The 120801-nt window shown below is 46.2% G+C and overlaps 36 non-coding genes across 36 annotated transcripts; 31 read left to right on the forward strand and 5 right to left on the reverse strand.

The window, feature by feature from the left end:
* Positions 1–10322: 10322 nt before the first annotated feature.
* Positions 10323–10395, forward strand: trnav-cac (transfer RNA valine (anticodon CAC)). Its single transcript has one exon. It is a non-coding gene; the product is annotated as a tRNA-Val (tRNA).
* A 1559-nt stretch (positions 10396–11954) lies between these two features.
* trnat-agu (transfer RNA threonine (anticodon AGU)) lies at positions 11955–12028 on the forward strand. The gene has a single exon. It is a non-coding gene; the product is annotated as a tRNA-Thr (tRNA).
* A 1376-nt stretch (positions 12029–13404) lies between these two features.
* On the forward strand, positions 13405–13543 carry LOC138233381 (U4 spliceosomal RNA). Its single transcript, XR_011187493.1, has one exon. It is a non-coding gene; the product is annotated as a U4 spliceosomal RNA (small nuclear RNA).
* A 6775-nt stretch (positions 13544–20318) lies between these two features.
* LOC138233401 (U5 spliceosomal RNA) lies at positions 20319–20435 on the forward strand. Its single transcript, XR_011187513.1, has one exon. It is a non-coding gene; the product is annotated as a U5 spliceosomal RNA (small nuclear RNA).
* A 391-nt stretch (positions 20436–20826) lies between these two features.
* On the forward strand, positions 20827–20943 carry LOC138233382 (U5 spliceosomal RNA). Its single transcript, XR_011187494.1, has one exon. It is a non-coding gene; the product is annotated as a U5 spliceosomal RNA (small nuclear RNA).
* A 391-nt stretch (positions 20944–21334) lies between these two features.
* LOC138233384 (U5 spliceosomal RNA) lies at positions 21335–21451 on the forward strand. Its single transcript, XR_011187496.1, has one exon. It is a non-coding gene; the product is annotated as a U5 spliceosomal RNA (small nuclear RNA).
* A 391-nt stretch (positions 21452–21842) lies between these two features.
* Positions 21843–21959, forward strand: LOC138233385 (U5 spliceosomal RNA). The gene has a single exon (XR_011187497.1). It is a non-coding gene; the product is annotated as a U5 spliceosomal RNA (small nuclear RNA).
* A 387-nt stretch (positions 21960–22346) lies between these two features.
* Positions 22347–22463, forward strand: LOC138233390 (U5 spliceosomal RNA). The gene has a single exon (XR_011187502.1). It is a non-coding gene; the product is annotated as a U5 spliceosomal RNA (small nuclear RNA).
* A 391-nt stretch (positions 22464–22854) lies between these two features.
* LOC138233386 (U5 spliceosomal RNA) lies at positions 22855–22971 on the forward strand. Its single transcript, XR_011187498.1, has one exon. It is a non-coding gene; the product is annotated as a U5 spliceosomal RNA (small nuclear RNA).
* Positions 22972–23362: 391 nt separating this feature from the next.
* Positions 23363–23479, forward strand: LOC138233399 (U5 spliceosomal RNA). Its single transcript, XR_011187511.1, has one exon. It is a non-coding gene; the product is annotated as a U5 spliceosomal RNA (small nuclear RNA).
* Positions 23480–23870: 391 nt separating this feature from the next.
* On the forward strand, positions 23871–23987 carry LOC138233409 (U5 spliceosomal RNA). Its single transcript, XR_011187521.1, has one exon. It is a non-coding gene; the product is annotated as a U5 spliceosomal RNA (small nuclear RNA).
* Positions 23988–24378: 391 nt separating this feature from the next.
* LOC138233387 (U5 spliceosomal RNA) lies at positions 24379–24495 on the forward strand. The gene has a single exon (XR_011187499.1). It is a non-coding gene; the product is annotated as a U5 spliceosomal RNA (small nuclear RNA).
* A 391-nt stretch (positions 24496–24886) lies between these two features.
* Positions 24887–25003, forward strand: LOC138233400 (U5 spliceosomal RNA). The gene has a single exon (XR_011187512.1). It is a non-coding gene; the product is annotated as a U5 spliceosomal RNA (small nuclear RNA).
* A 391-nt stretch (positions 25004–25394) lies between these two features.
* LOC138233404 (U5 spliceosomal RNA) lies at positions 25395–25511 on the forward strand. Its single transcript, XR_011187516.1, has one exon. It is a non-coding gene; the product is annotated as a U5 spliceosomal RNA (small nuclear RNA).
* A 1141-nt stretch (positions 25512–26652) lies between these two features.
* Positions 26653–26769, forward strand: LOC138233392 (U5 spliceosomal RNA). Its single transcript, XR_011187504.1, has one exon. It is a non-coding gene; the product is annotated as a U5 spliceosomal RNA (small nuclear RNA).
* A 4826-nt stretch (positions 26770–31595) lies between these two features.
* trnas-gcu (transfer RNA serine (anticodon GCU)) lies at positions 31596–31677 on the forward strand. Its single transcript has one exon. It is a non-coding gene; the product is annotated as a tRNA-Ser (tRNA).
* A 2842-nt stretch (positions 31678–34519) lies between these two features.
* On the forward strand, positions 34520–34601 carry trnas-aga (transfer RNA serine (anticodon AGA)). Its single transcript has one exon. It is a non-coding gene; the product is annotated as a tRNA-Ser (tRNA).
* A 4324-nt stretch (positions 34602–38925) lies between these two features.
* trnar-ucg (transfer RNA arginine (anticodon UCG)) lies at positions 38926–38998 on the forward strand. The gene has a single exon. It is a non-coding gene; the product is annotated as a tRNA-Arg (tRNA).
* Positions 38999–42323: 3325 nt separating this feature from the next.
* LOC138233441 (U1 spliceosomal RNA) lies at positions 42324–42487 on the forward strand. The gene has a single exon (XR_011187552.1). It is a non-coding gene; the product is annotated as a U1 spliceosomal RNA (small nuclear RNA).
* Positions 42488–44393: 1906 nt separating this feature from the next.
* Positions 44394–44535, reverse strand: LOC138233380 (U4 spliceosomal RNA). The gene has a single exon (XR_011187492.1). It is a non-coding gene; the product is annotated as a U4 spliceosomal RNA (small nuclear RNA).
* A 12917-nt stretch (positions 44536–57452) lies between these two features.
* On the forward strand, positions 57453–57525 carry trnah-aug (transfer RNA histidin (anticodon AUG)). Its single transcript has one exon. It is a non-coding gene; the product is annotated as a tRNA-His (tRNA).
* A 12737-nt stretch (positions 57526–70262) lies between these two features.
* On the reverse strand, positions 70263–70334 carry trnah-gug (transfer RNA histidin (anticodon GUG)). Its single transcript has one exon. It is a non-coding gene; the product is annotated as a tRNA-His (tRNA).
* A 201-nt stretch (positions 70335–70535) lies between these two features.
* trnae-uuc (transfer RNA glutamic acid (anticodon UUC)) lies at positions 70536–70607 on the forward strand. The gene has a single exon. It is a non-coding gene; the product is annotated as a tRNA-Glu (tRNA).
* Positions 70608–71058: 451 nt separating this feature from the next.
* On the forward strand, positions 71059–71131 carry trnav-cac (transfer RNA valine (anticodon CAC)). Its single transcript has one exon. It is a non-coding gene; the product is annotated as a tRNA-Val (tRNA).
* An 11863-nt stretch (positions 71132–82994) lies between these two features.
* On the reverse strand, positions 82995–83076 carry trnas-gcu (transfer RNA serine (anticodon GCU)). Its single transcript has one exon. It is a non-coding gene; the product is annotated as a tRNA-Ser (tRNA).
* Positions 83077–87152: 4076 nt separating this feature from the next.
* LOC138233388 (U5 spliceosomal RNA) lies at positions 87153–87269 on the forward strand. The gene has a single exon (XR_011187500.1). It is a non-coding gene; the product is annotated as a U5 spliceosomal RNA (small nuclear RNA).
* Positions 87270–87499: 230 nt separating this feature from the next.
* On the forward strand, positions 87500–87644 carry LOC138233377 (U4 spliceosomal RNA). The gene has a single exon (XR_011187489.1). It is a non-coding gene; the product is annotated as a U4 spliceosomal RNA (small nuclear RNA).
* A 1307-nt stretch (positions 87645–88951) lies between these two features.
* LOC138233371 (U4 spliceosomal RNA) lies at positions 88952–89093 on the forward strand. The gene has a single exon (XR_011187483.1). It is a non-coding gene; the product is annotated as a U4 spliceosomal RNA (small nuclear RNA).
* Positions 89094–92885: 3792 nt separating this feature from the next.
* trnad-guc (transfer RNA aspartic acid (anticodon GUC)) lies at positions 92886–92957 on the forward strand. Its single transcript has one exon. It is a non-coding gene; the product is annotated as a tRNA-Asp (tRNA).
* A 1141-nt stretch (positions 92958–94098) lies between these two features.
* On the reverse strand, positions 94099–94170 carry trnae-uuc (transfer RNA glutamic acid (anticodon UUC)). The gene has a single exon. It is a non-coding gene; the product is annotated as a tRNA-Glu (tRNA).
* Positions 94171–94371: 201 nt separating this feature from the next.
* On the forward strand, positions 94372–94443 carry trnah-gug (transfer RNA histidin (anticodon GUG)). The gene has a single exon. It is a non-coding gene; the product is annotated as a tRNA-His (tRNA).
* A 14836-nt stretch (positions 94444–109279) lies between these two features.
* On the forward strand, positions 109280–109352 carry trnav-cac (transfer RNA valine (anticodon CAC)). The gene has a single exon. It is a non-coding gene; the product is annotated as a tRNA-Val (tRNA).
* Positions 109353–109986: 634 nt separating this feature from the next.
* On the reverse strand, positions 109987–110058 carry trnad-guc (transfer RNA aspartic acid (anticodon GUC)). The gene has a single exon. It is a non-coding gene; the product is annotated as a tRNA-Asp (tRNA).
* Positions 110059–111254: 1196 nt separating this feature from the next.
* On the forward strand, positions 111255–111327 carry trnav-aac (transfer RNA valine (anticodon AAC)). The gene has a single exon. It is a non-coding gene; the product is annotated as a tRNA-Val (tRNA).
* Positions 111328–112174: 847 nt separating this feature from the next.
* trnae-uuc (transfer RNA glutamic acid (anticodon UUC)) lies at positions 112175–112246 on the forward strand. Its single transcript has one exon. It is a non-coding gene; the product is annotated as a tRNA-Glu (tRNA).
* A 451-nt stretch (positions 112247–112697) lies between these two features.
* On the forward strand, positions 112698–112770 carry trnav-cac (transfer RNA valine (anticodon CAC)). The gene has a single exon. It is a non-coding gene; the product is annotated as a tRNA-Val (tRNA).
* The last annotated feature ends 8031 nt before the right edge of the window (positions 112771–120801 follow it).

A 120801-nucleotide genomic window follows, 5' to 3' on the forward strand; every position in this document is an offset into this window, starting at 1 on the left:
GTGTATTGGCAACCCTGCCGTTGAGGCAGGAACAATCAGGTCAATCTCACTCAATACCTGGTAGTTGTGAGAAATAATGTTACCTGACTGCAGGTTCCCTGGGTCACAGCAGAGGGAATCTCTGTGAATCTCTCTCAAATTCCTCAAATTATCATATTCCCGCCCCTTATGCAAAACCAAATCCTCCTCCCATCCCAGTTTATCCTCGTTATTATAAACAAAATCCACCTAAATTTTCAACATAAAGCATTACACAAAATCAATACCTCAACACGCCATACTCAACAACGATAATTCACCAACAGCCAGAACATGTAACTCCACATTCTCAAATAGACCTCATTTCTATAGCCCCACCCCTTATGCAAAACCAACATCCCTCCCCTGTTCTCTCTATCCGCTGGCGTTTGTAATCGTTTTTATTTTCAAATAAATTTTAGCAAAGTCATGTATTTTAAAAATATTAAGATTTCTATATTTATGTCTTTATTTTGTGGTTTCATTAGTAACAAAGGCTAAACTTTCTTGGAAAAATGTATTTTATGTAAACCATGTTTGCTATTAATTCATTTATGGCTAGAATATGTTCATAGTCTTCCAATGAAAGGAGGGTTCCTTTCGCCATAGTCAGGTTGACATTAGAAGCTGGCCACGCCCGGACTGTTACACCAAAGCATTAGCATGTTAAAGCGATTTCATTGAGGAGTCTAGCTTTCTTAACTAGTAAGTACTGTACTTCCTTGGTTTTTGAGGGGGGGAGGTGTCTTTTGCTGGAAATCTCGCCCCCTTCTACTTTGAAAATACTTGTGAAACCGGTTTAATTCGCCACAGCCAGAACTCCCGCAGAGAGGGGGGTTGTATGCAGCGTATCGGTATACAGTAGATGGGAAAGCCAGAGCCGACCGCTACGCCGCCCACGTGTTATGCTCTTCGTTTATGTCTAAACCGGAACACATCATTATATCTCATTTTGTAGTTCTTAAAAAAAAATCGTTTGCCCAGTCAAACAGTATTGTTGTTATTGTTTTTAACCTGTAAAGTGCTTTGAGGAGCCACCTTTAAAGGCGCCATATACAATAAAGTTCATTATTATTACTATTGTTAATTTGCTGGACAGAGAGGTGAACATTATTACACAGAAGACAAAGATAGCGATTTACGTTGCATTGTGCATTGTGCTGCTGTAATACAGTTTTAAATAATTAAAAGTCTAAACAGTATCAGCTTTATTTATGGGTTTTAAATAACGGCGATTTAAACGCGATTTAAATCAATATAAATGTTTATATTGTAACGCATAGGTGACTATTCATTGTTATTAAAATGACTTAAATTCGATCATGTTGTGATTAGAAATATACATTTGTTTGGTGCGAGTGAAGTTTTATTTAATCTCTGAGCCATATTGATTCTTATGGAAGCCAATTTCCGCCAGGGAGTAAAAAAAAAAAACACACTATGGTATTCTCTCCGATGCAGTGCAGTTAAAAACATATCTCTGATGCTGTTCCTAAATGAATATCGTTTATGACCATCAGACGCTTTATGCTCCTTTTCTTTTTAACAGTAGATTGAACAGGGAGAGGCATTTCATGATGTACTTTTAACTGATGAAACAACAGTGTCTCTGGAACAGTTTTCAACCACGTTGTTTTATAAAAAGGGGAGATATGTGAACAAGCAAAACCCAAAACAAACATGTACACCATACGTACGCGTTACTGAAGCTAAAAGCTTAGCCTTTTCACTAATGTAACCACTAAATAAAGACATATAGAAATCCCTACATTACAGACTGTATATGGCTAGTATTGGTAGTTTAAAGAAAAAATACAGACCAGTATTCCACTTTCTCCCTAAACATTCTGACCATGTTACTCTTTACTGTTACTGACCATATTAAGTTTAAGTGCCTGTGGGCACTTTTCCTGTCCGTGGGAGGTGGACCGTCTTTCATTAGAAGGTTAGTCTGTTCTACTCTGAGAATGTAGCGGGGGTGGAAAGTGCCCGCGGTCATTTAATTAGTATTAAAATTCGCACTGATTCCCTTGCGAAGATACGGACATAGGAATATTTGTGTGTGGTCAAAAAAATGGCATAAAAACAACAAAGTGAAGGCTGTGAAAACATTCACAATGTACTTTATACACAAAGCAAGTGTTCTCATAACTTTAGGAGGTTTCGTGAAAATGCTACAGGCGTGCCAAAATCGTTTTTTTTAAATTCAAGGTGACTTTACCGCTGTTTTCATTTTCAGATTGTGAATCAAAAAAGGCATTTAATTAAACGCACGATTGCGATTTTAATCAATTACTGTATTGATTGAAAGATACATTCTGTACAGATACAGTACAGTCACATTCTCCTGTCGTCCAGTGGTGTAAAACGAATTAGCAGGTGCTTGAGATAACATCCCACTGAGTGGAATGTTCTCATTTGTTCTCAAGTGTAAAAAGAGGTGATAATTCTTAATAATTCCGTGTCGCATTAACTAACCTCTTCAGTTTATTCCGCCAGACAGTACATTATTATAATTATATCATTATTAAGTTGTTTAGATACGCAATTCCATATTATATTCCCTGTTAATCAAATTCTAAAAGTATGCATTTGTTAGATAACAAGCGAATTCACAGAAAAGGTTAAATACTATCACTTTTCACAAAGTATATAATCCTAATATGGTCAGAAGGAGCACGTAAAAATGTTTCCCAAATAACAACATGTAAGACTTTGATGCTTAAAATGTTTAGGGAGAAATGGAATACTGGTGTGTATTTTTTCTTTAAACTACCAAGACCAGCAATATACAGTACAGTTTACATACATTAATATGTTTATATTCCTAAATTAAAATCGTTTATGAGCATGTGAAAGGCATGGTGAATCGGAGATTCTCAAGAATTACATTGTATGATTAGAAATGAATGCGTGATCGGATCAACTAAATGCTGTGGTGTTACTTTTTGTCAATGAAAAAATAAACTATTTTCGTTTACAAAGACGGTTACAAAGAATGTGGACCAGGGTAATACTTTGAGCTTACAGCTTGTCCAAGGTCATTCATTATTAATACTCTTAGTAATATCTTCAGTAAAGACTTTGATGCATAAAATATTCCTGCATAATTAAAATATTTATGATAAAGGTGGTAGGTTGTGTACTTTTGTCCAACAGAACAATCTTGCTTTTATAAAATATACCGCCTTTTTAATGTTTAATGATTAACATGCTGTAATACACTGTTTAAATTTAAAGTCTAAAGAGTATACACCTTAAATTCTTAATTGAATAAAGATTGTCCCTCAGCAGTGATCAGGATTCAAAACCGACGTTTTCTGCTGACAGCTCAAATGCTGTACAGGAGAGGTTAACCTTTATTAGCTCCACCTGGCGATTTTACAAGGTGATTCCGGATACTATTAACATAATCTAATTTGCGTCCGGTATGATGCGGTATACTGCGACACGCCCACCGTGTTATACCGCAGCGTACCCCGCTTGTTTTGAATGGCTGCATATGTATATAGACTCTATATATACATTTGGTGCATGCCACAATTTTGGATGGTGGTGGAGGAATAGGGATTTTCTCAACACAGCAGGGACTCCAGTTAAGAATGCTGGGTTTATCTCTGAACTGTTAGAAGCTTTGCAGCTACTGACTGAAGTAGCTGTGGTAATGTGTAAATCACATAATAAAGAAATGTTTCCAGTAACTCGAGGGAACAACTTTGCAGATGCAACTGTCAGGTGAGCAATACTTGTAGAACAGTAGTCTGAGACCTCTGTGAAGCAGAGAAATGGACATGGTTAGAAAAGATTGTGGGGCTGCATGATGATGGGGTGTGGAGCTGACAGCACACCAGACGCCCTGCATGCCCTCACAGCCTAATGCCCTTTATAGCCCGACAAATGCACTCTGTTGGACACCCAGGTGGGAGTCAAATGGTGTGCCGGTTACCCAAAACTGGGTGAGAACCGGGTTTGAAGCCGTAACCACTTATGTGGTATCTGGATGTAATGTTTATCAAAGGAACTCAACTACAGTTCAGGTGCGGGTGCAACAGCTCAAAAGGCCTGCTACTGAGGAACCTTTCAAACCTGGGAAATTGAAAATTGTAAAGGGAAACCTGGGCTCTTATAATCTGTTTTCCTGGTGGGTTGCTGCCACTGCCTCTGTGTCTATCACTTGATAACAGAGATAAGCCCTCGGTGGGCACTGCCCTGCCCCTTGTATTATGATCAAGGAACACACTTCACAGGGAAGGTGTGTCAGGCTGTGGCTGCATTGTTCGGAGTGAGATGGACTGAGATCACCCTCAGTCTGCTGGAACAGTGGAATGAAGGAACAGATCTCTGAAAGATCGACTAGACATCAGACTGAAGGAACGCCATGGGATGCGGGCTGGATCAAACAGAACTGTGTAACAGCCTGTTTGATATCATCACGGGCCAATCAATGAAACTTCCGGGAGGGATGAATTTAGCTGGAGGAATGGATTGTTGAATTTGCTAATTCTCTATTGTAGTATTGTAGGTTGCTAGGACTTAGCAAAGCACATCTATGATGAAGAAAAATATATATCATAATTATAATCCAGATGATTGGGGCATTGGTACATGGCTACAGTCTGTGCTAGGAACATGGAGAGGGTCTCTGGTTCAATACATATTTGTGGGTCTGGTATTATTCGTTATGATCATATCGTTAATATCCTGTTTGAAAAACATGTGGACTAAAGCTGCTGCTTCTGTGCTAATTGTACACCCTGAAGGGATCATGAAGGTCAAAAAATGATTTCATGGGAAAGGTTCTCTTATCTAGTGGCAGAACCTGATGGGTAGAACAATATAGCTTTAAGGGGGGTTACCCTTGGGAGTGATTCCCCTAGATGCAAATGATTATTGTGGTTTGTTTGCTCATAATAAGATGTTTTGCAGGAACGGAACAAAGAGAAATTTTACAACTTCAGCTAGAATTGTTCTGCAAAACGTCACAGCTGAGGCAGGGGAACAATGTGTAGATTTTTCTAAGAGTTATTACCCAGTTGTTGACCAATCTGTTGACCAATGTTGACCAAAAAAGCCTAAGATTATACTGGGCTCCAGCCCACAGGGATTTACCTGTGCTGTAAGAACTAATGAGTGAATAAGGAGACTGGATTCTGGTGAAAGACTTCAGGAAAAAGAAATGGTGTTCACTCAGGTGGAGGGGGCTGTACCAGGTGCTGCTGACCACTGCCACTGCTGTGAAGGTCACAGAAATGGTGCCCTGGATTCATGCTTCCCACTGTAAAAAGGTCACAAACGAACTGAGCAAAGCGCAGGAGTGATGTCTCCACAAGGACAGATGGGGATAACCTGCGTGGGACTGATGTGCACAGCCTTTTTCCTTTTTATGTAGAAGCCTGTCACCACCCCAAAAGAGGAAGAATCTAAACACGAAGCCTCTTTGTATACAAACTGGCTGAATGAAACTGATAATGAGGGGGATATGAGTAATTTGTGGTATAAATTTATAAATCATACTGTAAAGTTAAAGAAATTTAATGCATCTTGTTATATATGTGCTTTAATGCCTCATTCTACAGCCTCACCCATGCGACTTTTTATGAAATGTACTCTTTTATTAATATCACGTTAGAAGGCTTAGACGCTATCAAACAAGAATTAAGGGGAGTTAGATTAATGGTACTTCAGAACAGGTTCGTGCTGGACCTTCAAAATGCAGCATCTGGAGGAGTCTATGCTTTAGTAGGAGACTCCTGTTGTACATATATTCCAGCTAATGACTATGATTACGGAAATCTTACACTCGCTATTCAGCATTTAAAAGAACTAAAAGACAAGGTGAATAAAGAGAGAGGCATAAAAGATACACTGGCTTTTCTCTCCTGGTTAGAATCACTGTTTGGGCCAGGGGGAATGTTTTTCTTTTAAGTTACTAACACCGATTATAGGGGCTGTGATACTTGTCTTCCTGTTTTTATGTTGCTGTATGACATGTATTATTCCAATGCTTCGAAATATGGAAATATGGTACCTAGGGGGATAAACTGTTCATCCTTCCAGTCTGGAGAATTGGCAGCTGTCTGACGTCAGTAAGTGATCCTTAAAAAATTAATAGTTCCATGACAGTGTGCATCACCAGAAAATCAATTTCAATGCATTAAAACTCTTGTTATCCTTCTGATCATTGAAGTGTCATTGCCCCAGCACTGTATACTCTTACTTTTGACGCCTGTCTGAAGTTGGATCCATTTCTAAGAATGGTGACTCACATATCCTCATGCTCAACTTTGGCTCAACCACACAAACTATGAAGTTAATCATCTGCTTTTGCTCCAAGATTTGTGTTACTAGGCTCTCTCCTGGGGATCCTCGTGTTCAAACATTGCCCTTATTGTGGATGATCCATGACAGAATTCAGGGAATTCAGAATTCTGATACCTCAGCTCAGATTCTGACTGGGCAGACTGTCATTGCCTGGTGTGAATGTGTGCATATCTGTTTTTGTGCATGTTCTGTGGCCTGTTGTACAGTACATCACAAATGAAAGGGAAATGGAAAACTAAAATAAGACTCAAGTGTTTTATCTTTCATTAACAGTGTTTCATTAGTATCTATGCTAGATCCTGTCATCCACTGCTTACCACGACAGGCTCTAGCACGGGATAGCAGCTAATACATTTAACAATCTCACTGCACAATGTTGTATATTCAAGGGCTGATCTTCTGTACTTTTTCTTTCACTTTTCATTTCCTGGAAACTCAGTCCTGCCAGGAATAATCTGAGAACATAATCAATCTGAGTGAAATTCTAAGCAGAGGAAGATTGTTTTACAGAGTCAACAAGGTCTAATTCAAGGTCATCAGCACTAACAACATTCTCTCTGGAGACAGGCGATAAGAAAATTGAAAGTGTGTATTGTTACACAACAGCAGAGACTATGAGTTATGCTATCATGAGAGTGGTGATGGATTTTTTTCATTGCTTAGTTTTGCAGGTTCTGTACATTTGAACATTCAAAGTGACTAAAGTAAAGGAGTTTTCCCTTTTTACCACATAATTCCCAAAGATCAACACTAATAGAAAGCCTAATTCCAGCCAAGATTCAATTACTGTCTCTCAGGCATCCCAGCAGTGGATTTCATGACTTCAGACAGCCATCTTTATCAGTGGAGAACTCAATGCTCTGAGGTTTACTGGCAGAGTCTCACACTGGGTAATATGTTGGTAAATAATGTCCTATGGAATTCTACTATTGATAAATTCTACTATGGAACTGCGATGTGTCCTGAAAAAATCTTCTATGATAGTGGTACAGTCCATCACACCCCACCTACAGCCTTTAAAAGAGAAAAAAAAAACTGACAACAACAAAGTAAGTCTGGTGTAATCAACTAGGTCTTGCAAACATACTTAACCTCTTCCAGCTACCAACATTACAAATGCTGTTTACACATTAGATGGTTATTTTTTGGCTTCTGATATTATGGTGGAAAAAGAGCCCTGGAATCTTTGTAGAAGGACAAAAGACGGAAAGAACAGGCAGTGTAACCATGGCGAAGAGAAGGGAAATATTGGAGAGAGCTTTTTTCATACACTTTTTATCATTGTTTTTCCAGCCCAACAATGATCAACAAATATGGGCAGGCGTCCTGTGCCAAATCCAATCTACCTTTCTTCCAAGCATACAGGAATGTCAGTGAATTAAATATTGACATATGAAAATACCCAAAAATATGCAATCACACATATGCAGTTTGAGCAAACATAAGACAATACCCAAGTACCACAAACTACCAGGCATCATAAGCAGTTCAGGTGGGGAGCTGTGTCAGCATGCGTAGGCTGCAAAGGAACAAGTAATAGGTCTATTCCATGCTTAAAAGAGAAGAAAGAAAACACAACATTTCAGCCGTGGAGCCCTCACACCTGAAGAAGGCTCCACGGCCGAAACGTTGTGTTTTCTTTCTTCTCTTTTCATCTAGTGTCATTAGCCAGTTCCTGTCAAAATAAAATAGAAAAGGATAACATTCTAGAGAGAGTTTGAAATACCAAGGTACAATTTAAACCATATTTCTTCCACTACAACCACAATATTTTGGAGAGATCGCTGAGCCTAACTGTTCTGGCATGTCCGTTAGCCTCCGTCCTGCTTCAGCAATGAATGCAACGGGGCACATTCTGAGGGAGATGCGGTCAATCAGGTTGCAGGAAAACCATGCTATGCTTTTTTTTGAGATCTGAAAAGGACAGAGGGGCCATGTATATGTGTGCAGCTGGATATGTTATTGCAGGTGGCGTAGCAAATTCTGCTGAAGCCCCACTGCCTGGTGTGGACGGTAGCTGTGCATGTTGCAGCAGAATTGTGCATGTGAGATCAAGGGGGCATGTCATGTGTTTGAGCACTTCACTCCCTTCCGGAAGCACGTGATTCCCTGAGTCCAAAAAATTTGTAAGTTCTTTGGATGACCTGTGGACCGATCTTTCACGATGAAGAATTCCTTAAGAATAATAGATCTCGGCCCACCATCCCAATGCCTCCATCTGAAAACAGCAACCTCCCACTGCCCTTAGTCTGCAAGGCAGTCCTTTCAAGTGCGATGATGACGCCGGGACCTTCGTTGCCTATTGTACGAGCTGAACTTTTGTGCTCATCAATTCAAGGCTCTTTCCATCAACTCATCTTGTCTTTTGACGCTTCATGTTTTGTACTCCTTTGACTATCGGCATATCGGGTGACTGCAAACACTGAAGTTCTTGCTTACGGAGTGTGGAACAGTGTTTTCAAGTGATCGCTGTTCTGTCATGTTGACGCCGAGTGAATCTTTCTTTGGCAACATGGGCAGGCTGACAGCAGCGCGAGCTAAAGTAATGGCAAATTTCTTGACTTATTTCTGAATGTGAATGTTCTTTAGAAAAGGGATGCGGCGTTGCTTCTCCCCCGTGTAAAGGTCACGCATTCCAGACGTGGTTATGAGCGAACAGTTGCCGCAAGTGTTTGAAAAGAGCAAGAGAGGAAGCAGCCCTGCCCCGTGTGAGGATCAAACTCAGGACCTTCAGACAATGAGACTGACGCGCTACCAACTACGCCAACGAGGCCAGCTGCAGTACACAGCTGGAAAGTTTGCCTCATATGGATTTCAGTCGCCCGTTCCCTAATCTTTAGACGCCCTCTGCTGGATGTTGCATTTGCCTTTTGATCTCACCGATACTTTTTTGGTCTGTTTCTGTTGCGAGTCCGTTTTTCAGATCTCACCTAGCACAAGTCTCTCTGGCTGAAGTGGCCTCTCTGCTTCAGCATCGTGCCCTCACTCAGCCATTAAAAACGTCACTCGGACTTCTGACATGCTGACATGAAATGTCAAGAGAGAGTGGCGGAGACGCTTAAGGCAGAGAGAAGATGAAGAGGGGGCGTGGCTGCAAAATGATTGACAGCTGCATGACGCTCTCCATGCAAGGCGTGACCACAGGCTAAAGGACACCTTTCGGCACATCAAGCTCTAAGCACACACCTGGAGGACGTGGGAAATGATCCCGTTATCTCTCGCATGCAAAGCGAGCGCTGTACCATGCAAGCTAACCCCCCTCGCTGGGGTTATGCCTCGGTGTCACCTAGTGCCGCTTGTTCCCCTCTTACCGGGTGCAGTTCACTGCCCTTCGTCTGCAAGGCAGTCGTGTAATTGCAGCTTTCTTGACTTATTGATGAAGGTCTGACTGGACGAGCGAATGACGCCTCTCCCCCGTCCTCAAGCTCGCTGACAGAATAAAATGGAAAGTGCTGCCGTGGCTCATTGGTTTAGGGGTATGAGTCTCGCTTAGGGTGTGGGAGGTCCTGGGTTCAACTCCTGGATGAGCCCTTGTGTGTTCTTCTTGTCCTCGTCCACAAGACTGGGAACTGCATGGGCGAATGTGAAGAAGATCCTTCTCGAACGTGCAAAACGTGCGAGAAGAGGGGGCGCTTGTTTCCAGCCAAAACTTCTCGCGTGTGAGACGAGCTGACCATCGCTGCAGGAGGTGGGAGGGTCACTCTGGTAGACAGAGCTGACCTTCGGCAATAGGATTTATACTCTCCAAGATGATATTTGCACTTTCTGGAGAGGCGATTTTCTCCACTTCAGTAGCCAGATTTCGTCGATTGCGTGGAGAGGGCTGTAGAATGTGGCAGCGCCTTTCCTGCTCCGTCCATGACAGGCGTGCTGGTCTCTGGAGAGAGAGCACGGTCCATCAGCGCACTCCAATAAAGGCACTGGAAGCAGCTGAATCGCAATGGCGAAGCTCAACGCTGGGCCGCTGGGCATATCTTACCACCGTTTCCGTAGTGTAGTGGTTATCACGTTTGCCTCACACGCGAAAGGTCCCCGGTTCGAAACCGGGCGGAAACAGACTTATTTTGTCGCCACGCACAAAAGGGGATTGGGGATTCGCCTAGCGCTGTGATCGAACAGACCCACTCACCCCTTAGTGTGGCGGGATCTGCACAGTGCATGTCGCAGCGCATCCTGCTTTCACTTCAATGCGCGTCCTGATGTACCCCGGTCTCCCGCGTGACAGGTGGGGACAGGTGACAGGTCCTATACTAACGAGGAAGACATCGCTCTCTCCGACCCCCGGCATTGTGTCCCGACCCACCGTGCTGGAAGCCGACGGGTGCTGTGATTCCTTTAAGGAGCAGAAATGACAACCGAGGAGCCGAGAGATCATTTCAGCATTTCGCGTCTGAACGGAAAACACAAACGACCAACTCGGAATGACTTGCCTTTGACGCTTTTCAAAGCGTTCTTTGTGCACGACGACTGCGCCGCCTAGCAGATACAAATGGGTTGTACAACTTTGAAGTAGCAAATGGAAGAGGGCTAAGCCCCCTCTCTTTTAGCCCAGGTTCAATCTGTCTCCCAGAATCACCAGGGCGCACACACACACACCCGTGCCGTTGAAGTGCTCTGCTTCATTTCTAAGGGCAACTCAACATTCACTCCTACCCCGAGTGCAGAAAAGACAGTGTCTGCAGCAACAGCAGCTCAGGTCTCTGCACAGGAGCTAAGCTGCCCCCATCTCCTCTGCTCTGCGGCTCCTGCGGAGTGGAATCCTGCCTGGAGCTGTGTTTGCAGGCGGCGGCTCCCCGCGCCCTGTCTGTGCGTCGTGAAATTAATTAATAACGTTAATAAATTTATAAAGTTAATTTATAAATTTATAAAGTTAATAAAGTTATAAATTAGAAATTAATAACGATATAATTATATTCATGTACCGCAACACAAGAATAGTACACGCTGTACATTGTCTGTCGATAATGTTTCTGTAGTGCTTTTTCAGCACTCAGCTGGTGGTGCTGTGGGTTAGGTTCCTGACTTCCATATCACACGGTCTATGATTGAATCCCATTGAACTATGACTTTATTTTTTAACAAACATTTCTTTGAAAAAATGAAACGTTTCCCTTGGTCAGAGATTAAATAAAACCTCACTTTTTTTGAGCAGAAGGTTTACTGTGACCTGAGAAGGGCCGGCATCCAATCACGGTGGTACACACACACGCTCTCACCTATATGAGCTACACGGCTACCAAGATGATCTCAGGTGCGCCGAGCTGGTACGGAACATATTGAACTGATCGACGGCGAATTGTCTCTCAGACAGGCTTTTCACCTCTGAGCTCCCTGACTGACAGTGATCAGCTAGGTAGTGAAACAGTCAGCTGCTTCTAAGCCTTAAACAGCTGCATCTCGGCGCTTCCACGGAGAGATGATTTGAAAGCCGAACATCACCCGTTGGGAACACCTTACTATCACTAGTTTAAGAGACTCTTAAGGTCTTGCAGAGGTGCCTGTCTAATAGCATGCACTTTGCAAGCTATAGGTGTTTAGGCTGAGGCAGAATGCCTGTTAACAAAATGTTTTTCTAAAGGTGTGTCCAAGTGGCTGCAAAAGGACAACACTCCTGGGGCGCCGTGGCTTAGTTGGTTAAAGCGCCTGTCTAGTAAACAGGAGATCCTGGGTCCGAATCCCAGCGGTGCCTTCTTTGTTCTGTCTTCTCGAACAGTACTGGTCATTATGGACAACCGCCTACGGCTAGACTTAATTAAATGCAAGTATTCATTTCCTGTCTTTAACGCGACTTGTTTTTCTTAAAATGGATGCAACTTGCAAAACATGAAATACAAACCTTGCTAATCAGCGCTAGCGGCTGGCAAAAAAAAAAGAAGTCAGCAATGTTTTTTTTCTTTAACCTTAACCCTGCTAATGGAGAAGAGTTAATCGACCGAGTCTATGCAGCTTAAACGGTGCGCATGTCGGGTCCTTAGCTGAAAGGGTGGTAAATCACGCTCACCCCAGTCCTTAATCTTTTAAAGAGGATACAAAATTGAACCTAGTCGCCACATCACATACATCCTATTCAACGATAAAAAGGTAACATCTATCCTCGTCCAGAGTAAATCTCACGTTGAGGGCATATTTTTTTCCACTTTACCATGAGTCGGGCTCGGCTGCACAGAGGAGAGAGCAGAGCAATGAGGTCACGGGGACAGGGGAGTCACATGCTGGCGGTTTGAATACGCGGAAGATCACTGAGGGATCCACAGTATGTGGACCCTCCGTGCGCCATCAGTCCGCACTCCGGACTCTGAATCCTGCCATCCGAGTTAAGATCTCGGCGGAACCTGAGGCGCAGTTCCTTCTTAAAACGTAATCTGGTGAGCATTTCTAGAATCGTACTTGTATAGATGCAGCCTTTAATGTGTTGCTAGGTTAAAATTGATGACTTCTTGAACTTCAGTAGGCAACTGCCCTCTTGATTTCGGATTTAATTTCTTTATTACAGGGGCGCTTTTATGAAGACAGAGTCATGTTCAGGTACTTTGCTTGATGGAGGAAGCTCATTTCGGACTCTGTGATCTGCTCACCTGGAAAGGTCTACTGTACTACTACAAGAGAGAAGTAGAGTCTGGAAGAAGGGACAATTTTATGATGCTTTGGAAGGTAATGCTTTTTTTTCTTTGAAATCGAAATGAATCAGAATATCAGTGCAAAAGACAAACTCTTGGTTTGGTTTAAAGAGATATGGTTTTAAAACAGACAAAATGTAGAAAACAGGTGTTTCTCACTTTTGGAAAAGAATGGACCGGGGGTAATATTTTACTAGTTGCAGGGCTGAGATCACTGGGTTACAGTCCTGTAGTGTCACACCAGGGACAGTGGCGCAATGCATAATGCATCTGACTACGGATTAGGAGATTGTAGGTTCGACTCCTACCTGGCTCGGGTCGTTTTAAAACACATCGGGCTATTCCCCAAGTAGCCTGTGCTACTTACTGCATTGTAATCGTACCCAGTAAGAGATTTCCTTCATATAAATGAACTGCACCTGACAGCTTTAGAATAACACCTGGGCTCAGTACGGTGCTGAGAGCTCAGCGTTGCTGTTCTAATTAGCACGCACGATTGTTGCTAGTTGAAAACTTTTCCCAATACCCCGCTTCCGCTGGTTTGCAATACAATCGGCGAAAGCAATTTTTGACAGTCTCGTCAGAGACTGAGCAAGGTGTTTAAAGACAGATTTTGTCATGGTGACATCATGGTAGAAAGAAACGAGCTTGTTACGTCTCAACAGAAACGCTCTTTATCTCTTTCAGCGTTATGCAGAGAACAGCGTCTGTCGAGATCACTTTTGAGTCAGCGCGAAACGCCGTGTGCTGTCAGTTTGATTTCATATTGCTCGTAGCGGCGCCCGGCTTTTGTCTGTCAAACGTTAGGTTGCGCTTCTTCATGCTGCATCGTCGGCATGAGTGGAGCTTTTTAAACGTCTGTACTTACTGCGCCCCATAAGAAATCGTTTGTCCCCGTTCAAAAGAGATTGTGCGATGTCCTGCAGCGTTTGCAAAGCAAACCTTTGACAGTTTGAAAAGAGGAATTTATTGTGCTTCCTGTGCGTGCAGTAGTTACAAAGTTGAAGGTCTTTACACGATCTGCTGCAGTTTTCAGTGGGCGAGCTTTGTCAGATGGCTTGGAAAAACGCACTGTGTTTCGGCTCGGGAAACATCATGGGCAGTGTCCTGCATGTTTTCTGTGTATAGCTGTCTTTTAACACATACAGAATTCATTAGAAATCATTGATTTCTCCAATTAACAAGGGTCCCTTTTGAACCTGCGAGAAGCATTCCTTCAATGTAACAGATTTACTCCGGGGAAAGGCAGCTTGACATTGAGAGTAGCTCAAGCTTTCAGCACCCGTATCGGACTGCGTGTATGCAGACACCGCTCAGAATCCCCTGTAAGATTCTCCTTCAATTCCGTTTTGCAGTGCTTTAGCTCTTTCAAAAGGCTTCGCTTTGCTAGTCATAATCCAAGGCTCATGACAGCATTTGAAACCAATTGCCACTGCGTTGGCCAGGAATCGAACCCAGGTCAACTGCTTGGAAGGCAGCTATGCTCAACACTATACCACCAATGCACGCCCACAGGTGCCCTGCAGGACACCACCAGAGAATGCTCACGATTTCGGAAGCTGTCTCCGGGACGTGCTGATTCCACACATCCTGAATAAATCATGATATTGTTAGTTGCTGTAGCTAGACGTTCAAATGAGTTTCATGGCCAGATGGACTGTTTCCTCCAGCGATTTCGATTTTTAAGAACTTTTATTTCCTTTTCACAATAAAATACAGGGCATCACAAATGCTTTACATTAATATACATACTTAAAACAGTATATATGATCACATCTTATTACATTTTGACACGGTACGAGTTACATAGCAACAATTTCTTTTTTCTGAAGCAAATCACATTCTTTACTTAAACATGATAGTGTTTTTCACAGTTTCTTGAGATATTGACCTATGCCCTCTATTTCCCACAGATTTTCTGCTTCCTCCCTCCCTTCTCTCCACAGATCTCTGAGGTAATAGTTCTCTCGGGTGATGAACAGGGCCAGGCTACCTGCAGCCTTGACTGGGATCTTGATGCCTTTGAACAGCCCCATGTTCCTCACTCTCCACAGGGCGTCTTTCCCACTGTTCACCACGGCCCAGATCCTGTCAAACTTCCTCCTGACGTGTTTGACAGGATCTGGGCCGTGTCAAAGAGATGCCGTATATGACGAAAGCAGCGGTCAGGGTAAATTGGGGCGAGAGAGCCTGCAACCAATCTTCAAACTGTGCCCAGAAGGCCTTAGCAAAAAAGCAAGACCACAGGAGATGGGTCACAGTCTCCTCCTCGCTGCAGCCCACCCTAACGCAGCGAGGGCTGGGTGTGAGGACCATACGGTACAAGGAAGTTCGTACCGGTAAGCACTGGTGGACGACACTCCAGGCTAAATCTCTGTGAATGTTGCACAGAAACTTAGAGGATGTGTGTTTCCACACCTTCCTTGTTTGGGCTGATGTTAAAATGCCCACAGGGGTCTGCCTATTGTTCTGGGGTGCAAAGAAATCTTCCAGTTTTTGGACGCTGACATCTCGGAGGGGAATATGGCCAATTGTGTGAGATCTTAGAAAACTTTTAACTGTCCCATAAATTGCAGGGCATGTGTCAGAGAGTGGGACATCCAGCTTGGGTCTGACACCCCACACTCTGAACACCTCCCTACCTACCCAGAGCCTGGAAAAATAAGTCCAGGTACGCGCTGCAGGTGCTGTTGCAAAGCCTCTCAGCACAGAGGCCAGGAAAATGCACAGCAGCTTCGTAGCAATATCTGGGACAGACTTCCCCCCTGAGGGTAGCGGCCTGTACATTATTTCCCTTCTGAGTCTTTCCTGCTTCCCACCCCATAGAAATTGAAACATCAATCTCCTCAGCACCGCCGCAACACGGTGTGGGATTGGGAAGGTAGAAGCCAGAAAATTCAAGACAGGCAAGAGCTTGGCTTTGATGACCAGCACCTTCCCTGTCATGGTGAGGTCTCGGTTCTTCCATTGCATCAGTTTTTTGTTTAAGATTGGCAATTTGTTCTGCCAATTTACTGTTCCCATCTCTTCTCCAAAATACACCCCCAGGACCTTAATTCTCTTCTCTTGCAGCCTGAGATCATGTCCTTCTTTTGGCTCCCTCCAGTTCTGATAAAAAATCTCGCTCTTTGATTTGTTAATTTTTGCAGAGGAAGCCAAAGAGAACCGATCACAGCACTGCAGAGCTCTACTAATTGAGGCATTGTCAGAGAGGAGCAGGGTGACGTCATCCATGTATAGAGATGTCTTTACCTCTCCTCCCCCACTTCCAGGTACTGGTATCCCATTAATGGCCTGATCCTGGCGCAAGGCACAGGCTAAGGGCTCCATAGCCAAAACGAATAACAAGGGGGATAATGGCCAGCCCTGCCTCACAACAGACTTCAAAGGGGCGTGATCTATTGCCATTAACCATTACTCTGCTGTTGCTACCTGTGTACAGCAGGTTAATCCACTTTCTCATGATGGGGCCAAACTTCATGTGCTCAAGTACCGAAGTTAAGTACTGCCGGTTTAGGCGGTCAAAGGCCTTTTCTAGGTCTACACCTGAAATGCACAGAGGGAGGGAGCGATCCTCTGAGTACAGACAGACATCCCTCAACAAGGCCAGGTTGTCGCTCATCAGGCATCCTGCTATCCCACAAGTCTGTTCTTTCCCTACCAGTGAGGCCACTACATTTTGTAGGCGCAGGAAAAGGGCTTTGGACAGGATCTTAGTGTCCACGCCTAACAGGCTGAGGGGTCTCCAGTTCTTTATGTCATTCTTTGCTCCTTTCTTAAACAAGAGAGAGATAGTGCCTTCTCTTAAGGAGTCAGGCAGCAATTCTGTCTTATAGCTTTCCTCGAATAGGAGCAGCAGCGGATCCTGAAGCAGATCCCAAAAGGTGCAATAAAATTCTTTAGGGAGCCCGTCAGCACCCGGAGTTTTCCCCTTCTGTAAGCTCTCCATAGCCTGTCTCAGCTCTTCTACTGTCAAATCCCTCTCAAGTACTTCCCTATCTTCTTCACTCAAAACGTTTTCTAGCTTTGAGGTAAAAAAATGAATTTCTTCATCCTTTACCTCTGTAGAGCTGTACAGTCTTGAGTAGAAGGCCTCGGTGCAGGAGAGGATAGCACTCGGCTCTGTTCTCTCTCGTCCCTCCTCATCAACTACACTTTCCATGACAGACTTGGAGCCTTCCACTTTCCTGAAAAAGAGGCGAGAACACTTCTCATTTTCTTCCAAGAACTGCACTCGACTACTTTCTTCGGCTATGCTCCGGATGTCCTTTTTTAAAAGGGTGATATCCTCGAGCACATCGAAGCCACTGTGCATCATCGTGTAGAGACGCTGCAGCTGCCTCTGTTTCCTGGCTAGCACTCCTCTCCGTCTGGCAGCAGCCTTCCTTCCCTCAGCCATGAAAAAGGCCTTTGTCCTCACCTTCACCTCCTCCCACCACTCTCCTACTGACCCGTACAGACACTGCAAGGACAGCCACTGTGATAGTTTCTCCTTGTAGCAGGATACTACCCCCTCGTTCTCTAGCAGCTTTGTGTTGAGTTTCCAGATGCCTGGGCCAAAGCCCTGGAGTTCCACTCTACGACCTAAAGCCTGATGATCTGAGAAGAAGACAGGCTGAAGAGTGACCCCAACAACTTTCACTCTCTCTGAGACAAAGCAATAGTCAATTCTGGAGCTGCTATTCCTCCCTGACCATGTATATCCTGCTGTTGTGGGATATATACATCTATATGTGTCTGAGAGTTTAAAGTCTTGAACTAAGTTTTGCAGGGCCAGTGACCTGGAATCCAATTTTATCAGAGAGCTAGACTGCCTGTCTGTGTGCTCTAAGATACAATTAAAATCCCCTCCCACTATCACGTCTGTGCTACATAACAATAGGTGAGAGAGTGCCTTGAGTAGCTCCACCCTTCCTCCCACGTCAGTAGGGCAATACACATTGAATATCCGCAGGTTAATGGTCCCCCATTCCACATCCACACACAGCAACCTGCCATCTATGACCCTCTGAATACTTTTCAATTTGAATGCCCATCCTTTGAAAAGAATGGCCACGCCAGAGGCTCTGTTGTTATTGTCCCCTGACCAAACAGAAAGCCCTTTATCCCACCTTTCTTCAAAGCTTTTATACCTCTCTTGATAGGCTAAAGCACACTCCTGCAACATCAACACATCTCCCTCTCTCTGCTGGAGGTAATCAAAGACAGACTGGCATTTAACTCTGTCATTGATACCTCTGGTGTTAAGAGATATTATGTTTAGAGCCATATTACATAAGAAAGTGGAACCAGTCTTTACAAAACACATTTCTCTTCTGTCTCACCTGGTCCCTTCTTCTTTTTCTTTTTCTTCTTACCAATTTCCTGCCAGCCATCCTCTGAATGAGCCTTCATCAGGGTGGCAGCAGTAAAAGCATTCACGGAGTCCATTTCAAGGAAGGGGGTAGAGGGAGGGGTGGAGGGGTTCCAGCTGTTCCCATCGCCATGCTCTCCTTCCTCCTCGCTCGGGGAGAAAACAGAGTCATTTTTCCTTTTCCTCAAGTCCAGCTCCTGGGAGCACTGAGGGGAAAGGGGTGCAGCCGATGCACCAGTCTCCTCTTCCCCCTCACCAACCATTTGCTGCAGATCCTCTGTGATGGACTGGATGGAGGAGAGGAGGGCATCTGTAGCACTTGCAGAGTCTGAGAAAAGCAGCTCCGCTGAATCCTGGGTATCCTCGCTGGACCCGCTCCACCGGGGGGCCCCACACTGGCCCTCGTTCTGAGGAGCAGGAGTGGGGGAGGGGTCCTCGCTGTTCTCGGGGGTTTTCAAACCCTCGTGCTTGTCTGGTGCAGTCTGTTGTGGGGGCGTAGTGGATTTCTCTTCCACCGGCCCCGGAACCACAGCAGGGCAGATCCTGGCTGGAGGCTGAGACTTTATCAAACAAGGGTTCTTTGTTTGACTTGTTGTTTGCTTTGGCTTTTCGGGCCGGTTTGGCTGAAACAAGCACTGCCTCATCCTTTCTCATTTTGAGTTTATTGGCGTAGGCATGAGGGCAGTTTATAAAAACGTGTCCTTCCAAGCCAAGTAAATTGCACTTTGGCAGCATTGAACAGTCAGAGGCTAAATGTCCCTGTTTGCCACAGGTCTTGCAGCATTTCACAGTGCAGGGCGATGCCAGGTGTCCCACAGCGCCGACACACCTTTGGTTGTCCCACATAAAAAACATAGCCATTGCAGGCGCCCAGCCAGATTGTAGAGGGCAGGTGCCTTAAGCCTCCATTTACATTGTCCGGTAGCAAGCGAACCTCGAATTTCCTTGCTCCTGCTTTTATACCGTCAACATATCTAACCTCAGTTCCATGGTGGACGGTGCAGTACTGGTTAAGCCAGGTGTGAATGTCCTCCGTCTTTTTTGAAGGTACAGGCATTGAGCATTGGTGGTTCAGTGTTAGAATTCTCGCCTGCCACGCGGGAGGCTTGGTTTTGATTCCCAGCCAATGCAGTGGCTTTTGCAACTCGCAACTGAAAACCCACTGAAGCTAAGCGGGTGTGAGCTAGGTCAGTACCCGGATGAGGGTGAGCTACAGGGAAAAACAAAGCTTCCAGCTGGAAGCGGTGTTAATGGTGCCGGCGGGGGGGCGCTCACCCTGAGGTCTGTGCGGGTCCCAATGCCCCAGTATAGTGACGGAGATGCTGTGTTGTAAGAGGGCGCTGTCTTTTGGATGAGATGTAAAACCGAGGTCACAGCGCTCTGTGGTCATTAAAAATGACCACCAAAACCTTTGACAAAAGCTCTTGGTAATTGATGGTCTTCAAAAATGCTTCTCCTTTAGGTACATTTTAAATCAGCTGAAAAATGCTGTGAAATGGGGGGCATTTCAGGCCAGTGTAGGATTTTGGTTACAAGAACCATGAAAGTGCACAAGAAAGCCCGTACACTGAATTACACGGCTTTCTATTCAAAAGAGGACAAAAGAAATTCCCTGAGTTCGATTTTTTGCAGCACTGAGAGGGGCACTGTTGCGAGGCCAGTTAGCTCAGTTGGTTAGAGCGTGGTGCTAATAACGCCAAGGTTGTTGGGTCCGGCCGTCTGATTGGCGTTCTTTTCTTTGGGGGGCGGGAAGTGTCCGGCCGCAGGGGATCTTGGGACCTTGCCTGCATAGCGGCTTCCCAGAGTGCGTCGTTTCCGGCACAGTGTGGCCGGGTGTTTTCCGAGTTATCGCACGGATTGGTCACGCTCGCAAGCCGTGAGCCGCAGGCGATGAGCCCGGAGCTGAACGGGCCCCACTGGCTAGTTTGTAAGGCCAGGTGCATTGCCAACCACGACCGGCAGCGCAGAGGCTTTGAAGGCGGCCTGGGCTCCTGTAGCTGTGCAGCCACGCACTCTGGTTTCTTTTCATGTTGTACAAATCTTTCGCCTTTTACTAAAGATTTCCGTGGAGAGGAGCATGAAGGAGTTCCATGCAATTTTTGTGCTTCCCTGCCTTCGGGTGGGGCGCAGCCTGGCTGGTCAAAGAGAGAAAACAAAAACGCCCGCAATCGGTCTTGTTATGGCGATTGTGGCAGTCTGCTCCGCGAGTCCACGGTCTCCGGCCGTCTGATTGGCGCTCTTTTCTTTGGGGGGCGGGAAGTGTCCGGCCGCAGGGGATCTTGGGACCTCGCTTTGCATAGCGGCTTCCCAGAGTGCGTCGTTTCCGGCACAGTGTGGCCGGGTGTTTTCCGAGTTATCGCACGGATTGGTCACGCTCGCAAGCCGTGAGCCGCAGGCGATGAGCCCGGAGCTGAACGGGCCCCACTGGCTAGTTTGTAAGGCCAGGTGCATTGCCAACCACGACCGGCAGCGCAGAGGCTTTGAAGGCGGCCTGGGCTCCTGCAGCTGTGCAGCCACGCACTCTGGTTTCTCTTCATCTCGTACAAATCTTTCGCCTTTTACTAAAGATTTCCGTGGAGAGGAGCATGAATGAGTTCCATGCAATTTTTGTGCTTCCCTGCCTTCGGGTGGGGCGCAGCCTGGCTGGTCAAAGAGAGAAAACAAAAACGCTCGCAATCGGTCTTGTTATGGCGATTGTGGCAGTCTGCTCCGCGAGTCCACGGTCTCCGGCCGTCTGATTGGCGCTCTTTTCTTTGGGGGGCGGGAAGTGTCCGGCCGCAGGGGATCTTGGGACCTCACTTTGCATAGCGGCTTCCCAGAGTGCGTCATTTCCGGCACAGTGTGGCCGGGTGTTTTCCGAGTTATCGCACGGATTGGTCACGCTCGCAAGCCGTGAGCCGCAGGCGATGAGCCTGGAGCTGAACGGGCCCCACTGGCTAGTTTGTAAGGCCAGGTGCATTGCCAACCACGACCGGCAGCGCAGAGGCTTTGAAGGCGGCCTGGGCTCCTGTAGCTGTGCAGCCACGCACTCTGGTTTCTCTTCATCTCGTACAAATCTTTCGCCTTTTACTAAAGATTTCCGTGGAGAGGAGCATGAATGAGTTCCATGCAATTTTTGTGCTTCCCTGCCTTCGGGTGGGGCGCAGCCTGGCTGGTCAAAAAGAGAAAACAAAAACGCTCGCAATCGGTCTTGTTATGGCGATTGTGGCAGTCTGCTCCGCGAGTCCTCGGTCTCCGGCCGTCTGATTGGCGCTCTTTTCTTTGGGGGTTGGGAAGTGTCCGGCCGCAGGGGATCTTGGGACCTCGCTTTGCATAGCGGCTTCCCAGAGTGCGTCGTTTCCGGCACAGTGTGGCCGGGTGTTTTCCGAGTTATCGCACGGATTGGTCACGCTCGCAAGCCGTGAGCCGCAGGCGATGAGCCCGGAGCTGAACGGGCCCCACTGGCTAGTTTGTAAGGCCAGGTGCATTGCCAACCACGACCGGCAGCGCAGAGGCTTTGAAGGCGGCCTGGGCTCCTGCAGCTGTGCAGCCGCGCACTCTGGTTTCTCTTCATCTCGTACAAATCTTTCGCCTTTTACTAAAGATTTCCGTGGAGAGGAGCATGAACGAGTTCCATGCAATTTTTGTGCTTCCCTGCCTTTGGGTGGGGCGCAGCCTGGCTGGTCAAAGAGAGAAAACAAAAACGCTCGCAATCGGTCTTGTTATGGCGATTGTGGCAGTCTGCTCCGCGAGTCCTCGGTCTCCGGCCGTCTGATTGGCGCTCTTTTCTTTGGGGGTTGGGAAGTGTCCGGCCGCAGGGGATCTTGGGACCTCGCTTTGCATAGCGGCTTCCCAGAGTGCGTCGTTTCCGGCACAGTGTGGCCGGGTGTTTTCCGAGTTATTGGAATGGTCACGCTCGCAAGCCGTGAGCCGCAGGCGATGAGCCCGGAGCTGAACGGGCCCCACTGGCTAGTTTGTAAGGCCAGGTGCATTGCCAACCACGACCGGCAGCGCAGAGGCTTTGAAGGCGGCCTGGGCTCCTGCAGCTGTGCAGCCACACACTCTGGTTTCTCTTCATCTCGTACAAATCTTTCGCCTTTTACTAAAGATTTCCGTGGAGAGGAGCATGAATGCGTTCCATGCAATTTTTGTGCTTCCCTGCCTTCGGGTGGGGCGCAGCCTGGCTGGTCAAAGAGAGAAAACAAAAACGCCCGCAATCGGTCTTGTTATGGCGATTGTGGCAGTCTGCTCCGCGAGTCCACGGTCTCCGGCCGTCTGATTGGCGCTCTTTTCTTTGGGGGGCGGGAAGTGTCCGGCCGCAGGGGATCTTGGGACCTCGCTTTGCATAGCGGCTTCCCAGAGTGCGTCATTTCCGGCACAGTGTGGCCGGGTGTTTTCCGAGTTATCGCACGGATTCGGCACGATCGCAAGCCGTGAGCCGCAGGCGATGAGCCCGGAGCTGAACGGGCCCCACTGGCTCGTTTGTAAGGCCAGGTGTATTGCCAACCACGACCGGCAGGGCAGAGGCTTTGAAGGTGGCCTGGGCTCCTGCAGCTGTGTAGCCACGCACTCTGGTTTCTCTTCATCTCGTACAAATCTTTCGCCTTTTACTAAAGATTTCCGTGGAGAGGAGCATGAACGAGTTCCATGCAATTTTTGTGCTTCCCTGCCTTCGGGTGGGGCGCAGCCTGGCTGGTCAAAGAGAGAAAACAAAAACGCTCGCAATCGGTCTTGTTATGGCGATTGTGGCAGTCTGCTCCGCGAGTCCTCGGTCTCCGGCCGTCTGATTGGCGCTCTTTTCTTTGGGGGTTGGGAAGTGTCCAGCCGCAGGGGATCTTGGGACCTCGCTTTGCATAGCGGCTTCCCAGAGTGCGTCGTTTCCGGCACAGTGTGGCCGGGTGTTTTCCGAGTTATCGCACGGATTGGTCACGCTCGCAAGCCGTGAGCCGCAGGCGATGAGCCCGGAGCTGAACGGGCCCCACTGGCTAGTTTGTAAGGCCAGGTGCATTGCCAACCACGACCGGCAGCGCAGAGGCTTTGAAGGCGGCCTGGGCTCCTGCAGCTGTGCAGCCACGCACTCTGGTTTCTCTTCATCTCGTACAAATCTTTCGCCTTTTACTAAAGATTTCCGTGGAGAGGGGCATGAATGCGTTCCATGCAATTTTTGTGCTTCCCTGCCTTCGGGTGGGGCGCAGCCTGGCTGGTCAAAGAGAGAAAACAAAAACGCCCGCAATCGGTCTTGTTATGACGATTGTGGCAGTCTGCTCCGCGAGTCCACGGTCTCCGGCCGTCTGATTGGCGCTCTTTTCTTTGGGGGGCGGGAAGTGTCCGGCCGCAGGGGATCTTGGGACCTCGCTTTGCATAGCGGCTTCCCAGAGTGCGTCATTTCCGGCACAGTGTGGCCGGGTGTTTTCCGAGTTATCGCACGGATTCGGCACGCTCGCAAGCCGTGAGCCGCAGGCGATGAGCCCGGAGCTGAACGGGCCCCACTGGCTCGTTTGTAAGGCCAGGTGTATTGCCAACCACGACCGGCAGGGCAGAGGCTTTGAAGGTGGCCTGGGCTCCTGCAGCTGTGCAGCCACGCACTCTGGTTTCTCTTCATCTCGTACAACTCTTTCGCCTTTTACTAAAGATTTCCGTGGAGAGGAGCATGAATGCGTTCCATGCAATTTTTGTGCTTCCCTGCCTTCGGGTGGGGCGCAGCCTGGCTGGTCAAAGAGAGAAAACAAAAACGCCCGCAATCGGTCTTGTTATGGCGATTGTGGCAGTCTGCTCCGCGAGTCCACGGTCTCCGGCCGTCTGATTGGCGCTCTTTTCTTTGGGGGGCGGGAAGTGTCCGGCCGCAGGGGATCTTGGGACCTCGCTTTGCATAGCGGCTTCCCAGAGTGCGTCATTTCCGGCACAGTGTGGCCGGGTGTTTTCCGAGTTATCGCACGGATTCGGCACGATCGCAAGCCGTGAGCCGCAGGCGATGAGCCCGGAGCTGAACGGGCCCCACTGGCTCGTTTGTAAGGCCAGGTGTATTGCCAACCACGACCGGCAGGGCAGAGGCTTTGAAGGTGGCCTGGGCTCCTGCAGCTGTGTAGCCACGCACTCTGGTTTCTCTTCATCTCGTACAAATCTTTCGCCTTTTACTAAAGATTTCCGTGGAGAGGAGCATGAACGAGTTCCATGCAATTTTTGTGCTTCCCTGCCTTCGGGTGGGGCGCAGCCTGGCTGGTCAAAGAGAGAAAACAAAAACGCTCGCAATCGGTCTTGTTATGGCGATTGTGGCAGTCTGCTCCGCGAGTCCTCGGTCTCCGGCCGTCTGATTGGCGCTCTTTTCTTTGGGGGTTGGGAAGTGTCCAGCCGCAGGGGATCTTGGGACCTCGCTTTGCATAGCGGCTTCCCAGAGTGCGTCGTTTCCGGCACAGTGTGGCCGGGTGTTTTCCGAGTTATCGCACGGATTGGTCACGCTCGCAAGCCGTGAGCCGCAGGCGATGAGCCCGGAGCTGAACGGGCCCCACTGGCTAGTTTGTAAGGCCAGGTGCATTGCCAACCACGACCGGCAGCGCAGAGGCTTTGAAGGCGGCCTGGGCTCCTGCAGCTGTGCAGCCACGCACTCTGGTTTCTCTTCATCTCGTACAAATCTTTCGCCTTTTACTAAAGATTTCCGTGGAGAGGGGCATGAATGCGTTCCATGCAATTTTTGTGCTTCCCTGCCTTCGGGTGGGGCGCAGCCTGGCTGGTCAAAGAGAGAAAACAAAAACGCCCGCAATCGGTCTTGTTATGGCGATTGTGGCAGTCTGCTCCGCGAGTCCACGGTCTCCGGCCGTCTGATTGGCGCTCTTTTCTTTGGGGGGCGGGAAGTGTCCGGCCGCAGGGGATCTTGGGACCTCGCTTTGCATAGCGGCTTCCCAGAGTGCGTCATTTCCGGCACAGTGTGGCCGGGTGTTTTCCGAGTTATCGCACGGATTCGGCACGCTCGCAAGCCGTGAGCCGCAGGCGATGAGCCCGGAGCTGAACGGGCCCCACTGGCTCGTTTGTAAGGCCAGGTGTATTGCCAACCACGACCGGCAGGGCAGAGGCTTTGAAGGTGGCCTGGGCTCCTGCAGCTGTGCAGCCACGCACTCTGGTTTCTCTTCATCTCGTACAACTCTTTCGCCTTTTACTAAAGATTTCCGTGGAGAGAAGCATGAACGAGTTCCATGCAATTTTTGTGCTTCCCTGCCTTCGGGTGGGGCGCAGCCTGGCTGGTCAAAGAGAGAAAACAAAAACGCTCGCAATCGGTCTTGTTATGGCGATTGTGGCAGTCTGCTCCGCGAGTCCTCGGTCTCCGGCCGTCTGATTGGCGCTCTTTTCTTTGGGGGGCGGGAAGTGTCCGGCCGCAGGGGATCTTGGGACCTCGCTTTGCATAGCGGCTTCCCAGAGTGCGTCGTTTCCGGCACGGTGTGGCCGGGTGTTTTCCGAGTTATCGCACGGATTGGGCACGCTCGCAAGCCGTGAGCCGCAGGCGATGAGCCCGGAGCTGAACGGGCCCCACTGGCTCGTTTGTAAGGCCAGGTGTATTGCCAACCACGACCGGCAGGGCAGAGGCCTTGAAGGCGGCCTGGGCTCCTGCACAGCACCCACCCACTGTGTCCCACAGCACCATAGCGCCGACACACCTTTGGTTGTCCCACATAAAAAACATAGCCATTGCAGGCGCCCAGCTGGATTGTAGAGGGCAGGTGCCTTAAGCCTCCATTTACATTGTCCGGTAGCAAGCGAACCTCGAATTTCCTTGCTCCTGTTTTTATACCGTCAACATCTCTAACCTCAGTTCCATGGTGGACGGTGCAGTACTGCTTAAGCCAGGTGTGAATGTCCTCCGTCTTTGCCATTTCCGAGAACATAACAACATGCACCGTTTTCCTCTCTCTCTGTGTCAGAGGCTGCAAGTTGATCTTCTCAAGGGCAGGAACTTTCCCTCTTTTTGCCTCAAACACATCCACACATTGTTCAAACAGAGAATAGGTAGCAAAAACAACCTCAAATTCTTTCTGACCTGGGAGAGCGAAGATGAAATCCAAGTGCCGAGGTTCAAAGCCAAGTTCCTTCTGTAACACTTTTCTGCTGAACTGCATACGATCCATGAAGAGGTCATCCAAAAGCTCAAAACGTACAGCATTCTTGCGGGATCCAAAGGTTGCCATCTCAAACTGCAAAACAAACACTGCTTCCACAAAACAAGAAAACAATCCAACTACAGGCTGATCAAGGTATCTCCCCTGCCAGGTAAGCTGAGAGCCACTGGCTCGTTTGTAAGGCCAGGTGCATTGACAACCACGACTGGCAGGGCAGAGGACTTGAAGGCGGCCTGGGCTCCTGCAGCTGTCCAGCCACGCACTCTGGTTTCTCTTCATCTCGTACAAATCTTTTGCCTTTTACTAAAGATTTCCATGGAGAGGAGCATGAATGAGTTCCATACAATTTTTGTGCTTCCCTGCCTTCGGGTGGGGCGCAGCTGGGCTGGTCAAAGAGAGAAAACAAAACCGCTCACAATCGCTCTTACAATGCAGTAAGTAGCACAGGCTACTTAGGGAGTAGGCTCTTCTTCTTCTTCTTCTTCTTTTTCACAGCCTTAGTCCCAGACTGTCCTGGGGTCAGCTGCTTTGGTTGCTCTTCTCCATTTGTCTCTGTCGAGCACATCTTCCTCACTCACTTCACATACCTCCATATCTTTTCTCACACAATCTATCCATCTCTTTCTAGGCCTGCCTCTTCCATTGTTACCTTCCACCTCAAATTCCATTACCCTCTTTGTTACTTCCTCAAAGTCCCTCCTCATGATATGTCCATACCACCGTAACCTCGCCTCTCGCATCTTCTCAACCACATCCACCACCCTACATTGTCTACGGATTTCTTCATTTCTGATCTTATCCTTCATTGAAATCTGCAGAATCCATCTCAACATCCTCATTTCAGTTCTTCTCATCAAGTTCTCTTCCCTCTTTCCAACTGCCAAGCATTCAGCTCCATATAGTAGTACAGGTCTAATCACAGTCTTGTACATTTTGCACTTTAACTTTCTGGGAATTTTCCTGTCACAGATTATTCCAGTTATCTCTCTCCACTTGTTCCATCCAGCTTTCACTCTTTGTTTTACTGCCTCCAGTGTTTCTCCTCCCTTTACCAGTTTTGATCCAAGGTATTTAAAGTCATCAACTTGTTTCAGTTTTCCTCCATTTGTCTCCTCAACATTGGTCATAGTATCTCCTCTTCTCTCCATTACCATTATTTCAGATTTTTGTGCATTCATTTTCAGTCCACCCTTTTCCAGACTCCTCTGCCATTTGAACACTTTCTCCCGTAGTTCTACTTCTGAGTCTGCCATCAGTGCCACATCATCAGCAAAGATGAGTTCCCAAGGCACTTCTGTTCTTACCTCCTCTGTCAGTGTGTCAATAATGTTTATGAAAAGGAAAGAACTTAGTGCTGATCCTTGGTGTACTCCAACTGTGATTTCAAACTCTTTTGTCTCTCCCTGTTGTGTTATCATCTTCGTAGTTGCATCTCTATAGGTTGCTTGAACTAACTTCACCATGCTTTCTGGTACTCCTTTCTTCCTCAAGCACCAATACACCACCTCTCTGGGCACACGGTCATATGCCTTCTCCAAGTCCAGAAAGGCCACATACAGCTTTTTCCCTTTCTCTAGTGTCTTCTCCTGTAACTGTCTCATCACAAAAATGGCATCTGTTGTGCTTTTCCCCACTGAGAATCCAAATTGTGAGTTGTGGATCCTGATTATCTTCCTGAGTCTCTTGTCCAGAATTTTTTCCAGGATTTTCAATCCATGTTCCAGAAGTTTTATTCCTCTATAGTTTTAACACTCCATTGGGTCTCCTTTCTCCTTGTAGATGGTAACCATACTGCTTTTTGTCCATTCTTCTGGAATTCTCTCTTCCTTTGCAATATTGTTTAGCAATCTCGTCAGCCACTGAATCCCCTCTTCATCGAGGTTCTTAAAGTGTTCTGCTGCTATTCCTGATGGTCCAGTTGCTTTGCCCACTTTCATCTCTTTGATAGCTTCTGTCACTTCCTTTACTGAAATTTCTTGGATTGGTCCACACACTACGTCTGCCTCCACTAGGTTCTCCCTCTCATTTTCTACATTTAACAGATTTTTGAAGTACTCCAGCCATCTTTGCTTGATCTGTTCTTCTTTAATCAAGACTCTGCCTTCTCCATCCTTGAGTCCCGCCACCCGGATAATATCTTTTTTCTGTCTCGCTCTATGTTTAGCAATCTTGTAGATTTGGTCCTCTCCTTCCTTTGTTTCAAGTTTCTCATTCCATTCTTTCCAGGCTCTTTCCTTTGCTCTTGCTACACTTCTTTTTGCTACCTTCTTTAGTCTCTTATATTCTTGTAATTCTCCAGTGCCATCTTTCAGTGCCTTGTATGCTTTTTTCTTTTCCTTCAGTGTTTCCTGAACTTCCATATCCCACCACCACTCTTCATTTTCCCTCGGTCTGCCTCCTCTTGTCTTTCCACAAACCCTGGTAGCAGCCTCTTCTAGGATGTGGCTCATCTCAGTCCACTCTTCTTCAACTGAAGGCTCCTCTGTTTCCTCTGTGTTGTTTTTCATTTCTTTCACCAGCCTGTTGAAATCTACTTTGTTTTCTCTCAGTTTCCACACTTTTGTTCGTGCTGGGTGTTTCCTCTGCCTTATTCTTCGCTCCTTCAATATTGTGATGTCCATCACCAGTAGCCTGTGTTGTCTGGTAACAGCCTCATAGGGCAGGACTTTAGCATCTTGGACTTTCGCTCTATCAATTCTTCTCACTAATATGTAATCTATTTGGGTATCATGGCCTCCACTCCTGTATGTCACCTTTTGCTCATAATTCTTCGTGAACCCTGTGTTCACTGCAAACAATTCAAGAGCTTGGAGTGTCTCTAGTAGCCTTCCTCCTTCTTCATTTCTCTCTCCTAGCCCTCTCTGACCATGTTCATCTGGATAATCTGGGCATTTCTCTCCTAAATGTGCATTGAAGTCTCCTCCAATTACCACCATTTCATTTCCTGGGATTCTGCTAATCACTTCTTCGAGATCTTCCAAAAAGCTCTCCTTTTCCTCCTGTGGTCTTCCTACCTGTGGTGCATATACAGAGATGATATTCCATAACCCACTCTCAAAAGCCACCTGTACATTGATAATCCTGTCTGAGTGTCTAACCACCCTCACTATCTTGTCTGCTAGGTCTTTGCACACTATCACACCCACTCCATTCATTTTGGTACTCTTTCCAGCATATAGAATCATGTATCCCTCTCCTAGGTGTCTTGAGCTGTTTCCTTTCCACTTGGTTACTTGCACACACAAGATCTCCACTTTTCTCCTTGCCATAGTTTCAACCAATTCTCTCCCTCTCCCTGTCATGGTGCCAACATTCCAACTCCCCACTCTCATTGACTTAACATTCCTTCCAGGCCCCTTCACCTTGTTTCTTTTCTGTAGCCCCCACTCTACAGTTTTCCCCACAGTAGCATAATTTCCATTAGTACCCTGTTGGGACACAGCACTAATGGCGGACGTTGTTAACCCGGGCCCCGGCCGATCCGGTATGTGGTTTGTGTTCTTTGCAACCATGGTTTTGGCAAGATGGTTTTACGTCAGATGCCCTTCCTGACACAACCCTTTTAGTCGCCTCTTACGACAGGCACTTAGGGAGTAGGCTGATGTGTTTAAAAACAACCAGCGCCAGGCAGGAGTCGAACCTCCAAACTCCTAATCCATAGTCAGACACATTATCCATTGCACCACTGGCCCTGGTGTGACACTACAGGACTGTAACCCAGTGAGCTTAGCACTGCAACTAGTAAAATATTACCCCTGGTCCATTCTTTTCCAAAAGTGAGAAACACCTGTTTTCTACATTTTGTCTGTTTTAAAACCATATCTCTTTAAACCAAACCAAAAGTTTGTCTTTTGCACTGATATTCTGATTCATTTCGATTTCAAAGAAAAAAAAACATTACCTTCCAAAGCATCATAAAATTGTCCCTTCCTCCACACTCTACTTCTCTCTTGTAGTAGTACAGCAGACCTTTCCAGGTGAGCAGATCACAGAGTCCGAAATGAGCTTCCTCCATCAAGCAAAGTACCTGAACATGACTCTGTCATCATAAAAGCGCCCCTGTAATAAAGAAATTAAATCCGAAATCAAGAGGGCAGTTGCCTACTGAAGTTCAAGAAGTCATAAATTTTAACCTAGCAACACATTAAAGGCTGCATCTATACAAGTACGATTCTAGAAATGCTCACCAGATTACGTTTTAAGAAAGAACTGCGCCTCAGGTTCCGCCGAGATCTTAACTCGGATGGCAGGATTCAGAGTCTGGAGTGTGGAATGATGGCGCACGGAGGGTCCACATACTGTGGATCTCTCAGTGATCTTCCGCGTGTTCAAACCGCCAGCGTGTGACTCCCCTGTCCCCGTGACCTCATTGCTCTGCTCTCGCCTCTGTGCAGCTGAGCCCGACTCATGGTAAAGTGGAAAAAAATATGCCCTAAACGTGAGATTTACTCTGGAGTGAGGATAGTTGTTACCTTCTTATCGTTGAAACGGATGTATGTGATATGGCGACTAGGTTCTTCTCCATTAGCAGGCTTAAGGTTAAAGAAAAAAACATTGCTGACTTCTTTTTTTTTTGCCAGCCTCGAGCGCTGATTAGCGAGGTTTGTATTTCATGTTTTGCAAGTTGCATCCATTTTAAGAAAAACAAGTCGCGTTAAAGACAGGAAATGAATACTTGCATTTAATTAAGTCTAGCGGTAGGCGGTTGTCTGTAAGGACCAGTTCAGTTCGAGAAGACAGAACGAAGAAGGCACCACTGGGATTCGGACCCAGCATCTCCTGTTTAAGGAGACAAGCACTTTAACCAACTAAGCCACGGCGCCCTGGGAGTGTTGTCCTTTTGCAGCCACTTGGACACACCACTCAGACACATCTGCATTCGGTGTGTGCTCCGCCTGCTCGCTGAGCAAGTTGCCACCTTTACATACAATAGCAACATCGACACCAAGAGAAAGGATGACAAATGGCTTTTATCTGGAACTTTTCATGTCCAAGGAGCTCAATGTGCTTTCTGTGTACAACAGGGCCACTGAACTCCACACTGGCCACTGAACCACAGCAGTGGCTTGCTGGCTTGACATCTCCCAAGGAAAATGTTGAAATCGCATGTGGAACAGGAAAAGGACCCTCGAGTACGAGGGAAAAAAAAGAAAAAGATCATCTTTAGCGCGCCAACCCATGTCTGGACAGCCCAGTTTCGTCGACGAGGTGGCCGAGTGGTTAAGGCGATGGACTGCTAATCCGTTGTGCTCTGCACGCATGGGTTCGAATCCCATTCTCGTCGCTCTCTATGTCTGACACGTGTGCCCGTTCGACGTTGGCCCTCCTTTTGTTTGCTCCAGTACTAGAGCCGTGCATTTTCTAGCGGTGGCTGAACATGGTATAGTAGGCTAACGTCGGTATCGAGCAGTGGCAGTAACAGTATTTACGTGCCGCTGCTGCCAAGTGGCTCTGGTTTGAGACTGCGTTTTCACTTACTTGCAGCACAAACGGAGAAAGCGATTTTTGACAGTCTCTCGAGAGACTGCGCTAGGTGTTTAGGGATAGATCAAAGGGATAGACTTTGTCAGTTCCCCCTGGGATGATGGCCTCTCAAATAGTTTGTGATTCCTCTAGACGTTTATACAGTAGAAGCCTGCTTCGTGGCTTAAATCCAAGCTAAGGAAACGAGTTAGAGGTCTGATGCAGAACTGCGAATTCAATGAAGGGGAACACTACAGTACATTGCACTGTATGTGTGAGGAAAGCTGCCCCCTTCTGTTCCTTGTCGACCGAACAGAGGACTGTAAAGGATACCGCCAAGAAACTTTAGGATGCTGGTTGGAATCCAGCTCCAAAGAGGCCCCTTTGGGTGTTATGTCATCAAAAAGTAAGAACAGAGAATCTCCCTTTGATCAAAAGCACAACAGAACTGTTTTCCGTGGAGCAGGTTTCAGACCCGTAGACCTGTTTTATTTGTAGGGCAGGGTGCATTCCCAAACGCGAATCTCCTGTTTTAGAAATGGTTTGGGGCGGCGTGAAGTGAAAATAAGAAGTGGGCTCCAGATGCACATGGAAGCAATCAAGTGTTTCATCCGAGCTGTTTCAAAGACTGCTCAACAGCTTTCCTTTCACAGAGGCCCAACGATTAATGATGGGGGTGCACCCTTCAATGTGCCTTACGACTCTAGGGAGTGATTGAGACGATTCGTAGCGTGTTTTCATTTCCCTCTATTCCCCGTGTTGCAGTGGTAGGATGACGTAAATTCCTGCTTCAACACGTAACGGCATTATAATCACGTGCAGGAGCTGAGGGCTTTTGTTTTGTTTCGTTTTCCATGGCGTTCGTAAACGCGCAAAACAAAGACAATTCCTCCGTCTAACACGAATGTAAATGCTTTTGAAAGTGCAGTGTGGTGCAGCTTGTAAAATCCTTGTCCACATTTTTGGTTTGTTGATGTTTTTTCTGTCTGCCAAAGTTGCATTTTGACATCAGGACGGGGAGACTTTATCATTTGAACGTGAAGCCAGCCTTAAACCCTCTGAGGCGTGTCTGTCTGCCGGCATGTATCTTGTGAAAGGTTTTTTTTTTTTAACGGAGAGCGACTTAAAAAAAGTTTCTGCAGCCACCTCGCACTCCGTGTTAGATTATAGGAGGAATGCGGCGGCGGCGAGCTCGCTGTAGTTGTGGCCGAGTAGTTAAGGCGATAGACTTGAAATCCATTGGGGACTCCCCGCTCAGGTTCGAATCCTGCCGACTATGGCGTCTGCCGCACGTTGCCTTGTGCCTGTGCGGCAAAGGCGAAGTGCAGTTTCTCCTTTCCTGGTACTATAAAAATGCTACATCGCTTGGTCCTGCTTCCATGGAAAGCAGTTCTTCAGGTAATTCTACTCTCTTACCAAAGCTGTTAGGTTCCTTTCCGTGGTGAGAGGGGTTGTCATGCAACGCTGCCACATAGTGCCGACAGACAAGTGTGTTGCGGGAGAAGAGAAAAGTGTTTGAAGATTTAAGAGTGTCTTAGGTGGAGCCAAAATCAAGTGTCACAAATGCAAGTGGGAGGATTTCCAATGTTTAATATGGTAAAAATAAGCGGAAGTTATCTGCCGGTCCGGCACAGTCTGCCATGCTTTTGTCATATACTGTAAAGTGGTGTCGAACTGGGTGTCGAACTGGAGCCTCACCATTTGCATATGTGAGGCTCCAGTTATATATCGAGTGTCACATTAAATGACAAAAATGAAGAGAGTTAAAGCAGCTGGAGAGGTTTTCTTACAACTTTTGAGCTGACACAGTTTTGGAAAATGTTTCCTTCACGCTGCACTGTACAACATAGGCAGCCAAGAGTCCCCAAAACAAAACAGAATTGACAGATAGGAGAAAATTCCCATTCGTCCTGAAGTTCCCAAAATCCAGCACTGAGCGTAAACAAAGTGTCTAAGTAGCGTGGGAATGCTAACCCTAACCCTAGCTGGAGTTTGAGCAATCCAGCACTGAGCGTAAAAAGATGAGTCAAAGTAACGTCTAATCGGATTAGTTTCCTTAGAGCTGGTTCAGAGTTTGCTCAAGAGTTTACCTTTCACAGATGCGCAAAGAAGAATGTTGGGGGTGCAAGCTTCAAGGCGCCTTACAGCTGTAGGGTGTGATTCGAGACGATTCGTGGCGTGTGCTGGTTCCCATATACCGTATGCACCGGGGTGCAGTACTAGGATGACGTACAATACCGCTTGGGCACGTAACGGCGTTATATGCAGGGTTTTCGTTTGTTCGTTTTGTTTTGCTCTGCTTTGCTTTGTTTTGCTTTCCATCGCGTTGGTAAGAGCGTAAATAAAAAGGCGATTCCTGCGTCTACCACTAATGTAAGAGCTATTTCAAGTGCGACGTGGTGCGGCTTTTCAAATGCTTGTGGGCATTTCTCTGTTGTTGATTCTTTTTTTGTGTAACAAAGTGGTATTTTCATGTCCGGACGGGGAGACTTTATCATTCCGACATGAAGCCACCCTTAAGTCCTCTGAGGCGTGTCTGTCTGCAAGGCTTGTATTTTGGAAATGTTTTTTTGAAACGGAGAACGACTTTGAAATAGGCTTTCGCCGGCGCCTCGCGATCCAGGTAAGATTGTAGCAAGAACGCAGCGGCGGTGGGGCTTGCTGTAGTCGTGGCCGAGTAGTTAAGGCGATGGACTAGAAATCCATTGGGGTCTCCCCGCGCAGGTTCGAATCCTGCCGACTACGTTGTCTGCCTCCAGTCGGTGTGTTTCGGCGCAAGCAAAGAAGCGCGCCTCTTTGCTGTTCCTGGTGGTTTTAAAACGCCCAATCGCTTGTACCCACTGCCTTGGAAATAAGTTCTTCAGCGTCCGCGAATGGCATTTTGCAGCTGGAAGCAGATGTCGACGCGTTTTCCACAGAGCACCAAAAAAGCGTCTTTTTTGAAGGTCCAGGCACTGAGCATTGGTGGTTCAGTGGTAGAATTCTCGCCTGCCATGTGGGAGGCTTGGGTTCGATTCCCGGCCAATGCAGTGGCTTTTGCAGGGAGCGGCTCCATCACTTGCATTCCCTTGCAACTCGCAACTGAAAACCCACTGAAGCTAAGCAGGTGTGAGCCAGGTCAGTACCCGGATGAGGGTGAGCTACAGGGAAAAACAAAGCTTCCAGCTGCAAGCGGTGTTAATGGTGCCGGCGGGGGGGCGCTCACCCTGAGGTCTGTGCCGGTCCCAATGCCCCAGTATAGTGACGGAGATGCTGTGTTGTAAAAGGGCGCTGTCTTTTGGTTGAGATGTAAAACCGAGGTCACAGCGCTCTGTGGTCATTCAAAATGACCACCAAAACCTTTGACAAAAGCTCTTGGTAATTGATGGTCTTCAATAATGCTTCTCCTTTAGGTACATTTTAAATCAGCTGAAAAATGCTGTGAAATGGGGGGGCACTTCAGGCCAGTGTAGGATTTGGGTTACAAGAACCATGAAACTGCACGAGAAAGCCCGTACACTGAATTACACGGCTTTCTATTCAAAGGAGGAAAAAAGAAATTCCCTGAGTTCGATTTTTTGCAGCACAGAGAGGAGCACTGTCGTGAGGCCAGTTAGCTCAGTTGGTTAGAGCGTGATGCTAATAACACCAAGGTCACGGGTTTGAGCCCCGTACGGGCCAGGTCCTTTTCTCCTCTCTTACCAAAGCTGTTAGGTTCCTTTCCGTGGTGAGAGGGGTTGTCATGCAACGCTGCCACATAGTGCCGACAGACAAGAGTGTTGCGGGAGAAGAGAAAAGTGTTTGAAGATTTAAGAGTGTCTTACTGTAGGTGGAGCCAAAATCAAGTGTCACAAATGCAGGTGGTTGGATTTCCAATGTTTAATATGGTAAAAATAAGCGGAAGTTATCTGCCGGTCTGGCACAGTCTGCCATCCTTTTGTCAGATACTGTAAAGTGGTGTCGAACTGGGTGTCGAACTGGAGTCTCACCATTTGCATATGTGTGTGCGTTGTTAGTTGATCTGACAATTGATTTTCTAAAAGCCCCAACGAACAACCTCGTGTTTATTGCTACAATTAATAATTGTCTCAGTAAACCCATCAAACCTCTACATTTAATGGCGTCCCTGGGCGGGCGAGTTTAGAATAAAATGAGAATCAATCGCACAGAATAACTGATGTTATACAGTTATACATCGAGTGTCACATTAAATGACAAAAATGAAGAGAGTTAAAGTAGCTGGAGAGGTTTTCTTACAACTTTTGAGCTGACACAGTTTTGGAAAATGTTTCCTTCACGCTGCACTGTACAACATAGGCAGCCAAGAGTCTCCAAAACAAAACAGAATTGACAGATAGGAGAAAATACCCACTCGTCCTGAAGTTCCCATAATCCAGCACTGAGCGTAAACAAAGTGTCTAAGTAGCGTGGGAATGCTAACCCTAACCCTAGCTGGAGTTTGAGCAATCCAGCACTGAGCGTAAAAAGATGAGTCAAAGTAACGTCTAAATTGGGTTAGTTTCCTTAGAGCTGGTTCAGAGTTTGCTCAAGAGTTTACCTTTCACAGATGGGCAAAGAAGAAAGTTGGGGGTGCACGCTTCAAGGCACCTTACAGCTGTAGGGAGTGATTCGAGACGATTCGTGGCGTGTGCTCGTTCCCATATACCGTACGCCCCGGGGTGCAGTGCTAGGATGACGTACAATACCGCTTGGGCACGTAACGGCGTTATATGCAAGTGCGGGATGTGAGGGTTTTCGTTTTTCCGTTTTGTTTTGCTCTGCTTTGCTTTGTTTCGTGGTCAAGAGGCGTAAGGTAAGTCGTAATCCAGGGAGAACACTGGTGGCAAACAGTCCGAGGTGAGAGGCGAGGTCCAAAGTCAGAAAGGCAGAAGGGGAGTCCAATATCCAGAATAAACGAGGTAATGGAAAAAACGCCAGGTAGAGCTCTCAAGGCATAGACTCAATACCGAGCAGCGGGAAGCAGGTAAAGATGGTAAAAATAGCACTGTGTACCGCACGGTGGAGTGTGTGCAGGTGGGTTAACTCGTGCGGCAGGGTTTGTTAATAATCACCCACTGCTGGTGCTGATTAGATCGCTTAAGAGTTGGTCTTAACTGCCTGGCGGTCATGACAAGCTCCTCTTTAAGCTGTGGTTTAGTTTTGCATTCATGTGTTTCTAGAGCAGTTATTTATGGGGGTGGGTGGGTCTTTCACAGAGGCTCAGGACAAATCCCCCGCATGAAAGTCTACTGTGTGCGTTCAAACAGTCACAGGTCAAGAGCCAGGCAGGAGGACAATGGACAGAAGAGCCAACGAGCTAAAAATAAAAGAACGAATATGAAAAAGCCACCATCTTTTTCTTTTTGACATTTTCCGACATTCATGCAAGCCAAGACAAAGTTGCTCGTAGCTACTTGTGGATTCCAATACTCTATCAAGTGCTTTGATGAGTTTTTGCAATTTGATTGTCGTCCTGTCAGCCTGTTTCTGTTTTTTTTTTCAATCTAGTGATGGAAAGTAAGAGGGAAATGATGGAGCAATCAATAACCGCTCCGGAAAAAAAATGGCAGAAAGAAATGGCCCGTCACTAAGGACATTTGTGAAGCAGAGGAGTGACATCACCACAAAGGCGACTTATTCTGCTGATCGTTTTGGTGAATAATGATTGAGGCGCGTTAAGAGAAAGGTAGCTGCATCAGCATGCTTAGGCTGCAAAGGATAAAGCAAAGGTTTACTCCATGCTGAAAAGAGAAAAAAAGAAGCACAACGTTTTGGCTGTGGAGCCTTCTGCGCCATCTTCTTTAGCGATGGTGATGATGTTTACATTGGAAAAACTGAGACACCCATACCAGAGGGGCTTGAACCACCAACCTTTCAGTTAACAGCCAAATGCACTAACCGATTGCTCCACAGAGACTGACGGCCGCTTGTGCTCCCTACATTTGCAGGTTTATGGTCAAAGAAAACAATCGTTTGCGCTTCTTGTAGCCAGCAATATTTTTTCACTGACAACCAAGAAATTGATTTCATCTTTCACAAAATGTATGGATTTCTTCAGAAACAAGTTATTCCAGAAAGGAAATGCATTCTTGCATTAAACTGAACAAAGCTGTACATGTTTGTCTGAAATGATACATTTGGCACAACAAGACACGGAGAGAGGCACAGCTGGTATTCAGACCCAGGATCGCCTGCTTACTAGGCAGGCACTTTAAGCCACTAGGGAGCACCGCACTTTTACAGACACTTGGACACATCTGCGCTCGGTGTGCACTTAACATAATCTCTGAGCCCGTTGTCTCTTTCCCATTTAATAGCAGAACTGACGCCAAGAGAAATGATGAGAAATGGCATTTATTTGACACTTCTCATGGAGCTCAATGCCCTTGACACCTCCCCAAGGCGACAGAGCTGCATTCTTTGGCGACAACATTTTTTCTTTTGTTTTATTTCTATACTTATTGATAGAAAAAAAAAACGATATGTCATGTACTGTAAGGGAAATGTCTCTTTTCATGGGGAAAGCTAGCACCAGCAAATGTTGTGTTTAGAAGAAGTGATTTAACATGACACGTGACCTAATTTACCGGAGCAAAAGCTCACCCAGCAAGCCCTGCTTTACTTCTACAGGAGAGAAGTACTGTAGAGTCTGCAAGATGTTCAGCTGGGTAGCTACGTCACCATGCCTCGGCTGCAAAGGAACAAGTAATAGGTTTATTGCATGCTGAAAAGAGAAGAAAGGAAACACAACGTTTCGGCCATGAGGTCTTCTCACACCTGAAGAAGCCTCACACCTGTAAAAGGTTCCATGGTTTTCTTTCTTCTCTTTTCAACATGGAATACACCTATTGTCTGCAAGATGTTAGAATTTCACGGTGTTTTGGAAGAAAACCTTTTTTCTTTGAATTCAAAATCAATCGGAATTTCAGCACGACACATCAACACTTTTTCTGTTTTAAGGAGATGATATTTTAAACCTGATAAAAATAGTAGGAAACACAAGTTTCTTGCTGTGAAAATTTAGATGGGGAAGTGTACTACTGGTAGCAGTGTAGAGCTCTCTGTGGTGGAGTGTAAGCGCATGTTCTATGGGCCAGTGGCGTAATGGATAACGCGTCTGACTTCGCATCAGAAGATTGTAGGTTCGAGTCCTTCCTGGCTCGTGAGGCTTTTAAACCTCTCAGGTTCCTCGGTAACAGGTTGCCGTCATGTATATGAACTATAGAAAAGCATTTGCCACAACCCGTAAATTAGCACGCAAGTGCGGGCTAGTTAACACAGAACTGTATGGAGATCATCTCCAGCTCCGAGCTCAATTGCAATGAAAAAACATGCAGAACAGAACTGGAGAGCAGCTGAATTTGTGCTCAGTAGGGTGGGGAGGACTCAGCATTGCTATTGTTCTAATTGGCATGAACTGCAGGGGATCTGAATCAGAACATGTCAGTTAGTTCGATCATTGCGTCAATATGTAGGCCACGTTAATATAGAATTATTACTTTGTCTGTCTCGTCTTTGTATATAGCTGAATGTCCCTGACAATTTCATGTTAGTTTTTAAGAACGACATTGGTTCTAATATATACATATATAGCATATAAGGAACACGTAAAAGTTTAGTCCATGCTGAAAAGATAAGAAAACCGCCACAACGTTTCATCTTGGAATAAATCTTTACTTGTTGTTTTGCAGCCTACCCATTCTGATCTAACTCCTCCCTTGAAATTCCCTAACAGATAAGGGTACGTACCGGCTCATGCGATGCTCAGTTGCAATTTGTCCCAAAACAAACAAGAACAGCAGCTGAGGTTTTGAGTTTGAACATGCACTGTATTAAAGCAGCTTTTATTTCCATTGATAAATGCTAGATATTCCTACAGAGATTCTCCAGGTGAGTAAGCGATTCCTGTTTCTGTTTGTATTTCTGTTTCATATATATATACAGTATATATATATATGTTACATGTGTCTCTGCAATAGTATAAATGTGTTATACACTATCAGGGGCTGCTTTTTTGTGCACCTCATCTACAACAAGGGTTTTTTTTTCATTTATGTTTGTGGACCTTCACCATTTGAGGAAGTGAGTTAGATAAGAAAGTTACAGGTATGGTGAGCAATGACTGACAAAGGCACGTACTGCGTATTCCTTACAGAAGAGTAAGCAATTTGTTCTAAAAAACACTGGCTAAAGTCCAACATCGTTAGCAATCTTATTACTTAAATAGAATTAACATCAATAAACTGTAAGGTGCTGGTACATGCGAGTAGATTTGATCTTCTATTAAACAAAAATGCAATTACAGCTCTAAAAAGGTCAACCTAGACTTCTGTAACAGATCTGTTCAGGTCATCGCTGTTCCTCTGACCTTGTGAGTCTTTGGAATTTTAAAAGTGTATTTTGCTTGCCTTTCATGTGGTCTGTGTACAAGTCACTGTGGCGTATGCGGTCCTACACAGCCTTGCTATAGACGTGACGAGCCTCCGCTATGTTGCAATGGAGAACAGGTTCAGTATGGAGCTGCCGAGAAAATTCAGCTGGAAAGCTCGTTGCAGAAAAGCATCGTTATCTGCGTCCAGCTGCAAAGCGTCACTCGTGGGTGCTGAACAATCGATTTCCAAGGCAGTGGGTCTAGGCGATTTAGAGTGTTAAAGGTCCCAGCGAAAACAAAACAGCGCTGGTCCTTTTTCATGCACGCACGAGAGCAAATGCAAAGGACACCGTAGTCGGCAGGATTTGAACCTGCGCAGGGAGACCCAAACAGATTTCAAGTTTGTTGCCTTAACCACTCGGCCACGATTACAGTAAATACACCAGCTGTTGGCTTCTTGCTACAATCGAACAGGGAGTGCGAGGCGGCGGCAACTTTTTTCAAGTTCGCTCTCCGTTTAAGAAACCTTTTACGCCATACGTGTAAGCAGACACACACCTCAGAGTACTTAAGGGTGGCTTCAAGTTGGAATGATAAAGTCTCCCCGTTCGGACATGAAAATAGAACTTTCTTAGACAGAAAAAAATCAACAACGGAGACATGTGGACGACGATTTCAGTCACTGCACTTTGAATAGCATTTTTACTCGAGTTACAGGAGATGCACGAATGGCCCTTGACCTACGCTCTTACGAATGCCTTGGAACATTGAAAGAGAACAGCCCTCAAGTCCTGCGGTTTATTATAATGCTGTTGCGTGTCGAGGCAGTATTTGACTCCGTCCTACCGTTGAGACACGGGGCGTACTGTAAATGAACTGCACCTGACAGCTTTAGAAAAACACCTGGGCTCAGTACGGTGCTGAGAGCTCAGCGTTGCTGTTCTAATTAGCACGCACTGCATCGGCTATGACCCGAACTTTTCAATTATCCCGAAGGACGGCGCCTGTTTGTGCAGCAGAGTGTTGCCATCAGGAGGCTGGGGCGTAAGAGAGCCACACAGCCCGCAGGGTGAGCGCTCCCTACTGGTCCCAGTCACACCTCTTGCAGGAGCAGCAGCAACCGGAGCTTTTCCGGGGTGGAATCTCCCATCCGGGTGCCGGCCAGGCTCACACCTGCTGGGCTGCCCCGGGGGTGAGCCCAGTCGAGAGTCGCAGGGCCAGATCTAGTCACCGGGGAGAAACGATACAAGTGAAGGATTGCTCGGCTCTCGGCACTTGAAAAGACCGACAAATGTCTCGATCCCGCCGGAGCTGAATGTACCCGCATGTGTGGTGTCGTCTTCTTCCCCCGCCCCGCTGTGTTTGCTGTATTGTCTCTGAAGGCGGCCCCCCCGAGACGAGACGGGCTGTTCCTGTGCCCCAATTAACACTTTACAGGTGCCATTCCCCGGCATTGTGGCCATTGTCGGTGCTCACACGCGATAAGATAAGGCGGAGGAGAGCGGGGCATGCCCAGCGGCAGACATTCAAGGAGGGGGCAGTGCGAGGTGAGGTGAGGTGCGACACGCCGGAGCCCCGACGCAGCTAATGCGGAGCACTTGTTGGACTGGCATCGAAAGGACGTGTGCGCACGGAGCGAGCCTTCCCTGCGGCGGAGCGCGGGAACTTTCTCCCCCCCTCCCGCTGCAGGAGTTGTGTGCACTGCAGCGGTGCTGAGAGAAAAGCACAGAAGGCAGCAGGCTCTGGAGAGCAGGTAAGAGACGGAGCCTTGTGGGCAGGCGAGCAGGCCCGTTTTTTGGAAATTGCTGAAAAGGTTTGTTCGGTGTGTGGCAGGCGCACGTCGCGAGCTTGCGTGGCGATCTGCCGGTCTGGAGTTATGCAAATGAGGCCGAATTGCATCCCGGGACATGCTGCGAATGCGCAACGGCGACTGCAGATGTGTAGGAAACGGCGCGCTCGTTTTCTCGTTTTGCCCACACTTTTGAGTGTTAGTGTGGCGTGTGAGTGTGTGAAAGAGTGGGCCCAGCAGGAGGCGGTGGCGTGCGGGGCGAGGAGGTGGCCTAGACTGCGCGATTTGTGCTGTGGGTGCGGGCCGCTTGCAGGGGCCTGTTTAACTCATACTTACCTGGCAGGGGAGATACCTTGATCAAGAAGGAGGTTCACCCAGGGCGAGGCTTGGCCATTGCACTCCGGCTGTGCTGACCCCTGCGAATTCCCCAAATGTGGGAATCTCGACTGCATAATTTCTGGTAGTGGGGGACTGCGTTCGCGCTCTCCCCTGATGTGCTTGGTCCAAAATCAGATACGGGAGGGTTAGGACACCACGAGCTGCGTGGCTGCGGAAGGATCCCGGTTCGACAGGAGTGGACGCCGCTGCTGGTTCTCGCTGGCTTTTAGTTAGGGGTCCGGAGAAGCATCTCAAGCTAGTTCCACTACTCTTTCTGGACGTTCATTCCCTTTTCAAAGTCAGTCGTTTTGCTGTAGTCTGCGTTCTTTAGGCTGATTATCGAGGTTAGCCTTTATTTGGTCATGGGGGGCCTCGGTACTGTATGCTGAGTCTAAAGACAGTTTCACCCGTTTTCTGATTGCTCGGTTCTGTACCAGTGCAGACATGTCAAACAGTGAATGGCTGTACCTCTATTGTATCCGTGCTCAATGAATGAAATCGGTAACAAATGAATATATGTCTAGTTATACGAAAAACGAGTGGTTTATCGACTCATCTTCATTTGCAGATTTAGAGGATAGCAGGGGGCACATAGCATACCTCATAGCAGGGGGCACATAGCCGCAATGTATTATCAATGTTAAATTTCAACCATAATATCGACAACATTAATAAACGCATACATTGAGAAAATATTCAACCCAGCATATTTTCCGGTTATATACCACAATGCATTGCTAGTATTCGTTGGTCACGTTTTTCAAACGTAGAAGTATATCCGCAAATATCTCAGCAATCCTCTTTTGACGAGCAAGTATGAACAATAATAATACTATCTGAATACATACAGATCTTTCTTAATATTATTTTGATTAAAATAGTACGTGAATAAGCAAAAAATGGCACATAAAAATAGTGTGAATGGGGAAGATGACAAAATCGTTTTGCCGTTTCTCTTTTCTTATTCTATGTTGTACTTTCAAACTTTGGGTACTCTTTAATTAGGACAGACTTTATTGCTCAACTGCTATGATGCAAGCCAAATTTTATACATTTATTTCAGCTTTGAGCTCAGTAAACCATTCATTTTTTAGATTATACTAAAGAAGATATTAATCATCATTTATTTGGGAAGTAATATTATATAATTTTCTCCTAGCTGCGGTGCTGAAGTCCCACCCTACATCAACAGAAAAAGAAATAAAGGAGCACGCCATGTGTTACTTGAAGAATGCATATGCAAGGCAGGGGGCCAGGAGATCTGGACACTGAAAATAATAGGTTTTTGGTTCTAACTGTTAGGACAATTAGACAGGGTTTGCAAATAGTGGACAAAAATCGTCTTAACTTCCATTGTAATATTTTTTTTTCTTGGAAATATAGAAGTTGTACATTTTAAAATGTATATTTGAATCAAAATGTGGTTTTGAGTTAGTGTGTTAATGTAATTAGTTTGTGTTTGTCGTTACTATACTGTATATTGCCATGTTACCAGAATTTGAAGCTGAAGTTTAAGACTAGTTGTGTTTTTTATGATTATTGCCCATATGTTGATTGTTGATTGATTGTATACAATGTATAATTTGAAATACATATATTTCAGGTGTGAATGTGTATTTTCAGAATAAATTTCTAAACCTAATCATTGGCTTGATTTACTAGTTTCTACACCTGTAAAACCTATCTTTGATGTATAATAGACCTCTACCCATATACGTATAATAGTCCTCTAAAGTTATCTGTAACACCTACCATATATGTATAATAGTCCTCTGAATTTATCCGTATAATAGAACTCCAACCATTTACGTATAATGAACATCTAATCATAGACGTATAATTGACGTATAACAGTAGACGTATATTAGAATTTCATTCTAGATGAATTGCAGACCACATTTAGATGTCTAAGGTATGCGTTTAATAGACGTATATTATACGGCTTTTGCCCACTGGGAAGCTCGTTTCTTTCTACCATTATGTCACTATGACAAAATCTGTCTTTAAACACCTTGCTCAGTCTCTGACGAGACTGTCAAAAATTGATTTCGCCGATTGTATTGCAAACCGGCGGAAGCGGAGTATTGGGAAAAGTTTTCAACTAGCAAAAATCGCGCCTCGGCTAAACCTCACAGGCTATGATACTGCCAATGCGCAAAGCTGACGGTTGCCAGGCAACCGCGGGGATCCTATGGAAATCGTTATCGATCGTCTCATGGCATGTCGTTGCTATAATGCTTCATATTTGTCGTCTTCTTCTTCTTCTAGCTTGAGGTTTTGAAGAATTTCATGACAGACAAGGGCTCCGTCAGGAACAAAGGGCGTTGTGAGAAAACCGTTGCTTATTTTCAGCAGCAGAAATACAACCCTTTAAATACAAGATGACAGAACAATGACGAAGGGCATGCCAGGAGGAACTCATGCACTGCAGAGGAAAGGGGGCGGGCACGTACAGTTCACATTCAAGCCACAAGTACTCTTCTCGGATGTTGCATAAACAAATCCTAACGTCCTGAAAGCATTGCAGCATGTTTGTGTCCCACTTCCCATGGCTGCAGGACTGACACGAACGGACAAACACTATCTGTGGCGTTTAGCGTGACATAGTCTTGCAGGCATCGTGCTGTCTTACTGCAATACTATACCGCTGGAGGAAACAGCACGGGTTCGATGAGCCTTGGAATGTGACTAGGAAAGAGATGCCTTTTGAACGAGGTAAAGCACTGCACAACGGAATTGAGGGATAATCTTACAGGGGATTCTGAGCGGTGTCTAAATAAATAAATTCTTCAGCTTCCGGGGATGGCATTTTGCAGCTGGAAGCAGATGTCGATGCTTTTTGAACAGAGCACCAAAAAAGCGTCTTTTTTGGAGGTACTGGCATTGGGCATTGGTGGTTCAGTGGTAGAATTCTCGCCCGCTATGCGGGAGGCTGGGGTTCGATTCCCGGCCAATGCAGTGGCTATTGCAGCGAGCGGCTCCATCACTTGCATCCCCTTGCAACTTGCAACTGAAAACCCACTGAAGCTAAGCAGGTGTTAGCCAGGTCAGTACCTGGATGAGGGTGAGCTACAGGGAAAAACAAAGCTTCCAGCTGGAAGCGGTGTTAATGGTGCCAGTGGGGGGGTGCTCACCCTGAGGTCTGTGCGGGTCCCAATGTCCCAATATAGTGACGGAGAAGCTGTGTTGTAAAAGGGTGCTGTCTTTTGGATGAGATGTAAAACCGAGGTCACAGCGCACTGTGGTCATTAAAAATGACCACCAAAACCTTTGACAAAAGCTCTTGGTAATTGATGGTCTTCAATAATGCTTCTCCTTTAGGTACATTTTAAATCAGCTGAAAAATGCTGTGAAATGGGGGGGCACTTCAGGCCAGTGTAGGATTTGGGTTACAAGAACCATGAAACTGCACGAGAAAGCCCGTACACTGAATTACACGGCTTTCTATTCAAAGGAGGACAAAAGAAATTCCCTGAGTTCGATTTTTTGCAGCACAGAGAGGGCCACTGTTGTGAGGCTGGTTAGCTCAGTTGGTTAGATCGTGGTGCTAATAACGCCACGGTCGTGGGTTTGAGCCTCGTACGGGCCAGGTCCTTTCCTCCTCTTTTACCAAAGCTGTTAGGTTCCTTTCCGTGGTGAGATGAGTTGTCGTGCAACGCTGCCACATAGTGCCGACAGACAAGAGTTATCTGCCGGTCCGGCACAGTCTGCCATGCTTTTGTCATTTACTGTAAAGTGGTGTTGAACTGGGTATCGAACTGGAGCCTCACCATTTGCATATGTGAGGCTCCAGTTATACATCGAGTGTCACATTAAATGACAAAAATGAAGAGAGTTAAAGCAGCTGGAGAGGTTTTCTTACAACTTTTGAGCCGACACAGTTTTGGAAAATGTTTCCTTCACGCTGCACTGTACAACATAGGCAGCCAAGACTCTCCAAAACAAAACAGAATGGACAGATAGGAGAAAATTCCCACTCATCCTGAAGTTCCCAAAATCCAGCACTGAGCGTAAACAAAGTGTCTAAGTAGCGTGGGAATGCTAACCCTAACCCTAGCTGGAGTTTGAGTAATCCAGCACTGAGCGTAAAAAGATGAGTCAAAGTAACGTCTAATCGGATTAGTTTCCTTAGAGCTGGTTCAGAGTTTGCTCAAGAGTTTACCTTTCACAGATGCGCAAAGAAGAATGTTGGGGGTGCACGTAACGGCGTTATATGCAAGTGCTGGACGTGAGGGTTTTCGTTTGTTCGTTTTGTTTTGCTCTGCTTTGCTTTGTTTTGCTTTCCATCGCGTTGGTAAGAGCGTAAATAAAAAGGCGATTCCTGCGTCTACCACTAATGTAAGAGCTATTTCAAGTGCGGCGTGGTGCGGCTTCTCAAATGCTCAACAGGATGACTTCGCATGCACGCGTGCTTTCTTGCAGTCGTGTGTGCAACCATGTCTGCTTACGTGCAAACGGGCGTGGTTTCATGTATGCAAAAAACTTTCCTGGGCTCTTCTGAAGCACATAACATTTTTTGGAGATATACATTTGTCTTGTTTTCCTCTTAGGCTCTAGAATTGATAACTTTTTTTTCATTTTTGGCATTTTTATCATTTTCCAGAAAGTGGTTGCAAGCCCTATATCATGCGAAGAAACTTCAGAATTCGGGGATCAGTCAATGGATTTTCTTCAAAGTTGGATTTTTGCACTCTGTGGACCAAGAGATGTTGTTCTATAATGTTTTTTTTCAAATTTAAAAATATCATTTTTTCATGGAGCTTTGAAGGGGATGGATTCACCCTCCTTTAGCCAGGACAGAGCTCCAGGAGCCTGGGTAGGATTCTAGCTTTCTCCCCTTGCAGGCACCTGGCACAGAAGACATCATTTTTTTCCTTAAAATCTTTTTTTTTTTGTGTTCCTTGTTGTTCCAAACTTAATTTTAATCACTTTTAATTAGAGATTTTATTAAAAATAGTGCAAAAAATGACAAATTTCACACAAAATAATGTAACATAAAACGGATGTTTTTAACTTTATTGTAGTGTTTTAGAAACTAATATGTCTTCAAAAATGGTTGTTTTTCACTCCTAGGAATGAAAGCTGTTGTTAAATGATGTTTATTTTCAAATTTTGAAAAAATCAAAGGATTCTAGCTTTCTCCCCTTGCAGGCATCGGACACAGAGAACCTCATGGTTTTCCTAAAATCATTTGTTATGTTCCCTGGTGTTCCAAACTTAGTTTTAATCAATTTTAATGTGTTATTATGTTAAAAACAGGGTAATAAGTTTCTAATTGGACTATAAATAATGTCATATTGTCTGCTATAAAACTGATGTTTTCAACTCCATTGTAGAGATTCTAGAATCAACTAATAGAGAATTGAAATAAAAAAAGGGCATAAGAAGACATTACCAACAACGACCACAGGATGGAGATATTGTCTAGACATTACCAACAACGACCACAAGATGGAGATATTGTCCAAAGAGGCAAGAATGGCAATGCCGCGATAAGGTAAAATCATTTTTTGAAAGAGATTGCTGTCAGAATGCACACCCGTATCCCAAACATAATCTCTAGTAAAATATGATCATTTGTGAAACAGGCAAATGAGTGTCTGCGACAATATGATTGCTACATATCTGCATTTGTTGGTTTTTAAGGAGTAAGAGTGCAGGGGGTTTAAACCTGCGATCCAGTGTGTTGAAGTATTTCACAACACTAACCCTAGCACATTTGGAAATAAATCCTCATAATGATTATTGCCCTGGGCATGTACCAAAAAATCAGTGAGCATATATATATATATCACTGTGTTGAAGCTAGAGACACAGAATAAGAGCAAACACATCCTAAATACAGTGTTCCTGCACCTTTGACCTCATCCAGAATGTATCGTTTTTTGAAAGGGATTGCTGTCAGAATGCACAACTGAATCCCAAACAGAATCTCTAGTCAAATATGATCATTTGTGAAACAGGCAAATGAGTCTCTCAGGTGCCCATTGCTCATTTTCAGACACATTTATGCAATACTTTCACCATGCGTTGAGCAATAGGGATTAAAGATACCAGAGGTAAGGTTTAAAAGTGATTCTGAGGTGCAACACATCAGCGATACAGCTAGGCATCTGAAATGCGGGGTTTGAGAGCCCTTCAGGGAACACCGTACCCTAAAGGTACCAGAAGTCCACTAGTATAAGCATTAAGTCACTGTCACCCCTGTTACAATGTGATTGCTACATATCTTCATTTCCTTGGTTTTTAAGGAGTAAGAGTGCAGGGGGTCTAAATCTGCGATCCAGTGTGTTGAAGTATTTCACAACACTACCTGTAGCCCGTCTGGAAATCAATCCTCATTCTGATTGTTGCCCTGGGCATGTACCAATAAATCACTGAGCATATATATATATATAGCACTGTGTTGAAGCTAGAGACCTGTATGTAATAATATGATGCTAAAATGTTATTTTCAGATATATTAATGTAATAAATGATTGCTTATGCTTTATAAACAAATCTAATTAAAATAAAAGCTTAAGTTTTGTATTTATCTTGTATCATAGAACATGATTTTCTTTGTATTTCAAGCCCACAAAGTGTCCAAATGACGCACTACATGATATAAGGAAGATTATCACATGCATATCGGTATTATCTTTCTTATGAAAATGCATTCCTTTCATTACCTTTTACTTTTTAAAATGAACTCAAATTGTGTATAATGTAATAATTTAAGTAGAATAGATTCTAATAATATAATGATCCAGTGTGTTGCACTACTTCACTGCTTCACTGCTCTATGCCGTCTGGAAATAAATCCTCAGACTGCTTACTGCCCTGGGCATGTACCAATAAATTACAGGAGCACATCTATATATCACTGCGTTGAAGCAGGGGACACACAATCACTGCAAACACATCCTAACTACAGTGTTCCAGCACCACTGACCTCATCCAGAACGTATCATTTCTTGAAAGGGATTGCTGTCCGAATGCACATCTGAATCCCAAACAGAATCTCTAGTAAAATACGATCATTTGTGAAACAGGTAAATGACTGTCTCAGGGGCCCATTCCTCATTCTCAAGACACATGTATGCAGTACGTACACCATGCATTGAGCAATAGGGATTAAAGACACCACAGGTAAGGTTAGAAGTCATTCTGACTATATTCTAAAATATTGGACTCATATTCTTATGATGGCTGACATGATGCTGCGTTTAAAACCGGGGTTAATGGACATTATATGACTGTCAATTCTGTTTTGTTTTGGAGACTCTTGGCTGCCTATGTGGTACAGTGCAGCGTGAAGGAAACATTTTCCAAAACTGTGTCAGCTCAAAAGTTGTAAGAGAACCTCTCCAGCTGCTTTAACTCTCTTCATTTTTGTCATTTAATTGTCTGTCGGCACTATGTGGCAGTGTTGCATGACAACCCATCTCACCACGGAAAGGAACCTAACAGCTTTGGTAAGAGAGGAGAAATGGACCTGGCCCGTACAGGGCTCGAACCCACAACCTTGGCGTCACTAGCACCACGCTTTAACCCACTGAGCTAACCGGCCTCACAACAGTGGTCCTCTCTGTGCTGCAAAAAATCGAACTCAGGGAATTTCTTTTGTCCTCCTTTGAATAGAAAGCTGTGTAATTCAGTGTACGGGCTTTCTCATGCAGTTTCATGGTTCTTGTAACCCAAATCCTACACTGGCCTGAAGTGCCCCCCCATTTCACAGCATTCTTCAGCTGATTTAAAATGTACCTAAAGGAGGAGCATTATTGAAGACCATCAATTACCAAGAGCTTTTGTCAAAGGTTTTGGTGGTCATTTTTAATGACCACAGAGCGCTGTGACCTCGGTTTTACATCTCATCCAAAGGACAGCACCCTTTTATAACACAGCTTCTCCGTCACTATGCTGGGGCATTGGGACCTGCACAGACCTCAGGGTGAGCGCCCCCCCGCCGGCACTGTTACGTCCCAGTGTGTGTTCTGTGTGTTTTTCTGTTATGTCCACACTGCTGACCCTTGATTGTTCTCCCTTCCCCATTGGCCAACCATCACACCACTGTTTCAATATGATGTCATCATCAATCAGCCTTCAGCCAATCAGAACATATTTTATTCACTATATAACATGGAGGCTTTCAGAAAGAAAAGGCCTTTTGTTTGACTTTGGTCCTTTTTGGTTTTGGTTTTCGCTTCGCTTCGCTTCGCTTCTTGTTATTGCTTCGGCTTCGTTTGTTGGTTTGTATTGCTTTGTGTTTGTGTATTTTCGTATAGCTTCGGCTTTGTTGTTTTGTTGGTTTTACGTTAGTTTCTTTGTACTTTCGTTTGTTTGTGTGTTCATCCATGATTTGTCTTTACCTTGCCCAGGTGTTACATGTTCAACTTATGTGTTCTTTTGTACCCTGTCCTGTTGATTACTCTTGTTTTTCCTTATTTGTATTCCTGGTTCACTTGTATTTTTGTGTGAACTTTTGTATATAAGGTTAGTTTAGGTTGTTGGGTACACTTACACACTTAGTTAATTTTGTATTAGTACACTAGTTTAGTACGGGTGAGTGCCATTTGTCTTGTATGGTTTTGGGTAGTCAGTGCAGGTTAACTAGGGTGTTGAAGACGCAGAAGACCGTGTGTTTCTGGTTTTTCTTTTGTAGTCAGATTAGCTTTCCCTCACTGTCCTAGCCAGCTCCATTTTGTTTGTTATTTTCTTTTCTTTGGCAAAACTCTAGTTCCTTACCCTTATCACGCTTCCTAGTCCCTCACCAAAACCCATCTGCTTCCAAAAGAATTATCCTAAATGTTACACCCCTTTTCCCCTAGACACTTGGGGTCGTAACATTATTGGGGGCTCGTCCGGGATATCAAATTCCCGTCCTAAGGATTTTTTTTTGTGTTGCAGAATTTTGGTGTTGGTACAGGATTTTGATTTGTGGATTGTGTTTTGGCAAGGTACTGTAGTTATGGCTACTTTTGATTTGCGAAAGTTTGTGGAGGAACCTTCCTTTGAGCAGCTGGATAAGTGTAGGAAGGACGAATTGCTCCAAATTGCTGATTACTTCCAGATTCAGGTTTCGACGCAAGCTCTTAAAAGGGACGTCAAGAGACCTGTGATGGATAGATTGGTAGAGTTAGAGGTCATTGCATTAACGAGCAGGTACGCCGGTTCTCCTGGGGCTGGTGCTAAACCTGCTATGGTGGTGGAAGAACAGGACGAGGTGCAGGGGGTGGCTGAAGACTTAGTGGAGGCTGAGGTCAAGGCCACCTTGCCTCCCTTTGAACCGTTCTCTCCGGTCTCCACCGGGTCAAAAAGCGATACTCGCCTGAAAGTTCATTTGGCCCGCTTGCACATGGAGGAAAAAGCCCAAGTACGCCAGGCAGAATTTGAATTGCGCCTTGCAATTCGTAAGATGGAGATCAAGGCGGAGAAAGAGGTTAAGCTCCGACAGCTTGAGCTAGAAGCACGAAAGAATGCTCCTGCTGTGCAGCCGACCTACTCCGAGGCCTCTAGCATGTCTCCTTTGCAAGATCCACTCTCTACCACCTTTGATGTAAGTAAGCACATTGCTTTAGTACCTCTGTTTAGGGAGACGGAAGTTGATTCGTACTTTGGTGCATTCGAGCGAATTGCCACATCACTTCGTTGGCCTAAGGAGGTTTGGTCACTGCTTTTGCAGTGTAGATTAGTGGGCAAAGCTCAGGAAGTTTGTTCTACACTTTCTTTAGAAGAAAGTTTGAATTACAATACTGTGAAAGCTGCTATCTTACGGGCTTATGAATTAGTTCCTGAGGCATATAGACAACGCTTCAGAAATCATCGTAAAGTGTCAGACCAGACATTTGTTGAATTTGCTAGAGAGAAGGGCACTCTCTTTGATAAATGGGTTGTAGCCAGTAAAGTGAGTGACTTTAACTCATTGCGTGAGTTAATGCTCTTAGAGGAATTTAAGAACTGTTTGCCTGAACGCATTGTTGTGTATTTGAATGAGCAAAAAGTAACTACTTTATCGCAAGCCGCTGTTTTGGCAGATGAGTTCGTGCTCACTCATAAGAATGTTTTCATGTCTGTGCGTGCGGAGAAGACTTTGTCTACTCTAAGTTCCCAGTCTCAGTCTCCCCCAGTAAAAACTAGTTCCTCACGTCTTAAAGAGGAGCGTGAATGTTTTTATTGTCACAAGAGAGGTCATATAATTGCAGATTGTTTGGCCCTAAAACATAAGCAGCAGCAACAGCAACATCCTAAGAGTGCTGGGTTTGTTAAGACTGTCTCCCGTTCTGCTATTCCTTTGTCTAGTGAAAACAGTCTCCCTGACCCTAGTTATGAACCATTTATTATGGAAGGATTCATTTCGCTAACAGGTTGTAAGAAAACCGGCTCAGGGACGCCAAATATGTAATCATAGTGGCTCTCTGAAGGCACCAGTTCTGTAGGGTTTGGGCATTTACTGAGACAATTATTAATTGTAGCAGTAAATCACAAAGTTGATTCTTTTGATGGCTTTAGAATCCAACCATGCGACATAACTCAAACAACGCACACACACAGGTACTAATACACGAGGATACATTTATTAATACATAGAATATGCATGTAAACCTAACAGATCTTATCGAGAGGGTTATCAGAATACAAAAGGTATATATTCAGTCAGTTACTAAGTGTTACACATATCAAGAGGACATACGTTCAGTATATCATTCATTTATACCGTTTCGTAATTGAACTTGGTTACAACTTCTACATTAGATACTCAAAACAAGTACATAACTCTTAGGAAATAAATTGATATCAACTGGTTGGGATAACAATTGAATTCTCGAGCTGTAATGCATTGAAGTTGAATACTCATCCAATTTCTGGGGATTCAGATCTCCTGCGGGCACAAAGAAACAGTTGCAGGCTGTTGCTGTCAAATCCGCGCTCTCTGGCTCGGTGCCAGGCTGTGATGTGCGGCTTGCAACGATGCGCTGCTGATGCTCACTGTTGGCTTTAACTAGCAAAGTTTGTGCACAGGAGAAAAGATGACTGTGGGTCCCAGCAAGTCAGGAAGAGGACCTGTTCGTTCCTGATGAAGAGCTAGTTCTGAATAGTGATTCAGCTGTCCACAGTTCCGACCTGTTCACGAGGCTTGCTGCTGGTGCTAACCTCGAGTGGATCCTCTGGTTAGTCTCTGGCAACCTCCGCTCTAGACTCTTAGAACAAAGGAAAGTTCTGGCACTCGGACACACTGGCCGTTCCGTGGTTGTCCGGGCTGAGTCTCAGGATGGTCAGGAGGCGCGCTGCGAGAATGTCCTGCCCTTGGGATCCTTCTGCTCCTGGGCCGTCCTGCCCTGGAATTCTCCTTTGAATTCCCTTTAGAACAGTCCACAGAATCCTCTCCAGAATCTTACTGAATCTTACTGAAGCCGAATCTTGTTGAATCTCTCAGGCTCTCTGTGTTGCCTGTTTTTACCTGGAGGAACTTCAGCTCATTGATTGGTTGAAAGTTCCATGGGCATCAGAGTCCCATGTGGGTTACTCGGCCCTACCAGTCCCTGATTGGTTGATCAAGGTGAGATATGAGTCACTTACTCCTGACACTTAGGAATGCAGTCCAGATGTCCAACTGGCACTCCCTAGACAGATAGGCACCAATGGATGACCATTGATCATGATAGCCAGGCTTAGCTAAGTGCATCCCCCTTTGGGAGCTGTCCTAATCAAACCTTATATCAGCTTGCATGAATAGTTTCTCTGTGGCTGCACCACAGAGATGAACAGAGAAATAATTTGGGAAAGCTCAGAAACACTTAATTATTTCTTATTAATAAGCCTCGCCGCTACAAGGTAAACCAGAAGACCAGAAAACAATTCAAATATTTAGAGATAGTGGAGCAGCCCAGTCATTTATTGTTGTGGATGCACTGCCTTTGTCTGATAAATCTTTCTGTGGTTCGAGTGTATTAGTTCAAGGCATCGAAATGGGTTTTATGAAAGTGCCTTTACACTGTGTACATCTACAATGTGGTTTAGTTACTGGATTTGTTAGAGTTGGGGTATGTCCTTCGCTACCTGTTAATGGAGTAACTCTTATTCTTGGAAATGACCTGGCTGGGGGTAGAGTATAGCATATTGTTTGATTGGTTTTGTCTTCATTGTCCAAACATTAGATGTTTGTTTTTATGGGTGGGGGTGTTACGTCCCAGTGTGTGTTCTGTGTGTGTTTTTTCTGTTATGTCAAACAATGTCAACCATCACACCACAGTTTCAATATGATGTCATCATCAAACAGCCCTCAGCCAATCAGAACACATCTTATTCACTATATAACATGGAGGCTTTCAGAAAGAAGAGGCCTTTCGTTTGACTTCGGTCCCGTTTGGTTTTGGTTTTCGCTTTGCTTCGCTTTGCTTCTTGTTATTGCTTCGGCTTCGTTTGTTGGTTTGTTTTGCTTTGTGTTTGTGTATTTTGGTATAGCTTCGGCTTTGTTGTTTTGTTGGTTTACATTAGTTTCTTTGTTCTTTCATTTGTTTGTGTGTTCTTCCTTGTTTTGTCATTCCCTTGCCCCAGTGTTACATGTTCAACTTTTGTGTTCTTTTGTACCCTGCTCCTGTTTATTACTCTTGTTTTCCCTTATTTGTATTCCTGGTTCACTTGTGTTTTTGTGTGAACTTTTGTATATAAGGTTAGTTTAGGTTGTTGGGTACACTTACACACTTAGTTGACTTTGTATTAGTACACTAGTTTAGTACGGGTGAGTGCCATTTGTCTTGTATGGTTTTGGGTAGTCAGTGCAGGTTAGCTAGGGTGTTGAAGACGCCGAAGACCGTGTGTTTCGGGTTTTCTTTTGTAGTCAGATTAGCTTTCCCTCACTGTCCTAGCCAGCTCCATTTTGTTTATTTTCTTTTCTTTGGCACCACTCTAGTTCCTTACCCTTATCACGCTTACTAGTCCCTCACCAGAATCCCCCTGCTTCCAAAAGAATTATCCTAAATGATACACCCCTTTACCCCTAGACACTTGGGGTCGTAACAGACCTCTAACTCGTTTCCTTAGCTTGGATTTAAGCCACAAAGCAGGCTTCTACTGTATAAACGTCTAGAGGAATCACAAGCTATTTGAGAGGCCATCATCCCAGGGGGAACTGACAAAGTCTATGCCTAAACACCTAGCGCAGTCTCTCGAGAGACTGTCAAAAATCGCTTTCTCCTTTTGCGTTGCAAGTAAGTGAAAACGCAGTCTCAACCCAGAGCCACTTGGCAGCAGCGGCACGTAAATACTGTTACTGTTACTGCTCGATACCGACGTTAACCTACTATACCATGTTCAGCCACCGCTAGAAAATGTTCGGCTCTAGTACCGGAGCAAACGACAGGAGGGCCAATGTCGAACAGGCACACGTGTCAGACATGGAGAGCGACTAGGATGGGATTTGAACCCATGCGTGCAGAGCACAATGGATTAGCACTCCATCGCCATCGCCTCGTCGGGGAAACTGGACTGTCCGGACATGAGCTAGCGCGCTCCAGATGATCTTTTTCATTTTTTTCCCTCATACTCGAGGGTCATTTTCCTGTTCCACATGCGATTTCAACATTTTCCTTGGGAGATGTCAAGCCAGCACGCCACTGCTGTGGTTCAGTGGCCAGTGTGGAGTTCAGAGGCCCTGTTGTACACAGAAAGCACATTGAGCTCCTTGGACGTGAAAAGTTCCAGATAAAAGCCATTTGTCATCCTTTCTCTTGGTGTCGATGTTGCTATTGTATGTAAAGGTGGCAACTTGCTCAGCGAGCAGGCGGAGCACACACCGAATGCAGATGTGTCTGAGTGGTGTGTCCAAGTGGCTGCAAAAGGACAGCGCTCCCGGGGTGCCGTGGCTTAGTTGCTTAAAGCACCTGTCTCTTAAACAGGAGATCCTGAGTCCGAATCCCAGTGGTGCCTTCTTTGTTCTGTCTTCTTGAACAGAACTGGTCCTTACAGACAACCGCCTACAGCTAGACTTAATTAAATGCAAGTATTCATTTCCTGTCTTTAACGCGACTTGTTTTTCTTAAAATGGATGCAACTTGCAAAACATGAAATACAAACATTGCTAATCAGCGCTAGCGGCTGGCAAAAAAAAAGAAGTCAGCAATGTTTTTTTTCTTTAACCTTAACCCTGCTAATGGAGAAGAGTTAAACGACCGAGTCTATGCAGCTTAAACGGTGCTCATGTCGGGTTCTTAGCTGAAAGGGTTGTAAATCACGCTCACCCCAGTCCTTAATCTTTTAAAAGGATACAAAATTGAACCTAGTCGCCACATCACATACATCCTGTTCAACGATAAAAAGGTGACATCTATCCTCGATCCAGAGTAAATCCCACTTTGAGGGCATATTGTTTTCCACTTTACCATGAGTTGGGCTCAGCTGCACAGAGGCGAGAGCAGAGCAATGAGGTCACGGGGACAGGGGAGTCACACGCTGGCGGTTTAAACACGCGGAAGAAAACTGAGGGATCCACAGTATGTGGACCCTCCGTGCGCCATCAGTCCGCACTCCGGACTCTGAATCCTGCCATCCAAGTTAAGATCTCGGCGGAACCTGAGGCGCAGTTCCTTCTTAAAACGTAATCTGGTGAGCATTTCTAGAATCGTACTTGTATAGATGCAGCCTTTAATGTGTTGCTAGGTTAAAATTGATGACTTCTTGAACTTCAGTAGGAAACTTCCCTCTTGATTTCAGATTTAATTTCTTTATTACAGGGGCGCTTTTATGAAGACAGAGTCATGTTCAGGTACTTTGCTTGATGGAGGAAGCATATTTCGGACTCTGTGATCTGCTCACCTGGAAAGGTCTGCTGTACTACTACAAGAGAGAAGTAGAGTCTGGAAGAATGGACAATTTTATGATGCTTTGGAAGATAATGTTTTTTTTTTCTTTGAAATCGAAATGAATCAGAATATCAGTGCAAAAGACAAACTCTTGGTTTGGTTTAATGAGATATGGTTTTAAAACAGACAAAATGTAGAAAACAGGTGTTTCTCACTTTTGGAAAAGAATGGACCGGGGGTAATATTTTACTAGTTGCAGTGCTGATCTCACTGGGTTACAGTCCTGCAGTGTCACACCAGGGCCAGTGGCGCAATGGATAACGCGTCTGACTATGGATCAAGAGATTGCAGGTTCGACTCCTGCCTGGCTCGGGTCGTTTTTAAACGCATCGCGCTACTCCCTAAGTAGTCTATGCTACTTACTGCATTGTAATCGTACCCAGTAAGAGATTTCCTTCATGTAAATGAACTGCACCTGACAGCTTTAGAAAAACACCTGGGCTCAGTACGGTGCTGAGAGCTCAGCGTTGCTGTTCTAATTAGCACGCACTGCATCGGCTATGAGCCCGAACCTTTCAATTATTCCGATCAGTAAGTCAACACGTAGTCCACATGAACGGTAGAAATATTCTCGTCTGTCTCTTGTTTGTATAGAACTGAATGTCCCTGACAATGTACTGTTAGTTTTAATTGAAGAACGGCATTTGTGTTCAAATATACCAGACAAGTTTATGTAACTGCTCATGCGACACTCAGTTGTAATTAGTCAAGAAATAAAGTCGAACAACAGCTGCGGGTTTGATTCTGAACGTATCAGATTGCAGCGCCTTTTACTTCCATTGACAAATGATAGAGATTCGAAGAGAGATCCTTCAGACCAGCAAGCAAACCCACGGCTATTTCGGTTTTCTATCTAGGCAACGTTGGTGTGTGCAATAGCATACATGAAAGCGTGATGCAATTTCTGTGGTTACATTTGTTGCACGTCATGCACAGTAAGAGTGTTTCTAACACCAAATAAAAAGTCAACAATTAGCGATCACGCCTTCTCCTCAGTTAACCCACTGAAACCCTTGCTGTTAACAGTTCTTTACTGCGTGCTTTAAGAGCACCTACACATCGTGTCGGTTCTTACAGCTTTATTCATTAGGTTTTCAAAGGCATAAGTAGAGCACCAGAGGTGCGAACGCAAAATGTGTGGTTATCTGAAGAATTGCTTTCCATGGCAGCGGGGCCAAGCGATTTAGCGTTTTTATAGTACCAGGAAAGGAGAAGCGGCACTCCGCCTCTGCCGCGCAGGCACAAGGTGACGTGCGGCAGACGCCGGAGTCGGCAGGTTTCGAACCTGCGCGGGGAAGCCCCAACGCATTTCGAGCCCATCGCCTTAACCACTCGAGCACGACAAATGCGGGCTCCCCGCCGCCGCATTCCTCCTATAATCAAACACGGACTGCGAGGTGGCTGCGGAAACCTTTTTAAAGTTGCTCTCCGTTAAAAAAAATACCTTTCACAAGATTCGTGCCGGCAGACAGACACGCCTCAGAGGGTTTAAGGCTGGCTTCACGTTCAAATGATAAAGTCCCCCAGTCCGGATGTCAAAATGCAACTTTGGCAGACAGAAAAAACATCAACGAACCAAAAATGTGGACAAGGATTTTACAAGCTGCACCACACTGCACTTTCAAAAGCATTCGTGTTAGACGCAGGAATTGCCTTTGATTTGCGCGCTTACGAACGCCATGGAAAACGAAACAAAACTAAAGCCCTCAGCTCCTGCACTTGATTATAATCCCGTTACGTGTCGAAGCAGGAATTTAAGTCATCCTACCACTGCAACACGGGGAATAGAGGGAAATGAGCACAAGCTACGAATTGTCTCTAATCAGTCCCTACAGTTGTAAGACGCCTGGAAGCGTGCACCCCCATCATTAATCTTTGCGCATCTGTGCAAGGTAAACTCTGGAGCAGTCTCTGAAACGGCTCAAAGGAAACACGTGATTGATTCCATGTGCATCTGGGGTTCATTTCTTATTTACATTTAATTCAAGGGAAAGGCTTGGGTCAGTTTCAGACGGCCTCCAACAGCGAGATTCAAGCGCCCCACCTTCAGCCCAATCTGCGCCGCCAGAACGCCAACGGCTCCTCTGGTCTCCGGGGTGCGGTTGTGGCCCCGTAACCTAAAGTGTTGGTGGCAGACAAATGGAGACTAACAGGTGATGTCCTAGGACATGACTACATTGTGACACTCGGTGGGGATGGTGACCATTGCTTGGAAAAGAGTGCGAGGCCCCTTTAGAAAAACATTTTGTTAACAGGCATTCTGCCTCAGCCTAAACACCTATAGCTTGCAAAGCGCATGCTATTAGACAGGCACCTCTGCAAGACCTTAAGAGTCTCTTAAACTAGTGATAGTAAGGTGTTCCCAATGGGCGATGTTCGGCTTTCAAATCATCTCTCCGTGGAAGCGCCGAGATGCAGCTGTTTAAGGCTTAGAAGCAGCTGACTGTTTTACTACCTAGCTGATCACTGTCAGTCAGGGAGCTTAGAGGTGAAAAGCCTGTCTGAGAGACAATTCGCCGTCGATCAGTTCAATATGTTCCGTACCAGCTCGGCGCACCTGAGATCATCTTGGTAGCCGTGTAGCTCATATGAGTGAAAGCGTGTGTGTCAGGACTCTTACTTGGCCATCCCAACATACGGAATTTCTTCTGTTTCAGCCACTCTGTTGTTGATGTACTCCTTTGTTTTTGTCATGTTGCAAGACCCAGCGTCTTTTGAGTTTTAGATCACAGGCAGACACCCTGACATTCTGCTGTAGAATTTCCTGATACATCTCGGAATTCATCGGTCCCTCGATGATTGCAAGCCGTACAGCCTCCGCCATGCTTCCCAGGTGGGATGAGGTTTTGGAGTTGGTATGCGGTGTTTTGTTATCTCCAAACATAACACTGTGCATATTTACCAACAAGTTCAACTTTTGTCACGTCTGTCCACAGAACATTGTTCCATGAGTTGTGGAACATCCATGTCGTCTTTAGCAAACTTGAGAGGGGCAGTGGTGGTTTTTTTTTGGGGGAGAGCAGTGGTTTCCTCCGTGGTGACCTCGCATGATCACCACTCCTGTTCAGATTTCTTCTTATGGTGGACTCATGAACACAGACGTAAGACAAAGTAAACCACCTGTTTGCTAGATCCCATCCCCACTCAGCTAGTCAAAGATTCCCTCGAAGGACTGGCAGGACCTATAATTAGTATGATGAATGCATCGCTTGCGTCAGGCGTCGTACATGATCAATTTAAGGTAGTGGTTCTTAGACCGCTCCTTAAGAAGTCAAATTTGGATCCACAAGTTCTTAACAACTACAGGCCTGTCTCAAAGGTCCCATTTCAATCTAAAAGTCTTGAAAGAATAGTTGTTGCCCAACATCAAATGGATTCAAATAATATACTTGAGAAATTTCAGTCTGGTTTCTGAAACTGCATTAACAAGAGTCGTAAATTATATTCTCTTAGCTACTGATGCGGGGAATGCAACAGTGCTAGGTTGCAACAGTGCTAGGAATGCAAACTTTAGGTTGCGCTTCTTCATGCTGCATCATTGGCATGAGTGGAGCTTTTTAAACGTCTGTACTTACTGCGCCCCATAAGAAATCGTTTGTCCCTGTTCAAAAGAGATTGTGCGATGTCCTGCAGCGTTCGCAAAGCAAACCTTTGACAGTTTGAATAGAGGAATTTATTCTGCTTCCTGTGCGTGCAGTAGTTACAAACTTGAACGTCTTTACACGATCTCCTGCAGTTTTCAGGGGGCAGGCTTGGTCAGATGGCTTGGAAAAACGCACTGTGTTTCGGCTCGGGAAACATCATGAGCAGTGTCCTGCATGTTTTCTGTGTATAGCTGTCTTTTAACGCATACAGAATTCATTCGAAATCATTGATTTCTCCAATTAACAAGGGTCCCTTAAATGATGAGTCAAAGTAACATCTAATCGGATTAGTTTCCTTAGAGCTGGTTCAGAGTTTGCTCAAGAGTTTACCTATCACAGATGCGCAAAGAAGAATGTTGGGGGTGCACGCTTCAAGGCACCTTACAGCTGTCGGGAGTGATTCGAGACGATTCGTGGCGTGTGCTCGTTCCCATATACCATACGCACCGGCGTGCAGTGCTAGGATGACATACAATACCGCTTGGGCACGTAACGGCGTTATATGCAAGTGCGGGACGTGAGGGTTTTCGTTTGTTCGTTTTGTTTTGCTCTGCTTTGCTTTGTTTTGCTTTCCATCGCGTTGGTAAGAGCGTAAATAAAAAGGCGATTCCTGCGTCTACCACTAATGTAAGAGCTATTTCAAGTGCGACGTGGTGCGGCTTTTCAAATGCTTGTGGGCATTTCTCTGTTGTTGATTCTTTTTTTGTGTGTAACAAAGTGGCATTTTCATGTCCGGACGGGGAGACTTTATCATTCCGACATGAAGCCACCCTTAAGTCCTCTGAGGCGTGTCTGTCTGCAAGGCTTGTATTTTGGAAATGTTTTATTGAAACGGAGAACGACTTTGAAATAGGCTTCCGCCGGCGCCTTGCGATCCAGGTAAGATTGTAGCAAGAACGCAGCGGCAGCAGGGCTTGCTGTAGTCGTGGCCGAGTGGTTAAGGCGATGGACTAGAAATCCATTGGGGTCTCCCCGCGCATGTTCGAATCCTGCCGACTACGTTGTCCGCCTCCAGTCGGTGTGTTCCGGCGCAAGCAAAGAAGCGCGCCTCTTTGCTGTTCCTGGTGGTTTTAAAACGCCCAATCGCTTGTACCCGCTGCCTTGAAATAAATTCTTCAGCATCCGCGAATGGCATTTTGCAGCTGGAAGCAGATGTCGACGCTTTTTGCACAGAGCACCAAAAAAGCGTCTTTTTTGAAGGCCCAGACACTGAGCATTGGTGTTTCAGTGGTAGAATTCTTGCCTGCCACGCGGGAGGCTTGGGTTTGATTCCCGGCCAATGCAGTGGCTTTTGCAGCGAGCGGCTCCATCACTTGCATCCCCTTGCAACTCGCAACTGAAAACCCACTGAAGCTAAGCAGGTGTGAGCCAGGTCAGTACCCGGATGAGGGTAAGCTACAGGGAAAAACAAAGCTTCCAGCTGGAAGCGGTGTTAATGGTGCCGGCGGGGGGGCGCTCACCCTGAGGTCTGTGCGGGTCCCAATGTCCCAGCATAGTGACGGAGACGCTGTGTTGTAAAAGGGCGCTGTCTTTCGGCTGAGATGTAAAACCGAGGTCATAGTGCTCTGTGGTCATTAAAAATGACCACCAAAACCTTTGACAAAAGCTCTTGGTAATTGATGGTCTTCAATAATGCTTCTCCTTTAGGTACATTTTAAATCAGCTGAAAAATGCTGTGAAATGGGGGGACACTTCAGGCCAGTGTAGGATTTGGGTTACAAGAACCATGAAACTGCACGAGAAAGCCCGTACACTGAATTACACGGCTTTCTATTCAAAGGAGGGCAAAAGAAATTCCCTGAGTTCGATTTTTTGCAGCACAGAGAGGACCACTGTCGTGAGGCCGGTTAGCTCAGTTGGTTAGAGCGTGGTGCTAATAACGCCAAGGTCATGGGTTCGGTCCCCGTACGGGCCATGTTCTTTTCTCCTCTCTTACCAAAGCTGTTAGGTTCCTTTCCGTGGTGAGATGGGTTGTCATGCAACGCTGCCACATAGTGCCGACAGACAAGAGTGTTGCGGGAGAAGAGAAAAGTGTTTGAAGATTTAAGAGTGTCTTAGGTGGAGTCAAAATCAAGTGTCACAAATGCAACTGGGAGGATTTCCAATGTTTAATATGGTAAAAATAAGCAGAAGTTATCTGCCGGTCATGGCACAGTCTGCCATGCTTTTGTCAGATACTGTAAAGTGGTGTCGAACTGGAGCCTCACCATTTGCATATGTGAGGCTCCAGTTATACATCGAGTGTCACATTAAATGACAAAAATGAAGAGAGTTAAAGCAGCTGGAGAGGTTTTCTTACAACTTTTGAGCTGACACAGTTTTGGAAAATGTTTCCTTCACGCTGCACTGTACAACATAGGCACCCAAGAGTCTCCAAAACAAAACAGAATTGACAGATAGGAGAAAATTCCCACTCGTCCTGAAGTTCCCAAAATCCAGCACTGAGCGTAAACAAAGTGTCTAAGTAGCGTGGGAATGCTAACCCTAACCCTAGCTGGAGTTTGAGCAATCCAGCACTGAGCGTAAAAAGATGAGTCAAAGTAACGTCTAATCGGATTAGTTTCCTTAGAGCTGGTTCAGAGTTTGCTCAAGAGTTTACCCAGTGGGCATTGATTCGTCGCATATACGTATATTCACGGCGAAAATACGGCTATACGTATATATACGTCGCCTCGACGTATAATCAACGTCGAATTGCAACCGTAAAATCGACGACATTAATAAACGCATATATAACGTCGAAAACACATCTAACACAGTGCCTGAGGCTTTTTACTGTATGTATCGTGTGTGCCGCAACTAGGAGTATACGGCACTCTGCACAGTGTACGAAGTAAATTATTTTCGCAGTAATTAATTTACACTTGTATAATAAATATAGTAAATATAATAAATTAATTACTGCGAAAATAATTTTCTTCGTAAATCCTGCAATCCAGATGATTGGGGTATTGGTGCATGGCTACAGTCTGTGCTAGGAACATGGAGAGGGTCTCTGGTTCAATACATATTTGTGGGTCTGGTATTATTCGTTATGATCATATCGTTAATATCCTGTTTGAAAAACATGTGGACTAAAGCTGCTGCTTCTGTGCTAATTGTACGCCCTGAAGGGATCATGAAGGTCAAAAAATGATTTCATGGGAAAGATTCTCTTATCTAGTGGCAGAACCTGATGGGTAGAACAATATAGCTTTAAGGGGGGTTACCCTTGGGAGTGATTCCCCTAGATGCAAATGATTATTGTGGTTTGTTTGTTCATAATAAGATGTTTTGCAGGAACGGAACAAAGAGAAATTTTACAACTTCAGCTAGTATTGTTCTACAAAACGTCACAGCTGAGGCAGGGGAACAATGTGTAGATTTTTCTAAGAGTTATTACCCAGTTGTTGACCAATCTGTTGACCAATGTTGACCAAAAAAGCCTAGGATTATGCTGGGCTCCAGCCCACAGGGATTTACCTGTGCTGTAAGAACTAATGAGTGAATAAGGAGACTGGATTCTGGTGAAAGACTTCAGGAAAAAGAAATGGTGTTCACTCAGGTGGAGGGGGCTGTACCAGGTGCTGCTGACCACTGCCACTGCTGTGAAGGTCACAGAAATGGTGCCCTGGATTCATGCTTCCCACTGTAAAAAGGTCACAAACGAACTGAACAAAGCGCAGGAGTGATGTCTCCACAAGGACAGATGGGGATAACCTGCTTGGGACTGATGTGCACAGCCTTTTTCCTTTTTATGTAGAAGCCTGTCACCACCCCAAAAGAGGAAGAATCTAAACACGAAGCCTCTTTGTATACAAACTGGCTGAATGAAACTGATAATGAGGGGGATATGAGTAATTTGTGGTATAAATTTATAAATCATACTGTAAAGTTAAAGAAATTTAATGCATCTTGTTATATATGTGCTTTAATGCCTCATTCTACAGCCTCACCCATGCGACTTTTTATGAAATGTACTCTTTTATTAATATCATGTTAGAAGGCTTAGACGCTATCAAACAAGAATTAAGGGGAGTTAGATTAATGGCACTTCAGAACAGGTTCGTGCTGGACCTTCAAAATGCAGCATCTGGAGGAGTCTATGCTTTAGTAGGAGACTCCTGTTGTACATATATTCCAGCTAATGACTATGATTACGGAAATCTTACGCTCGCTATTCAGCATTTAAAAGAACTAAAAGACAAGGTGAATAAAGAGAGAGGCATAAAAGATACACCGGCTTTTCTCTCCTGGTTAGAATCACTGTTTGGGCCAGGGGGAATGTTTTTCTTTTAAGTTACTAACACCGATTATAGGGGCTGTGATACTTGTCTTCCTGTTTTTATGTTGCTGTATGACATGTATTATTCCAATGCTTCGAAATATGGAAATATGGTACCTAGGGGGATAAACTGTTCATCCTTCCAGTCTGGAGAATTGGCAGCTGTCTGACGTCAGTAAGTGATCCTTAAAAAATTAATAGTTCCATGACAGTGTGCATCACCAGAAAATCAATTTCAATGCATTAAAACTCTTGTTATCCTTCTGATCATTGAAGTGTCATTGCCCCAGCACTGTATACTCTTACTTTTGACGCCTGTCTGAAGTTGGATCCATTTCTAAGAATGGTGACTCACATATCCTCATGCTCAACTTTGGCTCAACCACACAAACTATGAAGTTAATCATCTGCTTTTGCTCCAAGATTTATGTTACTAGGCTCTCTCCTGGGGATCCTCGTGTTCAAACATTGCCCTTATTGTGGATGATCCATGACAGAATTCAGGGAATTCAGAATTCTGATACCTCAGCTCAGATTCTGACTGGGCAGACTGTCATTGCCTGGTGTGAATGTGTGCATATCTGTTTTTGTGCATGTTCTGTGGCCTGTTGTACAGTACATCACAAATGAAAGGGAAATGGAAAACTAAAATAAGACTCAAGTGTTTTATCTTTCATTAACAGTGTTTCATTAGTATCTGTGCTAGATCCTGTCATCCACTGCTTACCACGACAGGCTCTAGCACAGGATAGCAGCTAATACATTTAACAATCTCACTGCACAATGTTGTATATTCAAGGGCTGATCTTCTGTACTTTTTCTTTCACTTTTCATTTCCTAGAAACTCAGTCCTGCCAGGAATAATCTGAGAACAAAATCAATCTGAGTGAAAATCTAAGCAGAGGAAGATTGTTTTACAGAGTCAACAAGGTCTTATTCAAGGTCATCAGCACTAACAACATTCTCTCTGGAGACAGGCGATAAGAAAATTGAAAGTGTGTATTGTTACATAACAGCAGAGACTATGAGTTATGCTATCATGAGAGTGGTGATGGATTTTTTTCATTGCTTAGTTTTGCAGGTTCTGTACATTTGAACATTCAAAGTGACTAAAGTAAAGGAGTTTTCCCTTTTTACCACATAATTCCCAAAGATCAACACTAATAGAAAGCCTAATTCCAGCCAAGATTCAATTACTGTCTCTCAGGCATCCCAGCAGTGGATTTCATGACTTCAGACAGCCATCTTTATCAGTGGAGAACTCAATGCTCTGAGGTTTACTGGCAGAGTCTCACACTGGGTAATATGTTGGTAAATAATGTCCTATGGAATTCTACTATTGATAAATTCTACTATGGAACTGCGATGTGTCCTGAAAAAATCTTCTATGATAGTGGTACAGTCCATCACACCCCACCTACAGCCTTTAAAAGAGAAAAAAATATTCTGATATTATGGTGGAAAAAGAGCCCTGGAATCTTTGTAGAAGGACAAAAGACGGAAAGAACGGGCAGTGTAACCATGGCGAAGAGAAGGGAAATATTGGAGAGAGCTTTTTTCATACACTTTTTATCATTGTTTTTCCAGCCCAACAATGATCAACAAATATGGGCAGGCGTCCTGTGCCAAATCCAATCTACCTTTCTTCCAAGCATACAGGAATGTCAGTGAATTAAATATTGACATATGAAAATACCCAAAAATATGCAATCACACATATGCAGTTTGAGCAAACATAAGACAATACCCAAGTACCACAAACTACCAGGCATCATTAGCAGTTCAGGTGGGGAGCTGTGTCAGCATGCGTAGGCTGCAAAGGAACAAGTAATAGGTCTATTCCATGCTTAAAAGAGAAGAAAGAAAACACAACATTTCAGCCGTGGAGCCCTCACACCTGAAGAAGGCTCCACGGCCGAAACGTTGTGTTTTCTTTCTTCTCTTTTCATCTAGTGTCATTAGCCAGTTCCTGTCAAAATAAAATAGAAATGGATAACATTCTAGAGAGAGTTTGAAATACCAAGGTACAATTTAAACCATATTTCTTCCACTACAACCACAATATTTTGGAGAGATCGCTGAGCCTAACTGTTCTGGCATGCCCGTTAGCCTCCGTCCTGCTTCAGCAATGAATGCAACGGGGCACATTCTGAGGGAGATGCGGTCAATCAGGTTGCAGGAAAACCACGCTATGCTTTTTTTTGAGATCCTGAAAAGGACAGAGGGGCCATGTATATGTGTGCAGCTGGATATGTAATTGCAGGTGGCGTAGCAAATTCTGCTGAAGCCCCACTGCCTGGTGTGGACGGTAGCTGTGCATGTTGCAGCAGAATTGTGCATGTGAGATCAAGGGGGCATGTCATGTGTTTGAGCACTTCACTCCCTTCCGGAAGCACGTGATTCCCTGAGTCCAAAAATATTTGTAAGTTCTTTGGATGACCTGTGGACCGATCTTTCACGATGAAGAATTCCTTAAGAAGAATAGATCTCGGCCCACCATCCCAATGCCTCCATCTCAAAACAGCAACCTCCCACTGCCCTTAGTCTGCAAGGCAGTCCTTTCAAGTGCGATGATGACGCCGGGACCTTCGTTGCCTATTGTACGAGCTGAACTTTTGTGCTCATCAATTCAACGCTCTTTCCATCAACTCATCTTGTCTTTTGACGCTTCGTGTTTTGTGCTCCTTTGACTATCGGCATATCGGGTGACTGCAAACACTGAAGTTCTTGCTTACGGAGTGTGGAATAGTGTTTTCAAGTGATCGCTGTTCTGTCATGTTGACGCCGAGTGAATCTTTCTTTGGCAACATGGGCAGGCTGACAGCAGCGCGAGCGAAAGTAATGGCAAATTTCTTGACTTATTTCTGAATGTGAATGTTCTTTAGAAAAGGGATGCGGCGTTGCTTCTCCCCCGTGTAAAGGTCACGCATTCCAGACGTGGTTATGAGCGAACAGTTGTCGCAAGTGTTTGAAAAGAGCAAGAGAGGAAGCAGCCCTGCCCCGTGTGAGGATCAAACTCAGGACCTTCAGATGATGAGACTGACGTGCTACCAACTACGCCAACGAGGCCAGCTGCAGTACACAGCCGGAAAGTTTGCCTCATGGATTTCAGTCGCCCGTTCCCTAATCTTTAGACGCCCTCTGCTGGATGTTGCATTTGCCTTTTGATCTCACCGATACTTTTTTGGTCTGTTTCTGTTGCAAGTCTGTTTTTCAGATCTCACCTAGCACAAGTCTCTCTGACTGAAGTGGCCTCTCTGCTTCAGCATCGTGCCCTCACTCAGCCTTTAAAAACGTCACTCGGACTTCTGACATGCTGACATGAAATGTCAAGAGAGAGTGGCGGAGACGCTTAAGGCAGAGAGAAGATGAAGAGGGGGCGTGGCTGCGAAATGATTGACAGATGCATGACGCTCTCCGTGACCACAGGCTAAAGGACACCTTTCGGCACATCAAGCTCTAAGCACACACCTGGAGGACGTGGGAAATGATCCCGCTACCTCTCGCATGCAAAGCGAGCGCTGTACCATGCAAGCTAACCCCCCTCGCTGGGGCTCATGCCTCGGTGTCGCCTAGTGCCGCTTGTTCCCCTCTTACCGGGTGCAGTTCACTGCCCTTCGTCTGCAAGGCAGTCGTGTAATTGCGGCTTTCTTGACTTATTGATGAAGGTCTGACTGGACGAGCGAATGACGCCTCTCCCCCGTCCTCAAGCTCGCTGACAGAATAAAATGGAAAGTGCTGCCGTGGCTCATTGGTTTAGGGGTATGATTCTCGCTTAGGGTGTGGGAGGTCCTGGGTTCAAATCGCGGATGAGCCCTTGTGTGTTCTTTCTGTCCTCGTCCACAAGACTGGGAACTGATATCCACATCACCTTGCAGCATCTGCTTATGGCAAACGATGGAATGTGACTAATGACTGAACGAGCCTGGTGAATACTCATCACGTGGCACAATGAGAGCGTGCAGTCAGCTGTCCAAGGCAGCAACCTCATTGCTCGTTCAAAAGAACACGTACTGAAAACTCATCACCACTATGTCGTAAATGAGCACCGCGATCGGTTGTTGTCATGCGTCCTTACCTGGGAAATGCAGAAGCAAAAACTGCCCTCTCTCAGCCACCGAAACGTGTGCGGCTCGCCTTGCACTCTCTGCGCCTCGCATATTTATGGAGCTGTCTGCTCTTCTTTCTGTTGAAGTACGCAAGTTATGGGGCGTACTGCAGACTATGATGTGCTCAATGACAGCTTTCAAGATTTGAAAACTATGAGCTTGATGGCTCAAGTCGAACGAATGTGGTTGTTACGCAATTGATGATCAAACGCACGTATTCTAACGATTCGTGAGAGTATGTTCTAAAGGTCCCTGGCTCGATCCCGGGTTTCGGCATTTTGTTTCATCGCGCTCTTTGTTCCTCTCTCCAGCGCCCTCTGCCTAAAGTGACGCGTCCCTTTCTCAGCCCGAAACGCAAGCGAGACACCAGCAGCAGTCCCTACAGGTTTCCGTAGTGTAGCGGCTATCACGTTCGCCTAACACGCGAAAGGTCCCTGGTTCGAGACTGGGTGCAAACAGCCTCTTCTTGCACGCTCCTGCACTTCACAGAGGTCTTGAACCACCAGTCATTTGTTCCCAATGTATTTCCGGTGCCTTCATGCACTCTTGTATTAAACGCACGTTTTTTCTGTACCTGGAGCCGATCATTTGCAATTGGGCTGTCCCGACAGACCAAGACGAGCTCTGTCGGCTCAAAAGCAGCGCAACACCTGCGAGAACAACAGAAAGATTAGTACCCAGCGGGGGCCTCTTAGTGAGCCCAAGATCTAATCAAGAATCGACTCCAGAAACAGGGCTTGGCGCATTGTTCCATACTCCGACCACTCTTGGTGTAAACAGGTCCCTCCTGGTCTCTGCATGAAATGCACTTTCCTGCGTTTGCTTTGGTGTAACTGGCTTCCCATGCATGGGCGAATGTGAAGAAGATCCTTAGTAAGTCATTGAAGAAACCCGAGAAGAGGTCGGAGTGGCCTCTGTCGTTCATCAACGATCCAGTCAGGCAGTACTCCTCTGTAAAGCGCCGTTTGTTCACATCGATTGGCTTTTTTTTGCCTTCATTCATGCAAGTAGTAAAAGCAGACGCCCCTATTCTGCCGTGACCCGGATTTGAACCAGGGTTTTTGCGGCCACAACGCAAAGTACTGACCACTATACAATCACGGCGAGTTACCGATACACACGTGGCAGGGCGGAAAAGGCTGTGCTCTCTTCGTGTGACATAATTCGGAAAAGTCCTGACGTTGCATTTCAACTGAGTCCCAGTATACATCGACCCTTCGACACTCTGAGTGACAACTCTCTTGCGTGTTTTCTCATATTTATGTAGTTTGCTTGCATGATGCCCGGAACAGCAGGGTTGTGCACTCCCATATGGTCTAGCGGTTAGGATTCCTGGTTTTCACCCAGGCGGCCCGGGTTCGACTCCCGTTATGGAAACGTGTCAATTTTGCCTCCTGCTTTCCAAAAGATCAGCAGTGTGTACGAAGGAGCCACATTAAAACTACTCAACGTGCAAAACGTGCGAGAAGAGGGGGCGCTTGTTTCCAGCCGAAACTTCTCGCGTGTGAGACGAGCTGACCATCGCTGCAGGAGGTGGGAGGGTCACTCTGGTAGACAGGGCTGACCTTCGGCAATAGGATTTATACTCTCCAAGATGATATTTGCACTTTCTGGAGAGGCGATTTTCTCCACTTCAGTAGCCCGATTTCGTCGATTGCGTGGAGAGGGCTGTAGAATGTGGCGCCGTCTTTCCTGCTCCGTCCATGACAGGCGTGCTGGTCTCTGGAGAGAGAGCACGGTCCATCAGCGCACCCCAATAAAGGCACTGGAAGCAGCTGAATCGCATTGGCGAAGCTCAGCGCTGGGCCGCTGGGCACATCTGACCACAGTTTCCGTAGTGTAGTGGTTATCACGTTCGCCTCACACGCGAAAGGTCCCCGGATCGAAACCGGGCGGAAACAGACCAGACTTCTTCTGTCGCCACGCACAAAATGGGATTGGGGATTGGGGATTCGCCTAGTGATCGAACAGACCCACTCACCTCTTAGTGTGGCGGGATCTGCACAGTGCATGTCGCAGCGCATCCTGCTTTCACTTCAATGCGCGTCCTGATGTACCCCGGTCTCCCGCGTGACAGGTGGGGACAGGTGACAGGTCCTATACTAACGAGGAAGACATCACTCTCTCCGACCCCCGGCATCGTGTCCCGACCCACCGTGCTGGAAGCCGACTCGTGCTGTGATTCCTTTACGGAGCAGAAATGACAACCGAGGAGCCGAGAGATCATTTCAGCATTTCGCGTCTGAACGGAAAACACAAACGACCAACTCGGAATGATTTGCCTTTGACGCTTATCAAAGCGTTCTTTGTGCATCGAACAGACCCACTCACCTCTTAGTGTGGCGGGATCTGCACAGTGCATGTCGCAGCGCTCCCTGCTTTCACTTCAATGTGCTTCCTGATGTCGAGTCGTGTGCCGTGCGGAGGCTCTGAAAGCGAGAGCAATGAAAAGGTGCACGACGCTGTGTTAGAAAACAGAGAAGTGAAAGGCAGTCCTTTCTCTAAGGAGGTAAAAGAAAAGCTACTCCCCGTCGGGGAATCGAGCCCCGGTCTCCCGCGTGACAGGCGGGGATACTTGCCACTATACTAACGAGGAAGACATCACACGCTCCGACCCCCGGCATCGTGTCCCGACCCAGCGTGCTGGAATCCGACGCGTGCTGTGATTCCTTTACGGAGCAGAAATGACAACCGAGGAGCCGAGAGATCATTTCAGCATTTCGCGTCTGAACGGAAAACACAAACGACCAACTCGGAATGACTTGCTTTGGACGCTTTTCAAAGCGTTCTTTGTGCACGACAACTGCGCCGCCTAGCAGATACAAATGGGTTGTACAACTTTGAAGTAGCAAATGGAAGAGGGCTAAGCCTCCTCTCTTTTAGCCCAGGTTCGATCTGTCTCCCAGAATCACCAGGGCGCACGCACACACACACACCCATGCCGTTGAAGTACTCTGCTTCATTTCTAAGGGCAACTCAACATTCACTCCTACCCCGAGTGCAGAAAAGACAGCGTCTGCAGCAACAGCAGCTCAGGTCTCTGCACAGGAGCTAAGCTGCCCCCATCTCCTCTGCTCTGCGGCTCCTACTGAGTGGAGTCCTGCCTGGAGCCGTGTTTGCAGGCGGCGGCTCCCCGCACCCTGTCTGTGCGTCGTGTCCAAGAGCTCCTGGGAGGAAGAGAGAGCCCTCCGACTCGGGGGCTTTTCCACGGTCTGTGTGAGGAGGGGCGGGTGTGTCCAGCAGCTTATCGAGCGGAAGCCTGGGGCGGCGGAGAGCTGTGATCGTGCAGACCTTGAGGTGTCACCTCTTTGTCTGCTTTCCCGCCCTCCCTCCGCCCAAGCTCTGCTCCAAAGTAGCCCGGCAACCCCTCACACCTGCACGTGTCACAACCTAAGGTGTGGTCATGAGACACCCATGGGGTGTTGTTCTGTTCTTGCTAATTGTTTCCTGCCCGTCGCAGGCAGGAGTCCATGCGAGGAAGATGCGCTGGACAGAGCTCAGAGGACGCACCTGGGTGGCTTTCCTTCTGAGTGACGTTCCTGCAACACTCTCCCGCTACTCTTGGTGCGCTCATGCCGCAACACAGGAAGGCTGGAGCAGGTGGCTGTGGGCTCTGTGCACCGCCGAAATAGCTCAGCTGGGAGAGCGTTAGACTGAAGATCTAAAGATCCCGGGTTTCGGTGTTTTGTTTCATCGCGCCCTTTGTTCCTCTCTCCAGCGCCCCCTGCCTAAAGTGACGCGTCCCTTTCTCAGCCCGAAACGCAAGCAGCAGCAGTCCCTGCAGGTTTCCGTGGTGTAGCGGCTATCACGTTTGCCTAACACGCGAAAGATCCCCGGATCGAAACTGGGCGGAAACAGACCAGACTTCTTCTGTCGCCACGCACAAAAGGGGATTGGGGATTCGCCTAGTGCTGTGATCGAACAGACCCACTCACCTCTTAGTGTGGCGGGATCTGCACAGTGCATGTCGCAGCGCATCCTGCTTTCACTTCAATGCGCGTCCTGATGTACCCCGGTCTCCCGCGTGACAGGTGGGGACAGGTGACAGGTCCTGTACTAACGAGGAAGACATCGCTCTCCGACCCCCGGCATTGTGTCCCGACCCACCGTGCTGGAAGCCGACTCGTGCTGTGATTACTTTACGGAGCAGAAATGACAACCGAGGAGCCGAGAGATCATTTCAGCATTTCGCGTCTGAACGGAAAACACAAACGACCAACTCGGAATGACTTGCCTTTGACGCTTATATACCTCTTAGTGTGGCGGGATCTGCACAGTGCATGTCGCAGCGCTCTCTGCTTTCACTTCAATGTGCTTCCTGATGTCGAGTCGTGTGCCGTGCGGAGGCTCTGAAAGCGAGAGCAATGAAAAGGTGCACGACACTGTGAAATAAACATTAATAAACGCATATATAACGTCGAAAACACATCTAACACTAGGAGTATACAGCACTCTGCACAGTGTACGAAGTAAATTATTTTCGCAGTAATTAATTATATTTACTATATTTATTATACACGTGTAAATTAATTACTGCGAAAATAATTTACTTCGTACACTGTGCAGAGTGCCGTATACTCCTAGTGTTAGATGTGTTTTCGACGTTATATATGCATTTATTAATGTCGTCGATTTTACGGTTGCAATTCGACGTTGATTATACGTCGAGGCGACGTATATATACGTATAGCCGTATTTTCGGCGTGAATATACGTATATTCGACGAATCAATGCCCACAGCTTGGCATACAAGGGTTTTGTGGAGGGGTCTTGCCACCTGCCTGAAAAAAAAAACAGTAAAATGTTTGAGTGCCTATAGAGTTTCTATTTTTATTTTCTTGAGAAAAGTTGATACCATTTCCTGGAAACCCCGTCCCCCATCAGTGCGCGGTGCCCGGGGAAAAATCTGTAGGGGGGCGTCTGATATTCTGAGCGGGGGTGATATTTCGGTTGAAACGGAGCTGTACGGTGCAGCTACCCAAATGAAATCTCGCAGCTATGCCATTAATTAGTGCTTTATGATAGAAGATATCGACTAGCAATCTGGTATTTGCGATGAAGTTCAGTTTCACATTTTTCGTCACTCTCACTGGAGAGTATTGCCTGGAGCGAAAAGTACCATAAGCGTTCATTTTTGCAGCTACATGGACGTTCTGAATCGTTAAGAAAAAATGTTGTAAAACCAACAGAAAGCACAGACTGCTATAACTAGTCCTAGTTATATAACGATTTTAAGTATAATGATAAACTACTGCAAGGAATCGGTCCACCTGAGCAAACAGGATCGTAATGTTGACACTCAATAACGACACTGATATGTGCAGCTCCTGGACGGATAGCCCTCCTGCCCATCAAACAGACTGAGTGACTGTTCGTGTCATTTAGTGTTGTCTGACCATTGACAAAGTACAACTATTTTTTAGGGCGCAAATTAAGTTAGGTAAATCTTTTTGCCCAAAACTGAAGGGGCAACATTCCCCCCTCCCCCCGTGATGCCAGGCCTGTCCCCATCCTATTCCATAATGTCATTATATATAATACCATACAACAGTGACCGATCCTTACTAACTACATGCGTTAAAATTGCACATCAGCTCATAGCAGGGGGCACATAGCCGCGATGTATTATCAATGTTATATTTCAACCATAATATCGACAACATTAATAAACGCATACGTTGAGAAAATATCGAACCCAGCATATTTTCCGCATATATACCACAATGCATTGCTAGTATTCGTTGGTCACAATTTTGGACACGTTTTTCAAACGTAGAAGTATATCCGCAAATATCTCAGCAATCCTCTTTTGACGAGTAAGTATGAACAATAATAATACTATCTGAATACATACAGATCTTTCTTAATATTATTTTGATTAAAATAGTACGTGAATAAGCAAAAAATGGCACATAAAATAGTGTGAATGGGGAAGATGACACAAAATTGTTTTGCCGTTTCTCTATTCTTATTCTATGTTGTACTTTCAAACTTTGGGTACTCTTTAATTAGGACAGACTTTATTGCTCAACTGCTATGATGCAAGCCAAATTTTATACATTTATTTCAGTTTTGAGCTTAGTAAACCGTTCACTTTTTAGATTATACTAAAGAAGATAATCATCATTTATTTGGGAAGTAATATTATACAATTTTCTCCTAGCTGCGGTGCTGAAGTCCCACCCTACATCAACAGAAAAAGAAATAAAGGAGCATGCAATGTGTTACTTGAAGAATGCATATGAAAGACGGGGGGCCAGGAGATCTGGACACTGAAAATAATAGGTTTTTGGTTCTAACTGTTAGGACAATTAGACAGGGTTTGCAAATAGTGGACAAAAATCGTCTTAACTTCCATTGTAATATTTTTTTTTCTTGGAAATATAGAAGTTGTACATTTTAAAATGTATATTTGAATCAAAATGTGGTTTTGAGTTAGTGTGTTAATGTAATTAGTTTTGTGTTTGTCATTACTATACTGTATATTGCCATGTTACCAGAATTTGTAGCTGAAGTTTAAGACTAGTTGTGTTTTTTATGATTATTGCCCATATGTTGATTGTTGATTGATTGTATACAATGTATAATTTGAAATACATATGTTTCAGGTGTGAATGTGTATTTTCAGAATACATTTCTAAACCTAATCATTGGCTTGGTTTACTTGTTTCTACGCCTATAAAATCTATCTTTGATGTATAATAGACCTCTACCCATATACGTATAATAGACCTTTAATGTTATCCGTATAACAGACCTCTACCCATATACGTATAATAGACCTCTAAAGTTATACGTATAATAGACCTCTAAAGGTATACGTATAATAGACCTCTAACCATATACGTATAATAGTCCTCTAAAGTTATCCGTATAATAGACCTCTAAAGTTATCCGGAACTCCAACCATATATGTATAATAGTCCTCTAAATTTATCCGTATAATAGAACTCCAACCATTTATGTATAATGAACGTCTAAACATAGACGTATAATTGACGTATAACTTTAGACGTATATTAGAATTTCATTCTAGACGAATTGTAGACCACATTTAGACGTCTAAGGTATGCGTTTAATAGACGTATATTATACGTCTTTTGCCCACTGGGACTACTGAATGGCGTAGACCTGAAAATAAAACTCACGCGCAACAGAGATGCTTTCTGCTTAATGAACAACATCGGAGAACACAAACTGAGCGTACTCTCTGCATCTTTGTTTGTGAACGCCGAAGCACTCCTGACGGTCGCACCACTAAATACCTAAATACCCCATAGACCGCGTACAGATGAAAGTCTTCAGCCTGCCTGCAGGGAGCCATGTGTGTAACCAAGAAAACCTCTTTCTCGGACAGTTACCCAAAGTGGTAATTTTGGGGTTTGTGGACAAAGCGGCATTCAGCGGCAGTTTTACACAAAACCCCTTCAAATTTAAACACTACAACATTAACTTTCTGGCTCTCTACACGGACGGTGAACAAATCCCGACTAAACCGCTTCAACCGCTTCAACCAGACTTCCAGAATGGACATTGCGTCGGTGAATATTTTAATCTGGTGGAAACATCCGGGAAGCCTCTGAAAGTCTTTTTTTGTGTGTAACAAAGTTGCATTTTCATGTCCGGACGGGGAGACTTTATCATTCCGACATGAAGCCACCCTTAAGTCCTCTGAGGCGTGTCTGTCTGCAAGGCTTGTATTTTGGAAATGTTTTTTTGAAACGGAGAACGACTTTGAAATAGGCTTCCGCCGGCGCCTCGCGATCCAGGTAAGATTGTAGCAAGAACGCAGCGGCGGCGGGGTTTGCTGTAGTCGTGGCCGAGTGCTTAAGGCGATGGACTAGAAATCTATTGGGGTCTCCCCGCGCAGGTTCGAATCCTGCCGACTACGTTGTCCACCTCCTGTCGTTGTGTTTTGGCGCAAGCAAAGAAGCGCACCTCTTTGCTGTTCCTGGTGGTTTTAAAACGCCAAATCGCTTGTACCCGCTGCCTTGGAAATAAATTCTTCAGCGTCTGCAAATGGCATTTTGCAGCTGGAAGCAGATGTCGACGCGTTTTGCACAGAGCACCAAAAAAGCGTCTTTTTTGAAGGTCCAGGCACTGAGCATTGGTGATTTAGTGGTAGAATTCTCGCCTGCCACGCGGGAGGCTCGGGTTCGATTCCCGGCCAATGCAGTAGCTTTTGCAGCGAGCGGCTCCATCACTTGCATCCCCTTGCAACTTGCAACTGAAAACCCACTGAAGCTAAGCAGGTGTGAGCCAGGTCAGTACCCGGATGAGGGTGAGCTACAGGGAAAAACAAAGCTTCCAGCTGGAAGCGGTGTTAATGGTGCCGGCGGGGGGGCATTCACCCTGAGGTCTGTGCGGGTCCCAATTCCCCAGCATAGTGACAGAGAAATAAACATATTTTGGCAACTTTGGTCACCCCCATTTAACTTCTGGGGCAGGAAAAGCACACTTTTCAAAACTTGTTTTTCAGCTCGAAATAAACGTATTTTTTCAAACCTTGGAATCCCAATGTAGCTGCCTGGCTCATTAGAGCCCACTGAGTCAGCCCTTAACCCCACTGTGCAGAAGCTGTCAAAACGGGTTTTTCAGCAGAAATAAACACGTTTGGGCAACTTTGGTCACCCCCATTTAACTTCTGGGGCAGGAAAAGCACACTTTTCAAAACGTGTTTTTCAGCTCGCTGTGACCTCTGTTTTACATCTCATCCAAAAGACAGCGCCCTTTTACAACACAGCGTCTCTGTCACTATCATAAGTGACTGCCATCATAAGAATATGAGTCCAATATTTTAGAATATAGTCAGAATGACTTCTAACCTTACCTGTGGTGTCTTTAATCCCTATTGCTCAATGCATGGTGTACGTACTGCATAGATGTGTCTTGAGAATGAGGAATGGGCCCCTGAGACCGTCATTTACCTGTTTCACAAATGATCGTATTTTACTAGAGATTCTGTTTGGGATTCAGATGTGCATTCGGACAGCAATCCCTTTCAAGAAATGATACGTACTGGATGAGGTCAAAGGTGCTGGAACACTGTATTTAGGATGTGTTTGCAGTGATTGTGTGTCTCCTGCTTCATCGCAGTGATATATAGATGTGCTCCTGTAATTTATTGGTACATGCCCAGGGCAGTAAGCAGTCTGAGGATTTATTTCCAGACGGCATAGAGCAGTGAAGCAGTGAAGTAGTGCAACACACTGGATCATTATATTATTAGAATCTATTCTACTTAAATTATTACATTATACACAATTTGAGTTCATTTTAAAAAGTAAAAGGTAATGAAAGGAATGCATTTTCATAAGAAAGATAATACCGATATGCATGTGATAATCTTCCTTATATCATGTAGTGCGTCAGTTGGACACTTTGTGGGCTTGAAATACAAAGCAAATCATGTTCTATGGTACAAGTTAAATACAAAACGTAAGCTTTTATTTTAATTAGATTTGTTTATAAAGCATAAGCAATCATTTATTACATTAATATATGTGAAAATGACATTTTAGCATCATAATATTACATAAAGGTCTCTAGCTTCAACACAGTGATATATATATATATATGCTCAGTGATTTATTGGTACATGCCCAGGTCAATAATCAGAATGAGGATTTATTTCCAGACGGGCTACAGGTAGTGTTGTGAAATACTTCAACACACTGGATCGCAGATTTAGACCCCCTGCACTCTTACTCCTTAAAAACCAAAGAAATGAAGATATGTAGCAATCACATTGTAACAGGGGTGACAGTGGCTTAATGCTTATACTAGTGGACTTTTGGTACCTTTAGGGTACGGTGTTCCCTGAAGGGCTCTCAAACCCCGCATTTCAGATGCCTAGCTGTATCACTGATGTGTTGCACCTCAGAATCACTTTTAACCTTACCTCTGGTATCTTTAATCCCTATTGCTCAACGCATGGTGAAAGTATTGCATAATTGTGTCTGAAAATGAGCAATGGGCACCTGAGAGACTCATTTGCCTGTTTCACAAATGATCATATTTGACTAGAGATTCTGTTTGGGATTCAGTTGTGCATTCTGACAGCAATCCCTTTCAAAAAACGATACATTCTGGATGAGGTCAAAGGTGCAGGAACACTGTATGTGTTTGCACTTATTCTGTGTCTCTAGCTTCAACACAGTGATATATATATATATATGCTCAGTGATTTTTTGGTACATGCCCAGGGCAATAATCATTATGAGGATTTATTTCCAGATGTGCTAGGGGTAGTGTTGTGAAATACTTCAACACACTGGATCGCAGGTTTAGACCCCCTGCACTCTTACTCCTTAAAAACCTGAAGCGTCTGGCGTCTCGCCGACGTCGAACACCCCCCTCAGGCTGTACTCGTACTCGGCTAACTGCTGTGGAACCCTGCGTGAGAAGCCGTTGGCCACGGTGACGGCTGGCGACCCACAGACGCCCCACTATCGGCCGGCTCCAGCCCCGGCTGGTCCTCTAGAGCCTCCCCACACGGCTCCTCCTCCCGGGCCTGGTAGGGGGCCAGCCGGTCTTGGTGCAGGACCACCACTCTCCCCCGTGTTCGCAACCGGACACGGTAGCAGACCTCGCCCACCACCCAGAGTACCTCAGCGGGCCCCTCCCACGACGGCGCCAGCTTAGGGCTGAGGCATTTGCGGCGGCGCGGGTTGTACACCCAAACCGAGTCCCCGGGCTGGAAGGCAGGCCCCCTGCAGCGCAGGTCGTAGTGCCGCTTCTGCCGGACCCCCGCCTGTGTCAGGTGGGTCCGTGCAAAGCTGTGCACCTGCTGCATCCGCTGCCGCAGGTCCCATTCGTAGTCCGGTCCAGCCAGCGGTGCCGACCCGTCTCCGGGCGACGGGCCGAAGACCAGGTCCACCGGGGTTCACATTTCCCGGCCCAGCATGAGTGAGGCTGGGGTGCACCCGGTGGATTCCTGGACCACGGTCCTATACGCCCAGAGTGCAAGGGGGAGGTGGCGGTCCCAGTCCCGTTGGTGCCGGGACACCAGGGTGGCCAGCTGGGTGGTGAGCGTACGATTAAACCGCGCCACCAACCCGTTGCTCTGGGGATGCAGAGGTGTGGTCCGCGTCTTAGTGATCCCCAGGCGCTGGCACACTCTGGCAAAGACCTGGGACTCGAAGTTACACCCCTAGTCACTATGTAACTCCTCCGGCACCCCCAGCCTGGCAAACATCCCCTCCAGCAGTGCATCGGCCACCGTGGGGGCACTCTGGTCCGGGAGGGCGTAGGCCTCCGGCCACTTCATAAAATAATCCATGGCCACCAAGACGTAGAGGTTCCCGGCCTCGGTGCGCAGAAACGGGCCCAAAACGTCCACCCCCACCCGCTCCATAGGAGCCCCCACCTGGTGTTGTTGGAGGGGGGCCCGAGAGCGCTCGGGGGGACCCTTCTGCGCCACGCACACTGCATACGTTCGGCAGTACCACTCCACGTCCCGGTGGCAAAGACCCCAATAAAAATGGCCTCGGAGGCGCTACAGGGTTTTTTTACTGCCAAAGTGCCCCACGCCCGGCTGGCCATGCACTGCTCGGAGCACCGCCCCGCGGAGCGACCAAGGCACCATCAGCTGCCACCGTACCTCGCCACTGGAGGGTACCCGCCACCCCCGGCGCAGCACCCCGTCCTTTACCTCCAAGGCCTCCCACAGGGCGCAGGGGGCCTTGACGGACTTTGGGTGTGGGGCGAGCTTCTCTCGCGTAGACCGCACTCCGGCTACCACTCCCAGCATGCCCAGCGGTACTACGAGCGCCTAGGGGCGCTTCCTCCTCACCACCAGGCGAGGGCGTTACAATACATAGAATATGCATGTAAAACGAACAGATCTTATCGAGAGGGTTATCAGAATACAAAAGGTATATATTCAGTCAGTTACAAAGTGTTACACATATCAAGAGGACATACATTCAGTATATCATTCATTTAGACCATTTCATAAATGAACCTGGTAATAACTTCTACATTAGATACTGAAAACAAGTACATAACTCTTAGGAATTGAATTGATATCAACTGGTTGGGATAACAATTGAATTCGCGAGCAGTAATGCAGTGAAGTTGAATACTCATCCAATCTCTGGGGATTCAGATCTCCTGCGGGCACAAAGAAACAGTTGCAGGCTTGTTGCTGTCCAATCCGTGCTCTCTGTCTAGGTGCCAGGCTGTGCTGTGCGGGTTGCGACGGTGCGCTGCTGATGCTCACTGACCGGCTAGTTAGTGTTGGCTTTAACTAGCAAAGTTTGTGCACAGGAGAAAAGATGACTGTGGGTCCCAGCAAGTCAAGAAGAAGACCGGTTCGTTCCTGATGAAGAGCTAGTTCTGAATAGTGATTCAACTGTCCACAGTTCCGACCTGTTCATGAGGCCTGCTGCTGGTGCTAACCTCGGGTGGATCCTCTGGTTACTCTCTGGCAACCTCCGCTTTAGACTCTTAGAACAAAGGAAAGTTCTGACACTCGGACACACTGGCCGTTCCGTGGTTGTCCGGGCTGAGTCTCAGGATGGTCAGGAGGCGCGCTGTGAGAATGTCCTGCCCTTGGGAGCCTTCTGCTCCTGGGCTGTCCTGCCCTGGAATTCTCCTTTGAATTCCCTTTAGAAAACTCCACAGAAATCTCTACTGAATTCCCACTGAATCTCTCAGGCTCTCTGTGTTGCCTGTTTTTACCTGGAGGAACTTCAGCTCGTTGATTGGCTGAAAGTTCCATGGGCATCAGAGTCCCACGTGGGTTACTCGGCCCTACCAGTCCCTGATTGGTTGATCAAGGTGAGATATGAGTCACTTACTCCTGACACTTAGGAATGCAGTCCAGATGTCCATCTGGCACTCCCTAGACAGATAAGCGCCAATGGATGACCATTGATCATGATAGCCAGGCTTAGCTAAGTGCATCCCCCTTTGGGAGCTGTCCCTTATCAAGGGAAACCTTAAATCAGCCTGCATGAATAGTTTCTCTGTGGCTGCACCACAGAGATGAACAGAGAGATGAGGCCTAATTTGGGAAAGCTCAGAAACACTTAATTCTTTCTTATTAATAAGCCTCGCCGCTACACCGCCCAAAGCACTTCTAAAACAGGAGATTCGCGTTTGGGAAAACAGGTCTACGGGTCTGAAACCTGCTCCACGGAAAACAGCTCTGTTGCGCTTTTGATCAAAGGGAGATTCGCTGTTCTTACTTTTTGATGACATAACACCCAAAGGGGCTTCTTTGGAGCTGGATTCCAACCAGCATCCTTAAGTTTCTTGGCGGTATCCTTTACAGTCCTCTTTTCGGTCGACAAGGGACTGAAGGGGGCAGCTTTCCTCACACATACAGTGCAATGTACTGTAGTGTTCCCCTTAATTGAATTCGCAGTTCTGCATCAAACCTCTAACTCGTTTCCTTAGCTTGGATTTAAGCCACGAAGCAGGCTTCTACTGTATAAACGTCTAGAGGAATCACAAACTATTTGAGAGGCCACCATCCCAGGGGGAACTGACAAGTCTATCCCTAAACACCTAGCGCAGTCTCTCGAGAGACTGTCAAAAATCGCTTTCTCCGTTTGCGTTGCAAGTAAGTGAAAACGCGGTCTCAACCCAGAGCCACTTGGCAGCAGCGGCACGTAAATACCGTTACTGTTACTGCTCGATACCGACGTTAGCCTACTATACCATGTTCAGCCACCGCTAGAAAATGCACGGCTCTAGAACCGGAGCAAATGACAGGAGGGCCAACGCCGAACGGGCACACGTGTCAGACATGGAGCGCGACGAGGATGGGATTCGAACCCATGCGTGCAGAGCACAACGGATTAGCAGTCCATCGCCTTAACCACTCGGCCACCTCGTCGAGGGATCTGGGCTGTCCGGACATGGGTTGGCGCGCTCCAGATGATCTTTTTCTTTTTTTTCCCTCGTACTCGAGGGTCATTTTCCTGTTCCACGTGCGATTTCAACATTTTCCTTGGGAGATGCCAAGCCAGCAATTAATTCTCCAGGACCTTAATTCTCTTCTCTTGCAGCATGAGATCATGTCCTTCTTTTGGCTCCCTCCAGTTCTGATAAAAAATCTCATTCTTAGATTTGTTAATTTTTGCAGAGGAAGCCAAAGAGAAATGCTCACAACACTGCAGAGCTCTGCTAATTGAGGTACTGTCAGAGAGGAGCAGGGTGACGTCATCCATGTATAGAGATGTCTTTACCTCTCCTCCCCCACTTCCAGGCACTGGTATCCCATTAATGGCCTGATCCTGGTGCAAGGCACAGGCTAAGGGCTCCGTAGCCAAAACGAATAACAAAGGGGATAATGGGCAGCCCTGCCTCACTACTGAACAGACTTCAAAGGGGTGTGATCTATTGCCATTAACCATTACTCTGCTGTTGCTACCTGTGTACAGCAGGTTAATCCACTTTCTCATGATGGGGCCAAAATTCATGTGCTCAAGTACCGATGTTAAGTACTGCCGGTTTAGGCGGTCAAAGGCCTTTTCTAGGTCTACACCTAAAACGCACAGAGGGAGGGAGCGATCCTCTGAGTACAGACAGACATCCCTCAACAAGGCCAGGTTGTCGCTCATCAGGCGTCCTACTATCCCACAAGTCTGTTCTTTCCCTACCAGTGAGGCCACTACATTTTGTAGGCGCAGGAAAAGGGCTTTGGACAGGATCTTAGTGTCCACGCCTAACAGGCTGAGGGGTCTCCAGTTCTTTATGTCATTCTTTGCTCCTTTCTTAAACAAGAGAGAGATAGTGCCTTCTCTTAAAGAGTCAGGCAGCAATTCTGTCTTATAGCTTTCCTCGAATAGGAGCAGTAGCGGATCCTGAAGCAGATCCCAAAAGGTGCAATAAAATTCTTTAGGGAGCCCGTCAGCACCCGGAGTTTTCCCCTTCTGTAAGCTCTCCATAGCCTGTCTCAGCTCTTCTACTGTCAAATCCCTCTTAAGTACTTCCCTATCTTCTTCACTCAAAACGTTTTCTAGCTTTGAGGTAAAAAAATGAATTTCTTCATCCTTTACCTCTGTAGAGCTGTACAGTCTTGAGTAGAAGGCCTCGGTGCAGGAGAGGATAGCACTCAGCTCTGTTCTCTCTCGTCCCTCCTCATCAACTACACTTTCCATGACAGACTTGGAGCCTACCACTTTCCTGAAAAAGAAGCGAGTACACTTCTTATTTTCTTCCAAGAACTGCACTCTGCTTCTTAACAGCGCTCCTCGACTACTTTCTTGGCTATGCTCCGGATGTCCTTTTTTAAAAGGGTGATATCCTCGAGCACATCGAAGCCACTGTGCAGCATCGTGTAGAGACGCTGCAGCTGCCTCTGTTTCCTGGCTAGCACTCCTCTCCGTCTGGCAGCAGCCTTCCTTCCCTCAGCCATGAAAAAGGCCTTTGTCCTCATCTTCACCTCCTCCCACCACTCTCCTACTGACCCGTACAGACACTGCAAGGACAGCCACTGTGATAGTTTCTCCTTGTAGCGGGATACTACCCCCTCGTTCTCTAGCAGCTTTGTGTTGAGTTTCCAGAGGCCTGGGCCAAAGACAGTCCCGCCCTGGAGTTCCACTCTACACCCTAAAGCCTGATGATCTGAGAAGAAGACAGGCTGAAGAGTGACCCCAACAACTTTCACTCTCTCTGAGACAAAGCAATAGTCAATTCTGGAGCTGCTATTCCTCCCTGACCATGTATATCCTGCTGTTGTGGGATATATACATCTATATGTGTCTGAGAGTTTAAAGTCTTGAACTAAGTTTTGCAGGGCCAGTGAGCTGGAATCCAATTTTATCGGAGAGCTAGACTGCCTGTCTGTGTGCTCTAAGATACAATTAAAATCCCCTCCCACTATCACATCTGTGCTACTTAACAATAGGGGAGAGAGTGCCTTGAGTAGCTCCACCCTTCCTCCCACGTCAGTAGGACAATACACATTGATTAGCCGCAGGTTTACGGTCCCCCATTCCACATCCACACACAGCAACCTGCCATCTATGACCCTCTGAATACTTTTCAATTTGAAAGCCCATCCTTTGAAAAGAATGGCCACGCCAGAGGCTCTGTTGTTATTGTCCCCTGACCAAACAGAAGGCCCTTTATCCCACCTATCTTCAAAGCTTTTATACCTCTCTTGATAGGCTAAAGCACACTCCTGCAACATCAACACATCTCCCTCTCTCTGCTGGAGGTAATCAAAGACACACTGGCATTTAACTCTGTCATTGATACCTCTGGTGTTAAGAGAAATTATGTTTAGAGCCATATTACATAAGAAAGTGGAACCAGTCTTTACAAAACACATTTCTCTTCGGTCTCAACTGTTACCTTCTTCTTTTTCTTTTTCTTCTTACCAATTTCCTGCCAGCCATCCTCTGAATGAGCCTTCATCAGGGTGGCAGCAGTAAAAGCGTTCACGGAGTCCATTTCAAGGAAGGGGGTAGAAGGAGGGGTGGAGGGGTTCCAGCTGTCCCCATCGCCATGCTCTCCTTCCTCCTCGCTCGGGGAGAAAACAGAGTCATTTTTCCTTTTCCTCAAGTCCAGCTCCTGGGAGCACCGAGGGGAAAGGGGTGCAGCCGATGCACCAGTCTCCTCTTCCCCCTCACCCACCAGCTGTTGCAGATCCTCCGTGATGGACTGGATGGAGGAGAGGAGGGCATCTGTAGCACTTGCAGAGTCTGAGAAAAGCAGCTCCGCTGAATCCTGGGTATCCTCGCTGGACCCGCTCCACCGGGGGGCCCCACACTGGCCCTCGTTCTGAGGAGCAGGAGTGGGGGAGGGGTCCTCGCTGTTCTCTGGGGTTTTCAAACCCTCGTGCTTGTCTGGTGCAGTCTGCGGTTGTGGGGGCGTAGTGGATTTCTCTTCCACCGGCCCCGGAGCCACAGCAGGACTGATCCTGGCTGGAGGCTGAGACTCTTTGTCCAACAAGGGTTCTTTGTTTGACTTGTTGTTTGCTTTGGCTTTTTCAGGCCGGTTTGGCTGAAACAAGCACTGCCTCATCCTTTCTCATTTTGAGTTTATAGGCGTAGGCGTGAGGGCAGTTCTTAAAAACGTGTCCTTCCGAGCCACATAAATTGCACTTTGGCAGCATTGAACAGTCAGAGGCTTAATGTCCCTGTTTGCCACAGGTCTTGCAGCATTTCACAGTGCAGGACGATGCCAGGTGTCCCACAGCACCACAGCGCCGACACACCTTTGGTTGTCCCACATAAAAAACATAGCCATTGCAGGCGCCCAGCCGGATTGTAGAGGGCAGGTGCCTTAAGCCTCCATTTACATTGTCCGGTAGCAAGCGAACCTCGAATTTCCTTGTTCCTGTTTTTATACCGTCAACATCTCTAACCTCAGTTCCATGGTGGACGGTGCAGTACTGCTTAAGCCAGGTGTGAATGTCCTCCGTCTTTGCCATTTCCGAGAACATAACAACCTCTCTCTCTGTGTCAGAGGCTGCAAGTTGATCTTCTCAAGGGCAGGAACTTTCCCTCTTTTTGCCTCAAACACATCCACACATTGTTCAAACAGAGAATAGGTAGCAAAAACAACCTCAAATGCTTTCTGACCTGGGAGAGCGAAGATGAAATACAAGTGCCGAGGTTCAAAGCCAAGTTCCTTCTGTAACACTTTTCTGCTGAACTGCATACGATCCATGAAGAGGTCATCCAAAAGCTCAAAACGTACAGCATTCTTGCGGGATCCAAAGGTTGCCATCTCAAACTGCAAAACAAACACTGCTTCCACAAAACAAGAAAACAATCCAACTACTCCAACTACAGGCTGATCAAGGTATCTCCCCTGCCAGGTAAGCCGTGAGCCGCAGGCGATGAGCCCGGAGCTGAACGGGCCCCACTGGCTCGTTTGTAAGGCCAGGTGCATTGCCAACCACGACCGGCAGGGGAGAGGACTTGAAGGCGGCCTGGGCTCCTGCAGCTGTCCAGCCACGCACTCTGGTTTCTCTTCATCTCGTACAAATCTTTTGCCTTTTACTAAAGATTTCCATGGAGAGGAGCATGAATGAGTTCCATACAATTTTTGTGCTTCCCTGCCTTTGGGTGGGGCGCAGCTGGGCTGGTCAAAGAGAGAAAACAAAACCGCTCACAATCGCTCTTATTACGGCGACTGTGGCCTTCTGCTCTGCGAGTCCTCGGTCTCCGCCTGTCTGATTGGCGCTCTTTTCTTTGGGGGGCGGGAAGTGTCCGGCCGCAAATATGAAGCGTTACAGCAACGACATGCCATGAGACGATTGATAACGATTTCCATAGGATCCCCGCGGTTGCCTGGCTACCGTCAGCTTTGCGCAGTGGCAGTATCGTAGCCTGTGAGGTTTAGCCGAGGCGCGATTATTGCTAGTTGAAAACTTTTCCCAATACCCCGCTTCCGCCGGTTTCCAATACAATCGGCGAAAGCAATTTTTGAGCAAGGTGTTTAAAGACAGATTTTGTCATGGTAACATCATGGTAGAAAGAAACAAGCTTGTTACGTCTCAACAGAAACGCTCTTTAGCTCTTTCAGCGTTATGCAGAGAACAGCGTCTGTCGAGATCACTTTTGAGTCAGCGCGAAACGCCGTGTGCTGTCAGTTTGATTTCATATTGCTCGTAGCGGCGCCCGGCTTTTGTCTGTCAAACGTTAGGTTGCGCTTCTTCATGCTGCATCGTCGGCATGAGTGGAGCTCTTTAAACGTCTGTACTTACTGCGCCCCATAAGAAATTGTTTGTCCCCGTTCAAAAGAGATTGTGCGATGTCCTGCTGCGTTCACAAAGCAAACCTTTGACAGTTTGAAAAGAGGAATTTATTCTGCTTCCTGTGCGTGCAGTAGTTACAAAGTTGAACGTCTTTACACGATCTGCTGCAGTTTTCAGTGGGCGGGCTTTGTCAGATGGCTTTGAAAAACGCACTGTGTTTCGGCTCGGGAAACATCATGAGCAGTGTCCTGCATGTTTTCTGTGTATAGCTGTCTTTTAACGCATACAGAATTCATTCGAAATCATTGATTTCTCCAATTAACAAGGGTCCCTTTTTGAACCTGCGAGAAGCATTCTTTCAATGTAAAAGATTTACTCCGAGGAAAGGCAGCATGACATTGAGAGTAGCTCAAGCTTTCAGCACCCGTATCGGACTGCGTGTATGCAGACACCGCTCAGAATCCCCTGTAAGATTCTCCCTCAATTCCGTTGTGCAGTGCTTTACCTCTTTCAAAAGGCTTCACTTTCCTAGTCACATTCCAAGACTCATCGAACCCGGGCTGTTTCCTCCAGCGGTATAGTATTGCAGTGAGACAGCACGATGCCTGCAAGACTATGTCACGCTAAACGCCACAGATTGTGTTTGTCCCTTCGTGTCAGTCGTCCTGCAGCCACGGGAAGTGGGACACAAACATGCTGCAATGCTTTCAGGACGTTTGGATTTGTTTGTGCAACATCCGAGAAGAGTACTTGTGGCTTGAATGTGAACTGTACGTGCCCGCCCCCTTTCCTCTGTAGTGCATGAGTTCCTCCCGGCATGCCCTTCGTCATTGTTCTGTCATCTTGTATTTAAAGGGTTGTATTTCTGCTGCTGAAAATAAGCAACGGTTTTCTCACAACGCCCTTTGTTCCCGACGGAGCCCTTGTCTGTCATGAAATTCTTTAAAACCTCAAGCTAGAAGAAGAAGACGACAAATATGAAGCGTTACAGCAAAACATGCCATGAGACGATTGATAACGATTTCCATAGGATCCCCGCGGTTGCCTGGCAACCGTCAGCTTTGCGCATTGGCAGTATCGTAGCCTGTGAGGTTTAGCCGAGGCGCGATTATTGCTAGTTGAAAACTTTTCCCAATACCCAGCTTCCGCCGGTTTGCAATACAATCGGCGAAAGCAATTTTTGACAGTCTCGTCAGAGCGTGACATAGTCTTGCAGGCATCGTGCTGTCTAACTGCAATACTATACCGCTAGAGGAAACAGCCCGGGTTCAATGAGCCTTGGAATGTTACTAGGAAAGTGAAGCCTTTTGAAAGAGGTAATGTCGACGCTTTTTTAACAGAGCACCAAAAAAGCGTCTTTTTTCAAGGCAGGGGTACTGAGCATTGTTGGTTCAGTGGTAGAATTCTCGCTTCCCACGCGGGAGGCTCTGGTTCGATTCCCAGCCAAAGCAGTGGCTTTTGCAGCGAGCGGCTCCATCACTTGCATCCCCTTGCAACTCGCACCTCCTGTCGTTGTATTCTGGCGCAAGCAAAGAAGCGCACCTCTTTGCTGTTCCTGGTTGTTTTAAAACGCCAAATCGCTTGTACCCGCTGCCTTGGAAATAAATTCTTCAGCGTCTGCAAATGGCATTTTGCAGCTGGAAGCAGATGTCGACGCGTTTTGCACAGAGCACCAAAAAAGCGTCTTTTTTGAAGGTCCAGGCACTGAGCATTGGTGATTTAGTGGTAGAATTCTCACCTGCCACGTGGGAGGCTTGGGTTCGATTCCCGGCCAATGCAGTAGCTTTTGCAGCGAGCGGCTCCATCACTTGCATCCCCTTGCAACTCGCAACTGAAAACCCACTGAAGCAAAGCAGGTGTTAGCCAGGTCAGTACCCGGATGAGGGTGAGCTACAGGGAAAGACAAAGTTTCCAGCTGGAAGCGGTGTTAATGGTGCCGGTGGGGGGGCGCTCACCCTGAGGTCTGTGCGCGTCCCAATGCCCCAGCATAGTGACGGAGACGCTGTGTTGTAAAAGGGCGCTGTCTCTTTGGTGAGATGTAAAACCGAGGTCACAGCGCTCTGTGGTCATTAAAAATTACCACCAAAACTTTTGACAAAAGCTCTTGGTAATTGATGGTCTTCAATAATGCTTCTCCTTTAGGTACAATTTAAATCAGCTGAAAAATGCTGTGAAATGGGGGGTCACTTCACGCTAGTGTAGGATTTGGGTTACAAGAACCATGAAACTGCACGAGAAAGCCCGTACACTGAATTAGCAACATCGACACCAAGAGAAAGGATGACAAATGGCTTTTATCTGGAACTTTTCATGTCCAAGGAGCTCAAAGTGCTTTCTGTGTACAACAGGGCCACTGAACTCCACACTGGCCACTGAACCACAGCAGTGGCTTGCTGGCTTGACATCTCCCAAGGAAAATGTTGAAATCGCATGTGGAACAGGAAAATGACCCTCGAGTATGAGGGAAAAAAAAAGAAAAAGATCAACTGGAGTGCGCCAACCCATGTCAGGACAGCCCAGTTTTGTTGATGAGGTGGCCGAGTGGTTAAGGCGATGGACTGTTAATCCATTGTGCTCTGCACACATGGGGTCAAATCCCATCCTTGTTGCTCTCCATGTCTGACACGTGTGCCCGTTCAGTGTTGGCCCTCCCGTTCTTTGCTCCGGTACTAGAGCCGTACATTTTCTAGCGGTGGCTGAACATGGTATAGTAGGCTAACGTCGGTATCGAGCAGTGACAGTAACAGTATTTACATGCCGCTGCTGCCAAGTGGCTCTGGGTTGAGACCGCATTTTCACTTACTTGCAACGCAAACGGAGAAAGCGATTTTTGACAGTCTCTCGAGAGACTGCGCTAGGTGTTTAGGGATAGACTTTGTCAGGTCCCCCTGGGATGGTGGCCTCTCAAATAGTTTGTGATTCCTCTAGAAGTTTATACAGTAGAAGCCTGCTTCGTGGCTTAAATCCAAGCTAATGTAACGAGTTAGAGGTCTGATGCAGAACTGCGAATTCAATGAACGGGAACAGTACAGTACATTGCACTGTATGTGTGAGGAAAGCTGCCCCCTTCTGTCCCTTGTCGACCGAACAGAGGACTGTAAAGGATACCGCCAAGAAACTTAAGGATGCTGGTTGGAATCCAGCTCCAAAGAAGCCCCTTTGGGTGTTATGTCATCAAAAAGTATGAACAGTGAATCTCCCTTTGATCAAAAGCGCAACAGAGCTGTTTTCTGTGGAGCACGTTTCAGACCCGTAGACCTGTTTTATTTGTAGGGCAGGGCGCATTCCCAAACGCGAATCTCCTGTTTTAGAAATGCTTTGGGCGGCGTGAAGTGAAAATAAGAAGTGGGCTCCAGATGCACATGGAAGCAATCAAGTGTTTCATCCGAGCTGTTTCAAAGACTGCCCAAGAGCCTTCCTTTCACAGAGGCGCAACGATTAATGATGGGGGTGCACCCTTCAATGCGCCTTACGACTGTAGGGAGTGATTGAGACGATTCGTAGCGTGTGCTCATTTCTCTCTATTCCCTGTGTTGCAGTGGTAGGATGACGTAAATTACTGCTTCGACACGTAACGGCATTATAATCAAGTGCAGGAGCTGAGCCACGGCGCCCCAGGAGTGTTGTCCTTTTGCAGCCACTTAGACACACCTTTAGAAAAACATTTTGTTAACAGGCATTCTGCCTCAGCCTAAACACCTATAGCTTGCAAAGCGCATGCTATTAGACAGGCACCTCTGCAAGATCTTAAGAGTCTCTTAAACTAGTGATAGTAAGGTATTCCCAATGGGCGATGTTCGGCTTTCAAATCATCTCTCCGTGGAAGCGCCGAGATGCAGCTGTTTATGGCTTAGAAGCAGCTGACTGTTTCACTACCTAGCTGATCACTGTCAGTCAGGGAGCTTAGAGGTGAAAAGCCTGTCTAAGAGACAATTCGCCGTCGATCAGTTCAATATGTTCCGTACCAGCTCGGCGCACCCGAGATCATCTTGGTAGCCGTGTAGCTCATATGAGTGAGAGCGTGTGTGTGTACCACCGTGATTGGATGCCGGCCCTTCTCAAGTCACAGTAAACCTTCTGCTCAAAAAAAGTGAGCTAAAACCTCACTCTGCACAGTAAAACCTCAAAAAAAGTGAGGTTTTATTTAATCTCTGACCAAGGGAAACGTTTCATTTTTTCAAAGAAATGTTTGTTAAAAAATGAAGTCATAGTTCTATGGGATTCAATCAGAGACCGTGCGATATGGAAGTCAGGAACCTAACCCACAGCGCCAACAGCACAGTCACGTGCTGAGTGCTGAAAAAGCACTACAGAAACATTATCGACAGACAATGTACAGTGTGTACTATTCTTGTGTTGCGGTACATGAATATAATTATATCGTTATTAATTTCTAATTTATAACTTTATAAATTTACTTTATAAATTTATTAACGTTATTAATTAATTTCACGACGCACAGACAGGGCGCGGGGAGCTGCCGCCTGCAAACACAGCTCCAGGCAGGACTCCACTCCGCAGGAGCCGCAGAAAAGAGGAGATGGGCAGAGACCTGAGCTGCTGTTGCTGCAGACGCTGTCTTTTCTGCACTCGGGGTAGGAGTGAATGTTGAGTTGCCCTTAGAAATGAAGCAGAGCACTTCAACGGCACGGGTGTGTGTGTGTGCGTGCGCCTGGTGAGTCTGGGAGACAGATCGAACCTGGGCTAAAAGAGAGGGGGCTTAGCCCTCTTCCATTTGTTAGTTCAAAGTTGTACAACCCATTTGTATCTGCTAGGCGGCGCAGTCATCGTGCACAAAGAACGCTTTGAAAAGCATCAAAGGCAAGTCATTCCGAGTTGGTCGTTTGTGTTTTCCGTTCAGACGCGAAATGCTGAAATGATCTCTCGGCTCCTCGGTTGTCATTTCTGCTCCGTAAAGGAATCACAGCACGCGTCGGCTTCCAGCACGGTGGGTCGGGACACGATGCCGGGGGTCGGAGAGTGTGATGTCTTCCTCGTTAGTATAGTGGCAAGTATCCCCGCCTGTCACGCGGGAGACCGGGGTTCGATTCCCCGACGGGGAGTAGCTTTTCTTTTACCTCCTTAGAGAAAGGACTGCCTTTCACTTCTCTGTTTTCTAACACAGCGTCGTGCGCCTTTTCATTGCTCTCGCTTTCAGAGCCTCCGCACGGCACACGACTCGACATCAGGAAGCACATTGAAGTGAAAGCAGGGAGCGCTGCGACATGCACTGTGCAGATCCCGCCACACTAAGAGGTGAGTGGGTCTGTTCGATGCACAAAGAACGCTTTGATAAGCGTCAAAGGCAAATCATTCCGAGTTGGTCGTTTGTGTTTTCCGTTCAGACGCGAAATGCTGAAATGATCTCTCGGCTCCTCGGTTGTCATTTCTGCTCCGTAAAGGAATCACAGCACGAGTCGGCTTCCAGCACGGTGGGTCGGGACACGATGCCGGGGGTCGGAGAGAGTGATGTCTTCCTCGTTAGTATAGGACCTGTCACGTGGACCTGTCACGCGGGAGACCGGGGTACATCAGGACGCGCAGTGAAGTTAAAGCAGGATGCGCTGCGACATGCACTGTGCAGATCCCGCCACACTAAGAGGTGAGTGGGTCTGTTCGATCACAGCGCTAGGCGAATCCCCAATCCCCTCTTGTGCGTGGCGACAGAAGAAGTCTGGTCTGTTTCCGCCTGGTTTCGAACCGGGGACCTTTCGCGTGTGAGGCAAACATGATAACCACTACACTACGGAAACGGTGGTAAGATGTGCCCAGCGGCCCAGTGCTGAGCTTCGCCAATGCGACTCAGCTGCTTCCAGTGCCTTTATTGGGGTGCGCTGATGGACCATGCTCTCTCTCCAGAGACCAGCACGCCTGTCATGGACGGAGCAGGAAAGACGGCGCCACATTCTACAGCCCTCTCCACTCAATCGACGAAATCGGGCTACTGAAGTGGAGAAAATCGCCTCTCCAGAAAGTGCAAATATCATCTTGGAGAGTATAAATCCTATTGCCGAAGGTCAGCCCTGTCTACCAGAGTAACCCTCCCACCTCCTGCAGCGATGGTCAGCTCGTCTCACACGCGAGAAGTTTCGGCTGGAAACAAGCGCCCCCTCTTCTCGCACGTTTTGCACGTTGAGTAGTTTTAATGCGGCTCCTTCGTACACAGTGCTGATCTTTTGGAAAGCAGGAGGCAAAATTGACACGTTCCCATACCGGGAGTCGAACCCGGGCCGCCTGGGTGAAAACCAGGAATCCTAGCCGCTAGACCATATGGGAGTGCACAACCCTTCTGTTCCGGGCATCATGCAAGCAAACTACATAAATATGAGAAAACACGCAAGAGAGTTGTCACTCAGAGTGTCGAAGGGTCGATGTATACTGGGACTCAGTTGAAATGCAACGTCAGGACTTTTCCGAATTATGTCACACGAAGAGAGCACAGCCTTTTCCGCCCTGCCACGTGTGTATCGGTAACTCGCCGTGATCGTATAGTGGTCAGTACTTTGTGTTGTGGCCGCAACAACCCCGGTTCGAATCCGGGTCACGGCAGAATAGGGGCGTCTGCTTTTACTACTTGCACGAATGAAGGCAAAAAAAAGCCAATTGATGTGAACGAACGGCGCTTTACAGAGGAGTACTGCCTGACTGGATCGTTGATGAACGACAGAGGCCACTCCGACCTCTTCTCGGGTTTCTTCAATGACTTACTAAGGATCTTCTTCACATTCGCCCATGCAGGGGAAGCCAGTTACACCAAAGCAAACGCAGGAAAGTGCATTTCAAGCAGAGACCAGGAGGGACCTGTTTACACCAAGAGTGGTCGGAATATGGAACAATGCACCCAGCCCTGTTGCTGGAGTCGATTCTTGATTAGATCTTGGGCTTACTAAGAGGCCCCCGCTGGATACTAATCTTTCTGTTGTTCTCGCAGGTGTTGCGCTGCTTTTGAGCCGACAGAGCTCGTCTTGGTCTGTCGGGATAGCCCAATTGCAAATGTTTGGCTCCAGGTACAGAAGGAATGTGCGTTTGGTACAAGAGTGCATGAAGGCACCGGAAATACATTGGGATCAAATGACTGGTGGTTCAAGACCTCTGTGAAGTGCAGGAGCGTGCAAGAAGAGGCTGTTTTCACCCGGTCTCGAACCTGGGACCTTTCGCATGTTAGGCAAACGTGATAACCACTACACTACGGAAACCTGTAGGGTTTGTTGCTGGTGTATCGCTTGCGTTTCGGGCTGAAAAAGGGAAGCGTCACTTTAGGCAGGGGGCGCTGGAGAGAGGAACAAAGGGCGCGATGAAACAAAAAACCGAAACCCGGGATCGAGCCAGGGACCTTTAGAACATACTCTCACGAATCGTTAGAATACGTGCGTTTCATCATCAATTGCGTAACAACCACATTCGTTCGACTTGAGCCATCAAGCTCATAGTTTTCAAATCTTGAAAGCTGTCATTGAGCACATCATAGTGTGCAGTACGCCCCGTAACTTGCGTACTTCAACAGAAAGAAGAGCAGACAGCTCCATAAATATGCGAGGCGCAGAGAGTGCAAGGCGAGCCGCACACGTTTCGGTGGCTGAGAGAGGGCAGTTTTTGCTTCTGCATTTCCCAAGTAAGGACGCATGACAACAAGCGATCGCGGTGCTCATTTACGACATAGTGGTGATGAGTTTTCACTACGTGTTCTTTTGAACGAGCAATGAGGTTGCTGCCTTGGACAGCTGACTGCACGCTCTCATTGTGCCACGTGATGAGTATTCACCAGGCTCGTTCAGTCATTAGTCACATTCCATCGTTTGCCATAAGCAGATGCTGCAAGGTGATGTGGATATCAATTCCCAGTCTTGTGGACGAGGACAAAAAGAGCACACAAGGGCTCATCCGCGAGTTGAACCCAGGACCTCCCACACCCTAAGCGAGAATCATATCCCTAAACCAATGAGCCACGGCGGCACTTGCCATTTTATTCTGTCAACGAGCTTGAGGACGGGGGAGAGGCATCATTCGCTCGTCCAGTCAGACCTTCATCAATAAGTCAAGAAAGCTGCAATTACACGACTGCCTTGCAGACGAAGGGCAGTGAACTGCAACTGGTAAGAGGGGAACAAGCGGCACTAGGCGACACCGAGGCATAACCCCAGCAAGGGGGGTTAGCTTGCATGGTACAGCGCTTGCTTTGCACGCGAGAGGTAGCGGGATCATTTCCCACGTCCTCCAGGTGTGTGCTTAGAGCTTGATGTGCCGAAAGGTGTCCTTTAGCCTGTGGTCACGCCTTGTATGGAAAGCGTCATGCAGCTGTCAATCATTTCGCAGCCACGCCCCCTCTTCATCTTCTCTCTGCCTTAAGCGTCTCCGCCACTCTCTCTTGACATTTCATGTCAGCATGTCAGAAGTCCGAGTGACGTTTTTAATGGCTGAGTGAGGGCACGATGCTGAAGCAGAGAGGCCACTTCAGCCAGAGAGACTTGTGCTAGGTGAGATCTGAAAAACGGACTCGCAACAGAAACAGACCAAAAAAGTATCGGTGAGATCAAAAGGCAAATGCAACATCCAGCAGAGGGCGTCTAAAGATTAGGGAACGGGCGACTGAAATCCATATGAGGCAAACTTTCCGGCTGTGTACTGCAGCTGGCCTCGTAGGCGTAGTTGGTAGCGCGTCAGTCTCATCGTCTGAAGGTCCTGAGTTTGATTCTCACACGGGGCAGGGCTGCTTCCTCTCTTGTTCTTTTCAAACACTTGCGGCAACTGTTCGCTCATAACCACGTCTGGAATGCGTGACCTTTACACGGGGGAGAAGCAATGCCGCATCCCTTTTCTAAAGAACATTCACATTCAGAAATAAGTCAAGAAATTTGCCATTACTTTAGCTCGCGCTTCTGTCAGCCTGCCCATGTTGCCAAAGAAAGATTCACTCGGCGTCAACATGACAGAACAGCGATCACTTGAAAACACTGTTCCACACTCCGTAAGCAAGAACTTCAGTGTTTGCAGTCACCCGATATGCCGATAGTCAAAGGAGCACAAAACACGAAGCGTCAAAAGACAAGATGAGTTGATGGAAAGAGCGTTGAATTGATGAGCACAAAAGTTCACCTCGTACAATAGGCAACGAAGGTCCCGGCGTCATCATCGCACTTGAAAGGACTGCCTTGCAGACTAAGGGCAGTGGGAGGTTGCTGTTTTGAGATGGAGGCATTGGGATGGTGGGCCGAGATCTATTCTTCTTAAGGAATTCTTCATCGTGAAAGATCGGTCCACAGGTCATCCAAAGAACTTACAAATTTTTGGGACTCAGGGAATCACGTGCTTCCGGAAGGGAGTGAAGTGCTCAAACACATGACATGCCCCCTTGATCTCACATGCACAATTCTGCTGCAACATGCACAGCTACCGTCCACACCAGGCAGTGGGGCTTCAGCAGAATTTGCTACGCTACCTGCAATTACATATCCAGCTGCACACATATACATGGCCCCTCTGTCCTTTTCAGGATCTCAAAAAAAAGCATAGCGTGGTTTTCCTGCAACCTGATTGACCGCATCTCCCTCAGAATGTGCCCCGTTGCATTCATTGCTGAAGCAGGACGGAGGCTAACGGGCATGCCAGAACAGTTAGGCTCAGCAATCTCTCCAAAATATTGTGGTTGTAGTGGAAGAAATATGGTTTAAATTGTACCTTGGTATTTCAAACTCTCTCTAGAATGTTATCCATTTCTATTTTATTTTGACAGGAACTGGCTAATGACACTAGATGAAAAGAGAAGAAAGAAAACACAACGTTTCGGCCGTGGAGCCTTCTTCAGGTGTGAGGGCTCCACAGCTGAAATGTTGTGTTTTCTTTCTTCTCTTTTAAGCATGGAATAGACCTATTACTTGTTCCTTTGCAGCCTACGCATGCTGACACAGCTCCCCACCTGAACTGCTAATGATGCCTGGTAGTTTGTGGTACTTGGGTATTGTCTTATGTTTGCTCAAACTGCATATGTGTGATTGCATATTTTTGGGTATTTTCAAATGTCAATATTTAATTCACTGACATTCCTGTATGCTTGGAAGAAAGGTAGATTGGATTTGGCACAGGACGCCTGCCCATATTTGTTGATCATTTTTGGGCTGGAAAAACAGCCACAAAAACAGTCATAAAAAGTGTATGAAAAAAGCTCTCTCCAATATTTCCCTTCTCTTCGCCATGGTTACACTGCCCGTTCTTTCCGTCTTCTGTCCTTCTACAAAGATTCCAGGGCTCTTTTTCCACCATCTTTTTCTTCTTCTTCTTCTTCTTTTTCACAGCCTTAGTCCCAGACTGTCCTGGGGTCAGCTGCTTTGGTTGCTCTTCTCCATTTGTCTCTGTCGAGCACATCTTCTTTACTCACTTCACATACCTCCATATCTTTTCTCACACAATCTATCCATCTCTTTCTAGGCCTGCCTCTTCCTCTGTTACCTTCCACCTCAAATTCCATTACCCTCTTTGTTACTTCCTCAACGTCCCTCCTCATGATATGTCCATACCACCGTAACCTCGCCTCTCGCATCTTCTCAACCACATTCACCACCCTACATCGTCTACGGATTTCTTCATTTCTGATCTTATCCTTCATTGAAATCTGCAGAATCCATCTCAACATCCTCATTTCAGTTCTTCTCATCAAGTTCTCTTCCCTCTTTCCAACTGCCAAGCATTCAGCTCCATATAGTAGTACAGGTCTAATCACAGTCTTGTACATTTTGCACTTTAACTTTCTGGGAATTTTCCTGTCACAGATTATTCCAGTTATCTCTCTCCACTTGTTCCATCCAGCTTTCACTCTTTGTTTTACTGCCTCCAGTGTTTCTCCTCCCTTTACCAGTTTTGATCCAAGGTATTTAAAGTCATCAACTTGTTTCAGTTTTCCTCCATTTGTCTCCTCATTATTGGTCATAGTATCTCCTCTTCTCTCCATTACCATTATTTCAGATTTTTCTGCATTCATTTTCAGTCCACCTTTTTCCAGACTCCTCTGCCATTTGAACACTTTCTCCTGTAGTTCTACTTCTGAGTCTGCCATCAGTGCCACATCATCAGCAAAGATGAGTTCCCAAGGCACTTCTGTTCTTACCTCCTCTGTCAGTGTGTCAATAATGTTTATGAAAAGGAAAGGACTTAGTGCTGATCCTTGGTGTACTCCAACTGTGATTTCAAACTCTTTTGTCTCTCCCTGTTGTGTTATCATCTTCGTAGTTGCATCTCTATAGGTTGCTTGAACTAACTTCACCATGCTTTCTGGTACTCCTTTCTTCCTCAAGCACCAATAAACCACCTCTCTGGGCACACGGTCATATGCCTTCTCCAAGTCCAGAAAGGCCACATACAGCTTTTTCCCTTTCTCTAGTGTCTTCTCCTGTAACTGTCTCATCACAAAAATGGCATCTGTTGTGCTTTTCCCCACTGAGAATCCAAATTGTGAGTTGTGGATCCTGATTATCTTCCTGAGTCTCTTGTCCAGAATTTTTTCCAGGATTTTCAATCCATGTTCCAGAAGTTTTATTCCTCTATAGTTTTTACACTCCATTGGGTCTCCTTTCTCCTTGTAGATGGTAACCATACTGCTTTTTGTCCATTCTTCTGGAATTCTCTCTTCCTTTGCAATATTGTTTAGCAATCTCGTCAGCCACTGAATCCCCTCTTTTTCCACCATAATATCAGAATTTTTTTTTTCTCTTTTAAAGGCTGTAGGTGGGGTGTGATGGACTGTACCACTATCATAGAAGATTTTTTCAGGACACATCGCAGTTCCATAGTAGAATTTATCAATAGTAGAATTCCATAGGACATTATTTACCAACATATTACCCAGTGTGAGACTCTGCCAGTAAACCTCAGAGCATTGAGTTCTCCACTGATAAAGATGGCTGTCTGAAGTCATGAAATCCACTGCTGGGATGCCTGAGAGACAGTAATTGAATCTTGGCTGGAATTAGGCTTTCTATTAGTGTTGATCTTTGGGAATTATGTGGTAAAAAGGGAAAACTCCTTTACTTTAGTCAATTTGAATGTTCAAATGTACAGAACCTGCAAAACTAAGCAATGAAAAAAATCCATCACCACTCTCATGATAGCATAACTCATAGTCTCTGCTGTTGTGTAACAATACACACTTTCAATTTTCTTATCGCCTGTCTCCAGAGAGAATGTTGTTAGTGCTGATGACCTTGAATTAGACCTTGTTGACTCTGTAAAACAATCTTCCTCTGCTTCGATTTTCACTCAGATTGATTTTGTTCTCAGATTATTCCTGGCAGGACTGAGTTTCTAGGAAATGAAAAGTGAAAGAAAAAGTACAGAAGATCAGCCCTTGAATATACAACATTGTGCAGTGAGATTGTTAAATGTATTAGCTGCTATCCCGTGCTAGAGCCTGTTGTGGTAAGCAGTGGATGACAGGATCTAGCACAGATACTAATGAAACACTGTTGAAAGATAAAACACTTGAGTCTTATTTTAGTTTTCTATTTCCCTTTCATTTGTGATGTACTGTACAACAGGCCACAGAACATGCACAAAAACAGATATGCACACATTCACACCAGGCAATGACAGTCTGCCCAGTCAGAATCTGAGCTGAGGTATCAGAATTCTGAATTCCCTGAATTCTGTCATGGATCATCCACAATAAGGGCAATGTTTGAACACGAGGATCCCCAGGAGAGAGCCTAGTAACATAAATCTTGGAGCAAAAGCAGATGATTATCTTCATAGTTTGTGTGGTTGAGCCAAAGTTGAGCATGAGGATATGTGAGTGTAGTGGAAATCTAATGAGTTAATTGATTCTTAAAAATGTAGAGAGCTTTAAAAAAAATATATTGGTGCTTTTAGATAATATTTCAAGGATATAACTGCTATGCTACAGTACGTGCAGAATTTTAGAAAACAGTTCGTCAACAAAGTACACTGTTTAGGTTAGTTTAGAAGACAATGTACCAAAATAATATATGCTGTCTGGGTCATTAGAATTAGCTGAAAGTAACTGATAAGCTTTGAATAACAAATCTAGTTTTCTTCTCTCGCTCTATGATGTAATCTGTTTTCTCTTAGAGAAAGGGGAAGTTTTAGAAGGGACCAAGTGCTGAACTTTTTTACAGCGCAACGTCTTATAAAAACCCTGTACTGCTTGTAACAAATTGAGTCTCTGATGCACTTTGCGAAGTGGCAGCAGGGCTCCCAATATTGCAATATTGAAATAAAGACCTTACTCAGGTGAGAACTCTCTCTTGTGGCTTCCTTGATAGTTAAATTTCCATGACAATTTGGGGGCTCGTCTGGGATCACAAACCTGAACGCGAACGGCTGCTGAAACTCCATCCGGACCCGGACAATTTTAGCAAATTGGACGAACCTCGGAGGATAAACTGTTTATCCTTCCAGAGACGCGTCTGGAGAATTGGCAGCTGTCTGACGTCAGTAAGTGATCCTTAAAAATTAATAGTTTGAGAAGCGAGCCACAGGGGTGTTCTCACGCGGGTTTGATGAGTCTGGGACTCATATAAAGAACTTATCTTAACACAGACGTGTGGTTTTTGCTCTGCGGAGTAGTTAATGTGATAAGGTTCTAAGTAAGGCACCGATCGGTAAAAATGGGAAATTAAAATTCAGAGACGAAAATGGGACCGAGCAGTCCAGCAAAAGTACATGTACGACAAATTCGGAGAAACAATTATAGCCTGGGTTAGGGAAAAAAATTATGTTCATGAACTGTAAAGCTAGGGTAATAGGTGTAAGGGAACTTGCACATAATTTATATATGATAATTAGGGGCCCATAACTATGAAGGATCTTTGTAAGTGAATCAGAATGGACAGAGGAAAGTTGAATTAGGAAAAAGAAGTTTCCTGAAGAAGGGGAAACTTAGAAGAGAAGGAGAAGAAATGAAAGAAAATGAATTGGAAAACTTATTTAATGGAAAGAGGAATCACAGAAATAATGGGAAGCTTAAAAAAAGACTAGTCTTGAAACTAAAGAACAGCAAACTGCAGCTAAAGTCATGGCCATGCGTACTAAAAAGAAAAAGTCTCCACCGAAATTAGAAAGCGGTCCGGAGCCACTTGTTTGTGAAATACCAATGTGCACTTTTTCAGGTCCAGAAAGAACTCCACCATATGTACAGTACATTGACATTGGTCTCCTAGTGAATTATTTGCATTAGTTAAGTCTTTTCCTTAATTGCCTGATGATCGTAAAGAATTTAGAAGAAAGGCAAGCGCCTTGTTCTTGATTGTCTTAAGCCTAATTACAGTGACATAACCTTGTTGCTAGATCATATTGTTCCTAAAGGTTTTCAACATCCTCTAAAAAGGAGGAGGCAGATTGGCGGATACGTGACCCAAATGATGAAGAAGTATCCATCTAAATTAAACCACACGGACATGGGGAGGAAAAGTTAGGCGGCCGCTTCTAAAAAGAGGTAAGGACTCCTCTTTTCTAAAAAGTCCCTTGTCCTCTCCATGTTGCTGTGGTGGGTTCAGGGTTTTCCTGAAGCTGAAGCGAGTACAACAGAAAAATGAGTTAATGGTGTATGTGTTTTAGATGCCTGTTTTGTGAAGGTGGGGTAGAAAAGGAGGGATTGCTGAAGGAATAGCATCTCGCCCTGCCCGTGCGAAAAAATCCAGGTGTTGCATCCTGGTACACGACTGCAGTACGGCTGAAGGTAGCAACTAGAACTGTACTCGAGGAAGAGCCGAAAATGGTAACTCGATTCAACTGTGTGTTTAAAGCCAGGATTTGGAACCTGGTCCGTGTTCCCGAATTGTGATAGTTCGTCAGTTTGTCTCGACTGGGGGATTCCGCGGGGCGCGTGGGAGACGTGAAAATGGTTTGGTGTGAAGGAAAAAAAAGTTTGATTAATCCAAAGTGAAACTTAAAAGAAATATTGACTGTCAGACGGAATTTAGGCTGAACAGGAATGTAGAAAAGTGTATGAACCTTTGGATAAAAATATTTAGAGGAATATTTGAGAATTCAACAGAATATCATAGATGAGACGCAAAAATCCCTGATGGAAAAGCTAAAAGCAATGGCTGAACGAAACGAAGTTGTATATGTAGAAAAAGAGAAAGCAAAAGAAGAAATAGAACGCCTTAAGAGAGAATCTGGGAGAAGGGTGGGAATTAGTGTGGAGATTTTTGAAAGAGCATTACCCACCGAAAACTGATTAGAGAAAATTAACAGCATGTCAGCAGAAGGAAGTGAGGATGTTTTCAGATTTTACAGAAAGGTTTATAGCTTTATGGATAGTATACTCGGGGTTAGCCGATGAAAAGGAAGTGAATGAAGATACTTCCACAGTAATAAAACAAATTTACTTGAGTTGGTTAAAACCTGATGTTGCCAAGAATGTGCAACTATGCTTTCCTGATATTACGAACAGAGACAGATGTGATTTAATAACTCGCGAAGCATGCATGCAGAACTGCGAGCGCTGCAAATGGGTGGTAAAAAGACTCCCAAGGAGGAGAAAAGGGAGCCGCCAGTTTGTCGAAATTATTGTGCGACTTTAATGTTATACCGAGATATAAAACCTCAAAGACAGAACTACTAATAAGCTGGTGTGCAGTTACTAAAAAAAAAAATGTGTTTTTTGGAGAAATTGTAAGAAAGAGGCTTGATTTCACAATTAAAGAACTTGTCAGAAGCTGAAACGAGAGCCGTGTGTGAACTAACAGTTTTAATCTAGTAAGCCCCTCTGTAGCCTTCCTAAATTTATCTCAGGATTTAAATAAAAGTGAAATAATCTTACAGTGTGCAGTAACTGTGGGGCACAGGAGCACAGCTGTCCTGTTTTTAGACTAAAACAGCATAAAGATGTGATATAACGTTTTCTAACGGATAACAGGAGGCTACAGGAGAAGGAGTGTAAGGGTTGTGTTTAAAGCAAATATAAGCTGTCACAGTCTGCTTGGGTAAAGATGTACAGTTTCAACTACTGATGTGGGTGGGGGACACCCCAGACCTATTTTAGGCCCAGACTGCAGCATTTTATAAGGAATAACTGCATGAAATAGCATTTATGTAAACTAACTCAATAGAGTTATGTGATATTGTGATTGTTTTACCTAATGAGGGAATCCATAAGGCCGGACTACTCCAAGTATTGGATCTTGAGAGGAAAAAAAGGAGTATAAAACCAACTACATGATAAAGCCAGGGTGAATGCCTTCTCAGAACGAGCTTGTCTAGTGACGTACTGGTTTAAGGGGGGTAGTGCAGTCTAAAGACAAAATTGCCTTGACCCCTGCAGCAGAAACCGTTTTTGATGTTTTGAAACAAGCTTTCTTGCAGGCACTGGCTCTGGACTGGATTCCCTCAGACGGATCATCTGTATGTAATCTGTATGTAAGTGAAAGAAATGGGTCGTGAGCTGTTGTGCTGGTGCAGGAGCATGGAGATAGGCATCGTCTGGTGGGTGGCCCGGTGGCCAAGGGGCCGTGTTTATGTGTTGTGCAGGCTACCTGCCTGGCTGTATAAACTGTGAATAATCTGGTGTAGAACTAGCAGACCGAATGAAAAGATTTAATTGAAACTTGTAAATATGCTAAATGGAAAATTGTAGCAATTTATATAGACTGTATATATACATTTGGTGTATGCCACAAGTTTGGATGGCAGTGAAGGAATAGGGATTTCCCCAACATGGCAGGGACTCCAGTTAAGAATGCTGGGTTTGTCTCTGAACTGTTAGAAGCTTTGCAGCTGCTGACTGAAGTAGCTGTGGTAAAGTGTAAATCACATAATAAAGAAATGTTTCCAGTAACTCGAGGGAACAACTTTGCAGATGTAGCTGTCAGGTGAGCAGTACTCGTAGAACAGGAGTCTGAGACCCCTGTGAGACCTCTGTTGGTGAAAAGGGGACAGCTACAGGATATTCAGGCTGAGGCCTCTAAAGCAGAGAAAAGGACATGGTTAGAAAAGAGTGTGGTGCTGCCAGCACACTGGACGCTCTGCATGCCCTCACAGCCTAATGCCCTTTATAGCTCGACAAATGCACTCTGTCGGACACCTGGGTGGGGACCGTGTTTGAAGCAGTACCCACTTATGTGGTATCTCAATGTGATGCTTATCAAAGGAACTCAACTACAGTTCAGGTGCAGGTGCTACAGCTCAAAAGGCCTGCTCCTGAGAAACCTTTCACGCAGTAGCAAATGTTTACAATTTACAATTGTAAAGGGAAACCTTGGCTCTTATCATCTGTTTTCCCAGTGGGTTGCTGTCACTGCCTCTGTGTCTACCAAACACTTGATGATGGAGATAAGCCCTCAGTGGGCACTGACCTACCGCTTGTATTATGATCAAGGGACAGGCTGTGGCTGGATTATTCGGGGTGAGATGGACTGAGATCACCCTCAGTCTGCTGGAACAGTGGAATGAAGGAACAGAACTCTAAAAGATCGACTAGACATCAGAATGAAGGAACGCCATGGAATGCGGGCTGGATCAAACAGAACTGTGTAATAGAGCCTGTTTGATATCATCACAAGCCAATCAACAAAACTTCCTGGAGGGATGAATTTGGCTAATGGATTGTTAAATTTGCTAATTCTCTATTGTAATATTGTAGGTTGTTAATTGAAGTGGTGCATGGGGCTGGTGAACAGGTGCTGGACACTTGGAGACCTCCAGTAGAGGGAAGACACGACCTGATACCTGGCGAGTGGGTATGGTGAGGAAGATATACCCTGCCAGATGTTGCAACCCTGCTGGGAAGGACCATATCAAGTGCAACTGACTACCGACTCTGCCATCTGAGTGACAGGACGAGATCGCTGGATCTACGCATTGCGCCGACACCGAACCACTGCACCAGAGACTGAGTGAACATTAATTATTATATTGTAACTGTTTCTGTGTTTGTTGAGCTTCCTGAGGGGGGGCGACAGTGTACCTGTTAAGTGTAATGAGTTTTACTTTGATAAAATGGGGATATGGAATCAATACTTTATCAGTCAGCCACAAATAATAATCAGAGCTCATGTTGGGATTGTATTGCTATAGAAGATGCTCATGGGAGTAATCCCCTTTGATAGAGGTGATTATTTAGGTTTATTGGCATGGGTAAATAGCCCTTCTTTTAGTCTGAGTGTAACTCAGATATATTAAAATGGAAATAACTGTATGCTCCTCGCTATAATCACAGTTTTAGGCCATTCTCTATTAGGGTGATAGACAGCTGTTTAGGTGAGCAAAGACTAAACAGTACTTGTATTCTAGACAATTATTAGCAAATGAATGACTTAGCAAAGCACATCTATGATGAAGAAAAATATATATCATAATTATAATCCAGATAATTGGGGCATTGGTGCATGGCTACAGTCTGTGCTAGGAACCTGGAGAGGGTCTCTGGTTCAATACATATTTGTGTGTCTGGTATTATTCGTTATGATCATACTGTTAATAACCTGCTTGAAAAACATGTGGACTAAAGCTGCTGCTTCTGTGCTAATTGTACGCCCTGAAGGGATCATGAAGGTCAAAAAATGATTTCATGGGAAAGGTTCTCTTATCTAGTGGCAGAACCTGATGGGTAGAACAATATAGTTTTAAGGGGGGTTACCCTTGGGAGTGATTCCCCTAGATGCACATTATTATTATGGTTTGTTTGTTCTTAATAAGATGTTTTGCAGGAACTGACCAAAGAGAAATTTTACAACTTCAGCTAGAATTGTTCTGCAAAACGGCACAGCTGAGGCAGTGGAACAATGTGTAGATTTTTCTAAGAGTTATTACCCAGCTGTTGACCAATCTTGTAAAAAAAACCCTAAGAAAAATGCTGGGCTCCAGCCCACAGGGATTTACCTGTGCTGTAAGAACTAATGCGTGAATAAGGAGACTGGATTCTGGTGAAAGACAGGAAAAAGAAATGGTGTTCACTCAGGTGGAGGGGGCCGTGCCAGGTGCCCTGAATTCATGCTTCCCACTGTAAAAAGGTCACAAACGAACTGAGCAAAGAGCAGGAGTGATGTCTCCACAGGGATAGATGGGGATCACCTGCTTGGGACTGATGTGCACAGCCTTTTTCCTTTTTATGTGGAAGCCTGTCACCACCCAGAAAGAGGAAGAATCTAAACGTGAAGCCTCTTTGTATACAAACTGGCTGAATGAAACTGATAATGAGGGGGATATGAGTAATTTGTGGTACAAATTTATAAATTATACTGTAAAGTTAAAGAAATTTAATGCATCTTGTTATGTATGTGCTTTAATGCCTCATTCTACAGCCTCACCCATGCAACTTTTCCCCCGACCAGTTGATAGTCACATTTCTGAATGCATAAGTCTAGTGGCAGGATTTCCAAAGCCAGATCCAAGATCTTTTCCCACCTTCACCATAACGTATTTGACCTACTCAAAGGGGCATCCATATGCAGCCGGCCTGAAGATAAATAAGTCTACTACAGTAGCATTAGGCTTTGTTTCTCCCAGTGATCCAGCAGTGCATTTTGCTATTCACTTCAATGTTACCAGTAAAAAAGCAGAATGTCCTCCTTTGTGGGATTACCTAAAGAATCACATTACCTGGACTGATTCTCCTGTTAAAATAGCAGTTTACCTGCCTTCTAAGGTTAATCACTCTTATTGCTATGAGAATAAAGGTCGTGGCCCCTCAGTAGGAAGAACAGGAGGCTGTAGCGCCACGGTTACTAACCATACTTTATCTAATGGAACTATGGTTTTGATGGATTGGTATTGGCAATGTGCTACAAAAGTTTATGATAGCCTTCCTCCCCAGTGGAGAGGAGTGTGTGCTCTAGTCACGCTACACCACTCCATTCTCATTGTCCCAGTAAACTCTTACTTGTTAAATTCAATGAAGCCCCTTCAGAGGGAGTCAAGGGTTAAACGCGCTCTCAGTTGGGCTGACAGATATGGTCCAGATATTTCTAAAGTACCAGAAGACCATAGACTATTTACTGCAGCTGAAATGATTTTTTCCTCAGGACTGAGTATTCAGGCAGTAGCTAATGCCCGCTGGTTACAAATTACTCGCTATGAAATGTACTCGTTTATTAACATCACGTTAGAAGGCTTAGACGCTATCAAACAAGAATTAAGGGGAGTTAGATTAATGGCACTTCAGAACAGGTTCGTGCTGGATCTACAAAATGCAGCATCTGGAGGAGTCTGTGCTTTAATAGGAGACTCCTGTTGCACATTTATTCCAGCAAATGAAAATGATTACGGAAATCTTACGCTTGCTATTCAACATTTGAAAGAACTGAGAGACAAGGTGGACAAAGAAAGAGGCATTAAAGATACACCTGCTTTTCTCTCTTGGTTAGAATCACTGTTTGGGCCGGGGGGAATGTGTTTTTTCAAGTTACTAACACCAATTATAGTAGCTGTGATACTTGTCTTCCTGTTTTTGTGTTGCTGTTCGACTTGTATTATTCCAATGCTTCGCAATATGATAATGAATATGTTTGCGCATCAGTATGTTCTGATAAAAACGGAAGAATCTGAAGTATGGGAGCCTCCTGGGAGTCCATATGAAGAATCTAACTTTTAATCATTTTCAAGAATAAAAAGGAGGGAATTGTAGTGGAAATCTAATGAGTTAATTGATTCTTAAAAATGTAGAGAGCTTTGCAAAAAAATATATTGGTGCTTTTAGATAATATTTCAAGGATATAACTGCTATGCTACAGTACGTGCAGAATTTTAGAAAACAGTTCGTCAACAAAGTACACTGTTTAGGTTAGTTTAGAAGACAATGTACCAAAACAATATATGCTGTCTGGGTCATTAGAATTAGCTGAAAGTAACTGATAAACTTTCAATAACAAATCTAGTGTTTTTCTCTCGCTCTATGAGGTAATTTGTTTTCTTTTAGAGAAAGGGGAAGTTTTAGAAGGGACCAAGTGCTGAACTTTTTTTACAGCGCAACGTCTTATAAAAGCCCTGTACTGCTTGTAACTAATTGAGTCTCTGATGCACTTTGCGAAGTGGCAGCAGGGCTCCCAATATTGCAATATTGAAATAAAGACCTTACTCAGGTGAGAACTCTCTCTTGTGGCTTCCTTGATAGTTAAATTTCCACGACAACCCCCTTCCTTGAAATGGACTCCGTGAATGCTTTTACTGCTGCCACCCTGATGAAGGCTCATTCAGAGGATGGCTGGCAGGAAATTGGTAAGAAGAAAAAGAAAAAGAAGAAGGTAACAGGTGAGACCGAAGAGAAATGTGTTTTGTAAAGACTGGTTCCACTTTCTTATGTAATATGGATCTAAACATAAGGCGTGCTGGTCAATGGAGAGAGAGCACGGTCCATCAGCGCTCCCCAATAAAGGCACTGGAAGCAGCTGAATCGCATTGGCGAAGCTCAGCGCTGGGCCGCTGGGCACATCTGACCACAGTTTCCGTAGTGTAGTGGTTATCACGTTCGCCTCACACGCGAAAGGTCCCCGGATCGAAACCGGGCGGAAACAGACCAGACTTCTTCTGTCGCCACGCACAAAAGGGGATTTGGGATTCGCCTAGCGCTGTGATCAAACAGACCCACTCACCTCTTAGTGTGGCGGGATCTGCACAGTGCATGTCGCAGCGCATCCTGCTTTCACTTCAATGCGCGTCCTGATGTACCCCGGTCTCCCGCGTGACAGGTGGGGACAGGTGACAGGTCCACGTGACAGGTCCTATACTAACGAGGAAGACATCTCTCTCTCCGACCCCCGGCATCGTGTCCCGACCCAACGTGCTGGAAGCCGACTCGTGCTGTGATTCCTTTACGGGGCAGAAATGACAACCGAGGAGCCGAGAGATCATTTCAGCATTTCGCGTCTGAACGGAAAACACAAACGACCAACTCGGAATGATTTGCCTTTGACGCTTATCAAAGCGTTCTTTGTGCATCGAACAGACCCACTCACCTCTTAGTGTGGCGGGATCTGCACAGTGCATGTCGCAGCGCTCCCTGCTTTCACTTCAATATGCTTCCTGATGTCGAGTCGTGTGCCGTGCGGAGGCTCTGAAAGCGAGAGCAATGAAAAGGCGCACGACGCTGTGTTAGAAAACAGAGAAGTGAAAGGCAGTCCTTTCTCTAAGGAGGTAAAAGAAAAGCTACTCCCCGTCGGGGAATCGAACCCCGGTCTCCCGCGTGACAGGCGGGGATACTTGCCACTATACTAACGAGGAAGACATCACACGCTCCGACCCCCGGCATCGTGTCCCGACCCAGCGTGCTGGAAGGCGACGCGTGCTGTGATTCCTTTACGGAGCAGAAATGACAACCGAGGAGCCGAGAGATCATTTCAGCATTTCGCGTCTGAACGGAAAACACAAACGACCAACTCGGAATGACTTGCTTTGGACGCTTTTCAAAGCGTTCTTTGTGCACGACAACTGCGCCGCCTAGCAGATACAAATGGGTTGTACAACTTTGAAGTAGCAAATGGAAGAGGGCTAAGCCTCCTCTCTCTTAGCCCAGGTTCGATCTGTCTCCCAGAATCACCAGGGCGCACGCACACACACACACCCGTGCCGTTGAAGTACTCTGCTTCATTTCTAAGGGCAACTCAACATTCACTCCTACCCCGAGTGCAGAAAAGACAGCGTCTGCAGCAACAGCAGCTCAGGTCTCTGCACAGGAGCTAAGCTGCCCCCATCTCCTCTGCTCTGCGGCTCCTACGGAGTGGAGTCCTGCCTGGAGCCGTGTTTGCAGGCGGCGGCTCCCCGCACCCTGTCTGTGCGTCGTGTCCAAGAGCTCCTGGGAGGAAGAGAGAGCCCTCCGACTCGGGGGCTTTTCCACGGTCTGTGTGAGGAGGGGCGGGTGTGTCCAGCAGCTTATCAAGCGGAAGCCTGGGGCGGCGGAGAGCTGTGATCGTGCAGACCTTGAGGTGTCACCTCTTTGTCTGCTTTCCCGCCCTCCCTCCACCCAAGCTCTGCTCCAAAGTAGCCCGGCAACCCCTCACACCTGCACGTGTCACAACCTAAGGTGTGGTCATGAGACACCCATGGGGTGTTGTTCTGTTCTTGCTAATTGTTTCCTGCCCGTCGCAGGCAGGAGTCCATGCGAGGAAGAAGCGCTGGACAGAGCTCAGAGGGCGCACCTGGGTGGCTTTCCTTCTGAGTGACGTTCCTGCAACACTCTCCCGCTACTCTTGGTGCGCTCATGCCGCAACACAGGAAGGCTGGAGCAGGTGGCTGTGGGCTCTGTGCACCGCCGAAATAGCTCAGCTGGGAGAGCGTTAGACTGAAGATCTAAAGATCCCGGGTTTCGGTGTTTTGTTTCATCGCGCCCTTTGTTCCTCTCTCCAGCGCCCCCTGCCTAAAGTGACGCGTCCCTTTCTCAGCCCGAAACGCAAGCGAGACACCAGCAGCAGTCCCTGCAGGTTTCCGTGGTGTAGCGGCTATCACGTTCGCCTAACACGCGAAAGGTCCCCGGTTCGAGACCGGGCGGAAACAGCCTCGTTTTGCACGCTCCTGTACTTCACAGAGGTATTGAGCGACCGGTCATTTGTTCCCAATGTATTTCCGGTGCCTTCATGCACTCTTGTACCAAACGCACGTTCCTTCTGTATGCGGAGCCGATCATTTGCAATTGGGCTGTGCCGACAGATCAGGACGAGCTCTGTCGGCTCAAAAGCAGCGCAGGACCTGCAACAACAACAGAAAGATTAGCATCCAGCGGGGGCTTCTTAGTGAGCCCAAGATCTCATCAAGAATCGGCTCCAGCAACAGGGCTGGGCGCATTGTTCCATTCTCCGACCACTCTCGGTGTAAACAAGTCCCTCCTGGTCTCTGCTTGAATTGCACTTTCCTGCGTTTGCTTTGGTGTAACTGGCTTCCCCTGCATGGGCGAATGTGAAGAAGATCCTTAGTAAGTCATTGAAGAAACCCGAGAAGAGGTCGGAGTGGTCTCTGTCGTTCATCAACGATCCAGTCAGGCAGTACTCCTCTGTAAAGCGCCGTTCGTTCACATCAATTGGCTTTTTTTTGCCTTCATTCGTGCAAGTAGTAAAAGCAGACACCCCTATTCTGCCTTGACCCGGATTCGAACCGGGGTTGTTGCGGCCACAACACAAAGTACTGACCACTATACGATCACGGCGAGTTACCGATACACACGTGGCAGGGCGGAAAAGGCTGTGCTCTCTTCGTGTGACATAATTCGGGAAAGTCCTGACGTTGCATTTCAACTGAGCCCCAGTATACATCGACCCTTCGACACTCTGAGTGACAACTCTCTTGCGTGTTTTCTCATATTTCTGTAGTTTGCTTGCATGATGCCCGGAACAGAAGGGTTGTGCACTCCCATATGGTCTAGCGGTTAGGATTCCTGGTTTTCACCCAGGCGGCCTGGGTTCGACTCCCGGTATGGGAACGTGTACATTTTGCCTCCTGCTTTCCAAAAGATCAGCACTGTGTACGAAGGAGCCGCATTAAAACTACTCAACGTGCAAAACGTGCGAGAAGAGGGGGCGCTTGTTTCCAGCCGAAACTTCTCTCGTGTGAGACGAGCTGACCATCGCTGCAGGAGGTGGGAGGGTCACTCTGGTAGACAGGGCTGACCTTCGGCAATAGGATTTATACTCTCCAAGATGATATTTGCACTTTCTGGAGAGGCGATTTTCTCCACTTCAGTAGCCCGATTTCGTCGATTGCGTGGAGAGGGCTGTAGAATGTGGCGCCGTCTTTCCTGCTCCGTCCATGACAGGCGTGCTGGTCTCTGGAGAGACAGCACGGTCCATCAGCGCACCCCAATAAAGGCACTGGAAGCAGCTGAATCGCATTGGCGAAGCTCAGCGCTGGGCCGCTGGGCACATCTGACCACAGTTTCCGTAGTGTAGTGGTTATCACGTTCGCCTCACACGCGAAAGATCCCCGGATCGAAACCGGGCGGAAACAGACCAGACTTCTTCTGTCGCCACGCACAAAAGGGGATTGGGGATTCGCCTAGTGCTGTGATCGAACAGACCCACTCACCTCTTAGTGTGGCGGGATCTGCACAGTGCATGTCGCAGCGCATCCTGCTTTCACTTCAATGCGCGTCCTGATGTACCCCGGTCTCCCGCGTGACAGGTGGGGACAGGTGACAGGTCCTGTACTAACGAGGAAGACATCGCTCTCCGACCCCCGGCATTGTGTCCCGACCCACCGTGCTGGAAGCCGACTCGTGCTGTGATTACTTTACGGAGCAGAAATGACAACCGAGGAGCCGAGAGATCATTTCAGCATTTCGCGTCTGAACGGAAAACACAAACGACCAACTCGGAATGACTTGCCTTTGACGCTTATATACCTCTTAGTGTGGCGGGATCTGCACAGTGCATGTCGCAGCGCTCCCTGCTTTCACTTCAATGTGCTTCCTGATGTCGAGTCGTGTGCCGTGCGGAGGCTCTGAAAGCGAGAGCAATGAAAAGGTGCACGACACTGTGAAATAAACATTAATAAACGCATATATAACGTCGAAAACACATCTAACACTAGGAGTATACAGCACTCTGCACAGTGTACGAAGTAAATTATTTTCGCAGTAATTAATTATATTTACTATATTTATTATACACATGTAAATTAATTACTGCGAAAATAATTTACTTCGTACACTGTGCAGAGTGCCGTATACTCCTAGTGTTAGATGTGTTTTCGACGTTATATATGCATTTATTAATGTCGTCGATTTTACGGTTGCAATTCGACGTTGATTATACGTCGAGGCGACGTATATATACGTATAGCCGTATTTTCGGCGTGAATATACGTATATTCGACGAATCAATGCCCACAGCTTGGCATACAAGGGTTTTGCGGAGGGGTCTTGCCACCTGCCTGAAAAAAAAAACAGTAAAATGTTTGAGTGCCTATAGAGTTTCTATTTTTATTTTCTTGAGAAAAGTTGATACCATTTCCTGGAAACCCCGTCCCCCATCAGTGCGCGGTGCCCGGGGAAAAATCTGTAGGGGGGCGTCTGATATTCTGAGCAGGGGTGATATTTCGGTTGAAACGGAGCTGTACGGTGCAGCTACCCAAATGAAATCTCGCAGCTATGCCATTAATTAGTGCTTTATGATAGAAGATATCGACTAGCAATCTGGTATTTGCGATGAAGTTCAGTTTCACATTTTTCGTCACTCTCACTGGAGAGTATTGCCTGGAGCGAAAAGTACCATAAGCGTTCATTTTTGCAGCTACATGGACGTTCTGAATTGTTAAGAAAAAATGTTGTAAAACCAACAGAAAGCACAGACTGCTATAACTAGTCCTAGTTATATAACGATTTTAAGTATAATGATAAACTACTGCAAGGAATCGGTCCACCTGAGCAAACAGGATCGTAATGTTGACACTCAATAACGACACTGATATGTGCAGCTCCTGGACGGATAGCCCTCCTGCCCATCAAACAGACTGAGTGACTGTTCGTGTCATTTAGTGTTGTCTGACCATTGACAAAGTACAACTATTTTTTAGGGCGCAAATTAAGTTAGGTAAATCTTTTTGCCCAAAACTGAAGGGGCAACATTCCCCCCTCCCCCCGTGATGCCAGGCCTGTCCCCATCCTATTCCATAATGTCATTATATATAATACCATACAACAGTGACCGATCCTTACTAACTACATGCGTTAAAATTGCACATCAGCTCATAGCAGGGGGCACATAGCCGCGATGTATTATCAATGTTATATTTCAACCATAATATCGACAACATTAATAAACGCATACGTTGAGAAAATATCGAACCCAGCATATTTTCCGGTTATATACCACAATGCATTGCTAGTATTCGTTGGTCACAATTTTGGACACGTTTTTCAAACGTAGAAGTATATCCGCAAATATCTCAGCAATCCTCTTTTGACGAGTAAGTATGAACAATAATAATACTATCTGAATACATACAGATCTTTCTTAATATTATTTTGATAAAAATAGTACGTGAATAAGCAAAAAATGGCACATAAAATAGTGTGAATGGGGAAGATGACACAAAATTGTTTTGCCGTTTCTCTATTCTTATTCTATGTTGTACTTTCAAACTTTGGGTACTCTTTAATTAGGACAGACTTTATTGCTCAACTGCTATGATGCAAGCCAAATTTTATACATTTATTTCAGTTTTGAGCTTAGTAAACCGTTCACTTTTTAGATTATACTAAAGAAGATAATCATCATTTATTTGGGAAGTAATATTATACAATTTTCTCCTAGCTGCGGTGCTGAAGTCCCACCCTACATCAACAGAAAAAGAAATAAAGGAGCATGCAATGTGTTACTTGAAGAATGCATATGAAAGACGGGGGGCCAGGAGATCTGGACACTGAAAATAATAGGTTTTTGGTTCTAACTGTTAGGACAATTAGACAGGGTTTGCAAATAGTGGACAAAAATCGTCTTAACTTCCATTGTAATATTTTTTTTCTTGGAAATATAGAAGTTGTACATTTTAAAATGTATATTTGAATCAAAATGTGGTTTTGAGTTAGTGTGTTAATGTAATTAGTTTTGTGTTTGTCATTACTATACTGTATATTGCCATGTTACCAGAATTTGTAGCTGAAGTTTAAGACTAGTTGTGTTTTTTATGATTATTGCCCATATGTTGATTGTTGATTGATTGTATACAATGTATAATTTGAAATACATATGTTTCAGGTGTGAATGTGTATTTTCAGAATACATTTCTAAACCTAATCATTGGCTTGGTTTACTTGTTTCTACGCCTATAAAATCTATCTTTGATGTATAATAGACCTCTACCCATATACGTATAATAGACCTTTAATGTTATCCGTATAACAGACCTCTACCCATATACGTATAATAGACCTCTAAAGTTATACGTATAATAGACCTCTAAAGGTATACGTATAATAGACCTCTAACCATATACGTATAATAGTCCTCTAAAGTTATCCGTATAATAGACCTCTAAAGTTATCCGGAACTCCAACCATATATGTATAATAGTCCTCTAAATTTATCCGTATAATAGAACTCCAACCATTTATGTATAATGAACGTCTAAACATAGACGTATAATTGACGTATAACTTTAGACGTATATTAGAATTTCATTCTAGACGAATTGTAGACCACATTTAGACGTCTAAGGTATGCGTTTAATAGACGTATATTATACGTCTTTTGCCCACTGGGACTACTGAATGGCGTAGACCTGAAAATAAAACTCACGCGCAACAGAGATGCTTTCTGCTTAATGAACAACATCGGAGAACACAAACTGAGCGTACTCTCTGCATCTTTGTTTGTGAACGCCGAAGCACTCCTGACGGTCGCACCACTAAATACCTAAATACCCCATAGACCGCGTACAGATGAAAGTCTTCAGCCTGCCTGCAGGGAGCCATGTGTGTAACCAAGAAAACCTCTTTCTCGGACAGTTACCCAAAGTGGTAATTTTGGGGTTTGTGGACAAAGCGGCATTCAGCGGCAGTTTTACACAAAACCCCTTCAAATTTAAACACTACAACATTAACTTTCTGGCTCTCTACACGGACGGTGAACAAATCCCGACTAAACCGCTTCAACCGCTTCAACCAGACTTCCAGAATGGACATTGCGTCGGTGAATATTTTAATCTGGTGGAAACATCCGGGAAGCCTCTGAAAGTCTTTTTTTGTGTGTAACAAAGTTGCATTTTCATGTCCGGACGGGGAGACTTTATCATTCCGACATGAAGCCACCCTTAAGTCCTCTGAGGCGTGTCTGTCTGCAAGGCTTGTATTTTGGAAATGTTTTTTTGAAACGGAGAACGACTTTGAAATAGGCTTCCGCCGGCGCCTCGCGATCCAGGTAAGATTGTAGCAAGAACGCAGCGGTGGCGGGGTTTGCTGTAGTCGTGGCCGAGTGCTTAAGGCGATGGACTAGAAATCTATTGGGGTCTCCCCGCGCAGGTTCGAATCCTGCCGACTACGTTGTCCACCTCCTGTCGTTGTGTTCTGGCGCAAGCAAAGAAGCGCACCTCTTTGCTGTTCCTGGTGGTTTTAAAACGCCAAATCGCTTGTACCCGCTGCCTTGGAAATAAATTCTTCAGCGTCTGCAAATGGCATTTTGCAGCTGGAAGCAGATGTCGACGCGTTTTGCACAGAGCACCAAAAAAGCGTCTTTTTTGAAGGTCCAGGCACTGAGCATTGGTGATTTAGTGGTAGAATTCTCGCCTGCCACGCGGGAGGCTCGGGTTCGATTCCCGGCCAATGCAGTAGCTTTTGCAGCGAGCGGCTCCATCACTTGCATCCCCTTGCAACTTGCAACTGAAAACCCACTGAAGCTAAGCAGGTGTGAGCCAGGTCAGTACCCGGATGAGGGTGAGCTACAGGGAAAAACAAAGCTTCCAGCTGGAAGCGGTGTTAATGGTGCCGGCGGGGGGGCATTCACCCTGAGGTCTGTGCGGGTCCCAATTCCCCAGCATAGTGACAGAGAAATAAACATATTTTGGCAACTTTGGTCACCCCCATTTAACTTCTGGGGCAGGAAAAGCACACTTTTCAAAACTTGTTTTTCAGCTCGAAATAAACGTATTTTTTCAAACCTTGGAATCCCAATGTAGCTGCCTGGCTCATTAGAGCCCACTGAGTCAGCCCTTAACCCCACTGTGCAGAAGCTGTCAAAACGGGTTTTTCAGCAGAAATAAACACGTTTGGGCAACTTTGGTCACCCCCATTTAACTTCTGGGGCAGGAAAAGCACACTTTTCAAAACGTGTTTTTCAGCTCGCTGTGACCTCTGTTTTACATCTCATCCAAAAGACAGCGCCCTTTTACAACACAGCGTCTCTGTCACTATCATAAGTGACTGCCATCATAAGAATATGAGTCCAATATTTTAGAATATAGTCGGAATGACTTCTAACCTTACCTGTGGTGTCTTTAATCCCTATTGCTCAATGCATGGTGTACGTACTGCATAGATGTGTCTTGAGAATGAGGAATGGGCCCCTGAGACCGTCATTTACCTGTTTCACAAATGATCGTATTTTACTAGAGATTCTGTTTGGGATTCAGATGTGCATTCGGACAGCAATCCCTTTCAAGAAATGATACGTACTGGATGAGGTCAAAGGTGCTGGAACACTGTATTTAGGATGTGTTTGCAGTGATTGTGTGTCTCCTGCTTCATCGCAGTGATATATAGATGTGCTCCTGTAATTTATTGGTACATGCCCAGGGCAGTAAGCAGTCTGAGGATTTATTTCCAGACGGCATAGAGCAGTGAAGCAGTGAAGTAGTGCAACACACTGGATCATTATATTATTAGAATCTATTCTACTTAAATTATTACATTATACACAATTTGAGTTCATTTTAAAAAGTAAAAGGTAATGAAAGGAATGCATTTTCATAAGAAAGATAATACCGATATGCATGTGATAATCTTCCTTATATCATGTAGTGCGTCAGTTGGACACTTTGTGGGCTTGAAATACAAAGCAAATCATGTTCTATGGTACAAGTTAAATACAAAACGTAAGCTTTTATTTTAATTAGATTTGTTTATAAAGCATAAGCAATCATTTATTACATTAATATATGTGAAAATGACATTTTAGCATCATAATATTACATAAAGGTCTCTAGCTTCAACACAGTGATATATATATATATATGCTCAGTGATTTATTGGTACATGCCCAGGTCAATAATCAGAATGCAGACGGGCTACAGGTAGTGTTGTGAAATACTTCAACACACTGGATCGCAGATTTAGACCCCCTGCACTCTTACTCCTTAAAAACCAAAGAAATGAAGATATGTAGCAATCACATTGTAACAGGGGTGACAGTGACTTAATGCTTATACTAGTGGACTTTTGGTACCTTTAGGGTACGGTGTTCCCTGAAGGGCTCTCAAACCCCGCATTTCAGATGCCTAGCTGTATCACTGATGTGTTGCACCTCAGAATCACTTTTAACCTTACCTCTGGTATCTTTAATCCCTATTGCTCAACGCATGGTGAAAGTATTGCATAATTGTGTCTGAAAATGAGCAATGGGCACCTGAGAGACTCATTTGCCTGTTTCACAAATGATCATATTTGACTAGAGATTCTGTTTGGGATTCAGTTGTGCATTCTGACAGCAATCCCTTTCAAAAAACGATACATTCTGGATGAGGTCAAAGGTGCAGGAACACTGTATGTGTTTGCACTTATTCTGTGTCTCTAGCTTCAACACAGTGATATATATATATATATGCTCAGTGATTTTTTGGTACATGCCCAGGGCAATAATCATTATGAGGATTTATTTCCAGATGTGCTAGGGGTAGTGTTGTGAAATACTTCAACACACTGGATCGCAGGTTTAGACCCCCTGCACTCTTACTCCTTAAAAACCTGAAGCGTCTGGCGTCTCGCCGACGTCGAACACCCCCCTCAGGCTGTACTCGTACTCGGCTAACTGCTGTGGAACCCTGTGTGAGAAGCCGTTGGCCACGGTGACGGCTGGCGACCCACGGACGCCCCACTATCGGCCGGCTCCAGCCCCAGCTGGTCCTCTAGAGCCTCCCCACACGGCTCCTCCTCCCGGGCCTGGTAGGGGGCCAGCCGGTCTTGGTGCAGGACCACCACTCTCCCCCGTGTTCGCAACCGGACACGGTAGCAGACCTCGCCCACCACCCAGAGTACCTCAGCGGGCCCCTCCCACGACGGCGCCAGCTTAGGGCTGAGGCATTTGCGGCGGCGCGGGTTGTACACCCAAACCGAGTCCCCGGGCTGGAAGGCAGGCCCCCTGCAGCGCAGGTCGTAGTGCCGCTTCTGCCGGACCCCCGCCTGTGTCAGGTGGGTCCGTGCAAAGCTGTGCACCTGCTGCATCCGCTGCCGCAGGTCCCATTCGTAGTCCGGTCCAGCCAGCGGTGCCGACCCGTCTCCGGGCGACGGGCCGAAGACCAGGTCCACCGGGGTTCACATTTCCCGGCCCAGCATGAGTGAGGCTGGGGTGCACCCGGTGGATTCCTGGACCACGGTCCTATACGCCCAGAGTGCAAGGGGGAGGTGGCGGTCCCAGTCCCGTTGGTGCCGGGACACCAGGGTGGCCAGCTGGGTGGTGAGCGTACGATTAAACCGCGCCACCAACCCGTTGCTCTGGGGATGCAGAGGTGTGGTCCGCGTCTTAGTGATCCCCAGGCACTGGCACACTCTGGCGAAGACCTGGGACTCGAAGTTACGCCCCTAGTCACTATGTAACTCCTCCGGCACCCCCAGCCTGGCAAACATCCCCTCCAGCAGTGCATCGGCCACCGTGGGGGCACTCTGGTCCGGGAGGGCGTAGGCCTCCGGCCACTTCATAAAATAATCCATGGCCACCAAGACGTAGAGGTTCCCGGCCTCGGTGCGCAGAAACGGGCCCAAAACGTCCACCCCCACCCGCTCCATAGGAGCCCCCACCTGGTGTTGTTGGAGGGGGGCCCGAGAGCGCTCGGGGGGACCCTTCTGCGCCACGCACACTGCATACGTTCGGCAGTACCACTCCACGTCCCGGTGGCAAAGACCCCAATAAAAATGGCCTCGGAGGCGCTACAGGGTTTTTTTACCGCCAAAGTGCCCCACGCCCGGCTGGCCATGCACTGCTCGGAGCACCGCCCCGCGGAGCGACCAAGGCACCATCAGCTGCCACCGTACCTCGCCACTGGAGGGTACCCGGCACCCCCGGCGCAGCACCCCGTCCTTTACCTCCAAGGCCTCCCACAGGGCGCAGGGGGCCTTGACGGACTTTGGGTGTGGGGCGAGCTTCTCTCGCGTAGACCGCACTCCGGCTACCACTCCTAGCATGCCCAGCGGTACTACGAGCGCCTAGGGGCGCTTCCTCCTCACCACCAGGCGAGGGCGTTACAATACATAGAATATGCATGTAAAACGAACAGATCTTATCGAGAGGGTTATCAGAATACAAAAGGTATATATTCAGTCAGTTACAAAGT

The sequence above is a fragment of the Lepisosteus oculatus genome, unplaced genomic scaffold (assembly GCF_040954835.1).
Source record: "Lepisosteus oculatus isolate fLepOcu1 unplaced genomic scaffold, fLepOcu1.hap2 HAP2_SCAFFOLD_67, whole genome shotgun sequence".
Taxonomy (NCBI): domain Eukaryota; kingdom Metazoa; phylum Chordata; class Actinopteri; order Semionotiformes; family Lepisosteidae; genus Lepisosteus; species Lepisosteus oculatus.